Source organism: Alligator mississippiensis, chromosome 8 (genome assembly GCF_030867095.1).
Source record: "Alligator mississippiensis isolate rAllMis1 chromosome 8, rAllMis1, whole genome shotgun sequence".
NCBI lineage: Eukaryota > Metazoa > Chordata > Crocodylia > Alligatoridae > Alligator > Alligator mississippiensis.
The window spans coordinates 26,639,649-26,749,470 of NC_081831.1; the positions used below are offsets into that span (position 1 = coordinate 26,639,649).

General features: G+C 51.3%; 3 protein-coding genes across 14 annotated transcripts; 2 read left to right on the forward strand and 1 right to left on the reverse strand.

The window, feature by feature from the left end:
• Nucleotides 1-23,710: 23,710 nt before the first annotated feature.
• LOC102563458 (zinc finger protein 239) lies at nucleotides 23,711-38,136 on the reverse strand. 7 transcript variants are annotated; one of them, XM_019483301.2, is made up of 5 exons: nucleotides 37,895-38,136; nucleotides 37,599-37,732; nucleotides 36,979-37,105; nucleotides 31,614-31,730; nucleotides 23,711-28,536 (listed from the first exon to the last, which is right to left on the reverse strand). In XM_019483301.2, the coding sequence occupies exons 2-5, from the start codon at nucleotides 37,620-37,622 to the stop codon at nucleotides 27,497-27,499; spliced, it is 1,308 nt and encodes a 435-aa protein (XP_019338846.1). In that variant the 5' UTR covers nucleotides 37,623-37,732; nucleotides 37,895-38,136; the 3' UTR covers nucleotides 23,711-27,496. The 7 variants fall into 7 exon arrangements, with proteins under 7 accessions (XP_019338846.1, XP_019338845.1, XP_019338847.1 ...); XM_019483300.2 differs by having other exon boundaries at nucleotides 37,835-37,933; XM_019483302.2 differs by having other exon boundaries at nucleotides 37,456-37,732; nucleotides 37,835-37,930.
• A 448-nt stretch (nucleotides 38,137-38,584) lies between these two features.
• On the forward strand, nucleotides 38,585-87,584 carry LOC102566019 (zinc finger protein 345). Of its 3 annotated transcripts, none has more exons than XM_059732496.1 (5): nucleotides 38,585-39,908; nucleotides 59,614-60,377; nucleotides 61,394-61,520; nucleotides 66,990-67,106; nucleotides 72,396-87,584. In XM_059732496.1, the coding sequence occupies exons 2-5, from the start codon at nucleotides 60,354-60,356 to the stop codon at nucleotides 74,093-74,095; spliced, it is 1,968 nt and encodes a 655-aa protein (XP_059588479.1). In that variant the 5' UTR covers nucleotides 38,585-39,908; nucleotides 59,614-60,353; the 3' UTR covers nucleotides 74,096-87,584. The 3 variants fall into 3 exon arrangements, with proteins under 3 accessions (XP_059588479.1, XP_059588478.1, XP_019338836.1); XM_059732495.1 differs by having other exon boundaries at nucleotides 38,586-39,908; nucleotides 72,393-87,584; XM_019483291.2 differs by lacking the exons at nucleotides 38,585-39,908; nucleotides 59,614-60,377; nucleotides 61,394-61,520; nucleotides 66,990-67,106 and adding an exon at nucleotides 67,138-71,285 and having other exon boundaries at nucleotides 72,393-87,584.
• Nucleotides 87,585-88,946: 1,362 nt separating this feature from the next.
• Nucleotides 88,947-98,846, forward strand: PELP1 (proline, glutamate and leucine rich protein 1). 4 transcript variants are annotated; one of them, XM_059732491.1, is made up of 18 exons: nucleotides 88,947-89,141; nucleotides 89,215-89,282; nucleotides 89,462-89,567; nucleotides 89,942-90,091; nucleotides 90,260-90,331; nucleotides 90,425-90,484; nucleotides 91,393-91,543; nucleotides 91,747-91,876; nucleotides 92,156-92,243; nucleotides 93,101-93,189; nucleotides 93,622-93,735; nucleotides 93,824-93,974; nucleotides 94,157-94,307; nucleotides 94,919-94,974; nucleotides 95,062-95,271; nucleotides 95,660-96,457; nucleotides 97,850-98,494; nucleotides 98,638-98,846. In XM_059732491.1, exons 1-18 carry the CDS (start codon nucleotides 88,962-88,964, stop codon nucleotides 98,728-98,730), a joined length of 3,312 nt encoding a protein of 1,103 aa, XP_059588474.1. In that variant the 5' UTR covers nucleotides 88,947-88,961; the 3' UTR covers nucleotides 98,731-98,846. The 4 variants fall into 4 exon arrangements, with proteins under 4 accessions (XP_059588474.1, XP_059588476.1, XP_059588475.1 ...); XM_059732493.1 differs by having other exon boundaries at nucleotides 95,071-95,271; XM_059732492.1 differs by having other exon boundaries at nucleotides 89,218-89,282.
• Nucleotides 98,847-109,822: the final 10,976 nt, after the last annotated feature.

The following is a 109,822-nucleotide window of genomic DNA, read 5'->3' on the forward strand; positions in this document are numbered from 1 at the left end:
CAATCATCTTTTACCCCTTCAAAACCCCTGGGCTAAATCACTACCAGCCAGCCTGTCACATTACTTAATGAAATCTGTATTGTTCTGAGCTGTGTTCATTGGCTGCTGCTAATATATCAGCTCCTAAAAGCATTTACAAATTATTCTCTACTTATTCCAAGGGAACACAGCTGGCCTTGCTGAAGAAGGAACTTCAGGTGAGCTGCTTAGGGACCCCACAATTCAGTCTAATGCCAGCAGGGCAGGGGTCATATCAAAACCAGGACAAGGACCCTGACTCACAGCAAGGGTGATTTTACTCTCTAAGAAAAGAAATTTAGTAGAAAATAGCCTGCCACTGAAAAGACAGAGACGCAGATATTAGGGCTGTGTCACCAAAACAGGCACCTGGGGAGCATGAGTGCCTGTCCCCAAGCACCAGAGGCAAGAGGGTGAAAGCAAAGTAGGTGTCAGGCTTGGAAGCTGTCAGGCAAAGAGGGGAGCAGGGTGATGTCTGTGTGTTGGGGCAGTCCCCTGGGAGGGAGCCCTGCGTCCAGTGCTTACTCCAAACAAAGTTGAACTCTCTGGGTGCTTGCACACATGATGCCATTACCATGTACACATGATGAAAATGTCACTTTGTGTGGTTTACTGGCATCACACTGTAAACATGCAAGAGTTTTGGGTGTTTTAAATGAGTTTGCATCGTTGCAAAATAAACAACTTCCCGATATAGTTTAGTTCACAGCATTACAAATTGCAACGATGAAGCAGTCAACTCACCCCCTAGCTGCAGGAGAGGTGGGCGGACTCCACAGGAAAAAAGGATTGGGCCCCTTGCTGCTTCTGCCTTCAGCAGGCTTTTGCAGGTTGCAGGACGTCTGGGGCTTCCTGGGAATGGGCTGGCTTGTCCTTGGAGCAGCACAGTGTGGTGAGCAAGTTTGTTATTACCCCGAAATAAAATAGTTTTCGGATACCATACTGTTAGGTTAACAATAATTTAGATTATTAAGAAGTATTAGCTTTACAGCTGAATACAAGGCATGACCTGTGGCCTAGCAATGTTGCTGACCACAAGGCAGAATGACAGCTAAGCCTTTGCTTATGTTAAGTAATCATTTTAACTGTGTTAACCATTTTCTGAGTAAAATGCAGCAAGTGAATCTGTGTCCTGTAAAATCAGCTACAGCAAGGAACAGGATAAGACAAAGAAGCCATTGTTCTAAGTACAGTGATCGTGTCCTTAAGAAATATCTATTACTGTGCAAGTTTTTGCTAACCTATCATAATGTTACTGTTACTTAACTTTTAGCTTTTAGAAAAGTGCTAGTTCAGCTTAACAGAAATATGCTGTTGTGAAGATCTGTGAAGCACCGCCCAAGTATTGCTTTTGTTAACCCTGTAGTCTTGCCTTGTTGTAAAAAGTATAAAAGAACGCCCCACCCTTTAGGGGGGGCCATTTTGCCTCTTTGCTGGCTTAATGGTCATTGCTCGAGCAAATAAACTGCAGTAAAGCTTTTACCCGTGTTGCCTGGTTCCTATGCGGCTAGACAACGAACTCCAGGGAGTTTTCTCCCACCACAACAGGAATGTAGCAGGATCATAGGTGGGTTTGCTGGTGGCTGGCAAAGGCAGCAGAGACAGTGCATGGGGCACTGGAAGCCCAGGCAGGCTACTAGCTGGTCGGGTGCTGCCCCAGCTTGGAGGCACCCGATCCAACACTTCCCCGAGCCTTCCCGAGCTTCCAATGCCCTGTGCACTGTCCCTGTCACCTTCTCCAGCTGCCAGCACACCCAGCTGCCCTCCTTCTGCCTCCTTGTACTGCTCCAGGGACAAGCTTGGTGTGCTGGTGGCCAGAGAAAGTGGCAAGGACAGTGTGTTGGAAGCCCAGGTGGGCTCAGGGAAGCATTGGATAAGCACTTCCAAGCTGCAGCAGCAACCAGCCAGCTACCAGCCCAGTTCAGCAGCCCGATACACCCTTCCCACCACCTTCTCTGGCTGCCAGCAAACCCAGCCTCCCTCCTGCTGCCTTCCTGCACTGCCCCAGGGGCAAGCCAGCCCATTCCCAGGTGCCCCTAGGCATTCTGCCGGCTGCAGGAGCTTGCTGAAAGCAGAAACTGTAAGGGGCCAGATCCCTTTTTTTTCTGCAGAGCCTGCCTGGCTCTCCCATGCTGGCTTGCTAGCAGCCTGCTTGGACAGCCGTGGGGGGTGCTGCCACCACAGAGAAAAGGACCAGGGCCACTCAACCCACTGGCATCTTGCTGCCTGGCTGAGGGCAGGCTCCGGTGCAAAAAAAAAAAAAAAAAAAAAGAAAGAAAGAAAGAATCAGGCCCCTTGCCATAACATGACAGAAAAATTGAGACTGTGGATTTCAATTAAAACCCACAATTTCAATTTAGGGGGCATAGAATAAAACCCTGAACACTAAACCCCCATCACACCATGTGTACAAGTACTCTCACAGCAGAGTGTGCTCCTGGGAGCATGGTGGAGCCAGCGCAGGGGCTGCCTGGGGATGGGAAAGGATGGGAGAAGGCAGCAGTGGTGGCAGTCCCTAGAAGAACAGCTGGAGGCACCACTGCTGGAGAAGGTGGTGCAGGGCAGGGTGCGGGATGGGGGAGCAGAGCATTAACATCATCACACAGGGGATCTCATAGCACACTTCTGTTGCTCTCGTGACACATCAGTGCACACTGGCATGTACCCCCTTTGGGAATCCCTGTGCTGAGCTGGCTGAAGAGGAGAAGCAGTGGTGATGGTGACCCCTGGCAGTGAGGAGCAGTGGCAGTTCCTGGCAGTGGTGAGGAGCTGTGGTGGTCACAACCTCCAAGGCAGGGTTGACCCCTGGTGGGTCTCTTTACCCAGCACTGCCACCCCGACCCCACCTCGTGCCCCCAGCCCCCCACAGGTGCCCTGCCTGAGCCAACTCTGGCCCTTTAAGAAAAAAAAAAGCTGAGATAAGGCCCAGGACTCACCCCTAGGGCAGAAGCTTTGGGGGCTGGTGCAGAGCCTCCCACGTGGCACAGGGCAGTGGGGGGCAGCGGGGATCGCCCCCGCCAGCAGAAGCAGTGAGCCCAGGGGTTTTTTTAATTTTTTTGGCCCAGGCGGGGCACCCGTGGGGGGGCTGGGGGAGCGAGGGGGGGGTCCAGGGCCTCATGCAGAGCCCCCCATGCAGCGTGGGGCAGTGGGGATCGCCCCCCGCCCAGCAGCACCTGCTGAGCCAGGGCTTTTTTTTTCCAAGTGCCGGGAGCTGCAGCAGGTGGGGCAGTCATTGCTGGGCTGGGAGAGGGGCAGGGGATGGGTCTGGGTGATTTGGAGATTCAGAGATTCAGCAGCAGCTGAATATCTGAATCAGATTCAGCTGAATCGAATTGGGACAGTGATTCGAATCACCGACTCGAATCACTGTCCCCCGAGTCGGCCAAATATGAATCTGAAGCAAATACTAGCTGCTTCACGCAGGCCTACTGGGCAGCCCAGAGGTGGCAGTGCTGGAACTGCAGGCAGCCCAGAGTGGTGCGGCACGGGCTCCAGACAGCTGCACCAAGAACTGCCCGATGGAGGCATGGAGGAGGGGCCACTTTCCCCCAGCACTGAGCAACAGTTTCTGCCCAGCACTGCCACCACCGCTGCTGCTGCTGCTCAACCCGGATGGGCAAGCCCGGAGCAAACAGGGTGTGTAGGGTGGGGGCTGCTCCTGCATAGTCCCCACCACTACCATGGTGCTGGGGCCAGCAGCAGCAGCAGCATCTGGAAGGAGCCACCCCAGTCCTGCTGTATGCCCAGGGGTGGCAGGCCATGCAACAGGCAGGCGGCGCGGGGGAAGGCTGGGGCTGTGCAGTGTTGGTGATGGCAGGGAGGTGCCGCAGGGCATGCGGGCTCTGTATGGTTGTGGGGCAGGGGCGAGTGCTGACCGGTTGAGGGTGGGGTGTGCACAGCGCCTCCCATGCAAACCCCACCATACCCTCAAACCCTCTCCCACAAAACCCACAACCACACCCTCCCCATACACAATCACACATGCCACAAACACTGCACCCACCCACACCCTCCCCCACATGCCTCTGGGGGGAGCCCCACTCAATGCTACACACACACACACACCCTACCACAAACTTGCACCCACCCCTACCCCCCCGTTTTCAGAAGAAAACCCCCCATAAATCGCACACTGCTGGTTATGACATATCACTCCTCCCTCGAACCCATACAGAAAATTCTCAAACAATTGCAACCCATACTAGAAAGAGACCCTATTCTTAAAGAGTTCTTCCCAGAACCACCCATCCTAAACTTCAAATAAGCACTGAAACTCGCTAACCTCATCACCAGAAGCAAACTTCCTCAGGCCCAGAACACACCGAATGGATCCAGACTGTGCCATGACAAGAAATGCAAAACCTGCCAACACATCTCCACCACTCCCACAATTACTACACCCCACAACAGAGCCATCAGCATCCCTGCATACAGCTGCACCTCCAGAAATGTAATATATCTCATCCAATGCACCAAATGCCTTGATGGAAAATACGTAGGAGAGACCAAACAACAACCGTGCACCAGAATGAATGCTCACCGGAAATCTATCAAAGACAGGAATACCCAACTACCTGTGAGGGCACATTTCTCACAAGAAAACCCCTCTCTCTCCAATCTCTCAGTCCTGATCCTCAAAGGAAACTTACAAAACACTTCCCAGAGACCAGCCTATGAACTCCACTTCATCAACCTGCTGGATACAAAAAAATCAAGGACTAAGTATAGACATTGGATTTATGACACATTATAACCTGCCTGACATCTGACTCACCAGGTACCTCTCCACTATTTAACTGCTATATTCATCCCCCTTCTCTCCACTCCCCTCCCAGAGCCTCTCTCTCACCCAGTAACTCCTCAATTTACATCTTCACTGACTGCCTATCTTGCATGCATACCAACCCAGCCTCTGGCTTCTTTACTATTTATTCCATCCAGGAAAAGCACACACCAACTGCAGAGACTTCCTCAACCTGATAAAGGGTTTTTAAACCCGACAGCTTGATAAAAAAACTGTTTTCCAACTATTTAAATTGGTCTAATAAAAGATATCAGATTCACCCAAAGAATCTTGTCTGCCTTGTATATAGACAGCGCAACCACACACAAATCGGGATCAAAATATATTTTAAATTAAATTTAAAAATGCTATTACGGATGCTTGATTTTTAATATATAATTTGTTTTATTTCTGGTTCCAAGACAGCAAACCCCCTTCCCAAAAGGAGTACTTCCAGGGGCAAGGGGAGGGACATCCAGTGGCAAAGGTCAGAGGTTAGGGGTGGGATTTCCAGTCCCAAGATGGTGACCGGGAGCAGGGCACTTGTCAAGGAGCGTGACCACCATTGCAGCCTCCTGGCCGAAATAATTGCCTGCCCCTGTTCTGGATGGTATTGTATTATAGAATCATACAAAAAGAGGGTTGGAAGGGACTTCAGAAGGTCACTTATTCCAGAACACACCCAAGGCATCATCCCCATCCAAACCATCTCATGCAAGTGCTTGTCTAACTTATTGCTACAAATACACAACCCACAACTACAAGGCACTGAAAAAAGATAAAGGACAGAGAAACTAGAACACAGGGAAGAGAACATTTTTCATGGAAAAAACTCCTTGTCTGACCTCACAGTTCTTATGCTCAAGGGAAATTCAACAAACCTTCAAGAGGTGAGAACAAACATTCATTAGCCTATTGGACACTAAGAACCAGGAATTTAACATATGGACTTCATGGCCTATTCTGATCTACCTGATACTCAATAACCTCTGCATGTCACAGGTGATAATGACCCTTGTGACCTCTGGAGGTCCCTTCCAGCCCTACTTCTCTGAATGATCTCTAATTATCGCTTTTCTACTGCTTCTCTCTTGTCCATTCATTCTCTGACAATTTCTCTTAGACCTTGTTTTTATTTACATAGAGAGTTTTACACAAGCCCTTGTTTCATTTGCTGTTTAGCTCTGCTGTGTCCACTTCTCTGCCAGAAACCTAAGGACAGGTACTGTGGTACCTAAAAACTTGTCTATGTCCTTCCCAGCTATATAGCTGATCCAATGAAAGATATCACTCAGCAAAATCCTTGCCTCTTGCATTTTTCCTGGACCATCCTGGCTACATCACCCCAACCCTACCACATAGTTTATTGTTAGTCATTTAAAATAAGGTATAATCTTATCTTGTCCTTTGTAAAGAAAGGGAGATGTGGAATTACCCTAGAGCAGTGGAGCTCAAACTTCTGGCTCTGCAGCTGGATGAATGGCACAATGCTAGTCCCCAGGCAGGATCCCACATGCAGGGCTGGTCTATGGCTGCAATCCAGCATGCCAGCCCAGCTGTGGATGCCAGATCCAGCTGCCTACACCAACCAGATCTTATTCAGTACCCAATCTTGTGTGCTGTATCCAGCTTCACACTGGCCTGACCCCCACATTGGACCTGGACACGTGCTGGCCCAACCTCACTTTCTGGATCCAGCTGTATGTCAGTCTGATCCCACATGCCAGATCTGGCCACGTGTTGGCCTGACCCCATGCACCAGATCTGTTTGTGGAATGACCCCGTGTGTTGGCCCTACCATGCGCCAGTGCAATCTATCATGCTAGGGCTGGGTCATGGCCTCTGACCCACAGGATCATCCATGGGCCGGAAACTTGGGAGTAGGTGAGCAAAGACTAATGTTGCCACTGCTCTCTCGCCTTCAGATTTTCAGACCTGCGGGATGACCCCTGGGCCAAATGATATAGCTCCACAGCCAGATCTGACCCATATGCTGCAGGCTGAACACCACTGCCCTAGATTTCTAGTTCTCCAAACCCAGTAGAGAGTGTACGGCTCCTGCCCTGCAGCTTAAGTCAGCTCTGTGAAGCTCAGTCAGGCTTCTGCCCTGGAGTCCTTGTCAAGTGCAGCTGACCCAGTTACAACTAATCAAGGCCAGCTGATGCCCAGCCCTTCCCTCTGATTGGTTCGTGGGCTTCTTGTAAACAATTCCTCCAGCACCTGAGCCTGGCTGCACACTGGTCTCCAGTATCTGAGCAGAAGTCCCAGCAGCCATGGGTGACTGGTGCCTCCTGAGTCGGGGGGGCATTTGCGCCTCCAGCAGACAGTCAGCAATGGGGCAGAGGGTCCCCCATGGCAGATCGCGCTGACCAGTGGTGGGGTTTTGTGGCCAGCGGCACAGCATTTCCGGGTCAGCACAATTGGTCATGGGGGGACTGTGGGGATTGCTTCTCCTGGCACCCCCACTCCCCAGATGGTGCTCTAAGGGGGGCACCAGCACTCTCACCTGCCCTGCCTGCCCGTCGCCTAAGCAGGGAACACTTCTGTCAGGGGGTGCACCAGTGCTCTCAGGGGGTGCACATGCACCCCTATGCACCCCCTACGCGTCGCCACTGCCAGCAGCACCTCTGGCTTCCCTGGTGTGTGACCCTGCTTTTGTCTTGTTCCTGGATGTCATCTTTGGAGAGCTGTTTCCTGGCTTCTAAGCCTGGTTTGGCTTCTTGTTGGACGTCACCCTGAGGATTGTCTCTCAGATTTGGTAACTACACTTCTGATTCCCAGACCCTGTCTCTGGCTTGGTATTAGACTCCTAAATTGAGGCTTTTGACTTCTACCCCTGTAATCCCCAGTCCCACTCCTGGCTCCACCCACTAAATTGGCCAACCTGGTAGACTATGACAGAGAAGGCCAGTTGGGAGGGAAATGATAAAGGTTGGACAGAGCCTGTGGAGGAGTCAGATTACAAACCACTGTGGCCGCACATCCCATTTTCACAGTATCACCCCTACCACTGATCTGGTAAGCAGCAAACTGCTGTCTTGTAGGATTACTGCCTGTGATGGCAGATCACTCAGAGACAGGGAATCCCCTTCTTCCCTGCCCTCCAGTCCACACTGAAATGGAGATATAGACATGCATAGTAATGGACAGAGGTAGCCCATACATATTTAGGGAAAAGTGGAGAAACCTGGGCAGGAATGAGATTAAATCTATCAGAGAAAACTATTTTAAAAATATAGTAATAAAGTAAGAAAACACAAGCAGCAGAACACTGGAAAATTCAAGTCCTGGGAGCAAATGAATGTAAAAGTTTCATAATGTATATGTGATGCAAACGATGTCTTTCCCTCAGAGATCACTCTGTCAGGCCTGGTATCATCTCCGATTTACAGTGACATCGAAAACAAACTGCTAATCAAGAGTGACAGAGCTGCTCTCTCAGTGTCAAACTTTCCTTTGAAACACACTCCGATCTTCATCATGTAACTGGAGGTGTTTCCCTTCGAAGTGTGAACAGTCAGTGCTGTTCACCAGACTGGTGCTTCTGCCCAAATATATAGTGAGAGTTGTGCCACCCTTTTGGCTGATGCAAGTGCATTTCGATTCTAACTGTATCTTCTAGAGACTGGGTTTTTCCCTGATGTGTGAGTAGCTACTGTCTAGGTTGGGACATTCCTGACACTTGGTTTAGCAACACCTTTGCTGCCTTCCTTGAGACGCATCATAAACGCACAAACTACATTAATAATAGCAAATGCCATGGTTCATACCACCATGAAAATTATAAAACTGCTTGTAGCTTAGCATTAGCTGTAAACAGAAACCAAATGCCACCACAGTAAATGTACTTCATGAACATATGCACAACACTTTGGTGACTGCCCAGCCCCCACTGCTGGATTTGGGTGAGACCATGACACACACGGTTTACACAGAGCTTAACTGAAATGTGTGTCTGTAAGATAAGGTTACATAGACCCCTGACATGGCTGATGCATAAGGGCGATACTGCATAGTGTGGGACATAATGTGCAGAAGACTAATGTTAGAGAATGGTGAGATATTGCAGATTTAGGGTGACAGGGCAAAGATACCAATGGCTATTAAAGTACATGATTCAGGACATTTCAGAGCAGTTGTGAAGAGAGGACCCAGAAACCCCTGGAGCTTTGTATTGGCCTCATGGTTGAAGCATGCAAGTTCTACTTGTACCTTGCTACAAGTATCTGGGGCTGACGCGGTCTACCCATTCATGTTAGTGAGCAGGGGCTTTTTAAGCAATGAACCAGGCTGAGCCTTCACCCCCAAACCAAGCCTGAGCTCATTCTTTCTCAAACACTGAGGTCTCTAAGGGAACACACAGTACTGTAACACCACCTCCAGCAGCAGACAGCACCAGAACAGAGACACACAAAGAGAACAACACCCACCACACACACATGGGTGACTCCAGCTGCTGATTTGGAAAGCAGAGAACTGCCCTCTTGTAGCATTGCAAACATGGAAGAAAGCGTTCCTTATGGATTTAAGAAATAAAATGGGGGAACATGGACAGGAATGAGGAAAGCTTAGGCAGAGAAATCTTAGGCAATGATTGTCATTGTTGGCAATCACTCAATTCAAGGATGATCTCTAATATGGCTTATTGCTGGGTCTTGAGGAATCCTTGAGCCACTGATCCATCTGCACAAGTTGCAGGTCTTCCTACAGGGAAGAACAGACCATAGGCCAGGATTCCTCTCCTTTTCCTTCCTCTGCTCTCTCTTCTCTGCTTTGAGGGCAAGACACTTTACCTCAAAATAGGCTGCTGCTTGGTTGATGCGTCAACGCCACTGGATTCAGTTGGCACCCAGCTCCTCCCAGCTCTTGCTGTTGGTATCTGTAGCAGCATTAAAACATGGGAATTAAAGCAAGCAGGGTAGACCTTTTAAAAATCTTTGCAGTAGTGGGACACTGACGGTGCCCTCATAACCTCCTGCTTTACCTATCGCAGGTTAAGCTGTTCTTGTGGTTTTGGGGCACCACGTAGTTGTGTGATAAGGTTTTTGTATCATTTTAGGAATCAGTTAGATGGGCACTTATACAGGATGGGATGATTCCGATTGTGGGGGGTGGACCAGATGAGCTTTGGAGGTCCCTTTCAGCCCTACTTCTGTATGATTCTATGACTTTACAAGCTGCGGGTTTGGCTAAAGCAGCATTCAAAGAAGGGAGCAAAGCAAGTAACAATTTCTTCAATATCTTCATCAGCGACTTGGACGAGGAAGTGAAGTGTACTCTGTCCAAGTTTGCAGATGACACAAAACTGTGGGGAGAAGTGGATACGCTGGAGGGCAGAGAACAACTACAAGCAGACCTGGACAGGTTGGACATATAGGCAGAAAACAACAGAATGTAATTCAACAAGGAGGAATGCAAAGTGCTGCACCTAGGGAGGAAAAATGTCCAGCACACCTACAGCCTAGGAAATGACCTGCTTGGTGGAACGGAAGCGGAAAGGGATCTTGGAGTCCTAGTGGACTCCAAGATGAACATGAGTTGTCAGTGTGACAAAGTCATCAGGAAAGCTAATTGCACTTTATCGTGCATCAGCAGATGCATGACGAATAGATCCAAGGAGGTGATACTTCCCCTCTATCGGGCGCTGGTCAGACCGCAGTTGGAATACTGCGTGCAGTTTTGGGCACCGCACTTCAAGAGGGATGTGGATAACCTGGAGAGGGTCCAGAGAAGGGCCACTAGTATGGTTAAGGGCTTGCAGGCCAAGCCCTATAAGGAGAGACTGGGGCACCTGGACCTCTTCAGCCTCCGCAAGAGAAGGTTGAGAGGCGACCTTGTGGCTGCCTATAAGTTCATCATGGGGGCACAGAAGGGAATTGGTGAGGTTTTATTCACTAAGGCACCCCCGGGAGTTACAAGAAATAATGGCCACAAGCTAGCAGAGAGCAGATTTAGACTGGACATTAGGAAGAACTTCTTCACAGTTCGAGTGGCCAAGGTCTGGAACGGGCTCCCAAGGGAGGTGGTGCTCTCCCCTACCCTGGGGGTGTTCAAGAGGAGGTTAGATAAGCATCTAGCTGGGGTCATCTAGACCCAGCACTCTTTCCTGCCTATGCAGGGGGTCAGACTCGATGATCTATTGAGGTCCCTTCCGACCCTAGCATCTATGAACCTATGAAGGGACAGAGAGGAGTTAAAGAAAACCACACAAGCAGCAGAATGCCAGAAAGCTCAAGCCCTGTGGTCCAGGCAGCAAGCAGTGCAGACACAGGGCATGCTGCAGTGAATACGGGAGCAGACAGACACTGAGAACCAACTGTTTAAACAATGCCAAAAAGAGAAAGTGCCACCCTCGAGTGTACCCCTCTTTACCCAAATCCAGTATGATTTTTAATTTAAGATATCCCCTCCCATAATTCAATTCTGTATCTGAAAAATTATAAATGTGTTATCATTTCTCAGGTATAGAATCTAATTAGTAGAGGGTTGGCTAGCCCTACAGACGAAAGGGACTTGAGGGTCATGATTGACCACAAGATGTACATGAGCCTTCAATGTGATACCATGGCTAGTAAAGCGAGCAAAACGCTGGCTTGCATCCATAGATGCTTCTCAAGCAAATCCCAGGACATCATTCTCCCATTGTACTCAGCCTTAGTGAGGCTGCAGCTGGAGTACTGCATCCAGTTTTGGGCCCCACAATTCAAAAAAGATGTGAAGCTTGAGAGAGTGCAGAAGAGAGCCACGCGCATGATCAGAGGTCATGAAAACAGACCTTATGAAGAGAGGCCAAGAGCCATGGGACTCTTCAGCCTGGAAAAGCGCAGGCTCAGGGATGAACTGGTGGCCACCTACAAGTTTATCAGGGGTGACCACCAGGATCTGGGGGAAAGTCTGTTCACCAGAGCGCCCCAAGGGATGACAAGGTCAAACAGTCACAAACTCCTCCATGACCATTTCAGGCTGGACATAAGGCAGAACTTCTTTACTGCCCAAGCCCCCAAGGTCTGGAATAGACTACCACCAGAGATGGTGCAAGCATCTACTTTGAACTCCTTCAAGAGAAATTTGGATGTTCATCTTGCTGGGATCCTATGACCCCTGCTGACTTCCTGCCCCTGGGGCAGGGGTCTGGACTTGATGATCTTCCAAGGTCCCTTCCAACCTTAGTGTCTATGAAATCTATAAAATCTATGAGGGTCATCTTAAATGTGTCCATTCCACTGCTGTGTTAGAGAAAGTAGGAGTGGGGATGAGGGGCCATCCCCTACCCCTTGCCTCCCTGCACCTTGCCCTTTCAGCCTTCTCCACTCCCCCTTGCCTGTCACCCCTGCCTACTATACCACTGGCCACTTGCCCCCCATGGTGCCTATTCTCCCTGCTGTGTGACCCCTGCCATGTGCTCCCCTGCCACCCATAGGCAACTGGTAGGGTGTGCACAGGGGTGCATGTGCCCCCCTCCCCAACAGGGCTGGTGCCCCCCCCCCCGGCAGCCGACACTGATACTGCCCCTGATAAGGCCACCACCATCAGCAGCTTCTGCGGGTGCCCCCCTAGATTCAGGAGGCACCCATCACTCATGCTGTCACCTGCCTCTGTGTCTCTGCCAGCTCCCCTTGAGACTGCTTCAGCTCTGGGGCTGTAAACAGCAGTGGCAGCCCTGGCCCAGCCCAAGCCTGGCCACAGAGAAGCAGTGGCAGCTTCCAGTTGGGCCAAGTCAGTGCTCTGGACATGCTGTAATTATAAAAATCAATAGTTGGCAATTTGCAAGATGCATTGATGTGCCTGTGATGCAAGATCTTCTAATGTATAAAAAGAGTAGAACGGAAATGTGCTTTGGATTTCTGTTTAATTCTGCACTGTCCCTGTTGTTGGCCAGTCTGATCCTCTGACTGATGGAATTAATAAACTACATTATAAATTTACATTCACTGACTATTTCCATGCTTATTCAAATAGCATTGTAGTAGGACTTAGCAGGTCCATGGAGCAACAACCTCTGCCCAGTTTGATACGGAGCCATTGATGAGTGTTCATTGAACACAATGATCCAACCAGCGTGTATCCACCTTACAGTTGTTTAATCTAGCCTGTATTTCTTTATCTGACAGATAAGAATGTCCTGGAAACACTGTGAAAGTCCTTGCTTTTGTAGAAAGAGCATGTGTTGCTATGTGGGGAAGTATAGCACTAATCCATATTGGGGAACCCCTCTAACAAAAGATAGAAAAGGCTTTTTCCCCCCTTACCTAGTGAATCCTAGTATAACTTCTCAGGAGGATCTTCTATGGTAAATGAAGAATATCATGCCAAGGTATTTCCCTCTCAAATTAAAAAGCAAGCAAGACAAGGCTTCAGGATTTAAATCTTTTGAAGAAAGTTTAGTGCTACCATTGATAATTGATGTAGGTGCTTGGGTTACTGAACTTGGTATCTGTTCATTTCTAAAACAACGGTCCATATCAGTGTTAGCTAGTTGTGTGCAGGGATGTTCCAGCAAGAGATCTGTCAAGGTGAGGTAGAGAAGCCATCACTGGAACAAGCACAACCGTTTGGACACAGTATTTCCCTGGGAATCAACACGAACTACAAAGTGCTGTGTGAACACGTTTAGTCCCTGTATTCAAATGAGATCTAAATTCACAACAGATGCATTTATATTAGGATGGACCCTGTAACAGGTAACCGCTCTGGGCCAATCTAAACGTGGCCCATGCACCTGTTCCTGGGGCAACCGCCCGCCTTCTCATCTGCCATGCCTTGCTGTTAATTGATGTTAATTAGCGGGAGGCTGCCCTTGTACTGCCCCGAGACCAAGGGGTGCTATCTGCGGCTCCGTTTCCTTCCCTACACCGCAGCCCATGCCTCGCCGATGGAATAGACCTTGTTATGTCCTAGCCTTATTACAATCTGGCCCCTTGTCCTCTCTGGGCCCTACCTCTTTTGATCTGCGCCCTCTCAGGGTCGGGGAGAGCCCTAGTGCCGATCTCATATGTGCCCCCCCCTCTCAGGGCCTTCACAGTAACACTGCCCCCTCTCTTGGGGCCTCTTCCACAATACTGCCCTCTCTCTGGGCCTTCTCAAGCACTGCCCCTTTCCCTGGGGCTCACCACAATGCTGTCCCCTTCTCCAGGGCTCACCAGGCCCACACTGGGGCATCTCCGCAATGCCCCCTTCTCTGGGGCCTCTCAGCTGCCCCTCTCTGGGGCTGGGGTCTGTGCACCCCGAATGCTGCGCCCTTGCTGGCGCTGGGGTTCCCACACTGCTGTGAGTCCCCTATGAGGCCTCCTCCGACCCCTGATAGCCGCACCCAAACCACCAGTGACAAACAACAACACAAACGTAAGCCCCTGGGCTGTAACATAAACGGAAGCCACCCAGCCATAGCAACAGTCCAGCCTACCAGGGAACACTCCAACCCTCAGCCCTGTCAGACGCTGCACCTTCAGTCAGGCTGCTCCTCTCTTCCACAAGAGAGAGCTCCTTCCTCCTTGGCTGCTGGCAGGGAACTGCCTCTGGCTCCAGCCCCTAGGGTTTATAAGGGAGCCAGGCCCTGCCCCTTCTAGTCAGCTGACCTCTGGTTGCCCTGGCAGCCAACAGCTGGCCTCCTTATTCCCTGCTAGGGCTTCCTCCCTAGCAGTTTCCCCTCTTTAGGAGCAGGGCACCTCAGTGCTCTGGGACAGACCGCAACATGCCTTGATGCACTATGAATCAGAAGGTTCATAGCTGGAGCACTCTATGGATTAGCTCATTGACCCAACAAACGAATGGTGGGGCGGGACATATATAGCTACAGTATATATATAGTAGAAAATTAGAGGATCAACAACTATTATTATATACAAGAATATTTACATACAAACATATATCAGAGCCAATGACAAGTAGAGAATACAATAGTGAGCACTGCACCACAGTAAGCAACTGTTAGCAAGTTAACTCTGGTGTCTACAGACACAGGCCGGCAGGCACAGACTCTCACAAAGGCTTTACTCTCTTTACCCCTTTTGAAACTCACACAACTCTTGAACGCTTTCTTTCAGATAGTTTGCGCTCCCTAAACCCCTTCACAACCACAAACAGCAATGCCAATAGGAACAAAAATACAAGTAAGAATATAACTAGGACACAAACACCCAAACTCAACATCACACACATGTGCATAGGGTGCACACCCACTTGCTATGACTACTCAGTTTGGTCACCTCCCAGACTCCTCTGATAGGTAACAAGGACTGAGTTTGTCTCTCAAGAAGGGATAGGTGATACATTACCAATTTCCCACTCTGATCTGTGAAATTTGTTGTTCAGGAAAGTATCTCATCTTCCGTAGCTCAAATCTGTCTCAGGTGAACTGCACAGCAACAACTCAGCTAAGAGCTGCCAACACAGAATGGTCCTGGGCCACTCACTAAGAATAGACCCTGAGCTCTGGCCAGCAACTGATCAGACATTGACCACTGGTGGCAAACACACACAATGACCCTCCTGTGGTAAAGAGCGCAGACTCTGGTCAGCTCGGACCTTTTAAAGGCCTAAATTACCCCGCTAGGGAGGACCAATCATCACTCAATCAGATATGTCAATCATTCATGTAGATATAAAATTCATAGTTACACTCATGCCCACCAATCAAAATCCCAGTCACCACAGAAGTGGCACAATCACTCTTTTGTCAGTCATCCAGACATTCCTGCCACTTTTGAAACCTCACCCATACATGCTCGCCAGGGCATAACTTCACAAAGGTGAGATGTTCCTGCTTTACCAGCACTGTCTTAGATTCACCACAGAGTGTATGCTCCAATTCAAATGAACTACGTAACCATTTAAATCAACAGACCCAAAGGGGACAGAAGAGGAAAGAGGGCCTGAAGCCCCAAAGGCTGAAGGCACAAGCCCAGAGCCTGGGAGGGTGATACTGGGGCCAAGTGGCCCAGAGCCGTGGAGGGCAACTCTGGAGCTGGGGGACCCAGGACCTTGGGATCCAGGGCAATGGGCCAGGGCCTGAAGGGCCCAGATAGAGCAAGAGGGCCAAGGCCCAAACAAAGTGGGACTAACTGAAACCTGGTGGGACCCTATTCACGATTGGGCTGTAGGCATTGAGGGTTACAAGTTGTACATATGAGATAGAGTGGGGGGAAAAAAGTGGGGGGTGTTGCTCTCTATGTTAAGGAACAATATACATCCTCTATAATCAAGATGGGATCAGAGGAGGGCCAAACCAAGGTACTGTGGGTCAGGATACAAGGGGGTCAGGGGAAAGGGACTTGATAGTGGGGTGTACTACAGGCTGCCTCACCAGGAGGATGAGCTAGACCTGGAATTCTCCAGACAGCTCTCAGAGGCCGTACAGTCAGAGGACGTGGTTGTCATGGGTGACCTAAACTACCCTGACATCTGCTGGAAGGATCAGTCAGCCAAATCTAACCACTCACGTAGGTTCTTAACCTGCCTACAGGACCTCCACCTAACACAGGAGGTATACAATCCCACTAGGGGAAATGCCTTACTGGACTTGGTGTTATCTACAAGGGATGACCTGGTGAGGAATCTGCAGGTACAAGGTAACCTAAGGGATAGTGACCATCGACTGACTGAATTCACTTCACTAAGGGTGGGTAAACTAACCAGCAGGGCTGACGTGCTCAGTATCAGAAAGGCTGACTTCAATGTGCTCAGGAGATTAGTTAGTGAGGCATTAAAGCTCAAGAGTATTGGTGAAATGGGGGTCCAGGAAGGGTGGTCATTCCTCACGGGAGTGATCCTACGGTCGCAGAAGGAGACAATCCCTTTGTGCAGGAAAGGGGGCAAAGGGGCCAAGAAGTCCTCTTAGCTAAACAGGGAAGTCCAGGAAGGCCTAAGGGCAAAGAAAGAGGTATACAGGCTGTGGAAACAGGGAGTATCTACCAAGAAGGAGTATACCTCCCTGGCTCACACTTGCAGGGAATCAGTTAGGAAGGCCAAAGCAGGATTAGAACTTAGCCTGGTGACAAAAATTAAGGACAACAAAAAGTCCTTCTTCAGGTATATAGGGAGCAAACGGAAGGCATAGCGTAGCATAGTACCCCTACAGGACAAACTAGGGCAACTGGTGACAGAGAGGAGGGACAAAGCAGAGCTCTTCAATGAGTTCTTTGCATCAGTATTTCTAGATACTGACCAAGACAAATCTCCCGCTTGGATCATAGATAGACACAGGAGGGACACCAGACCACCAACTGCTAGTGCAGACTTAGTGAAGGGGCACTTGGAGGGGCTGGATGTGTTAATATCAGCCGGCCCAGTTGAACTTCATTCAAGGGTGCTGAAGGCGTTGGCCAGTGTCATAGTAGAGCCGCTGGCATGGCTGTTCAAGCACTCACGATGCTGCGGTCATGTCCCAGAGGACTGGAAAAGGGCCAACGTGATCCCTATTTTCAAGAAGGGGAGGGGGGAAGGAACTGGGAAACTATAGGCCAGTTAGTCTCACCTCTATCCTTGGGAAAACTCTGGAAAAAAAACATTAAGGATCACATTTGTGGGAGCACAGCAAGGGAAATAACACTGAAAGGAAATCAGCATGGATTCGTTGCAGGTAGATCCTTCCTGACTAACCTTGTTTCTTTTTATGACCAGGTCACAAAATGCTGAGACGCAGAAGTCGAGGTAGATGTCATCTACCTAGACTTTAAGAAGGCCTTTGATATGGTATCTCATTCTGTTCTCATAAATAAACTGACAGGCTGTGATGTAGATGATTACACTGTCAGGTGGGTGGCAAATTGGCTTAGGGGTTGCACCCAGAGAGTGGAGGTGGATGAGTCAATATAAACCTGGAAAGATGTGGGCAGTGGAGTCCCGCAAGGCCTGGTCCTTGGACCAGTGCTAGTCAATGTCTTCATCAGTGATTTGGATGAGGGCATGGAAAGCACCCTGCCCAAGTTCACAGATGATACCAAATTATGGGGCAAAGTTAACACAAGAGAAGGTAGGGAATGGATCCAGGTGGATCTGGACTGGTTGGAAAAATGGGCAGAACAAAATAGGATGCAGTTCAACAAAGACAAGTGCAAAGTGCTGCACCTGGGCAAAAAAACCCCCACCAACACGCTTACAGGCTGGGGGATAACCTTCTCAGCATCACAGCAGTGGAAAGGGATCTTGGAGTCATAGTTGACTCCAAGATGAACATGAGTTGTCAACGTGACAAAGTGATCAACAAGGCTAACTGCACTTTATCATGCATTAGCAGATGCATGACGAACAGGTCCAGGGAGCTGATGCTTCCCCTCTATGCAGCACTGGTCAGGCTGCAGTTGGAGTACTGCATCCAGTTTTGGGTGCCACACTTCAAGAGGCGGACCTGGACAGGTTAGAGAAGTGGGCAGAGAACAATAGGATGCAGTTCAACAAGGACAAGTGCAAGGTGCTGCACCTAGGGAGAGGGAATCACCAGGCTGGGAGATGACCTTCTCAGCAGCACAGCGGCAGAAAGAGATCTCGGAGTCATTGTCGACTCCAGGATGAATATGAGTCATCAATGTGATGAAGTAATTAGCAGAGCTAACCACATTTTGTCATGCATTAGTAGGTGCATCACAAACAGGTCCAGGTGATCCCCCCCGTCTATGCAGCACTGGTCAGGCCGCAGCTAGAGTCCTGGACTATGAGGGTTTTAGCTTTCCTCCATTATTGGCATGGTTGTTAGTGTGGGTTTCAATTTAGGTTAGGCATATACTTGCCTAGGACAGTTGGTTTAGATAGGGATGATCCTGCCTACAACAGGAAGTTGAACTAAATGACCTTCTGAGGTCCCTTGCAAGTCTCCTTTTCTGTGATTCCATGACCTAACATTCCCAGGCCTGCTCTCAGGGACTGACAGGGAATTGGAGAACCTATCTGTGGGTTACACAATGGAACAGTATGGAAACTAATGTGCAAACAGCGAAGGAGTGTGAATATATGGATGGATGGAACAGAATGGCCAAAAATTGACATTTAGTTCACTGGGGCATCTCCAGGCTACATGTGAAGTTTTCTGGGGTGAGGGTTAAACATTGCCCCATTATGAAGACAAGAAGGAGGGGAGAGTGGTCCTTGCTCGCACACTACAAGCACGGGTCAATGCAGGCACTAGTCATGGCAGGCTCTGCCGAAGCACTGACAACAGCAGGATGCACACCCTGAAATGTGCACCTGAAAGATTAGGCTGTGCAGAATCCTGGCAAAGTTGATGGATAAGGTTGATTAGGCTGATGGACAAGGCTGATCAATAAGACTGATTGACTAGGCTAATTGATAATGCTGGTACCAGATGGTCCAGCACACACAAGATCATGCTGCGACATATGTTGTTTGTGAAAGTGCCTGGTCCAGGACATGTCTGGTATGAACAGAGCTGTTGAAGAGGGCACTTGGAAACACTTCAACTGGTTCTTGGCTCAGGGATGCTCTTGGGGTCATCCTGGGTTTGGGGGATTGGCAGAGACCTACCAGAGAAAGGGGGGAGTTGGTAACTGGAGGCCTCACACCTCTTGCTGCAGCTGTCCCCATCCTCCAGAGCCAGCACCCCTGCCCCAGCCTGTTTCACCCCTCATGCCTTGTGACTTCCTGGGGGAGGGCTTGGTGCACCCAGTGCCTGCCCCCAGGGCCTTATAACCCCACCAGTGTGGCCAACAGAGATCAGCCATGGGGCCTGTAGTGCTTCCCACTTCCATCCTCCTGCTGCTGCTGGGCTTGGGGGTTGGTGCCACAGCTTGTCCAGAGGTCCTTGACACAGCCCCAGAACCCAGCATGGCAAGATCTGGGGAGACTGTGAAGGGGAGAAGGGCTGAAGGGGATTGAGAAGGGACCTAGAGGGGAAACAGCCCCTCCCCATTCTTTGCCCTGCTACTGTCCTTTCACACACACGTGCCAGGCTCTGCTCACACAAGCCCTCATGCTCACAATGTGTCGCCTGGTCCCTTGGACCAAAGAGTCACTGAATTGGGAGTGAGGGACACTGGCATGGCTTATGGGGGTGTGGACTGTGGGTGAGTGTGAGGGGCACCAGCACAGCTGGGCGCAAAGCCATCTGGCTCAAGATCAGACTGATGCTATATTTGGGGTCCAGAAGGAATGTTATCCCACGGTCAGATTGATATGGACTCAGTGTGAGGCGGTTGCCTTCCTCTGTAGTGGGGACACAGCTTCTACCTGGGATCTCTTGAGTGTATATTGACAACATTTCCTAGAAGCAGGACATTGACTGCTGTGGTTCCCAAGCTTTACCTGTGGCAGTTTCAGGTTTTAGGTCTATGTTGGGTTAGGGTTGAGGGTAGTCTTATGTTGCATTTAGATTATGGAGTGTATGGAATGGTTTGGATAGGGCTGATCCTGCCTCAGGCTTGGGGCTAGAATAGATGTGACCTTGGGAGGTCCCTTCTAGCCCCACTTCTCTGTGATCCTCTGATTCTATATAGCTCACCACATATTTTTGTCCATTAAAGAGAAACTAGAAGCTTAACTAATATGCCAGAGGGCTGGAAGATTGGCAGTGTGTGAGTGGTGGCCCAGAAATATTACTGTTTCTGACCAAAGCAAAAAACAAATCTAACTATTGGAATGCACACTGCTTTGCTGGAGTGTAGCTATTACAGTTTTAAAAAAAAACATACGAAACTAAGCAAAAAATAGCCAACAGAAATTGTGTCATTAGTCCTGTAGTCATTATAGTTACATGTACATCTTTTATTCAGGCAAGGTTCTTTGGGTAGAGGTGGTATCTTTCATTAGACCAACTAACATAACAGCAGCAGAGTCTCCCAATGCCTAAAGAAGGGTGTTTGTACCCAGAAGCTTTCAAAAAACTTTTTTCCAACTGTTTGAATTGGTCTAATAAAATATATCACATTTACCCAAAGAACCTTCCCTGCCTGTGTCCTTAGACCAACATGGCTACAACCAACAGCCCTGCATCTTTTATTCAGAGGCATAAAGTAAAATCTCACCTCCTTGAGCATCTTGACAGCACCTTCAATACTTCAATGCCCAATGTCTCTATACCTTAGGTAGTATAACCACATCTGAGGTAAGGTTTTTGGCTAGAGCTAAAAGTAGTTTGCAGAGCTGTAAAATGGAGGAGAGACATGACTAGGAATGGCTCACAAGCAGCAGCATTGCAGAAGAAATGATACTTTGAACACTGGAAAGTCAAGACCATTAAAAAAGAGAGAGGGTTGTTCAAATGTGTGGAGTAGAGAGAGATTAGCAGGAATCAGGGAGATAACAATATACCAGGAAGTCAAGAGTCTTTCAGCACTGCCTGACTAGAAATGCTGTTGACCCTTCCAGGCAATTTGTTTAAAACTCTGGGTGGAGCAGGAATCAAAGCAGGGTACAGCTGCAGCACTGCACCCCTGGATCTGCCCCTGATAGCATATGGGGAAGGGAGGGGGTGGCTGTGGGTCCCAGGACCCAATCTAAGAGAGTGGGGCTCAATCCAGCCTGTGGACCAGCCTCATGCTGCTCAGCTGGCCAGTGGGGCAAAAAGCTGGAATCCCACTGCCATAGACCGGACCCCGCTACTCCTCACAATGCACTGATGCCTGCTTTTCTCCCCAGAGAAGGAGTTTCAGGAACAGATGTTGACCTCCATGCCTGGCCATGCCCCGTGCCTCACTGTGCAGCACCCTATAAAGTGGGTACCCCACAGCTGTGACTGGAGGAAGGCAGGAATTGTCACCCCTGCTAAGAACCAGGTAAAGGGGGCAGGGGGTGGGGGCAGGCTGAGGATCCACCCTTAGGGGCACTGACTGCCAGAAAGTAGTGCCTCTCCCAACCCCCCAGCCCTGCCTTTGACCCATGGTGGCTCCCTAAGCTGACACCCTTCTCCCTGATCCTCAGTACCCCCTAGTGATCCCCCAAATGAGCACTCCCAACCCAACAGTGCCCCTGATACCCTCATCCAGCTCCCTGTGCCCCAGCTTGCCCTGAGTCCCCAGCCCTGCTCAGCACCCCAGTGTTCCCTGAGCCCCCCCATCCTACAGCACCCCCTACAGGATCCTCTACCCCTATTTCCCCTCACCACATCTTTACCCATTGGTCTACAAACCACCTGTCCATCCAGCTGACATCTGATGAGCAGGGAACAGGGGTGTCCTGATCTAAGCTGACCCCTATTCCTTCACACCTTCCCTATTTGGTCTCAGAAGTACTGTGGTTCCTGTTGGGCCTTTGCTGCTGTCACCAGTGTCAAGTAACTGTGGTCCATCCACCACCGCGAGCTCTATAATCTCTCAGTACAACATATGGGAGGACACTGGTCCATGGGGAGAGGGTTAGGGGAACCATGGCCCAATGGAAAGAGAGGGAGCTGGGTATGAGATCCACTATTTCATGGTGGGGAGAAGGAAATGAGTACAGGGGGAAGGGGGGCTTCAGTCCATGGTGGGGTGGTGGACTGGACAGGGGTGAAGGATTAGGGGAAACCAAGTTCCAGGGGAGAAAGGAGGGCTGAACCATGGGCAGGGAGCTGGATACAGGTCAGGGAGCAGAACCCCAGCCCATGGGGGAAGGTGGAAGTAGCTTATTGGGGGATCCCCCTGTCTATGGGGCCTCCAATTCCCAGGGGAACTAATGTGTAGAAGGGGAGGACACCTATTTATAGGGCCGAATCTGGCCCCTACACTTTGAGAGCCCAGCCAGAGCTTGTCCTAGGAGAGCCCCAGCCTACAATCTTACTTTGCAAAGGTGCTGGACTGCAGCCCACTACTAGTCCCCTATGGAGGGGCTTTCCCTTGGGATGTGTACAGTGTCGCCTGGTCCTGTGGTATGTAGGGGCTGGCCCCCATACCCCCCGCTAGCTTGACCCTCCCCACACAGCAAGAGCCAAAACTCATCCAGCCTCCCATGCCAAGACCCCAGTGTGCTGGGAGCTGCCTAGACCCACAAGCTGAGCTGGGGGCCCCTGTCAATGCCAGGCTCTGCCCAGACTTCTGAGGCTGAGACTGGGCAGTTGTGGTGTTGGGCACTGCACACACTGACCCCTCCTTTCCCTCCCAAAAAGGTCTGACCACAGAGGAATACCCATACATGAGCTGCCAGGGGGAGTGCGAGAACCATCACAAACTCATTGCCAATATCCAGAGCTTTTGAGTTTCTTTCTTCTGATGAAACACATGATGGAAGCACAGAGACATGGGGGATCCTGTGCAGGGCTGGGGGAGAGGCAGGGGGTAGCTCTTCAGCAGAGAGAGAGAGAGAGAGAGAACTAGTTGGTTTCTTGCTGGGGCCTGTGTGAGAGGAGATGCACGTAAGAGATGGCTGGGTCTGTATCCCTCGAGGACCTTGCTACACATTCAAAGTAAAGTTGGATAGAAACCAGCAATCGAGTTTCAATCCAGCACATTTTCAAGAACTGACTTAGACCTGGTTGGCTTTTATAGCTAGATGGCCATTTTTATGGCATGATAATGACTTTGCACATGCAGCCAGCCTAAATTTACTATGCATTTTCCAGTTACTCGTGTAATATGTGTAACATGTAGCTGGGGCCTGACTGAACATTGGTGTCACAGGCAATCAATTATATGCATGTGTATCCACACAGGGCTGGCATCCTGGAGGACAGTGCAGGCCAGGGGAATGGGAAGGGGGAAAAACAGGGCCAGCCTTCTGGAGAGGTCTCTGGCAGGGAAAATCCGTCTCCTGCCCCCCACACTCTGATGCTATGTTGCCCTCCCCACACAGAGCTGGCAGTGCATGTCACAACCCAGGGTCTGGTCACTGTAGCCTTAAATGCTGACCTCTTGCAGGTAGGTCACCTCCATGAGCAGATCTAGGATTCTGATAAGAGGGGTGCAGATGCTGTAGTGCATGAACACAACACATTTTTCTCCAGTTAAACAGAAACTAGATTTACTAATATTCCAGGGGCCCAGAGCTAGATTTAAGATCAAAGCAAAACTAAGTACAGTTTTATTGGAAGGTGCACTGATTTGCTGCTTATATATTAAATGTAAAACCCCCCACAGAATTAGGCAAAAAATGTCAAAAGAGTTTCATTGGTCCCATCATCATTAAAGTTTACATTTCTTACTCAGATGTGTAATACAAAACCTAGCCTTCTTGAGCAGCTTGATAGTGCACCCCACACTCCACTGTCCCTCAGTTCCACACCTGAGTTAATGTATATATCTGTGTCAAAATGACCACACCTGAGTTGGACCCAAACTCACTAGAACTAAAAACAAGCAGCAGGGCAAGGAAATAGAAGAGAGATTACCAGGAGTGATACCACTGCATGGGTGTGGTCTCAATGTTTCATTAATTAAGCTAGTCTTTCCTCTCAATGTTGCTATGCCTGGGGAGGGAGGGGGAGCTCCAGATCAGGGAGCAGCGGGACTGGGGTCCTCATAGGGTCTCCTAAAGGATGGAGATAACTTCAGGAGAGATCTGTGGGGACCATACACAAGTAGCTGGGGGTTCCTGGGGCCAGGGCTGGGGGAGCCCCCAGGGCTCTGTCACTGCTCCACAAAACTGGGCCTGGCCCCACTTTTCCAGCCATGCTAACTTCCCCCCCTCCTTCACTCCAGAGAAGACACCCTCCTGGATTGTCAAGAACTCTTGGGAGACATGGTGGGGGGAGGAGGTGAGTTGGGGACTTGGGAGGGCAGCCATGGCTGCTGGGACTGTGCTGGGATGCAGCTGGCGCTGGGCTGGAGTGTCTCAGGGGTTGGTTATACAAGACCCATTTGCTCTGTGCACATCACATGTTGCTATGGGGTGGATATGCCAGGGGTGGGTTATCCAGGCTTTTGTTGCTCAATGCAGATTGCCCGGGGTGGGCTGCATCAAGGGCTGACTATACCAGGATGGGGGAGGAGGGGAACAAGACTCCCAGCCCGTGTGTGTCCCCATTCATCCCCCAGGGCTATTTCCGCATCTACCGTGGAGGGGGAGATGCCTGTGGCATTTTCAGGATGCCCATGACAGCCATCGTGAAGCAGGATGGGGCTGTGGAAGCCCCAACGGCCTGCCCGCCCTGAAGGGATGGATGGATGGAAAGGCTGTGCCTCTGCTCTACCACAATAAAAAACCAAGGCAGAGGGATGGTTCTGTGTAATAGGGGAAATGGAGCTGTAGCAGCAGTTTGAATGAGGCATAGACAGTAGTAGGGCATAGGCTTCTCATCTCTTCTTTAAACTAAATAAGCTCAGTTCCCTGTCTTTCCTCAGAAGTCCTGTCCCCCAGCCCCTGAACCATTTTTGTTGCCCTCACCTAGATTCTCTTCAATTTGTCCACTTTCTGTAGTGGGGGCCCCAAAACTGGACACAATACACCAGACATGAATAGAGGGGAATGATCACCAGTGCTGAATAGAGGGGAATGGTCACTTCCCTTGACCTACTGCCAACACACATACCAATGCAGCCCAGTATGCCATCAGCCTTCTTGGCAACAAGGTCACACTGCTGGCTCATATTCAGCTTATTGTCCACTGTAACCCCCAGGTCCTTTTCTGCAGAACTGCTGCCCAGCCAGTCAGCCCCCAGCCTGTACTGGTGCATGGGACTGTTCAATCAGGACATGACACTGTGCCTGGTTGGGCAGCTGGGAGCCAGCTGAAGATAATGACCCATGAATGAGGACAGCCACCAGAAGAGTGAAGAGCTCCAGGAGGGAGCGCCAGGGGACTAGAGGACAGGCTGCTGGCTGGGGAGAAGTCCAGAGCTAAAACTGGTCCTCTCTTGATGCATGAAGGAGGATGGAAGGTTTTTGTTTTGGTCATTACAATTTGGTGGGGTCATTTCTTGTGGGTTCAACGTTGTTTGGCCAGAAAACCTGCAGCCAAAGCTGGCTCCCCTCTCTCAGGAAATGGCATAAGCAGCCTGCTGACACCAGGGAGCCCAGTGGCTGGGACACACACATACACACGTGGCGATGCACCTGATCTCTCTGTTGGGTCTTTGTTCCCAGCTGCCTTGTGTGCCTGGTTGGGGCATGGGTGGAGCTTGGGGGTAAACTTTGCAGTCTCCCCAGATGCCACCATTGCCCCCAGAGGAATAGAGCTTAAGGGTGGGGGGCAAAATGCAGCTAACCCTAGTTCCCAGGAATTTCCATCAGGCACCAAGTGCAGGGATGGAGAGGGCAGTCCTCAATTCCTCTGGGGCCCGTTTCCAGTGCCTTTGAGCCTGGGATGTGGAGATGGCAAGGATGACATGGGGTGCTGTTCTGCAGGTTCCCCCTGAGCAGGGGGTTGGGGACCAACCCCAGAAAGGATGGTTCCTATTGTCTGTGCTAGAAGCAGTGCACAGGCACACACACACCTTATGGAGGACAGATAAGAACACAAGAATTACCAGTGACTGGGTCAGACCACAGATCCATCTTGCTCAGTCTCCTATGTCACATGCCAACAGAGAGTGGATGCTGAAAGGGAGAGCAAACTGGGTCTGGCCTGGGTTTTTTCACATTCCTCTTTCACTTGCAGCCTCCAGCATTTAAGGCCTAGAACAGTGGTTTTCATTTGCAGACCCCTAAAAAAATGTCAAATGGAGCTACAGACCCCTTTGAATTGTAAGTGTGGTTATTCACATATATTTGAGTGATCACAGTCATCTTCCATGGACCCATCAGACATAGTCTGCAGACCCGCCATAGGTCTGCAGAACACAGGTTGAAAACCACTGGTCTAGGAAATTCTGGTTCAGAGGCCGTGCCCCTCAATGGTGACTGATGCCCCTTTCCTTCAAGAATGTGTCCAATCCCTTGGTGAATCTGGCTAAACTCTCAGCTTCCGCCACATCAGGTGATGATGAGTCCCACACCCTTGAATGGGGGAGAAAAGAATTTCCTGGTGTTAGTTTTAAACTTGCTACCTACTCAGTTTCACAAGGTGACCCTTCGTTCCTGTCTGGTGGGAGACGGTCAATAATAAATCCCTAGTGACTTTCTCTTGTCATTTAGTATTTTAGAAACCCTTCTCATGTTCTCTCTCAAGTGTCTCTTTCTAAACTGAACAGGTTGGGCCTCAGCAGTCTCTCTCATATAGAAGCCCCTTCATGAATAGAACAGTCTCACTCAGCAAGTAGGACCATACCCAGCAACCTGCTACAATTTTGTTAAAATACACTTTAAATCTAAGGGAGAGGGCCAAGAGAGTGCTTGTCTCCTCTGTCCTGCCACCTCACTACAGCCTTATCTAGGAGACTCCAGGAACATCTTCTTATGGCCCTTTCCCTCCCTCCCGCCAGGACTCAGCTTGCTGGGGCATCTCCTGCTGTTCCCTTGTCCAGGCCCAGATTCACTCTGCTGCCTGATGCCATCATTAACAATGAGCTGAAATCTTCCCCCATCCTTCAACTGCTTGTTCCATTGCACAGCACAAGCCTAGCCTGGCCCTGTCCCTATCACCCCTGAAGCCTCCTAACCTCACTACACTTCAGATCAGCAAGGCTGCTGCTGTAGATCCCCTCCCACCATGACAACACCCACACCACAATCCCACCCCAGTCGGACCACCCCATTCCCCTCCCTGGCTTCTACTTCTCAGTACAGCACCCTAGTGCTCTGCAGGCCCCAAACCTCTTCTCTCCTCTCTGTGACTCCATGTTCTCCCATCCCCAGGACCATACAAACACAACACCTGTTGAATGAGGAGATGAATGCATTTCAGGCCACCCCGGCTTCAGGGGGAGGAGGGTGACAAAAGCCAGCAGAAACTGCCCCACATCAACAGCAAAGGTCATGCCTGTGGGTTCTCTGGTGCCTGGTGAGAGCCGTACTCTGTGTGAAGCTCTTCCCACACACAGCACAGCAATAGGGCCTCTCTCCCGTATGCAAGCGCTGGTGATTGGTGAGAGACATGCTGTGCCTAAAGCTCTTTCCACACTGAGTACAGCCATATGGCTTCTCGCCAGTGTGGATGCGCTGGTGCACTCGGAAATGGGATGGGTCATTGAAGCTCTTCCCGCAGTCTGCACAGCCATAGGGCTTCTCCCCCGTATGGATGCGCTGGTGGACACGGAGGTGGGACAGCTGATAGAAGCTCTTCCCACAGTCAACACAGCCATGCAGTTTCTCTGCAGCGTGCTGCTGCTGGTAGATACAGAGGGGAGACTGTTTTGGGAAACCCTTCCCATCCTCCAGGCTGATGCAAGGGTGCTCCCCTGAGTGCATCTTCTGGTGTTCCCGGAGATGGGATTTGTACTGGAAGCTTTTCTCACACTCAGTGCAGTGGTACCGTTTCTCCCCAGTATGCAGGCGCAGGTGGTTCTGAAGGTTGTCTGGGCGGGCAAAGCTCTTACCACACTCCGGGCACAGGTGGGGGCGCTCCCCTGAATGCATCCGCTGGTGGATGAGAAGACCATACTTGTACCGGAAGCTCTTCCCACACTCTAGGCATAGATGAGGGCGCTCCCCAGAGTGTGTTCTCTGGTGCTCGAGGAGACGGGATTTGTAGTGGAAGCTCTTCCCGCACTGGGCACAGAGGTGGGCTGTCTCCCTCCTGTGGGTTCCCTCATGCACCCAGAGCTCCTGTTGATCCCTAAAACTCTCACCGCACTCTTTGCATATATACATTGCCTTCTTCCTGTGAGTGCCACCCTCAGGGCTCCTCAATTCTTTCTGCCTGCACACAGGGCTCTTTTGGAGCTCAGCCAGTCTCTGTGCCCATTGCACAGAGAGCTGGTTTCTGGCTGGACTCAGCTCTAGGTTTGCAGGCTCTTGCTCAGGAGGCCGCTGCTCAGCTCTGGTCATTGTCCCAGCACCTGCTGGGTGGAAAAGGGAACCCAGAGATGAATTCCTGTGCCCTGGCAAAAAGGAAAGCCCTGCTGTTCCCCTGTGCTGAGACATACCACAGAGCTTGGCCAGGCCTTTGCACTTGGGTATAATGATGACATGGACTTGCTAGCCCCTGGAGAATAAAGAGTTAAAGAGAGCTGCTTGGCTGGGTTGGCCCTGCCTTGACATGCTTGCAGCCAATGCCAAGCCTTGAGAAGTGGCATAAAAAAGGGGAGTCAGCTCAGAGAGAAGACTCTCAGTGCTGACTAAGCCCTGGCTCCTGGTCAGGCAATGTGGATTCCCAGGTCAGGTTGGGTGCCTCGGTAGATTGTAGCATGGAGACTGGGGAGCTGCCCCAGTGCCTTTACAGGCACTCAGTGAGAACAAGTCCAATTCCAGATGCTCCCCATGCTGGAGGTGGAAGGGCAGGTCAGTGTGCTGTGCTAACGTTCCTTTCTTCCCCAGTGACACTAGGGCCCCTGCTACATGTTACATATATTATGCAATTGACAGGTTAAATGCATAATAAATGTACCCCAGCCACATGTGCAAAGTAAGTAACACACCACGCAAATGACTATCCAGCTATAAAAAGAGCCAACCAGCTATAAAAATAGTGCTTGAAAATGTATAACAACTCTCACTGGTTTCTAGCCAGCTTTAAACTGGAATGTGTAACAGGTTGCTCAGACCCAGATTCCCAGTGGTTCAGTCCTAAATCCAAGCCCCACAGAATTGGAGAGTGCTACATCACTTCCAACTCCTCAGGAGATCTGTGTGTGCTAGCACAGAACTGAATAGCTCCATGCCCTCTAGGACTGAAGGTGAGACCAGAGGCATTTGCCTCAAGGAAAAGTGAGACTCTCTGAAGATGGTGCTGAGCACTCCCCCACACACCTGACTGCCCTGTCATACTCCAGACCAAGAAGTTCTCACAAGAGGCTACTTGGCGCTCAACCCCAGAGCTTGTTCTCAGGTTCTCGGTCACTGGCAGTCCTGAGAATGGCATCTGGGGACAAGTCCAAAGCAGCCTCACTGGCAAACTTCCATGTCAGAGTATAACAGCAGGCGTGACTGTGTGGGTCATGTTGAGCACAACCCTCTCTGGGACATACTGCTGCTGCTGTCATATCAGCAAGCCCTAAGGGCAGCTGGATTTAGCAAGCAAAAACTAAGTCAGCCCTCATCCCTTCAGGAAACCATTTGGGAGCAGATGATTTGTAGCTTTTGAGCCAGTCCTGAACTAAGTTCTCCCATCTGGTCTGCTTCCAGATGGAACACAACAGAGCCATATATAATACAGCCCAAGATACTGATTAAACCCTGCCTTTATACCCCAATCTGCTAGAGGGGAGTTCCAGTTCCAGCTAAGCAGGAAGAACCATCAGGCAAAGACAGGACAGCCCTAGTTCCTTTATAGCCCAGTCCCTAACATGGTAGTTCTCAAATTGTTTAGACTTAAGCCATCCCTTGTTAGAGTTAGGCAACCCTCAGAAACAGCTAGCTCTTAGCTTTCACTTAATTTTTTTACTACAGAAAAATAATAGAGCAATTCTTCTATTACAAAGGACACAGGAAACCACAACAGGTCAGAATGCTTTTAACATTGGGGATTCCTATTTGAAATCTCCAAGTTTCTCTTGTGAATCATGTTTGCACACTTGACAGTGCTAGAATTGTGTGACACCCTGTGGTACCCTTAAAAGAATTTTGAGGCACCACAGAGTCCTGTGGTACCCAGGCTGAGAATTAGTGCTCTAATGGCTCCCAGAGCTTCTGTCCTTCTTGTCAACTGCCCAATGGCTATACATACCTCATGATGCCCTGGTAGAAGGTGTCATAGAGGTATTGCCTCCTTAGGAAGGGGTATTAATTCTAAACTGCTGAGCAAGGATAGAAAATCCAGCTCACGGTGTCCCAGGGATATCTGACTTTTGCCTAATATTGAAACAGTGGGCTAGGATTTGGCTGTAGCACTGTATGACTTCCTTGTGGGCAAGCCCCCTCCTCCATGACAAATCCTACTGACAAGGTGACTGGGGTTCATTCTCCAGAAAGGGAAGCAATAGGAGATCTTGCTCAAGGGCTGAACCTGGAATGCCTCAAAAGTCTTAATTAGGAGGCTCTAACAGGGCTCCCTAGCCCTGTTACTAGTAAAGGAAAGACAAGTCAGAAAAAAGGGAGAAACTCCTTTAAGAGGTAGACTTGTGTGGCCCAGAGCAAGGAATCCCATGGCTGTATAAACTTTGCTCCTGAGCAGATCTGGGACCATGGAGGGGAGAGGAGCTCCCTGCCATAGGCTGAACTCTCAAGGACAGCATACTAAGTAGCACCTGCTATGTTCTGTGGTTTAGAATCTAGCAGGCAGAAAAGGATAAGCTGCAAGGAAAGGCCCTTTCCTGCTAAGTTGTTTCCTTGGAACTGTGTTATTTGATGGTATTTAAGGGCAGGATTTAAGGCCTCCCAGCCTCCGTGTGACATGTAGAGTTGATTTTGCAGGCTCCAAGCCCCGTGTGCAAGGGCAAAATGGATTTTGAGGGCTCCCAGAACTTGACTCACTAGAGAGGGAGGTAGTGTGATGTACTGAATAAGCCAAGAGGGGAGGCCATTACCAGGTAGCCAGGCCAGGTGAGTGCCAAGGCATGTGGCATGTCTCTGTTCAGCAGTGGTCTACTCCTTGAGACTAGTGGGTCAGTATGTGGGCTTCTTATGACTCCTAAAATGGTATGGTCAAATTGGCAAGGCCACAGAACTACTCAAAAGCTCACAACAACCCCTAAAATTATGGGATCGGATTAACAATGTTTTAGGACTGCTTGAGGGTGTCAGTAGCCCAAGAGAATTATGGCTGATTTGTGCCTAATCAAATGCCAGGATATCAGCTGAGTTCAGTGAACACAGGAGACAAGCAGGCACCTAGGAATTTGGCAGGGCCAGCAGCTCCATAATGAGAAAGGGGAGGGAGTACTATAGGTGTCATTCTGGCAACTGAGGGTATCCTGGCCTGCCAAATTAACAATGACTAACAACAAGGGTGTGATAGGCAAAACCAAAGGTCATGACTCACCTAGGGATGAGGTCTCAGACCATGAGCTTTCTCCAGGGTCCTCATCATCACAGACCCAGAGCTCCATCTCCCCTCGCTGGATGCAACAGATCAAGTCAGGTGCAAAACCTTGATATCCTGTTTTGGAAGGACACAAATAGTGATTGTTTGGTTACTCCCCATGCAGTGTCCAAATGGGATTTCGGGAATGGATCCAATAGACTCAAACATTTTAAGGGGGCCTTAAAGGGAAAAGGGAAGGTGGACAGTTCAGATGAAAGATGATACTACAAGACAAACCTGTATGAAATAAAGCATCAACCACTGAGATAAAGGGTATAAAACACCCATGGCGTTACTGGTGTATATAAACACAAGTAGCACTGTGCAAGGTGGGCTAGGGAACAGTGATCAGTGGTGTACTAGGAAGAAGGAAGAGAAAGCTTTCATAGGGACAGTGGACGTATTTATGGAAGGACACAACTTACCGTATAAGGATAATTATAGGTCAAAAACTGGAAATGGATTTATTCTTGATGCAGGTTTACATTGACAGCTCTTGGAAGTGAAGAGAGCCAATGAAAGATAGGGGACGATGACATTTAATACAGAAGAGAACATAATTCATATGAACAGTATAGAGAATGATGACATTAAAATAAGTGCAGGTGTGACTATATGTTGATCCATGTTAGGGTGACAATAATTTGGATGATTGGGGAGCATTGGATCTGCAGCTGAAACAAGGCTTTAACCTGTGTCTCAGAGAAAAGTTGCTGACCACAAGGCAGAATGGTGTATGAAAATAACCTTGCAAAAGCTTAGACAAGAAGTTTCTTTAACAGTGGAATAGTGTGCAGGATACATGATTCCTTGTGTAAGAAGAACAAGATGCAGCCCACCAGCTATCATCAGGAGATAAGACAGAAGCCAGACCTTGAAGAGGCTGAAGTCAGCAGAAAACCAGAAAGAACCAGTGGTTGACCGAGAGTAACTGGGTTCATAGCCTTACGCATGTGCTCTTAGCAGAGAGGCATGTAAATGAAGGAAATGCATAGGCAATTCCATGTTAATGAAGCAAGCAATAAACAGAGAAGGAGCTTGAGATGGGAGGAAAAATGGGTGGAACTCAAGGAGGGACATAGGTGGAGTGAATGTTAATATGTATGAACCAAAGTGTATAAAATGTGAAAAAACTACTGTTCAGGGCAGCTCCCTGGTTTGTCGCTTTTTGGCAGCTAGTCCGAAGCTGTCTCCATTCCAAATAAAGCTGTTGCGAGCAATGTGTGTGCGTTTGCTCCCTGCTTGCTCTGGCTAATGAGTAACAGGACCCATAAGCAATTGGATCATCCGCTCCCTAGTCGTTAGGCGCTGCGTGGAGTCTGGGTCTAACAATCCCAAGATTATTCTAAAAGACGTCCTAGCAAAAGTAAATAATCTAAAAGAATGATTACATTTTGAACACTTTTTAATAAAGCTCTTAGTTCTGCATTCACAAATTTAAAATTACATCAAACTCCTGCTATTCCTGTTACAATCAATAAGATCTTTTTGAATGTTGAAAAAGAGGAAATGGTTCTATAGAATCAAACAGATATATGTGTATATATATGGAAATTATATGAATAATCTTAAAACTAAAGAAAATGTAGGGTTTAAAAAACAACCAACCAAACAAAAAACCCCACTGACAGGTAGCCAGTTAAGGCAACCTACTTTATACCCAGGTTTCAAAGCAAAGGTATTTAACAGCTTCTGATGTGTTCCACTGCCTGAACAAGATTTTAGTGCAAGAGGAACACCAACTAAGTTTAGGCCCATCTTTATCATAGGAACATAGAAACTAAGGGCTGGAAGGGACCTCAAAAGATCATCGAGCCTCACCTCCTCTGGGCAGGAATACTGCCGAGATCAAATGATCCCAGCAAGGTGTCTGTCCAGTCTCCTCTTGAAGACTTCCAAGGAGGTGGTGGAGACTGCACCACCTCCTTGGGAAGTCTATTTCAGATTCTGGTCACCCTTACCATAAAGAAGTTCTTCCTTACATCCAACCTGAAACCATCTTCTAACAGTTTATGGCCATTGCTCCTTGTCCTCCCCTGGGGCACCCTAGCGAAGTTTTTCTCCCAGCTCCTGATATTCACTGGGGCTGTGCGAAACAGCAGTTCTGTTTCGCCTTGAGTTTCAACGGTTCGATAGAACAGTGTTTCAACTCAAATTTCATTTTGAGTTGAAACAGAAAGGCTGTTTCGCCACTGCTTCAAGTTTCACTGGGGATGGGGAGTCAGACCAGCTGGGCTGACTTCCCATCCCCAGCACCAGATTGCCCAGCAGGGCTGCTCCCCCGTCCCCCGCGCTTGACCGTGCTGGTGCGATGAAGCGTGGGGCACCAGGAAGCAGCCCCACTGGGCTGCCTCCCGCCCCTTGCCGGATCTTGCGCTGGGGATGGGAAGTCGAGCCAGCTGGACTGACTTCCCATCCCCAGCTTATCGTCGAAACGTTTCGACTTTCAAATCATTTTGATCAGCCTCATTTTGCTTTGAGGCTATTTCAACAGCCTTTGTTTCATTCCGATTTTTCTGTTTGAACCTCGAACTTGGTCAAAACAGTGTCAGAACAAAACAGCCAGCCAAATTTCACACAGCCCTAATATTCACCCTTTACATACTTATAGACAGCCACCAAGTTCCCCCTCAGTCTTCTCTTCCCCAGACTGAACAATCCTAGATCCCCTCGTCTTTTCTCATAAGATTTGTCCTCTGGGCCCTTAATCATTCTTGTGGCCCTTCTCTGGACCTTTTCAAGATTCTCCATGTTTTTTTTTAAATGTGGCGCCCAGAACAGGACACAGTACTCCAGCTGGGGTCTTGCCAGCACTGAGAAGACATGAAGTATCACTTCCTTAGCCCTGCTCGCAATGTACCAGCTAATGCATCCAAGTATGCTATTAGCTCTGTTGACTACAGCATTGCGCTGGCAGCTCATATTGATCCTGTGATCAATCACAACCCCGAGGCCCCTTTCAGCCATGTACTGGCCAGGACATTTCCTCCTAACCAATATTCATGCTGCTAGTTACTTCTCCCCAGATGAAGCACTCTGCATTCATCCTGAGCTGCATCCAGTTCTGCTCTGCCCACCTTTCCAGCTTGTCCAGGTCTGCATCCTATCCCCTAGTGTTACCACTTTCCCCGCTAACTTAGTATCGTCCACAAACTTGGCCAATGTGCTTTCCACACGCTCATCTAAATCATTGATAAAGATGTTGAACAGCACGGGGCCAAGAACTGAACCCTGCAGGACACCACTGGCCACCTCCCACAAAGACAATACAAACCCGTCCGCTAACACTCTCTGGGTTCGACCCTTTACCCAGTTCCCAACTCACCTAACAGTGGATTCTGCCAGCCCACAATTCCCCCCCCCCCTTTTTTTTTTTATAAGAGCATCACGGAAGACAATAATATCGAAGGCCTCTTTAAAATCCAAGTATATGACATAAGCTATGTCTCTCACATCCAAACTGTTCGTTACTTGATCATAGAAGGAGATGAGGTTGGTCAGGTACGACATGCCCGCAACAAAAACATGTTGATTATCCTTCAGCACCATGCCTTCTGCCAGCTCTCACAAATAGACTTTAGTTGCAAAGCTGATAACATGAAGTGGCCTTAACACTAATATTGAAAGTGGACCTTCTATTTTCTATTCTTTTTCAATTAAGCTAGCTACAACCAGATCAGAACAAACATAAATCCTTCCCTGTCTATATACCCAGTCTTGCCTTTCTCTTGGCAATGCAGATCTCTCACCTACGATATTGCCTAGACTGTCACTAACTCCTGAAATTCTATTTCCCCTAGACTAACTGCTTAACATTACCTGCCCTGGCTGTTCCTAACCTACTCCTACCAGGCAACCTAATGCTAACTGAAGTCTATATATAGCAGCCATTCGTTCCATCCAACGTGAGGACCATCATGGGAGTAGGTATGAAAGCACAGATTGGTAAATACTGCAGTATATACAACAGTTTATTGGAGTTATGGATATAGACAAATGAAGAAAGGATGAGACATATTTTTGTAGCCTCCAAAGGCCCAGATGGTGACTGATTAACATAGTTTTCTAGAGAAAGATGAGTATAAAATCACCTCCAAAAGAGATGGCCATTTAATATAAACATATTTCACAATAACTAAAAAGTGGTAAGAGTACAAGAGTGAAAGATGGATACCTTGTGAGAGTGAAGGGGCCCTACTTAGTGCCCTAGTTGCTGACTTTGGGGTTTTTCCAAAAAATAAATAGTGGAAGGTTGTTCATTGTTTATTACAGAAAGCCAACCTACAGTCGGGGGTGTGGGGGTGTAAGTAAAAATGTGCCCAGTGCTACTAGTGGTGGGAGAAGAAGATTGAAAACTGGCTTACGAGAAACCAGGCATGCCTAAAAATGTATTGAGAATTTATTAACAGGAGAATATTCCAGAGAATATCTATATTCATTGGTACTGTTTAGAGAGCAGAAAGTCAGCTAAAAGAAAAATAGGAAAAGTCAGGTCATATGTCTGACTTGCAGAAGCTCCCAAGGCATTAGGAAATGAAAGAGAAGGCTGGATACCACCCTAGTAATCCTATGGTGTATATAGGCAATCTTCCAAACTACTGAGATTTTTTTTTTTCAGGAGGAGAACAAAAAACATGTACATACTGGCAAAGTGAGCTTGAGCGCATAGGTCTTAAAGTAAATTGAATGAGGACAGAATCCATGGTCTAAGGAGATGGGAATAGGGACAAAAATTTAAAACAAGTGTTTGTTAGATGCACTTGGGATCTATCATGCATAGAAAGAGAAAAGTCACTACAGGATGAGCTGAGGAAATGGGAAAGCCATGTGTTGAAGCAGCAAATTCTGATCAGACCTCTTTGGACTTATGCTAGGAAGCAACCAAGAGAAGAAAGTGTATCGGACACCACTGAAATGTGCAGGTAAGAACAGTTAAATGTTTGGACAAGATACAATAGGAATGAGAAGGAGGAAGTAAAAACAACTCCCCATGTAAAACCACTTGGTGCATATTTTTTTAAAAATGTGTTGGGGATGGTGTGAAAATGCTGAGAAGGCAAAGAAAGATCATACTGGTGGAGTGGGGGAAATATACTGAATATAGAGTATGATTCAGAGCAAAAGGAATTTAGACAAGGAGAATGGAACCAAAAACAGGAGGATGTGAAAATACAAGACAAAACACAGGCCTGACCAATGACAGAGCAGTGGGGAGAAAGTAAATGTAGATGACCAGCCCAAACTTCACGGGAAGACTGCAGAAGAACCACCAGAGGAAGGGGACATTTCTGAGCTCTGGAAAGAAGAAAAAACAGAACTTTACCCAGGGAAACAAGGGCTTGGTAATTCCTCAGCATCTGATCCTGGTAAAGCACCTTGTCTCCATCTCCCAACAGCTCCCACTCCTTGCGGGTGAAGTACAGCGCCACGTCCTCAAAGGCCTCTCGAAGCTGCAGTCACAGGCATTGCACGCTCAGCCACTTCTGCTCCAGCCTCATCCAGCCCCCCTATAGTTTTGAGCCTTCCACTGCACTACAGACTTGCAAGCCTGATTATACCAGGTAGGGATGTGAAGCTGTCCATGCCCCAGTTAACAGAGACACTGCAGCAAAGCATGTTACAGGCCTGAGAACGGGGTGTACCAGGCATCTGGGAGGTTGGCATGGCTACCTCCTCTGCTGGCAAAGGCTGTGTGTACAATAGGGGGTGCTTCCATCCTCAGTGCACCAGAACAGGCTCTATAGTGAAGTCAGCCTCCACCTTGCAAGGGAAGCTGTATGCTTGGCAGTGACTCGCATACCTGGGAATGGTGACCCCAGCTATTTCAGCCAGACGCCACCCGAAGGGCTGTCTCTTTGCTTCTTTCATGTCTCTGACAGGGGAGCTCCACAGGGCCCGGAATCCAGGGGGATTTCCTGCCCCTGCGACAGACTGAGGCCCTACCTGAGCGGAGACGGCTGCAGCCATCCCGGCTGTGACCTGCAGAGAACGGGAACTGAAGGGCAGGGGCAGGAGCGGAGCAGCAGGGCAGAGGGACGCGCCAGGCTGGTGCCGCCGGGGCTCGGGGCGGAGTCGGCCTGGAAAGAGGAGAAAGGGGCGAGTGCATCGCTGCAGCAACCTGCCCGTGACGTCACGGCGTGACATCGCCAGCGGGCGGGATCCCCGCGCACCGGTCGCACCTGCAGCGCGCAGCGGGATCCCGGCGGCCCGGCCCGAGCCCAGCACGTGCTGCCGCGCACCTTTCGCAGCCTCCCGCCCACCACTGGTGACTTTGCGCCCGGGTCGATGCAGGGAATCCGCCGTCCTGACGTCGCCGCGCTGCAAAAACCGCCGCCGCTCTGGCAGGCGTGGAGGACCGCGACTCGATGGTGGCTCCGTCGCCTCCCCGTCGAGGCCGGCTCGTGGCGTGCCGCCTTAACCCGTTGGTGCCCGGGCCGGGCGGGCAGGGCTGCGCTGTCCTGTCATCAGCGCCGATGCCGCGAGCCCCAGCGCCCCACAGCTTGTGCGGGATCGACATACACACGCGTGCACAGACGCGCCCACGGGCACGCGCAGGCTCCCTCCGCCCGGGCGGGGCTGCGGGAGGGAGCCTTTCCCTTCCCCCCTGGGGTCCGCCCCGATGGTGACACGACAAACCGCCCCAGCTCTGCCCACCCCTGCCATGGGCGGAGGGGTCGAGTGCCCAGAGCAGGGCTGCGCAGCCTAACCCCCAGGGCGGGGTGGGCAACAGCCACCACTGCCCCCTGGGAGGAGCCATTGCGGGGGGCGGGCAGTCCCACCCGAGAGGAGCCAGTCTGGGGTATTTCTGCTCCCTGCTGCAAGGACGTTCCCCCCCGCCCCACCACCACATGGTCCCTCCCGGGGGTGCTTCCCTCCTCAGGCCAGTGCCTGCCCTGGCGGACGAGGGGTGAGGGGACGTGGCTCCGCAGGCCCCTTGCTGGGGCCCGACATGGAGCCTGAGAAATCCACGTCCCTCCCTCCCACGAGGCCCCTGCCCTACCAGGGCACAGGGCCCGAGACTGCGGCTCTTCACAGCCAGGCAGGGCCAGGATCAGGCCTTTCCCTGCTGGGCAGCCCGCCGGCTTCCTGCTGCCCGCCCCGCCGCTGCGCAGGGCTCCACTCGTCCCCGCGGGTCGGAGGCATTTACCGGAGAGGCGAAGGCTGAGGGATACTTGGGCTCCGGAGGAGCATCTCTGAGCCAAGGGCAGAGGGGACCTGGCTCCCCCGCTCGTTCCAGGCTGAGGGGAGCCAGTCCCTTAAGGCATAGGGAGGGCCCTGCCTGACAGCCTGGCAGCGGCCCCCTCCAGCCAGGACTCATGGACAACCCGTATCTGTCCTGCCTACTTCTTCCCCAGCCTGGGGAATATATCTGCCCTGCCCACAGCCACACACAGGCATATTTGCATCCATGTGCACACATGCAGGCATGCACACCTCTGCACTTACATGTGTGCACACATGCACAGGAACATGCAAACTTGCCAACTTAAACACATGAACACACATACGTCTGAATATCTGCATGAAGAAACACAACCACTCACACACATGCAAACACATGCATGCTTATGTGCACAGACACATATGCATACAGACCCATGTACACACATACAGACACGTGCACACACACTGTTACACATGTGTGATGGGCTGGCTGGCAGTGACTTAGCCCAGGGGTTTTGAAAGGGCAAAAGTTGATTGGAGGACTTGGGATTCCCTTTCCTTACCAATCAGGCCGCAGAGACTCACCCTCCGTGTCCCCTGATTGGCTCCTTGGGTCACCTGGAGGGGGATAAAAGTGGCAGCATGGCTGACTCAGAAAAGAGACCAGGGAGGAACCACAAGGAAAGACCTTCAAGGAGCTGGCAAGAGCTAAACCAGTGTGGCAGGAGCAGTTGCCCCAGAAGACCCTGAAGGAGTGGAATCTGCAGGCAGCACTGGGTCCTCAGCAGCGTGGCATGTGGCTGGCAGGAGAGGCTCCCTGCTGGGCTCCAGGATCCCCTATGAGAGGCTGTGGCGAGCAGGAGAGGCTCCCCAGCTCCAGCAAGATCTGAGCAGTGACCTGAGAAGTTCCCAGCTCTGCTTCCAGCTCCTCCAATCAGAGGCTAGGCAGCTCAACGTGAGGCCGGGGCTCCAGGAAGGTCAAGACCCCTAGCAGCTTGGAGCAGTACCAGCACTGGCGGCTGTGTAGCAGAGTTTTTGCCTACAACATGGGGGAGACCTGAGTTTAAGTTCCAGCTTTGGTGACTTGGGGTGAGTGAGCTAACAAGGAGAAATTCCTCTTGCAGTGGAAAGGGGCTGGTGTGTTTTTCCCCCTTTCTCCCCCTCCAGGTACCTAGGCCCTATATTTCTTGTCACTTGACATTTTGTATTTGGTGCCTTTTGTATTACCAGTAATATCAACCAGTATTGTTTGTTCTGCTGTTTGTGTTTTACATTTTGGTTAACCCTGTCTTTTGTCAACTGGATGAATATGTCTATGATTGTAAGTGTTTAACCTTTGTTGAATCCTGCCCCTTCAGGGCATTGTAGTGTCCCCTATACCCCGCCCTGGTTTATACTGGTTATGTTCCCAGTATTGTTCCCTCATTAAAATGTATATGGTTAAGTCCCCATTGGTGGTCTGGCTCTGCTCTATAGGGGGAGGAGAGTCCCTACACCTCCCACAGTGCTTGTGCACCTGCTTTGATCCCTGTAACTGGAGAGGGGGTACCTCTTGGAGTACCGCCCGGGTTACATTTTGGGGGCTCATCCAGGATTCCCGCATAGCGGGTGCTAGAATGTTATTCAAGCACTGTGTACCCCTGTAGAGAACGAGAGAGCCACCAGGAGGCATGTCAAATGCCGACCAGTCTGCCATACCCTCCAGGAGTGATGGGATGGTGCAGGGGGGAGCGGGGCAACCTGTTGGAACTGAAGCTACCCCAGAACGGGTAAGAGTTTTCCAGCAGATTCTGCGAGAGGTGACCCGTTTCTCCAGTGACCAGGTGACCTATAAGAGACTCCAGAGTTTCTTGGGAACCCTTCCAGTCCCTGCAGGGGAGGAAGGATTCAATTCTTGGCTCTCCCATATTCAAGAGACATTACTGACTTGGCAAATAGCTGATGGGGATAAGTGATGCCGTCTGCTGGAGGTCCTGAGGGAGCCTGCCTTTGGGGTTGTGAGGACTGCCAAACTCCGGAACTCTGCTATCACCACCCAGCAATGCGTCCAGGTCCTTCAGGATGCTTTTGGCCGACCCACAGGGAGTGGGGGTGCGTACTACGAACTGCTGGGAACTTTCCAGCGCAAGGGCGAGACTCTTTCAGCGTATGTCCTGCGCTTAGAGCGGTGTTACAATGCCTGGTGACCCAGGGAGCCCTTAGTGTCACCAACGCCGATCAGGTATGGCTCTGGCAAATTCATATTGGGGCACGGTATAGCTTGGATTTCCATAGCCTCAACTTAGCGGGGAGCAGGCGCAGCCCATCTGACTTCTGTCACCTCCTCCGAAAGATTCATGAAGGGGAAGAGATATCCAGACTCAGAGAGACTATGTGGGTCCCAGAGGATGTTTCCACCTGGAGAGAACCCATGGGTCAGGTGCTAATGGTGGCTCCCCATGAGGACACTTTGTTGGGAGTGGAGGAGGAGCCTGTGGCTCCAGCACTAGCAGCTGCTGTGGCCAGAACCCTCCCCAGGGGTCAGCCCTTGCCCCGTCCTTGTGCCTCAGGAGGACCTTGCCCCATACCTGCTCTAAGGCCCCAGCGTTCTGCTATAGATGTGGGGAGCCAGGGCACATGGCTTGGGAGTGCACCCAGCCTGAGAACCCTGGTTTGGTATTTTAAAGGTTAAAAGGGCGGTGGGCAGTGGGAAACGGGGAAGGGGCAGAGCAATGGAGTCGGCTCCGTTCCAGACCCAGACAGATTCCCATACATTACCCTCAGTAAATTCACTGCCAACGGGGCTAGCGGGACCCTGTGCGGAGGTCCCTGTGACTGTGAATGGTTGCCGATGCTGGGTCATTCTAGACAGCGGGTGCTAGGTTACCATCCTATTTGAATCCTATGAGGAACATCTGAGACACTTGCCTTTGCTTCCCCTTACGGGGCTGGGACTTTGTGGCTTAAGCTAGGAACAGTATCCTTATAGGGGTTATGTAAACGTGAGGCTAAAATCCCCTGCTGAAATAGCTGGGGTGGAGGAAGAAGTGTCAACCATCGCTCTAGTATGCCCTGATCCGGGGCAGATGAAAGGGGCCACTCTCATTGTAGGGACCAACTCCAGCCTTTTCCAGGTTCTTGCTCGCTACTGTAAACGACAAGCTGGCCCAGGTTACCAACAACGGTTAACGATGCATGCCTTGTGCTCAGAGGCATATGACCAATGGGAGCATAGAGAGAGGTGGGGTCACCCTGAGGTTGTGGGGACCCTGCACGTCTCTGGAGCAAAGCCCCAGCGAGTCCCTGCACAGGGCCAATGGGCTTTGCCTACTGTATGCAATTGGATTGAGAGGGATGAAAAGAATAAGCTGCTGGTGGTGGAGACCCCCACTGGGAGAGAGAGACCCGGTGCACTGAGGGTCCCTGATGGTGTGATTGAGAAAAAAGGGCTCAACCAATATCTGGTTACAATGATAATGGTTAACCCAACCTTGAAAGATATTGTGGTCCACCCAGGACAGAAGGTGGCCTTGATAAAGGAAGCTGAAGTGGTGAGCCCTGAGCAGGAGAGAAACCCCCCTCCAATTGACCCTTCAAGGTTTTTTGGGGGGGAACTCCCCAGTGCCCGAAGCCTGTAAAACTCGGCTCAGGGACAAACTCGGGGCTCGAGCCCATGTTTTCTCCCTGCATGACTGGGATGTGGGGCAGGCTAAGGGGGTGGAGCATCACATTCGTCTGAGCAACCCACGACCCTTTCACGAAAGGTCTCGGCGCATTCCCCTCACTGAGATGCGGGGGAAGTAAGACATCGTCTACAGGAGCTCGTGGACCACCGCATCATCACGGAATCTAAGAGCCCTTATGCCTCTCCCATTGTGATTGTGCGGAAGAAGAATGGCCAACTCCGTATGTGTATTGCTTACTGGACTTTGAATGCCCGGACCATCACTGATCAATACACTGTCCCACGGGTGCAGGAGGCTTTGGACTGTTTAGTAGGGAGCAGGTGGTTTTCGGTACTAGACCTCCGCAGCAGCTACTACCAGATACCTCTGCGGGAAGAGGACAAAGAGAAGACTGCTTTTATTTGCCCCTTGGGATTCTATCAGTTTGAGCGAATGCCCCAAGGGATATCTGGGGCTCCTGCCACCTTCCAGTGACTAATGGAGAAGGTGGTTGGGGATATGCATATGACCCAAGTACTGGTTTATTTAGATGATATTATTGTCTTTGGAAAGACCCTGGAGGAACACGAAGGACGGCTACTCAAGGGTACTCGATCAACTGGAGACCGTTGGATTTAAGTTGGCCATTGATAAATGTAAGTTCTGCCAGGCCTCTGTGAAGTACGTAGGACATATTGTATCACAGGAAGGGGTAAGCACTGATCTGGAGAAAGTAAGTGCTGTGACCACCTGGCCTTAATCCAAGAACTTTAGGGAACTGAAAAGGTTCCTGGGATTTGGAGGTTTCTAGCGACGATTCGTTAAAGACTATGCTACAATAACTGGACCTTTAAATGCCCTAACTCACGGACACCAAGGGGGAAGGTTGCCCCGCAAGAAGGGGCGAATGGCTTAAATGGGCTTCCTGTGACACGAAGCCTCACAGAGCCTTTTGGTCCCCAGTGGGACTCACGGTGTGAAGATCATAGAATCATAGAAGTAGGGTTGGAAGGGACCTTGTAGATCTTCAAGTCTTCAAGGAGGAAAACTGGGTTCAAGTGACCCCAGCCAGGTAGGCATCGAGCCGCTTCTTAAAGACCCCCAGGGTAGGAGCCAGCACCACTTCCCTTGGAAGTCGGTTCCAGATCCTAGCCGCCCTAACTGTGAAGTAGTTCTTACGGATGTCTAATCTAAACCTACTCTCCAACAACTTGTGGCCATTATTCCTTGTTATCCCAGGGGGCGCTAGGGGAAACAAGGTCTCCCCCAAACCCTTCTGGTCCCCCCTAGTGAGTTTATAGATGGTCACAAGGTCCCCCCTCAGCCTTCTCTTGTGAAGGCTGAGCAGGTTCAGGTCGCGTAGCCTCTCATTGTAGGGTCTGCCCTGCTGTCCCCGGATCATGCAGGTGGCCCTCCTCTGGACCCTCTCAATGTTGTCCACATCCCTCTTGAAGTGGGGTGCCCAGAACTGGACACAGTACTCCAGCTGTGGCCTGACCAGTGTCGCGTAGAGAGGGAGGATCACCTCCTTGGCCCTACTTGAGATGCACCCGTGGATGCACAATAGGGTCTGGTTAGCCCTGCTGACCGTGACCTTGCATTGTCGGCCCATGTTCATCTTGGAGTCAATGGAAGATGCCTTCCAGGAGATGATCTGGCAGTTGACTCAGGCACCTGTGCTGGCATATGCTGACCCCAACCGCCCTTTTATTTTGCACATGGATGCTGGCCTGTCAGGACTGGGGGCTGTACTGTACCAGGAACATGATGGACACCGGTGACCAGTGGCTTTTGCCAGCAGGGGATTGGCACCCAGCAAGACGCATTACCCGGTACGTAAGCTTGAATCCCTGGCCCTCAAGTGGGCCGTCACTGAGAAATTCCGGGACTATTTGTATGGGACTACCTTCCAGGTATGGACAGACAATAATCCCCTTACCTATGTGCTCACCAGTGCTATGTTGGATGCGACCAGCCAACGTTGGATCGCGGCATTAGCCAACTACATCTTTAGCCTGCACTATCAAGCAGGACGAAAGAACGTGGATGCTGATGCCCTTTCTCGACAACTCCCCAGCAACCCTGGGAGTGTTTGAAGCCCCGAGACAGTGAAGACCATTTGCGACCTGCAGCTACAAGACCCTGTGGGGATGAAGGAAAGTACTGTTTGCATGGCTGAGGTGTTGGGGTTGCCCCCTGAGGGGATCCCACAGGCCTGGGTTCAGTACACCACGCTGACTCCCTCTTCATTGCCCCAGGTCATGGCCATGGAATGGCGGACAGCACAAGAACAGGACCCAGATGTGCGAGAGGTGCTGCATGCCCGGAGATCAGGGAATACCTACCCCACGACCCTTAATAATGCTACCCCAGCAGCCCACCTCCTGTTGGAGTGGGAAAAGCTTCGCTTGTTTGATGGAGTGCTACATTGGGAGGTGCAGGACCCAGAAAGACGGAAATATTGGCAGCTGGTCCTCCCTCAGAAGTGTAAGGCCTTCGCGTTATGGGCCTTGCATGATGACTTTGGGCACATGGGAGTAGAGTGCACCCTGGTGCTAGCCCATGAACAGTTCTTTTGGCCCAAAATGGCTGAAGACGTAAGAACTAAATGCTCAAACTGTGATCAGTGTGTGCAGAGGAAGACCCTGCCCGCTCGAACTGCCTATCTACACACCATCCAGAGTTCAAAACCCAGCTGCTTAGAAGGGGAGGGGCACTGAAAGGGGAATGTGCTGGTTGTGACAGACCACTTTACCCGATATGCCCAGGCCTTCCCTACGTGAGATCAGACAGCAAGAACGGTACTCTGGGAAAAGTACTTCTTTGTGTTTGGGCTGCCTGCAAGACTCCACTCCGATCAAGGGCGAGATTTTGAGAGCCGGTTGTTGCGTGAAGTACTGACAGTGGCTGGCATACAGAAATCAAGGACTACACCCTACCACCCCCAAGGAGATCCCCAACCTGAGCGCTTCAATCACACTCTCTTGAACATGCTGGGTACGAACAGAAGGCCACATGGAGCCAGCTCATTGCATATCTGGTGCATGCCTACAACTCCACTAGGAATGATACAACGGGGGTCAGTCCGTATTTACTCATGTTCGGGAGGGAGCCCCAGTTACCCATACATTTGTGCTTTGAGGTAGAACAAGTCTACCAACAATACTTGACTCATGGTCAATATGAACAACAGCTTCGGGACCGTCTGCGTCGTGTGTACCGACTGGCAACCGAAACTGCTGGAAGAAACCAGCAACAGCATAAGCGGCTTTATGATGCTCGAGTTTGTGAGCAAGGGTTACAAGAAGGGGACCGGGTGCTGCTGCAAAACTTGGGGCTAACTGGGCGACACAAAATCGCTGATTGGTGGCAGGCTGAACCCTATACAGTGGTGTGACAACTGGGAGACCTCCCAGTATACGAGATATCCCCTGAATCTGGACTGAGTTGAAGTCGCGTGGTCCACCGGAACCTTCTGCTGCCTATTGGCAAATTGGTGGGGCCCCCTCCACCCGAGAGAGAGCTGCAAGAAGAGAGGCCTAGGTCTCCCTGTAGAAGAAAGCTTCACGCCACCCAGCTGGCAGTTGTACCTGCAGCTCCCCCGGAGGACTCGGACTCTGACTGGTGGTACCCTACTGACTTTCACCCGAGCTTAGGACCTGCCACTCCTCAGGGCAAAGGGGAGACGGGGACTGCTGCTCGTGGGGCCCTGCCTGGCGAGACCGAATGAGAAAACATCCCCATGTCTTTACCTGCCAGTGGGGCAGGCTCCTCGAGTGAGAGGGAACCCGAGTTGCCGGGGCCCTTGTGGAGTCCTGCCCCAGACCGCACCCCCCGGCCAAGGCAGGAGCTTCAGCCAGTTTGCCGCTTCACCTATGATGCCCCAGGGGTGCCGGGGGAGGTCCCCATTGCTGCCCCGTGGGTCCAGTAGTCCCCCAGGCTGAGGCCTGAGCTTCACCAGGGATGGTGAAGGGTTCTGCGGGGGAGGATGTGAGAGGCTAGCTGGCAGTGACCTAGCCCAGGGGTTTTGAAAGGGCAAAAGATGATTGGAGGACTTGGGATTCCCTTTCCTTACCAATCTGATAATGATTTGGCCCAGGGGTTTTGAAGGGGTAAAAGATGATTGGAGGATTTGGGATTCCCTTTTCTCACCAGTCAGGCCCCAGAGACTTACCCTCCATGTCCCCTGATTGGCCCTGTGGGTCACCTGGAGGGGGATAAAAGGGGCAGCGTAGCTGACTCAGAAAAGAGACCAGCGAGGAGCCACAAGGAAAGAGCTTCAAGGAGCTAGCAAGAGCTGGGCCAGCAGGGCGGGAGCAGTTGCCCCAGAAGACCCTGAAGGAGTAGGACCTGCAGGCAGCACTGGGGTCCTCAGCAGCGCAGCGTGCGGTTGGCAGGAGAGGCTCCCCGCTGGGCTCCAGGATCCCCTATGAGAGGCTGTGGCCAGCAGGAGAGGCTTCTCCGCTCCAGCAAGGATCTGAGCAGCAACCTGAGAGGTTCCCAGCTCTGCTTCCAGCTCCACCAGTCAGAGGCCAGGCAGCTCAACGTGAGGCCGGGGCTCCAGGAAGGTCAAGACCCCTAGCAGCTTGGAGCAGTACCAGCACTGGTGGCTGTGTGCCAGAGTTTCTGCTGAGTTCAAGTTCCAGCTTTGGTGACTTGTGGTGAGTGAGCTAACAAGGAGAAATTCCTCTTGCAGTGGAAAGGGGCCATTGTGTTCTCCCCACTTCTCCCCCTCCAGGTACCTAGGCCCTATATTTCTTGTCATTTGACATTTTGTATTTGGTGCCTTTTGTATTTCCAGTAATACCAACCAGTATTGTTTGTTCTGCTGTTTGTGTTTTACATTTTGGTTAACCCTGTCTTTTGCCAACTGGATGAATATGTCTATGATTGTAAGTGTTTAACCTTTGTTGAATCCTGCCCCTTCAGGGCATTGTAGTGTCCCCTATACCCTGCCCTGGTTTATACTGGTTATGTTCCCAGTATTGTTCCCTCATTAAAAGGTATATGGTTAAGTCTTCATTGGTGGTCTGGCTCTGCTCCATAGGGGGAGGAGAGTCCCTACACCTCCCACAGCGCTTGTGCACCTGCTTTGATCCCTGCAATTGGAAAGGGGGTACCTCTTGTAGTACTGCTGGGGCTGCACATGTAATCTCTGGGATTCATTCAGCTGTAATATACTGATGACTGAAACATCTGCAACTGACATATTTTTTGTGATATGAATTATATCCAGGTTTATATGGATGGGGCTAACCCTGCCTGAGGCTGGAGCTTGCACCAGATGTGCCTGCTAGAGCTCCTTTCTAGTCTTGCTTCTCTTATGATTCTCTGATTCACATGCACATGCCTGAGCACATATGCATAGACAGACACGTACACATGTGCACCCACTTCCACACACATGCACATGTACACACATGGGCAAATATTCATGGGCACACATGTACATGTGCCCATAAAATACACATGCATGTGCTCATACAAGCACGTGCACACACCTGCAGCCCCTGGACGCACCCCAGGCGGGCAGACGTGTGCTCACGGATGAGGCTGGAGTAGGTTCCTTATTCCTGGTTACCTATTCCTTATTCCCAGTTTCTTATTCCTTGTTCCTGGTTCCCAGTTCCTTCTTCAAAACTGATTTAGACCCAATAAAAACTTGTTATTAATGAATTCCACATCCTAAACAAAGAGAATTTCATTAGCTATGCATATGTATTAATTTGTAAAATAATATCCCACATCAAGTACAGAGCCCTAAATGAAGGTCAGATTAGGATGGGATTATGGGGCAAAATACTTCTTGGGCCACCCCAAATTTCCTGTCGATGCCACTGGGGGACTGTCCCAAAGAGCCCTGACCAAGGTCCTGCCCGGCCCAAAGCATGGTTTGGCCGTGCCAGGCTGCCCACTATACTAAGTATAATGGCTCAAATAAGGAACTGGCTTTTGGGATGGGATAATGGCTAGAAATTCTGCTTGGGCCACCCATCAGTATACCTCTGTGCCACCGGGGAACTGTCCTGGACATCTGTGACCAGAGACTTGTCCAGACCAAAGTGCAGTTTGGCCATGCCAGGCTTACAACAGACAGCACCCCAGCCACTCTGTTAAATACATGGAACTGAATAAGGAACTGGATTTTGGACTGGGATTACACCAAGAAATCCTTCGTGGGCCACCCCAGACCACATCTCTGTGGCACCAGGGGACACTTCTGGACATCTCTGACCAAAGATTTGCCCGGCCCAAAATGCAGTTTGGCTGTGCCAGGCTGCCAACAGACAGGACCCAAGCGACTGTGCTAAGTATATGGAACCAAATAAGGAACTGGATTATGGGCTGGGATTATACCCAGAAATCCTCCTTGGACCACCCCAGAATGCACTTCTGTGCCACTGGGGGACTCTCCTGGACATCTCTGACCAGAGACTTCCCCAGCCTAAAACACGGTTTAGCCACGCCAGGATGCCAAAAGACAGCACCCCGGCCACTGTGCTAAATGAATTGACCTGAATAAGGAATTGGATTTTGGGCAGGGATTATATCCATACATCCTTCTTCGGCCACCCCAGAACACATCTCTGTGTCACTGGGGGATGCTTCTGGACATCTCTGACCAGAGACTTGCCTGGCCCAAAACACGGTTTGGGCGTGCCAGGGTGAGAAAAAGACAGCACCCCAGCCACTGTGCTAAATTAATAGACCCGAATAAGGAACTGGATTTTGGGCAGGGATTATACCCAGAAATTCTGCTTGGGCCACCCCAGACTGCACCCCTGTGGCACCAGGGGACTCTCCTGGACATCTCTGACCAGAAACTTGCCCGGCCCAAAGCGCGGTTTAGCCGCTCCAGGTCACCAACTGACACCAGCCTCCAGACACTGTGCTAAATTAATGGACCCAAATAAGGAATTGGATTTTGGGCAGGGATTATACCCAGTGTCCCTGGGATGCTGGTTTAGAAGAGGGGGACACTGGGGCTATAAGGGAACCCCAGGCCAAAATAGAAGCGGAAGAAAGCCCCTACTTACCATTCACAGGGGCCGGAAGGAGCAGGGGAGCGCATGCTGGAAAACCTCCTGCGCGGTTCGTTAGCCACGCCCATATTCAGCTGGGGCTGGGTGACATCAGCAAGGGACACCACCCGGCGGAAATAAAGGGAAACCCCGAGGGTGCAGGAGGCAGACAGGCTACCAGCCCGCAGGAAGACCCGAGGCGGGCAATGCGCACCCGCGGCGGCTGACAGCCCGGGACGGCAAGGGCAGCTGCGACAGCGGCAGCGAAGCCGGCAGAGGAGCTGGCAAAGGACCTGGCAGGGAAGCCGGCGGAGGAGCCAGCAAAGGAGCTGGCAAAGGACCCGAGAGCGAAGCCAGCAGAGGACCCGGCAGAGGACCTGGCAGAAAAGCCATTGGAGGAGCCGGCAGAGGAGCCAACAGAGAAGCCGGTGAAGAAACCAATGAAAGAGCCAGCCAAAAAGCTGGCAGCGAAGCCAGCAGTGAGGACGGCAGAGAAAGCAGCCACGGGGAAGCCGGGAGCTGGGGGGCACCAGGGAAGCACAGGGCTCCACTGGCTGGGACACTCTACTTTCCTTCTAGACCCCTTCTGGCCTGACGGTTGCACCCCTCAGGCGATCACAGTGGTGGGTATTTCACGTGTCACAGAAGGTATTAGAGTAAGGGTGAGGGTGGTGGAAATAAAGAGCCTTTCAGCCTCGCGCCAGAGCCCGGCCCAGGACACCAGGTCCCACCGCTGGCGAACAATGGGAAGTAGGGAAAAGAAACAAGTAGGGGCCAGTGGTAAAGCAAGCCTTGATGACCCGCGGCAGAAGGTGGCATTTGGCCGGGGTGTAGGGGAGGTCGGAGCCCCGTGAGTGCCCACCGAGAGGCGTGACAACCCTGGAGGCTCCCTCGAAGGAGACCCCATCCACTGAGGATCTATCCAAAGTCATGGCAGGCGAGTTAAGGGGGTCTCCTGACATCAGCTGAGGTACCCTCTGGGGCCCACCCGCAGGCCCAGGACAAACCAGATCAACTGCCCGGGCAAAGGTTGCTCGGGAACGCCTAATAGAGCACAGGCGGGCACACCCAGAAATCCTTCTTGGGCCACCCCAGAAAGCATCTCTGTGGCACGGGAGGACTCTTCTGGGCATCTCTGACCAGAGACTTGCCCGGCCCAAAACGTGGTTTGGCCATGCCAGACTGCCAACTGACACCCCCTGCCCAGACACAGTGCTAAGTATATGGACCCGAATAAGGAACTGGCTTTTGGGCTGGGATTATGGCTAGAAAATCTGATTGGACCACCCATCAGAATACCTCTGTGCCACCGGGGGACTCTACTGAGTGCATCTGACCAGAGATGTGCCCAGCCCAAAATGCAATTTGGCTGTGCCAGGCTGCCAAATGACAGTACCCCGGCCACTGTGCTTGATATATGGATCCGAATAAAGAACAGGCTTTTGGGCTAGGATTGTAGCTAGAAATCCTTCTTGGGCCACCCCATGGCATACCTCTGTGCTCCCAGAGGACTCTTGTGGACATCTTTGACCAGAGACTTGCCTGGCCCAAAAGGCGGTTTGGCCAGGCCTGGCTGCTATCTGACAGCCCCACAGCCACTGCGCTAAGTATAATGGATTGAATAAGGAACTGTTTCTTGCTCTGGGATTAGAGATGGAAGTCCTTGTTTGGCCACCCCACTGTATGACTTTGTGGCACTGGGAGATTCTCCCAGGCATCCCTGACCAGAGTATTGTCCGGCCCAAAGCACAGTGTGGCTCTGCCATGCTGTCAACTCAGAGCATGCCCTGCCACCTCCCCCAGCGACTGTACTAAGGACAATGGCTTGAATAGGGAACTCTTTTGGGGCTGGGATTAGAAATGGAAATCCTTCCTGGCCACCCCACACCATGCCTATGTGGCACCAGTGGACTCCCCTGGGCATCCCAGACCAGAGTCTTGCATGAGCCAGAGTGCGGTTTCTTCATGCCATGCCCACTGCACTAAGTATACTGGCTCAGATAAGGAATTTCTTTTGGACCGCAAGTGGTAGAGTCCCTGGATGGCAGCCGTGGGTGAAACTCCCTTCACAAGTGACTTAGCTAGGAGGGAGCTCCCCAGGTTGGTTTGCCTCTGACTGTGACTGTGATCCATTTTGAGCTACTATTAAAGGTTAAGGTTTTGCTTAAGGAGTACCACTGTTCCCCTTTTCCCTTGTAATAAACTTGTTTTAATTTAACATTTGCTAGTGAGTGAGCAGGTTCCTTTAAATTACAACACCCAGCTTTAAGTTATTTTACCAAGTTTCTGGGTGGCAGTTGGACCTAAATTTGAAATGCTGTTGAAAAATCCCTACGGGTCTCTATACACTTGCTTTGGGGTGGGGAGAAGGGTGCTTGAAATAAAATGGTTCTGAGAGGCACTCTAATTAGAGCGCCCACAGTGTCACATGTATTCAGTATCCCGCGCTTCAAAATGGCAGTGGGGGTGCTTTAACAAAGCTGGTTCGAAGATCTTAAGTTAAAGCGCTGCTGCTGCCATTTTGAAACACGGGCACAGTGACGCAGAGGCTGCTGGAGTGCGCTAATTATCACACTTCAGCAGACTGGCAGCAAATTCAATTAATCGAGTCTGCTCTGACACATGCTAAATACCACGCGTTGGAGCAGAGGTCTGTCACTGGTGCCCTATATATGCATGCAGCCATTCGTCCTGCCATCCAGTGCCTGGTGGAACAGCAACATAAAGGTTTTAAAGGTTGGGTGTCAGCTGGCAGGCTTACACTCAAAAAGCAAGCATTTCATTGAGCAGGGGGACATGCCCAGATTTCTTCAGGAGGCTTCTTGGTAGTGGGGACATGTTCTGGGATGATTCATTGAGGGTTTTGCCCCATGAACACAGCAGAAGAGCAGCTCCTTATTGGTACCAATGTAAATAGCACATACAGATGGCAAGTAAATTGGTGCCTGGTATGGCCAAAGTGTTTTTTGGACCAGACAAAAACATGGTCAAGGGTGTCCGAAAGTCCTCCAGTGCCACAGAGGCATGGTGTGGGGTGGACCAAAAAGGATTTGCAATGATAATCAGGCCAAAACCCAGTTCCTTATTCAAGCCAATATACTTAGTACTAGCAAATTGCTCGTCAAGAATGATGGGGGGTAAGTAGGAGGGTGCAGGTACGAAGCCCCGCAACAGGCCCCATTTCCTCCCTCTCCCCACCCTGCTCTACCTGCACCTCCCTCCCGCTGCTTCAGGTCTGACCCCAAGCCACTCCCATCCCCCTCTCCACCATTTCGGGTCCGACCCCACTCCCCTTCTCTCTCCCACCATTTCAGTCCAGTCCCACTCCCACCCCCTCCCCACTGCTTCAGGTCTGACCCCGCTCCCCTCCTTCCCCCCACAGCTGCTTCGGGTCTGCCTGGCCCGTGTCTGCCTGCCTTCCTTCCCCTCCCCCACTCCCTGTCCCCCATCTCTGTGTCCCTGCTGGTTGTCTGGAGGGCATCCAGGACGGGCGGCCACCGTGATACCCCACTGGCCCTCAGGCAGGAAGATGGCGGACAGCCCGGCTGCTTGGACAGCTGGGACACGTTCCCCACCACCAAAATTCCCCAGCAGCGGTGCAAACTTGGGCCCACACAGCATGTGCCACCCAGCCACTCACCACCCACCCTCTCAGGGGCGCATGCACAGCTGGCTAGAAGCATTACAGACAGACATACAGACAGACACACAGACAGCCAGACAAAGCCTTTTATTAACCCTCTGAGTTAAAATCCGTGAGGAACACGGCACAGGGGACACAACGGTGGGAGTCTATTACAGACCTCCCACCCAAAGTCCTGAGCTAGACCAGGAGTTTGCCCAGGAACTGGCTGAGGCAGCTTGCTCCAGGACCATGGTTGTCATGGGTGACTTCAATTACCCAGACATCTCTTGGGAGGATCGCTCAGCAAAACCTGAGCGGTCGCAGAGCTTCCTCTTGTGCGTGGATGACCTCTACCTGACTCAAGAAGTCTATGGGCCAATGAGAGGCAAAGCGCTGCTTGACCTGGTGCTGGCTACTGGGGATGACCTAGTCGGCGACCTAGTGATCGATGGGAAGCTGGGTGACAGCGACCACGAGCTGATCACCTTCACCATCCGCCGAAAAGCTGGCAAGTCAGTCAGCAACACGGAAGTCCTTGACTTCAGGAAAGCTGACTTTGACAAGCTCAGGAGGCTTGTCAGTGAGGCCCTAAGGGACTGTGACCACAGGGAGAGGGGAGTTCAAGAAGAGTGGTTGCTCCTCAAGGGAGCGATCCTCAATGTACAAACTAAGTCTATTCCATCTCGGAGGAAAGGCAGCAAGAGGGCACAGCAGCCCCCCCGGCTCTCCAGGGACCTAGCAGACCTCCTGAGGATAAAAAGAAAGGCCTACAAAGGATGGAGGATGGGAGTCACCTCCAAGGAGGATTATTCTGCACTGGTCCGGTCCTGTAGGGAGCAGACCAGGAAAGCCAAGGCTGCAACTGAACTCCAGCTAGCTTTGAGCATCAAGGACAATAAAAAGTCCTTTTTCAGATACGTGAGGAGCCGGAGGAAAAGCAGGGGCAATGTTGGACCCCTGCTGAACCAGATGGGGCAAATGACAACTGACGCCCAGGAAAAAGCCAACCTATTAAATAGGTACTTTGCGTCGGTCTTTCATCAGCCCCATGGGACGCCCATGCCCGCTACTGGGCCGGGAAGTCCGGGTGAGGGTGATCCCCTGCCCTCCATTAATGCTGACTTCGTGAAGGAACATCTTGAGAAGCTGGATACCTTCAAGTCAGCCGGCCCTGACAATCTTCACCCCAGGGTACTCAAGGAGCTGGCGAGCATCATAGCCCAGCCTCTAGCGCGGATCTTTGAAAACTCTTGGCGCTCTGGCGTAGTGCCCAAAGACTGGAAGAAGGCCAATGTGGTGCCTATCGTCAAGAAAGGGAGGAAAGTGGATCAGGCTAACTATAGGCCCATCAGCCTGACTTCTATCCCTGGGAAGATCTTAGAAAAGTTTATTAAGGAGGCCATCCTTAATGGACTGGCCGACGCCAACATCTTAAGAGATAGCCAGCACGGGTTTGTTGCGGGTAGGTCTTGCTTGACCAATCTCATTTCCTTCTACGACCAGGTGACCTATCACCTGGACAAGGGAGATGAGATTGATGTCATATATCTTGACTTCAAAAAAGCCTTCGATCTGGTGTCCCATGATCGTCTCTTGGAGAAACTGGCCAGTTGTCGCCTTGGGTCCTCCACGATCCACTGGCTGGAAAATTGGCTCCAGGGTCGGACCCAGAGGGTAGTAATTGATGGAAGTCACTCATCGTGGTGTCCTGTGACCAGTGGGGTCCCCCAGGGCTCTGTCCTTGGACCCATACTGTTCAACATCTTCATTAATGATGTGGACACGGGAGTCAGAAGCGGACTGGCCAAGTTCGCCGATGACACCAAACTTTGGGGCAAAGCATCCACACCAGAAGACAGGCGGATGATCCAGGCTGACCTGGACAGGCTCAGCAAGTGGGCGGATGAGAATCTGATGGTGTTCAACGCCGATAAATGCAAGGTTCTCCACCTTGGGGAAAAAAACCCGCAGCATCCTTATAGGCTTGGCAGTGCTATGTTGGCTAGCACTATGGAAGAAAGAGACTTGGGGGTCATCATTGACCACAAGATGAACATAAGCCTGCAATGCGATGCTGCGGCTAGTAAAGCGACCAAAACACTGGCTTGCATCCATAGATGCTTCTCAAGCAAATCCTGGGACGTCATTCTCCCCCTGTACTCGGCCTTAGTGAGGCCGCAGCTGGAGTACTGCGTCCAGTTTTGGACTCCACAATTCAAAAAGGATGTGAAGAAGCTTGAGAGAGTCCAGAGAAGAGCCACACGCATGATCAGAGGTCAGGGAAGCAGACCCTACAATGACAGGCTGAGAGCCCTGGGGCTCCTTAGCCTGGAAAAGCGCAGGCTCAGGGGTGATCTGATGGCCACCTACAAGTTTATCAGAGGTGACCACCAGTATCTGGGGGAACGTTTGTTCACCAAAGCGCCCCAAGGGATGACGAGGTCGAATGGTCACAAACTACTACAAGGTCGTTTCAGGCTGGACATAAGGAAGAATTTCTTTACTGTCCGAGCCCCCAAGGTCTGGAACAGCCTGCCACCAGAGGTAGTTCAAGCGCCTTCATTGAACACCTTCAAGATGAAACTGGATGCTTATCTTGCTGGGATCCTATGACCCCAGCTGACTTCCTGCCCTTTGGGCGGGGGGCTGGACTCGATGATCTTCCGAGGTCCCTTCCAGCCCTAATGTCTATGAAATCTATGAAATCTATGAAATTATGTTAATGGCTTTGGGGGCTGCAGTTAGCAGCATGGCATGAAGGAACCGTGCTCTGGGCTGGGCAAGACTCTGGTCAGGGATGTCCGGGGGAGTCCACCAGTGCCACAGAGTCATAGAGTGGGCTGGCCCAACAAGGATTTCCATCTCTTATCCCAGAGCAAGAAACAGTTCTTTATTCAAGCCATTATACTTAGCGCAGTGGCTGGGGGGTTGTCTTTTCGCATCCTGGTCTGGCCAAACAGCATTTTAGACTGGGCAAGTCTCTGGTCAAAGATGTCCACGAGAGTCCTCCGGGGCACAAAGGTATGCCATGGGGTGGGCCAAGAAGGATTTCTAGCTGTAATCCTAGCCTAAAAGCCTGTTCCTTATTCAGGTCCACATATTTAGCACAGTGGCTGGGGTGCTGTCAGTTAGCACCCTGGCACAGCCAAACCGCGTTTTGGGCCAGGCAAGTCTCTTGTCAGAGATGTCCAGGAGAGTTCCCTGGTAGCACAGTGGTAAATCAAGGAGTGGCCCAAAAAGGATTTCTAAGTATAATCCCAGCCCAAAAGCCAATTCCTTACTCAAACCAATGCATTTCATACAGTGGGAGTGGGGGGCTGTCAGTTGGCAGCCTGGCACCGCCAAACTGTGCTTTGGGCCAGGCAAGATTCTGGTTAGGGGTGTCCAGGAGAGTGCCCCGGTGCCACAGAGTCATGGCGTGGGGTGGCCCAAGAAGCATTTCCATCTCTAATCCCAGCCCACTAACCAATTCCTAATTCAAGACCATATACTTAGCACAGTGATTGGGGTGCTGTCTGTTAGCAAGGCCAAACTGCACTTTGGTCCAGGCAGGTCTCTGTTCAGAGATGTCCAGGAGCGTCCCCCCGTGGCACAGTGATGTGGCCTGGGGTGATCCAAGAAGGATTTCTGGGTATAATCCCAGCCCAGAATCCAGTTCCTTATTCGGGATATTTAGCACAGTGTCTGGGGGAGGGTGGGGGGTGTCAGTTGGTAGCCTGGTGAGGATAAACCGCGCTTTGGGCCAGGCAAGTCTTTATTCAGGGATGTCCAGAGGTTTCCCCCCATGGCACACAGTTATGGTTTAGGGTGGCCCAAGAAAGATTTCTGGGTATAATCCCAACCCATAATCCAGTTCTTTATTCAATTCCATACATTTAGCACAGTGGCTTGGGTGCTGTAAATTGGCAGCCTGGCATGGCGAAACTGCAATTTAGGCCAGGTAGGTCTCTGGTCAGAGATGTCCAGAAGCAGCCCCCAGTGGCACAGAGACATGTTCCAGGGTGGCCCAAGAAGGATTTCTGGGTATAATCCCAGCCCATAATCCAGTTCCATATTCAGTTCCGTATACTTAGCACAGTGGCTGGGGTGCTGTCTGTTGGCAGCCTGGCACGGCCAAACTGCGCTTTGGTCGGGCAAGTTTCTGGTCAAAGATGTTCAGGAGTGTCCCCTGGTGCCACAGAGATGTGGTCTGGGGTGGCCTAAGAAGGATTTCTGGGTATAATCCCAGCCCAAATTCCAGTTTTTTATTCAAACCCATCTATTTAGCACAGTGACTGGGGGTGCTGTGTTCTGGCAGCCTGCTACGACCAAACCGCACTTTGGGCTGAGCAGGTCTCTATTCAGAGATGTCCAGAAGCATCCCCAGGTTGCACCGAGGTGTGGTCTGAGGTAGCCCAAGAAGGATTTCTTGGTATAATCCCAGCCATAATCCAGTTCTTTATTTGGTTCAGATACTTAGAACAGCGGCTGGGTGGGGGCCTTTGGCAGCCTGGCATGGCCGAAGAGCACTTTGGGCCAGACAAATCTCTATTCAGGGATGTCCAGAGGCATCCCCCGTGGCACAGAGGAGTGGTTTGGGGTGGCCCAAAAAAGATTACTGGGTATACTCACAGCCCATAATCCAGTTCCTTATTCAGTTCCAGATACTTAGCAGAGTGGTTTGGGTGCTGTCAGTTGGCAGCCTGGCACGGCCAAACTGAGTTTTGGGCCAGGCAGATCTCTGTTCAGAGATGTCCACGAGAGTCCCCTGGTGCCACAGAGGTGTGGTTTGGAGTGGACCCAAGAAGGATTTCTGGGTATAATCCCAGTTCAAATTCCAGTTCCTTATTCAAATCCATAAATTTAGCACAGCGGCTGGGGTGCTGTGTTTTGGCAGCCTGGGACGGCCAAATCCCACTTTAGGCTGGGCAGGTCTCTATTAAGAGATGTCCAGAAGCATCCCCTGGTGGCACTGAGGTGTGCTCTGGGGTGGCCCAAGGAAGAATACTGGGTACACTCCCAGCCCATAATCCAGTTCCTAATTCAGTTCCATATACTTAGCACAGTGCCTGGGGCGGTGTCTGTTGGCAATCTGGCACGGGCAAACCACGTTTTGGGATGGGCAAGTCTCTGCTCTGAGATGTCCAGGACAGTCCCCCGGTGTCACAGAGATGTGGTCTGGGGTGGCCTCAGACAGATTTCTAGCTATAATCCCAGCCCAAAATACAGTTTCTTATTCGGATCCATATACTTTGAAGTGTGTTGGGCTGCTTACAGTAAACAGGCTGGCACAGCCAAACCCCGCTTTGAGCTGGGCAAGTCTGTGGTCAGCAATGTCCAGGAGAGTCCCCCAGTGCCACAAAGGCACAGCATGGGGTGGTCCAAGAAGGATTTCTGGGTATAATTCGAGGCCAAAATCCAATTCCTTTTTCTGCTCCAGATATATTTAGCACAGTGCCTGCCGGGCAGGGGGGGTGGGGGTGGGGGGTCAATTGGACATCTGGCGCGGCTAAACCACGTTTTGAGCCGGGCAAGTCTCTGGTCAGAGATGTCCCGGAGTGTTCCCCGGTGGCACAGAGATATGGTCTGGGGTGGGCCAAGAAGCATTTCTGGGTATAATCCCTGCCCAAAATCCAATTCCTTATTTGGGTCCATTAATTTAGCACAGTGGCCAGGTTGGCAACCCGGTGTGGCTAAACCGTGTTTTGGGCTGGGCAAGTCTCTGGTCAGAGATGTCCAGGAGAGTCCCCCAGTGCCAAAGAGATGTGGTCTGGGGTGGCCCAAGGAGGATTTCTGGATATAATCCCAGCCCATAATCCAGCTCTTTATTCGGTTCCATATACTTAGCACAGCAGCTGGGGTCCTGTCTGTTGGCAGCCTGGCACAGCCAAACCGCATTTTGGGCCGGGCAAATCTTTGGTCAGAGATGTCCAGAGGTGTCCCCTGGTAGCACAGAGATGTGGTCTGGGGTGGCCCAAGAAGGATTTCTGGGTATAATCCCAGCCCAAAATCCAGTTCATTATTTGGGCCCATACACTTAGCAGAGTGGCTGCGGTGCTGTCTGTTGTCAGCCTGGCACGGCCAAAGCGCACTTTGGGCCGGGCAAGTCTCTGGTCACAGATGTCCAGGACAGTCCCCCAGTGGCACAGAGGTATGCTCTGTATTGGACCAAGCAGAATTTCTAGCCATTATCCCAGCCCCAAAGCCAGTTCCTTAATCAAACCATTATACTAGTGGACATGGGAGCTATTAGCTGGCAGCCTGGCATGGCCAAACCATGCTTTGGGCCGGGAGGGACCGTGGTCAGGGCTCTTTGGGACAGTCCCCCAGTGGCATCGACAGGAAATCTGGGGTGGCCCAAGAAGTATTTTGCCCCATAATCCCATCCTAATCTGACCTTCATTTAGGGCTCTGTACTCGATGTGGGATTATTTTACATATAAATTAGTATGTATGCATAGCTAATGAAATTCTCTTTCTTTAGGATGTGGAATTCATTAATAACAAGTTTTTATTGGGTCTAGATTCGCTTTGAAAAAGCAACTGGGAACCGGGAATAAGGAACTGGGAATAAGGAATACGGAACCGGGAATACGGAACTGGGAATGAGCAACCAACTTCAGCCTCATCTCTCACGGGCAGAACCAAACTCACGCGCACTTCCACGCGGAGCGACCATCGAGCCGCGGTCCTCCAGGGCCACCAGAGCGGCGGAGGCTGCACCCCCCCCGCAGGAGGCGGGCCGCGCTGCGTGGTGACGTCAGAGCGCGGCGCCTGATCACGCCGCCCACGCACAGGTGTCTCCTGCAGGAGCCGGGACCCGGAGCGCCGAGGAGCTGCGGCCTCTCTGCGAGGGCAACGGCGGGTCCCTCCGGTCCGGGCAGCCCGTGTGCGAGCCCGGGGCCTCTCGGGGACAGCTGCACCGGCACCGCCCGGGGGCAGAGCGGGAGCGCGGCTCGGGCTGGAGCTGCATTGCGGGGACGGCCCGCGGGGCAGTGACATGAGCCCCAGGCTCTGCCCGGGTATCGGACGCGGCCCCGAGCTGGTGATTCCCCAGCGCGCTACAGGCTTCACCCCCCCCCGACTCCGGGTGGTTCCCGGAGCTGTGACCCTGCTGGAGTGGGCATGGTGCACTCGCCTCGTTCTCCTCTTTCCAGATTGACTTTTCCACTGAGTCCAGCCTGCACCAGCCCAGGACATTGAGAAGCCACATTCCCTCCTTCCTTTCCCCTTCGTTTCTGCTCCTCTGCAGCACACAGCGGGGATGGCTGGAGCAGCCCTGGCTCAGGTAAAACTTCACCAGGAAGGTCCCTCTTTCATGGGGTGCAGTAAATCCCTGAGAGTCTGAATGCTAAAGAGTTCCCACCCCAGAGCCACATGGGGAGCGAAGGGGGACTGGACGCTGCACTGCAAAGCCCTGGAGTTCCCTGGGGAGGTATCTAAGGGGAAAACATAAATTGCTTGGATCACAGCCCAGGCAAGGGGTTCTCCCTGCAAGTCTTCCTAGCAGTGACAGCTTTCCCAGGGGGGATGCAACCACCTGCCCTGCAGTCTGCTTTTGGAGTGATGATGGCAGCTCCCTACTAGGGGGTACTACCTACCGCCTGTGCTGCACCACCTGGATAATGTTAGCTGTAGGAGAGAACCACTCTTCTGCAGGCAGAGTTGTGTCCGCACCACACTTTGCTGGAGCAGATACATCAGTTGAGGGGTAGAAAGTCCTGCAGCATACTCAGGCTGCCAAATCTTTGTAAGTTGGAGTAAGACTCAGAGATGCAGGAGCCCTGTGGTTCCCTGGGGAAGTGTCTGATGGAGAAGGACAGACAAGGTTCCTTGGGTGAATTTGATATCTTTTATTAGACCAGCCCAAATAGTTGGAGAATATTTATTAAGCAAGCTTTCGGGTTCAAAAACCCTTCATCAGGCTAAGGAAGCTTCAGCAGTTGGTGTGTGCTCTTCCTGGATGGAATGAAAAGTAAACAAGCCAGGGGCTGGGCTGGGCTGGGCTGGGCTGGGGGAGTTAGTTGCCAGGCAGATTATAATGTATCAAGGATTAATTCCTGGGGTCACTATTGCTGGTTTAGTTATGATGGCAGTGCTCTGTTGGGTAGACATACCCTGTGCTGTGTCCACATCAGGGGCTTTGCTGGAGCACCTGTGTCAGCTAAGGGGTAGATAGTTTCACATCAGTGTCCAGTGTAGCTAGGCTGGCCCATCTTTGTAGTACATCAAAATGCTTAGGACTGCGGGCGCTGGATGAGGCTGGAACAGAAGGGACTGAAAGTATACTGCTTTTGGCTGCAGCTCCGGGAGGCCTTTGAAGATGTGGCGCTGTACTTCACCCGGAAGGAGTGGGAGCTGCTGGGAGATAGAGATAAGGTGCTTTACCAGGACCAGATGCTGAGGAATTACCAAGCCCTTATTTCCCTGGGTAAAGTTCTGTTTCTTACTTCTTCCCCCCACATAGTCCTGTGTTCTGTTTTGTATTTTCATATCCATTTTTTTTTTTTTTTTAATTTGAACCAGTCCCTTGTTCCTTGGTCTTTCTTTTGCTCCAACTCCTGCTGCTTCCATATTCAGCAATTATTTTGCAAGATGATCTCCCTCTGTCCTCCCAGCCTGTCCACATCTTCAACTCAGTGTTTATAAATATTTACCAAGTAGCTTTACTTGGCAAATTAGTCCAATTTCCTCACTTTCTTTCCAGTTTTATCCTGTCCAGACATTTAGCTGTCTTAGTCTCAATGTATAATCCACTTACTTCTATTTGGTTGCTTGTCAACATAAATCCATGGAGGTCTTAGCAGCATCTGCTGCTTCAATAGATTGCTTTCCCATTTCTTTAGCTCATTCTCTAGTGCAGTGGTGCCCCACTTATCCAACCCATGGCAGTGTTGCTTCACGGGCTGGATTGTGCACATGCTTGATGTATGGCAGGGGTGGGCAAAATGCAACCTGGGGGCTGGATGCGGCCAGCCAGGCCATTCTATCCAGCCCCCGGGGCCCCTAAAAAATTTAGAAAATTAACATTTATCTGCCCTGGGCTGCCTGTCATGTGGCCCTTGATGGCTTGCCAAAACTCAGTAAGTGGCCCTCTGTCCAAAATAATTGCCCGCCCCTGGTATATGGGGTCAGCCTGCAGCTGCAATCCTACATGCCACCCAACCTCCCATGCCAGCCTGATCCTGCTGTATGCTGGCCTAATCCTGATCCTCACTGGCCCAATCCCATGTGATAGATCTGACCATGCACCCAGATCTCGTTGTGCACCAACCTGATGCCATGCACTGAATGCATCTGCGTGCCAGATGTGACTGCGCATGGGCCTGAATCTATGGGCCTGGATCTGATTGCAGATTGACCAAGGCACAATCACATCATCCTGCCCACAGGGCTCTCCCTGTGTCCAGATATTTGGCAGCAGTGGAGCAACAATTAATGCTGCCACCACACCCCCACTGCCAAATTTCCAGACCTGTAGGGAGCCTTCCAGGTTGGATGACAGTTCTGTGGGCTGGAGGATGAACATCACTGCTTTAGTGACATTTCTATGAATGAAAGAACCCAAGTGCTTTTAACCAGGAGTCAATGTAAGTTTCTGCCCATGTGCCTTTCTGACATCTCCACCTCCACAGGCCATGTTTTTTTGTCTTTATTGCATTTTACTTAGAATCAAGATCATGCTGCCATACTATAATGGGTTTTTGCCCTTCTAAAATTGCTCTGTATTTCAGGAGATCACCTGCAAATGTCATATAATCCACAGTGCAATTCACCTAAGTTTTTTGTCCGTGACACTCATCACTGTGACAAAAAGTGGGTTGAATGCAGAGCCCTGATGAAAATGAATTTTCACTTCCAGAAGTTCTTTATTGTAGGTGCTGGTTCTATAGCCTGAAAGTTTGATGTACGTGTCATGTACGTGTACTAGTCAGATGTACTTTTCTAGTGCTTTCTTCCTTCAGCTTCATCAAAGATATTCCTTTGGGACCCACTCAGATGCTTTTTCTAGATCTACAGAAGCCACCTGGAGCAGTTTATTCTTCTCTAATTTTCTTGAAAGTGACTGAGGTCAATCTTTTCTTCTCTAAAACCAAACTGATTATCACTGATTTGTCTAGTTCTCTTGCATCTAATCTCTTGCCTCTAATTTCAATATATATTAATTAAAAAAAAAAAATTTTTTTTCACCAAGTGTCTAAGTAAGTTTGTTCTCAGACAGTCAAAGGGAAATACAAGTAAGTTTATGTTCTCTCATTGGAGCATTGGTAGTTACTACCTTTCAATTTGAATGAAGATTGATATGATATATTTAGTCACTATATTTAGTCACTATGATATATTTAGTCACTATTTATCTGAATTTTTTTAAGTCTTGTACAGTTTTCTGAGTTAAATACAGTAACCACCATTCCCCTTCGTTTCCTAATGCTTTGGGAACTTTCACAAATTGGGCATATGACCCTGCTATTTTGTAATTACTTTTTCAGTTTGTTTTTCAGTGCTGCCCACTAGAATTTCAGCTTCATTTGCAGTGGATGCAAATATCCTCTGGAATATTCTTCTTTAAAGAATTTCTCAAGATACACCTTTCAGGCTTGCCAGATTTCTCTTAGACCAGCTGTTAATCTGCTTTTGCTATCATTAATAGCATTGAGGACATCATTATCCAAGTTTTTTGTTTTGGCATAGGGGATTTTAGTCATCTTATCAATTACATTTTCATCCTATCTACTGTTCAGTTTCTTGTACATGTCACTTAATGCTGCTTCTTGTATTCCTGTCATCCTTACAGCTCTTGTCTTTTCACATAAATGACTTGGTCTGAATTAATTTGGTACTTATTGAAGATCTCTCTTTTCTTCAGTAGCTGATTGAATCTCTATATTCCAGCATTAGGCTTCCCATCTGGCTTACCTTTTATGATTTGGTATTGTCATCGTTGCTGTCCTCATCGGGTATTATTGATGTGTTGTCAGTTCTGAAGTCTCGTGGACTGGGGTGCTGGCAAAATGTCACAGGCAGGAGAGCCCAACACCAGTCTTGTCTTAACAACCACAGGTTCGGTTTGGTGCAAAGGCTCGGCTAGGTTCGTTATCTACAACGCATAGCCCTAACACACTCATGATCTGACAGATGAGATGTTAATGCATGTATGCCCATGACAAGGTATTGGTGCAATACCACATAGGCTCCCCAAGACTAATACAAAATTCCCATAATTTCTAATTCTCCTTTTATACAGTGATCAGAACAAATTAAGTACTATATTCCACCAATACCTCGAATAACTTGAGCCATCCTGTGCCTTGGACTTGTTCCACATCCTGATCTTGGTGTTCCTGTTCCAGGCTTGTTATCCTGGTACTGGACTATCTCTGCACCTGGTACAGCTATATCCTCCTCTCATCTCCTGGCATGAGTGCTCATCTGGCCCACGTGCCAAGTTTTGCTTATGTAAGGAATTCATGCATTGGGCAGGTTCACTGACCAGGCCTGCTCTGGCCTGTGCTTTAGCAAAACCTTTGTGCAAGCAGTATATGTGTTAATCAGTGTTCCAGTAAGGCCTGTAGGTATCACCAGGATATATTTTCAGCAGTTATAACTACAACCCCTTTCCCTGTATCCCAAAGTATATCTGCATCAAGCTCTTTATTATTATAACGAAATTGAAGACTGACTTGGTTATGCAGCTCTGGCTTTCTGTTTTTAACTAGCTTCTACTGTTTCATCTCTTCCCCTGCTGTTCACTTTCTTTATTATATTCTTGGGGAAAAAACAAAAGTCAGCAAATGGAACACTGTGTTGTGCCATTTTGCTCTCAAGATATTAAACAACTTTTGTTCTATTTCCACCCTTAGTCATTGTGAAACCTACCTGCCTGAATGGCTGTCTCTTTTGGAGGTCATTCTATGCCCATCTATTTTCTGGAAAACAGTGTTGACCAGTTCCATACTCTAGGCTTTTGCAGGGTCTCAAAATGTCTTGCTCCTTTTTCCCCATATCCATGAAACTGATGGACTGTATCATATCTACTGCAGTATATAACAACCTGTGCATTCATACCCACTTCCGTGATGATGCTCCCATCACATGGAAGGACTGTTATTGGTAGACTTGAGGAAGCATTCGGTTGCTAGCTAGGAGTAGAGAGCAAAGCTAGGCCAAGAAATGCCAAGCAGTTAGGCAAAGGGAAATCTAATTTAAGGAACTAGAAACAGGCTAGGAAATACCATGGATAAAAGGTCTGTAGAGCCAGTATTAACTCAAGACAGGTTGCAAGGGTAGGGATAGAACAGAAATAAAAACCTTCTGGCTTGGTTGCATGTAGCCCAACTGTAAAAGAATAAAATAGCAGATAGAAGGCCTGCTTTCCATGTTATCTTTAAGTCCACTTCCTATTATCCACTGGCTAATAAAAAGGTAGTTCTGTCACCGGATGGTGTTCCTCTTGGACTGAAATCTTGTTCAGGCAGAGGAACCCATCTACAGATGTTAGAAATCCTTGCTTTCAGGGCTTAGTCTCTGTAGCCAGCCTATTAAGACAGCCTGCATGTTAGTAGTTTTAAAACCTTAGAACTAAGGAAAAGCAGGATGTTAAAAAAAATCTTTTTCTTCAGCAATTGTAACCTTCTTAGCTTTTAGTTTTATAGCCATATTGTTTGTAAACTTTCCAGGTTTGTATCTATTTATAATTCTTCTCCATAATCCAGGGGTGCTTAGCTCCCAGTCCAGGGGCCAGAGCTGGCCCTCAGAGTCACTTATCCAGCCCACAAGGCTCCCCATGAGTTAAAAACTTGGCAGTGGGGGAGTGGTAACAGCATTTAATTGCAGCTCCCGGCTGCCAAATTTCCATACTTGAGGACCTTGTGGTCCAGATAACATGGCGTTATGTGCTAGTTTGGGCACATAGAGCCAGCTGGAGTGGTATGGGGCCCAGTCCTGACATACAGGACTTCATGGGCTCAGGCTGGGATGATACAGAGCCTGATCTTGGCAAGCAGGGCCAGGGTGGGGTGGCATGGGCCCAGGCTGGAGTCGCACAGGCCTGATCTGGGCATGCAGGGCCCAATCTAGGCATTATCAAATAATCTAACTATTTGGTTCTGTGTAACCATTTCCTTTTTTTTCAAGAATTAAAAAGATTTTCTTGGATGTAATAGAAATGATAAGTGATTGACATAGTTCTAGATTTACAAATTGCAAAATCTTCATATAGTCATTCTTTTAGACCACCTAAATTTGCTGGGACAGATCTCTGGAAAAGTCATGGTCTTTCAGCCCATATCTGGTAGTCAGCATATAATGGCATCTGCCATTATTATAAACTCATCTTCATCTGTACATTGCTGATAAATAAGAATTACTTTCTCCTCCATATCAAGTTTCATTTTTATGTGACTGTCATTAATTATTTTTGCTTCCAAAACTTGTCAGTGCAAATTTTCATCAAGAATAAAGCCATTTCCAGTTCTCTGCCTGGAATTACCTTGATAATAAACTGTATCCATCCATAAGTGCATCCACTCTCTCTCTTTCCAAATTGGTACCTTAAAAATATGTGAGAACGTTCTTATCTTTCTTTGTAGTACATCACAGAGCACTGTACCTCTGCTTATCTTCCATTCTGCTACAAGGAGTTTTATGCCCTTTATATACATCTCAGTGGTTTATGCATTATATTTCAAATGACCGTTCTGCTTACCTGGGTGACAAGGTCCATTATGTATTGAAAATTCCTTCCTGGAGTGCTGTCTTTGATGCTATATGTCCACATTTCCTTTTCCTTTGAGGCCCTCTTAGAATGTTTGAGTCCATTGGATCCATTCCTCAAGTCCCAGTTGGGGATTGGGTGGAGAGTAACCAAGCATAACCACCCTTCATTTACTTCCTCACACAGGATATCAGGGTCCCACACCGGACTTGATCTGCCGCATCCAGCAAGGGGAGGTGGAGCTCTGGGTCTGTGATGATGAGAACCGTGGAGAAACTGCATGGTCTGAGGGCCTGTCTCCAGGTGAGTCATGGCAGTTCCCCCTATGCCCATTCCTCAGCACTGCTGAATACCAGAGAGGGGATAACTGGAAACTTGCAACCCTGCCCTGATCTGCTGTCCCAGGATACTGGCCTTAAATACTTAAACCGTGACCTGTGTTCTTCAGGCAAGCATGTTTTTCCATTCCCTGCAGGTGCATGTTATCCAGGCAAGCGTGTGTTCTTGTGAGCACAGGAAATTGTTCCCTTCTTCCCCTGTTAGGGCTTGTGGGACATGAAATCCAAATCCACCCCTTTAGTAATGTTTCTGTTGCTCGCCACCCAAGACTGAGCCCCAGTCCCTTTGTCAGGGAGCTCTGCCATGATGGTGGGAGCTTGCCCGTAAGAAAGCACTACAATAGTAAGGCCATACTGTAGCCTGATGTTTCAGTATTGGGCACAGTGGGTTTCCCTGTGGTACCGCAGGCTGGAATTTGTCATCACTTAGCACTGGAAGAGTCGATACCACAGCCCAGGGTGGACATGCTTCTGTGAGGGTGTTTCAGAAAGTAATGGCAATTTTGGAATAAAACCTTTTTCCATGCACTGATCATTTACTGTCTAACATTAGTTTTCTTAGGGTTGGCAAACTGATCAATTGATTAGTCAAATATAGTCAGTTGACTGCACGTTTTTTGTCTGGTCAAAGATTATAGCAATTTTATGTTGGGTGAATTTTTTTTTCAGTTTTCTTGACAGAAATATTTTTTTTTCCTTGTTTTTGACACATTTCTTAATGGAAAATTTGGGCTTTTTCTATGTATTATTTGACTGTGTTGGCAATTTTTGACTGATATTTGACTGATCAATTGACCAAACTTTATATGACCAGTCAATACCTAACCCTAAGTTCTCTACATAGTTGTAAACGCTGGGCACATTCAGCAGTGTCATCAGTGTTCTCTGCTGCTGTGTAGCTTCCCACTCATTGTACCCAAAATGGTTTTATTTTGAAATTGCTATTACTTTCTGAAACACCCTCATACATTCGTCCTGGAGGGCATGATGAGCCCTGTATTTCCTCATGACAATTGTAATGCTGAGCAGAAGCTCTGGGAGCCGTTAGGGAGAGGGTGGGGCTCCTATCCACTGCTACTGGTTCCTCCTGCTCAGTGGAAACTGGAACTTCCCTCCATAGCAAACAAAAAATACAGGCAGTGTTTAATCAGCATCTCAGACTGTGTTTCATAGCTCACAGGTGTTAGTGGAATCCACAAACTCATGGTCTGAGGGAAATAAACTCAGGGTTGGAGCAGAATCTTCCTCTTTCTGCTGCATCTTGGGGGCCCTGCAAACCACGGGTCCTGAGACTTAGTGGCCATGTGCAAGTTAACCCCAAGGCCTTTATCCCAGTGCAGATTCTTCTAACTTGGAGAACACCTGGGGCTCACTGGCAGAGGAAAGCTCCATGGCCTCATTCCCCAGAGAAGAGATTTCTCTGCAGGCAGCTAGGAAGCAGAGCTCTGCTTTTTCCAGAAAGGAGAGCTGGAGGGCTCATTTCAGGCCTGCCGCATGAGCTGCAAATCCTCCGCTTCAGGAATATTTCCTTGAGGGATGTGGGCTGGCATAGTTTGGCTTTTCTTTCTATTCCCAGCAGCCCTTGGAGTTTGCTTATACCGCAGCAGAGGTCTGTCCCAGAGAGGGCAATGTTCAGCATGCCCCACACACCCATGACTGTGGAGGCACTCCAGACCCAGCACTTTGCCAATGAAGCTGTTTCAGTTCTTGTCCTCATATGCTGTTCTTAGAACTGCTAGATACCAAGAGCCTGAGAAGAAGCCCTGGGGATGCACTCTAAACAGCTTCACTGGTGATGTTATGCGTCTCTAGCATGGCAGCAACCTTAGGTGGGTGGGCAATGCTCAGCAGAATCTTCTCCAGGACCCACAACTGCTGTGGTGTAAATAAGCTCTTTGAGAGCCTTGTTCTTCCATTAGAGAGATGCCTCTTGTCTCCCTTTCAGCCACAGAGAGCAAGAGCCATTCAGATCTTGTGCCAGTGCATGTATTCCACATGTGTCTACCCCCAAAGGGTGTGAGGTGATATAGTTCTCCCCATAGCATAACAAGTGGTAGGTATGAACCCCAGGTGCTCAGTTGGGGCCTACCAAAATCATGATTTTGCCTTTTTCATGGAAAATGCAAAATTAGGCGTCTTCTGAAAAACGGTGGTCTCTGATTTCAGCAGGATCACCCGGAGGAAAAAAAAACAACTTGCCAAAGCAAAGAAATGAGTGGGAAGCCCTGCATCTTTGGAGCATGTGGGGTGAAAGGGAGCTAATTTGAGGCTGTCAGTACAGGTGCCAGTCTGGGGCTGGCTGGGGAAGTGAAAGGGTTGTAGCACCATAGTTGAGGTAGCCAGAGGCATACTGTTACAGCATGCTGCAGCCTGAGGAGGATAAATTGTGAGAAGAAATCCTCCAAGAAGGCAAAATACATTTCAGCTCTGGACCATGTAAGGCAGTATCCTACAGGGACCTTGCATGCAGATGGAGGCAAATTGCTCTGTACCTACTCCATGACTGGATATGTCAAGGAAAAACAGTGTAGATCAGCGCTTAAAGTGCAAGGCACATGTGAAGCAAAAGGTGGCTGCAGAGGCTGAAGGTCAGAGCAAGAAAGAAGCGACTGTGTACTTGCTCTTTAAAAGGATCGTGGAAAGCAGCTTGGCGAGGCAAATGGTGACATTTTTCCCTCGTGGAGGCTTTTGTGGCAGCAAACATCCTGCTGAAGAAAATTGACCATCCTAAGTTAAGGGACTACTTGATCAAAAATGTACCAAATGCTGAATGTTTCCCATGTGCAGACAAGCTTCGCCAGAACTATGTCCCTGCAGTGATTGCTTTGCACATACAATCCAAAAAATCTGAAATGCATGAATTGGCAGTGTATGAATCCATCTCCATTGTGGCCGATGAAGCCACCAGCCTTCAAAATAATTATGTCTTGCGCATTTTATTTGTACCTGAGAGCTGGACAGACTGGGACCTGCCTGCTTTTCAAACAGAGGCGGTCCAGCTCACATCTGTCAATTCTTGTACCGTGGCTTAGGCTGCAGTGAAGGCTGTTGTTGACTGCGGCTTAGAATTTAACAAGATTTCAGCATTTCTGTCCAGCAGTGCCATGTATATGTGGAAGGCTTTCTCTGATGTGCTCCATGGACAGATGCCCAGTGCAATTCATGTCACCCGCAATGTGCATGTTCTGTCTTTGGTAAGTGACATGTGGCATATGCAGTTCCCTGATGTGGATAGCCTGGTTTCCTCCTTCAAGAAAGCCTTCAAGCACTGTCCAGGCTGTAAGCTCCAGTACAAGGAGTCTCTTGCCAGTCAAAGTGGAGACTCACGTGCGACTGTGCCACTGCCATGAGAGCCTGTGCTCACAAGATGGAATTTGTGGTTCAACACGGTCCATTACCACGCCGAGAATATGCAGTACTACCAGTAGTTTGTATCTGAGGAGCTAGAAATCACACCTGGCACACAGTATATGCTTAAGCTACGTGATCTGGAGCAAGGAGACATTAAAAATCAAGTGAAGTTTGTGGCAGAAAATGCCACCTGGTTCATGGAGCTTCTAACGTGGTTTGAAGGCTGGCAGGCTGCGATCCACCATGCACATAAGCTGATGGATTGGATAAGCTGGGTTGAAGATATGGCATCACAAGAATTATCAAGCTGTCCTCATGAAAACCAGTGGAGAAGGAACCTGTTCCAGGCAATAACTGCAAAATTAAACCAGTACTACAAGTACAACCCATCACTACCACCACAGCTCAAACAACCAGCTGCCTCCTTCCTTAGTGCCATTCGCATTTTTTACCCCAGTCAGGCACCTTTGCTGAGTTTGATTTCAGCAGCTGAAGGTCAAATCCCTGGATGGCAGAAAGAGCATGACAAGCAATGTGCTGCTTACATTAACTTTGTCAAAGAGTGCCAGGTGCCTGTGACTGTGTTTTGGGAGTCTGTTTTTGATCGGTTTCCACATCCGTATGCTCTGGCAAAAAGCTGCCTCACCATTCCAACCAGCTCAGTGGATTCTGAAGGTGCAGTCTCAATGTACGGACAAGTGTTCACCCCACAGAGACCGAGGATGTCAATGGCAACTTCCGGTGGATGCTCCATGCTAGCGTTTAACAGCTAACATGAATTGCCTATCTCAAGGTTAGCACTGAGTATTGCTAAACTCCTTTTCACAACATTAATAATGAATCATGGTGATGGTATTGGTTACAATTCATGGTGTGTTTAGCTTTAATTTCATACGGCATTTCAGTTTAGAGTTTAATTAAATGCTTAAGTAATCTAACACGTCAGTTAATGGCTCCTGCAGGCTTATAAGGATAATTATGCCATGGTTTTCACCCCTTGGCCAATCAGTGGTGTGGGGCGGGACTGCCAGGGCCCCTCAGCCAATCAGCAGTGGGAGGTCCCACCGTGAAAAGACCAGGAAAATAGTGACCAGCGTTGCAGTCCAGATGCAAATTTTGGACTCTTCAGCCATGATGTAGGTAGATCCCTACTTGTTCGAGAGAGGGCACATAAAAGGGAACCAGTGCTACAACTGCTGACAGCCCACTGACTGCAGCCAACCTGGTTGCTGCTGCTGCTGCCTCTGCCAGCACTGCCTCCCAGGGCACATATGGCTATTAAGTCTCTCAGTCCCCCCCACACAGATGGGGCATGGGTTTGGGACGGAACCACTGGGAATCTGGGCCTGAAATTCACGAGAGAACACTTGCATAGTGCACTGACCCGCCCCTCCACCCACAGCATTGGGAACGCTTGGTATTGGACCTTTTCTAGGGTATCCAGCTGCCAAGGCCCAGCCCTGAACTGGGACACTTCCCAGCCAAGTGAAGTAAGAACCTAAGTGTTGCCACAGATTGGGTCAGATCAGTGATCCATCTTGCCTGGTCTCCTGTGTCACACGTGGTAGAGAGCAGATGCTGAAAGGGATAGTGAACTGGTTCTGAGCAGGGTTTTTCCCACTGTTTATCTCCCATTTGCAGTATCCAGCATTTAATGTCTAGGGAGTTCTGATTCAGAGGCATGCCCCTCACCCCTGTGCTCAATGGCTACTGATGCCCCTTTCCTCCAAGAATGTGTCTAGTCCCCCATTTGGACCCTGGCTGAATGGTCAGCTTCCACCACATCTGGGTGGCAACTAGTTCCACCCTTTAATTACATGCTGGGTGGAAATAATAGTGCTTGAAGTGCTTCCCTTTCCCAGCAGCACGGAGTAATTTCTGGGTTCCCTTCTCCATCCAGCAGGTACCATGATGGTGAGCAGAGCTGAGGTGCAACTTCCTGAGGCAGGGATTGCAAACCTGGAGGTGATCCCAGTCAGCAACCAACTCCCTATACAATGGGGACAGCAAGCAGCTGTGGAACAAAAGAGCCCTGCATGCAGGGAAGGCTTCAAGGGGCAGAGAGCCTCAAAGACCCACAAGGGCATCACTCACAGGACAGATGTGTTATATATATGTGGAGAATGTGGTGAGAGCTTCTGGGGCCAAGAAGAACTCAGGGTGCACAAACGGACCCACAGCAGGGAGGTGGTCCACCCCAGTGTTGAGCGCTTCCAATACAAGCACCTGAGATCACCCTCAGGAAAGTTACCCCACCTTTGTCACGACTGCGGGAAGAGCTTCAACAACCCGACCCACCTCCGCGTGCACCAACGCATCCATACTGGGGAGAAACCATACCAGTGTGGGGAGTGTGGAAAGAGCTTTCACCAGCTGTCCCATCTCCAAGTGCACCAGCGCATCCACACTGGGGAGAAGCCATATGGCTGCGGCCAGTGTGGGAAGAGCTTCCGGCACGTGTCTGCTCTCACTCAGCACCAGCTCATCCACAGTGGGGAGAAGCCCTATGGCTGCCCAGACTGTGGGAAGAGCTTCAATCACCCATCTCATCTCCGTGTCCACCAGCGCCTCCACACCGGGGAGAAGCCACATCACTGCGCTCACTGTGGGAAGAGCTTCAGCGACCCATCTTACTTCCGTGTTCACCTGCGCATCCACACAGGGGAGAAGCCATACCAATGTGTGGAGTGCACGATGAGCTTTGCCCGCCCAGACCTCCTCCGCATCCACCAGCGTGTGCATACAGGGGAGAAGCCGTATCAGTGCACCGAATGTGGGAAGAGCTTCCGGCAGAGTACCTCTCTCACCCAACACCAGAGAACCCACACTGGGGAGAAGCCATTTCACTGTGGGCACTGTGGGAAGAGCTTCAGCCACTCCTCTCATCTCCATGTCCATGAACGCCTTCACACTGGCGAGAAACCACACCATTGCGGGGACTGTGGGAAGAGCTTTAAAGACCAGTCCCACCTGCGTGTCCATCAGCGCATCCACACAGGGGAGAAGCCATACCACTGCCCGGAGTGTGGGAAGAGCTTCCGGCAGAGCTCTGCTCTCACCCAGCATCAGCGTATCCACAGTGGGGAGAAACCATTTCAATGCACACAGTGTGGAAAGAGCTTTGATTACCCATCCAAGCTCCAGCTCCACCAGCGCCTCCACACGGGGGAGAGGCCACACCCTTGTGCAGAGTGCGAGAAGAGTTTCCACAACCTGTCCGACCTCCGAGCCCATCAGCATGTGCACACGGGGGAGAAGCCACACCACTGTGGGGAGTGTGGGAAGGGCTTTACCCGCCTGTCCCACTTGCGAGCCCACCAGCACATCCACACGGGGGAGAAGCCATACGGCTGTGCTCAGTGTGGGAAGAGCTTCCGGCAGAGCACATCGCTCACCCAGCACCAGCGTCTGCACACCGGAGAGAAACCATTTCACTGCGAGGACTGTGGGAAGAGCTTTAAAGACCCATCCCACCTACACGTCCATCAGCGCATCCATACTGGGGAGAAGCCATTTCACTGCACGCAGTGTGGGAAAAGCTTCCGGCAGAGCTCTGTTCTCACCAAGCATCAGCGCACCCACAGGCTAGAACCTAACAACTGACATGGGATAGTGTCTCCAGCTACAGCTTGTTGTCCTCTCCAGCCTGTGACTTGAAGAGGAGAAGGGAGAGAGTCCAGCACCTGTTCTGAAATGTCCCCATACACTAGTCACTGGGCTTGCATGGCCCTGGGGATGGGAGCGTTCTGGAAATCTCCTAAACAGTCTGTACTGGGGGTTACAGGCTACAACTGGGAGAGAGGGGACAAGTGGGCTCAGGGCTGCACTGCAGGGGTCCTGGTTTTCCCTTGGTCAATTTGTTGCCCAGATTTAATGTTAAAATTTAGGCGGTGGCACTGAAGTGGTAAAAGTGGGCTTGGACAAGAACAGTCTGTTTTCTGAAGAGGTTATTTATTGAGTACAGCAAGTTACAATTAAGCTTAAAGCCAGGAAACAGCAGAAACTTTGCAGAAGTTTTATGTCGTCCCAAGGAGTGTGTCTCCCTGCAGCTGGCCAGGCATTTCTAAATGTTTCCAGGGTCTGCAGTCTTTCTTTTTTGATAGGTGGGGTGGGGGTCCACATTTTTCATTTTTGTTTCTTTTATGGGTGGTCTGTACCCCGTCTTTCTCTCGGTTGCCTTGACAACAGCATGTCTTCTGCTTTTTGCCTATCTCCAGATGGTTTTTCTGCCTTTTTATAGGTGTTTTTTCTGTGTTTTCTAGTTCTTGTTGCTTTTCTGCTTATATATGGTGCTGTTTACCAAGTGCCTACTGTTTACTTAAGCAGGTCAATTCTGTTGCAGTCCCTTGCTTACGTAAGTTACGCACAGATTACATTCAGTGCACATGCACGTTATTCTTAGCATTTTTTCTTATAGAATTGGTTACAGAGCCCAAAACAGTTTCATTTTGCCATGCCATCTGCCAACAAGTTGTCCATGTTGCAGGATCCGGGGGTACTCCTTCCAGCCCCACTGCTGCAGGTTTGGATGAGAGCGAACAAAACAAACTTAATCACTGCCACGTAGCTAATAGTATCTCTGACGTAGTTGTGAGCATAGTAGCACTAAATTACTTTTTTTCTGCCATAGCCTTTTGCTTTGTGGTTTTTACCCTGGTCTATTCGTTCTTCTTTGTGGAAGTATTTTGGGTGCCATTAAAGTGCAGGTTTGTCTTTTTCATCCAATTCACTTGACCATAAGGTGGGATCATAGGCACAGGGGAGAAGGCACTAGGACAGCTACGTTCAGGACAGAGCAAGAGAGGCAGGAAACTGCCCTACAGTAACTGTGTTTTTGGAAGAGAGTGAGCATTTCTCCAGCCAACACTCTTCCAGGAGAAAGCTAAGCTTCCTCAGACTTGTCTCTTCCGCTCTCCCAGAACAGAAAATATTCAACTTAATCTATCAGGAGTGGAGGTGATTACTATCTAGTATAGTCTAGACAATGGCTGAAACAAAGCACAGTCTGAATGCTATATGGAGAGGTCTCACAGGGCAGGATGGGAAAGGATGACAATCGGGTCCCAGAACAAGGGTAAACTGAGGTCCCTCCAGTGTTCACCAGGGTTGAAAGGTATGGTCCCAGCTGCTGAGTAGATGACACTGACCTTCCCAGCCAGATCAACATATGTGTGCATTTTACTTAAAGTAAAGACTATGGGAATTGATAACCCAGGGGCTGGGAGATTGGGCAGGATACACTTAGACCCCATGCCTCTTGGGCCCCACCACATGTCAGGCCGATAAGCCCCAGAGGGAGCCAGGATCCCTACTTCTGGGTGGAAACAAGCCCCTCATGGTAATCCTGCTCTCTGCGGGATGGCAAGTCTTCCCGACTCTTCACCTTTTGTCTCTGAGGAAAAAAAGAGTCCTCAAGCTGGGGAGAATGTGGCAGCTGTGTTTGTCTCTGTCCAGCAGAGTCATGCTGAGCAGTCTAATTTTCCCAGTGTGGAGGGAGTGGTCACTGGACAAGGTTGGCAGCAGTTGTTGTTGTTCTGGGTCAGAATCTGGCACCCTGGCGGGAGGTGTTTAATGGAGAAGGATTAATTTTCAGGTCACTGCTCGCAGGTGTGCGGGCCGGGAGTGGTCTGAGGCCTTCGGGGGCGCGCGGCAGGCTGTGGCCAGCAGCCCTGGCACGTGGGTCGGGGAATGCAGGCCGGCAGACTAGAATTAGGCACGGACGCGTAGCGGTTGATTAAAGATTATTTTACTTACACCGTAGATGGTCACAGTGCAGGCAGGAAAAACTTGCTCGCGTTGCAGTTACAGACAGACACGTGGAGTTTGCTAGGCTCCACAACACGAACTCGAACAAGACCCGCAGAAAACTCGAGCCTCTTGAAATAACTCGGACAGAGCTCTGGATATACACACACACACACACACACACACACACACACACGAAGCTTGCTAGGCTCCGTGGAACAAGCGCGCAGGGAAGGGGTTCGTTGAGGGATTGTGCTCGGCGACGGGGAGAGGCCAGAGGTTGATCACACCCCTGTAGCCTTAAGGCACACGCTGGGTCCGTTAGGCTCCGCAGCGCTTAGAGTTCTTCACGAGACGTGAAGTCTTCCTCCTCCATGAGATGGTTGTGGAGTCCTCCAATTTGGGCGGAAACCGCTCAAGCCTCTTATATGGCTAGCAAGCCAATCGCTAGCCGCCATGTGGGAATAATTTAGAACTGGCCAATAGTGGGACATATTTGCATGCGGGTGGCGGGAACTCCTTTGCACTGGGGTTTTCTCTTTGCAACTGAGAAATGCACCCTGCAAAGAAAGCTCCTCGTGGCGGGAAATAATTTAGCAGTGCCGAAGCACACGCACACAAAATCACACCCTTGGGTTGTGACAGCAGGCAGGGTTTTCTCCCCGTCAGTCCCTTCCAGGAAAGATTCGGATCACCTGCACTACAGGGTTTCTGCTGGTGCAGTGATGGTAGCAGCACCTGCTCATGTGGACACAACCTTTATGTTGACAAAGGGAGTATCTGCACCACTTCTCTGGATGATGGAGATTGAATTGAGCAAATGCCCCCAGAACTCTGTATACCAGGGCCTTTAATGGAGCCCCTGTGTCAGCTGACGGGTGGGAAGTTTCTCACCTTACCCAGTATAAAATCCTGATGTCCCCCAACACCTCCTTGAGCCACCTTAGCTTCTGTATTCCTCCCATAGCACGCCAGACCATAATCTCCTACTGCCCAGCACTCCACCGGCTGTGTTATAGCTCTTCTCTCTTGGCTGACCTGAACAGGGGGAAAAGCAGTCTGTCCTGGCCTGGATGGAGGTTTTATGAAATACAAGGGGTGGGTTGGGATAGAGAGGCTAATGGGGAGATTGGTAGGGGGCAGGGAGTAGAGAGTTAAGGGACTGCCAGAGGCATAGTGTTTGCAGTGATGGAGGTTTGTAGCGGTGTAACAGGGTTGCAGTGAGAGGGAGTAGAGCCTTATGGGTAATAATAGGGATATGAGGATTAGGCAAAACATTCCCCCCTTTCATGACATTTCTAAACTGGCCTCCCTTACTGCTTTACTTATCTGTGCCCTCCAGTACAGACTTTTCTTAACCACCTTTGTTCTTCAGGAAACATTTTCCCTGCGTCTCCTTGCTTGACCAGTGTGACAAGCATCCTGTTGTGGAGAATTCGTCTCGGTCTCAGTTATGGGCTCAATTTTGTCTGTACCCAGAGGAGAAGCTGAGCAGGATTCTGTCCTAGACCTTGGGGCACAGGACCCTGCAAAGAGGGAAGAACGCAGGGCCTGTTCTCATTTGGTGAAGGAAACTGGCACCTCTGTCCCCAGGAGGGGCTGCAACAGGAGGACATGGAGTCACCCTGACTGAGGAGTGGGCTGGGCTGAGGGGAGATACTGTTGGCCTAAAATTACCCCTCCTCTAATCACAGCTGTTTCTGCCCCATTCCTGGCCACACAGCCCCTCCAAATGTCCCACCCCACAACCTGGGGCAGAACCAGAGCATTCCCTGGTGGGTTCCCCAGCCCAAGGGCAGCCTTTCCATCCCCCTCAGGGGCTGAGCTGCCTGGGGAGAAAAACTCGAATCAGTGAGGCAGATGGAGCCCTCCCCACTCCTGGAGCAGCAGCTGTAGTAGGTGGTGAGTGCAGCTCCCTGGGGGCTGAGAGAAAGGAGCTTTTTCCCTTCACCCCACTGCCCCAGTGGTGACAGGACAAACAGCCCCAGCTCCCCTGTTGCACAAATTACCAATTAGCTCAAATGATGAGCAAGACATTATGAGGGGGATAAGGCAAAATGCTGTGTTTATTGATTATAATATTCAAAAGAGCACTTATGCATACACACACACACTCGCTCTCAAATACTCTGCAGACGTTATAGTTACCAAAGTTTGTTGCTCGAATACTATACGCTAAGTGGCCAGCCTGGCTAGTATGAGGTCAGGAACGGGGGATACAGATGCGTCTGTGTTCCAGTGAAGTTCGCAGAGCGTTACCCCACCTCCCGCTGCAGAGCCGACCTGAGCAGGGTGCGGGGCCCGGAGCAAATCAGCCCATGTGGGGCCCCGGCCCCACTCGTCGCGCAGGCCCTGGACCCAAAGAAGCTGCTGCTGGCGGTATCAGCGGCAAGGGGGCAGCGAGTGGCTGGATGCAGAGCTACTGCTCCGCCCAGTTCTGCGCCACCGCTGCTCTGCCCAGCTCCGTGGGGCCCCTCAAAGCACCGGGTCCGGGGCGGTCACCCTGATTCGCACCCCCCCAGGGATGGCTCTGTCTTGCTGCTAAGTCTCTCTCCTTTGTAGGGGTTATCAAGTTGGTGTTGGATGACTGGTCTGCCTTTTCGATTCTGTAGTTCCTTTGTCTGAAATCTCAGTACTTGTCCACCCTGACAAACAGTTAGGCCTATGCATTGTCTTTAGGTGTTGCTCTTCAATCACTGTTTTACAACATCCTTCTGTTATCACTGGTGTGGGCTGTGGCCAGAGTCTCTAGCTTTGAGATACTGTAGACCTTGTCTTCAGTCTTCTTTTCTGTTTACCTTTATTCTTTGCCTGGTACAGACCGGATTCTTCAGCCACTTGAACATGATTCACCATTTGGTAACTTGTTTGCTGACATATAGCTTACTCTGCTTTTACCATTCACTCTTCATTCATTCATCCATACATCCAAATATATATAAAGACACAATAACAAACTTAATTAGTTATAGCAACTTAAAATCACTATATTAAAACATAAAATATGACTGCTATACTTATGCTAAACATTATTTATACTAAAGCTTAATTAAAACTAAATATTAAAATAAATGCAAATTAGTTTAAAAACAAATAAACCAATGCTGGTGCAACACTCCCCACCCCCTGCCGTGGACTAAGGGGATCAAGTCCCCCCAGACCAGGGCTGTGCAGCCCCAGCTCCCAAGGGCTGAGGGGGGCGGGGGCAGGCTGGGGCAATTGCACCTCTGGAAGGGACCGTTGCTAGGGCTGGAAGGGTTCAGTTCCAGCCCCAGGGGAGCCTGTCTGGGGTATTATTTTCTCCTCTATGTATATTTTAAAGCTTTATTCCCCCACATGGCTGCCCTCATTTCAGGCTTAAGTTTATTCACACCTTGGGGATAATTTTCAACTCGTTGGCTTCCTCATGAATGAAATTGGTTCCTCTGGCCCAGGAGGCACTTGGCTAGTTACATTCATTTTAGGAAAGGGGAACATGGGCTGGGGGGCGGGGCACCAGGGGAAATGGCTCCCATGTGAACTAAACCAGGGCATCCTTGTGTGTATGTCACAGGCCTGAGGGTGCTGTCAGGACCAGAGCTTGAAAAGCCCACGTTTTTCCTCCCTGTGCCCCTCGCTTAGGACAGCTGAGGGAATCTTAGAGAAGTGGGGCAGAAAGGTATCTCCAGAGGTCCTGTCCACTCCAACCCCATGCCTGAGCGGGGATCAGTCCTGTCCAAACTATCCACTGCAGACCCATCACCTAAACTCTAAACTTCCAATACTGTGCCTCTTAGAAGCTCCCAGCCGTCCTGAGCACATCTTTATACAAAAGGAGAATTGGTAATCGGGGGAACTTTGTAGTGGCTATGGGGAGCCTGCATGGTGTGCGGATTACGTTGTCACAGGTACAAATGCTTTAACTCCTGGTCTGACGTACTTGTTAGGCCATGTTAAGGGCTGTGTTTGTAGACAAGAAACCTGGCCGAATCTGTCGTCGAACCAAGCCTGTGGTCATTCTTTAAGATTGGTGTTGGGATCTTCTGGTTGTGACTTTGTCAATACCACAGCTCTTGAGACTGACACTGACAGGACATCAATGACACCCAATGAGGAAAACAGCAGTGATGACACTAACACCCAATAGCACCAGTCATGAATTGAAAACTTTATTGAGATATGCTCTAGCAATGGCTTCTCCACATTGATGAAGGCAGTGCTTACGGAGACTTTGAAGAAAAACAGGTCTACTGGCCAGGTGTCATTGGTCCTTCAGGGCCTTTTGTTGCTGTTACAAGCAACCCCCACGTAACGCTGTTTCGCGTAGCGCTGTTTCACTATAACGCTCATTTTAAATTGATACCTGATTCCACTTAGCACTCAGCAAGTTTCATTATAACACTCGCGGTCACCATCTTGGGTCATCAAAAACTTTCAGTTTTGCTTAACGCTTGTTTCACTTAACACTTGGTTTTTCAGGAACCAATTAAGAGCACTAAGCAGGGGTTGCCTGTCCTGTATTCTTCTTTCAGAGTTGAGCTCATGATAGTCCTATGTTACACCAATTTATCATACAAATCATAGAATCATAGAAAATGAGGGTTGGAAAGGACCTCAGAAGGTCTTCTAGTCCAACCCTCTGGTCAAAGCAAGACCATCCCCAACTATATCACCCAACCAACTTAACCACAGAGCATATAGGTTTTCCCTATTTAGTTGTATTTTCATGCTGAACCAATTGCCACCTACTTGCATTTTAAGGACACATCAGGGTTATTTACAGCCTATGCTCACTATACAACAACCCTTATGCATGTGCTATCATGGCTTCTACTTGGATCAAGCTAAGCCAGGCCAGGCTAGCACGAGGCTTATGTTGCACATATGACCAGAGCCGACCCTAGGGGTGTGCAGGGCCCAGGGCATATAAACCTGTGCGGGGTCTGTGTGGGTGGGGGCAACAGATGGAGTGCAAAGCTGGCAGTGCATGGCAGCCGTGCAGAGTGGTGGCATCCTGAGCACAGGGCCTGGGGCAGTCACCCCAATTCGCACCCCCCCAAGGGACAGCTCTGCATATGGCATACAGTTCACTCTGCCTTTCAGCATCCACTCCCTGCTGCCGTGTGACACAGGAAACTGAGCAAAATAGACCCAGGGTCTGACCCAGTCCATGGCAGGCCTTATGTTCTTATCATAGGAGCTTGCAGGGCATGTCAAAGGAGCTAGAGGAGGCTTGCCAGATGCTGTCCATTTGTACCATTGCCCTTATGGAGATACCCTCTGGCCACACAGCTAGATATGGGGCAAGCAGCCAAGACTCCCCAGAGGGGCTGTCCTCACCCTTTGGCCATGGGGAATGGGCCAAACACAGCCAAGAAGAGTGCTGGCATCTTGTCTCAAACAGGCCTCTGCTGTGCCTAGAGTCCCCCATACCCAATGCCATCCCCCTAGAGCAAGTGGCCAGCCAAGTTTACTTCTCCACAGAGCCAGCAGATGTGGGGCATCAATGACCCTGGATCACAGGGAGATACCAGATCCCAGGGGCACTGAGTTGTCCGAGGTGACTTGATGGGTCTGGCAGAGCGAGGACTGGAGCCCTCCTACCCAGAGTCTTAGTTCAGTGCCTTCACACTGCCTCAGGCCTGGGGAAGGGTGTTGGGGAGGGGACAGGGCTCTGTAGCGCCCTCTGTGTGCCCTGATGTTGTTTGCAGGTTCCCCGTGTGAGATCTTTGGGTACCTGGACAGAAGTAGCTGCCTTCTTCCCCATTCAAGATGGTGTCACCAGCTTGGCAAGGATAAGCCTCAGTGCCAGACATGGGACACAGACCACAGGGGCACTTCCAGCATGGCCTGGCTAAAATAACCCAGTTGGGGGAGAGGGAGAGATGTCCCTAGGGTGCAGGGACAGAGATAACCTAGGAACCAGTGATAGGAGCTGAATTCAGCCTAAAGGGAGAAGCAACTTCCCCAAGCCCAGCTTACAGACCCATGGAGATGGGCAGGACACACAGTGTAATAAGGTAACAAAATCTGCCTATAAAGCAGAATTAAATTTAAAAACAGTAGAAAATAAAAAAAAAGCTTAAAGCATTATATAAAAAAAAGAAACATGATCTTAACGCAGTTTGAAAGTGCAGCAACCTTACTCCCTTACACATAATTAAAGAAAAAAAGAAGCCTGAAGTCAGCCAAAACATACATAGGCAATACACAATAAGAGGCAGAACTAACAGAATAAGCTAAAAAAAATTAAGGTACGTGTCTAAAGTCTTTAAACCCAATTAATAGAAAAAGGTTTGCAAATCCAGGCAGCATCAAGCTGATGACTCTTTTTAGACCTGTAGAAATAGTTAAAAATGAAAATGAACTTCTATCCCAGCACTAAAATGGTCTCACATGCATATGTGCTTAAAGTAGCATTGGGATGACATTGTAGCCATGATGGTCCAGGAAATGTCCAGAGGCAAGGCCTTTTGGTGATATGTTTTACTGGACCAATGGTATAATTGGGAGAGCTGCTGAACAAGGTTTTTGAGCATCAGGTGGCCTTCATCAGTCTGAAGGGGAAGCAGAGGCATGCTGAGCTAAATATCAGATGGTGGTGTTATACGTTACACTTGGTACACGCTAACTCCATAGAATGCTATGTGGTATTAATGTTAGAACTGCTCTGAGCAGTTATGTGTTAATACCATCTCTTGACTTGCACAGCTCTGACTTGCCGCTAGAAGCCTGGTGAGCAAGCATATGGCTAGGAGCCAGGATGCCTGGGTTCTATCCCTGCTCTGAGGGGTGGGAGGGGGCTGGCCTAGAGACTTGAGGGCAATCACTGTGTGTTGGTGTAATGGAGTTGTTACCAGATTTGCTCATCACTTTGGGGTATGCTCATTTATTAGGGATATGTTTTTAGAGTCTTTGTAATTCTATCAATGTGCTGCTTGTGTTACTTGTGTTTCTATATGGAGCTGTATATCTCCCTTCTGCAATTCCTCACCCGCAATGGAGCTATCTTGCAGGACTGTTTCAATGGGGCTGGGTTCCTCCAGCCACCAAATCAGTCACACACACACACTCTCTCCCTCTCTGTGACACGCCTGACCTGGCTGGGCTCATCAACATGTACAGGCTGACACCCTCATATGCCAAGAATCAGTTCATTAAGGTAACAATAAAATACAGTCAGACACAAGCACACAGGTGAACAGAATACCTCTGAATCCGGCTGGGTGTCCAACTGACACGCTTATGGCCAGCATTTAGTTCATTAGGGCATGTCTGAGCCAAAGTGGGTCAATCAGCCTATACAAGCTGAGTCCCTTATGTGTTTCAAACTCAGCACATCCCAACCTTTTGCCCTAACTGTCCTAATAGTGGTAGCCTCTTGATGAGCAGACCCCACAGTATGTTTGGGCTTCACAGGGATCTTTGGCTTAGGTAAGAGAAGTGTTGCTGCAGAGCAAGTGGGGAAGGGGAAATAAGGAAAAATATACCCAGTTACCAGTAGTTTGACTATAAAAGTTATTTATTTCTAAGTATATAAAATGTATAATGGTACTAGTAATAATACACATGCAAGGGAAAACAAACAAAAACAATTACAATATTACCCTGGTTTCATTGAGTATTTGGGGAAACCTAGCTCAAGCTTAACTAATAAAATTCAGGTTCAGAAAGCTATGCCTAAAGAGAAAAAGAAAGAGAGAGAAAGAGAGAGAGTGAGAGCTGGGATCTCACCGTTTCAAGGCATTCGGGTGATTTGTTGACAAGCAAAGTTCTCAGCACGATCCTTGAAAGGGAGATGGTCTGTTTCTCCCAGCTTCTCAAGAACAATAGTGGATGGTGTCAGAGATATTTCTCTCTCAGGAAGCACATTGTTTGCTGCTTTACAACTGTCTTATACCCTTAGTCTAGCCTCTTCAAAGCATTCTTTTAATTGTGTAAATCAAGAGGGTCCCAAGCCATAATTGACAGGAAAATTCCTGTTATATAAACAGTTTAAATTTAAATGAATTACCTTTTTCAGTGACAAGGGGTTATCTGGTTTGGAACATCTCAAGAAACTGATTAACAACCAGGAAAAACATTAAGTTTTAAGGAGTAACCAGACACCTAGGAGCCAGCTTGAAATTATTATGAATATACTGGAAGGGATCTTTTCAGATGGCCTAGCTATGCTTGCACTGTGAAGTCAGCATTAGTGTTTTGTATTTTACCTGTTGGGAATAAGCCTTAGCTTAGCATGACTTTCAGATTTTACTTAAAGGGATTGATTACTTGTACTGTTCATAAACTTTGTGAGGAGGACTTCTACCAGTCATCCCAGGAAAAGTATGACAGCATTTGTGGTCAGGGCTCCAACAGGCTGGACACTGTGATGAACCCTTAACCATTGTTCAATGTTGCCCATGCCCCCTCTGATTCAGTTTCTTGCCTCAGCATTCCCTAAACCGGCAACCGAGTTTTAGTCAATCAAGTTTAAATAGGCCTCCCATTGTGGGACCGGGGAGTGTACGGCCCGAGATGCCTATTAAACTTTTCTTCTGCTTAGTTCTGGTTAGATGAGGCGGGGATAGAAAAAGTTTTTTGTAAGTCCAGGAAGCTGGGTGCTAGGCCTCCCTCAGGAAGACAGAGCTGACAGGTAACAGAGTGTGAACAATTATGAAATATCTATTCATCTTTGTGATGGAGTTTGCTTATTTTGTGGGCGATGTAAGATTTTGGAGACTCTGGGGTGGCCACATTTCCCCCACATCCTAACTGCTCTCCCCTAACCAGTCGGGGGCACTGTATCTTCCCTTCCAAGACACACCTGTTCCCATCCTGGCATAGGGGAGGGTAGGATGGGGCTGGCCAGCTCTGAGCAAGTGCAAACCATCTGCTTGGAGGAATAGAAGCGGGGCATGAACTAGGTATGAAGCAGTGGAAACGAGCAGTTCTAAGCCATCCCTGGAGGTATTCAAGAGGTTCAAGAAAAACACCTTTTCTTTCTTGCTGGTGAAGCCACATCTGGAGTACTGTATTCAGTTTTGCGCCCCTCACTACAGAAAGGATGTGGACAAATTGGAGAGAGTCCAGTGGAGGGCAACAAAATGGTTAGGGGGCTGGGGCACATGACATATGAGGAGAGGCAGAGGGAACTGGGCTTATTTGGTTTGGAGAAGAGACGATTGAGTGGGGATTTAATAGCAGCCTTCAATTACCTGAAGGGAGGTTTGAAAGAGGATGGAGCTGGACTGTTCTTAGTGGTGGCAGAACAAGGAGCAATGGTCTCAAGTTGCAGCAAGGGAAGTTTAGGTTAGATATTAGGAAAAAGTTCCTCACTGGTATGGTAATAAAATAAAACACTGGAACAGGATACCCAGTCAGGTGGTGGAATCTCCATCGCCACAGGTTTTTAAGACCCGGCTAGACAAAGCTTTGGCTGGAAAGATCCAGTTGAGGATGATCCTGCAGTGAGCAGGGGGTTGGACTAGATGACCTGAGGTCCCTTCCCACCCTAATTTTCTATGATTCTATGATCATGGGCCAATGGCTTGAAGTTGCAACAAAGCAGACTTAGCTTGGATATGAAAAATAGTTTTCATTGGTAGAGCAATGGAATTTCATTGGTAGACTGTGGAATAGACACCTAAGGAACGTGTGGACTCTCCATCACTGGAGCTGCTAAAAAAAAAGGTTGGACAGTCACTGGTCTGGGATGACCCAAGTGTAGGGATAGCTTCTACTATGGGGATTTCCCAGGCTTTTTGGCTTTGCTAGTTGTCCCCACCCCCCATTTCTGCTACATGTCACGGTGTCTTTAAGTCTCCCTCACAGACATTGGGTGTTGGTTGCTGTCAAGTCTGGGGATGGTAACTGGGCTGTGCCAATGCTCCTGCTGGGACCAAAGCAGGAGATTCCTGTTTAGAGGGTTTTGTCCCTATGCTCAGGGTCAGCCCAGTGCCATATTTGAGGTCAGGAAGGAATTTTAGCCCACGGACAGATTAGTATGGACTAGGGGTGGTTTTTGCCTTCCTGTGTAGCTGGAGTCATGGCCTCTACCTGGGATCTCTTAAGCATATATTGACAATGGCCATGTCTACACAAGACACTGACTGCGCAGTAGCCTGTGACTACTGTGCAGTAGCGCTGGGTGGCAGAAAGCATGATGTGATGCTACTATGCAGTAGTCTTGAGCTACTGCGCAGTCAGCATCACGAAAAAGATGTTCAGTGACACTACTGCACAGTAATTCAGGTTACTGCACAAGTGCTAAATGACTGTGCAGTCAGTGTCTCATGTAGACGTGACCAACATTTCAAAGAAGTAGGACACTGGGTGCCATGATTCCCTTGCTTTACCTGTGGCAGATTAGACTGTTAGGTCTGCGTTGTGTCAGGGTTGATGGTAGTCTTATGTAGAGTTTAGATTATGGATTGCACAGAATGATTTGGATAGGGCTCATCCTGCCTCAGGCAGGGGGTTGGACTAGATGACTTCTGGAGGTCCCTTCCAGCCCCACTGCTCTCGGATTTTCTATGATTTGTTTTCCCATGAACAAGAATACAGTCACATGCATATATTACTTCTTACAGTGACATCTCAGGAGAAGAGAAATGTTATAAAGCTGTGTCAAAGTAAATTAAGAAATTAATATAAATTTTCAGTTGTTATTTGGTGTTTTGAAACACCAGCAAGTGCTTTTTGACTGCACGTGGTTTCTCAGGTATAAAAAAGGGTTCTGTGTTTGCAGTTTAGTGACTAGATACTATTAGGAAACTCATTTATTTTTCTTCTTAGTCCTTAAGCTAAACTGCTTTTTTTCTCCAAGTTCATGAACATGATTTTGCATTTCAAAGGAGTCATGAATTGAGACAGTTCTTAGCTCATGGGAAAAGCCTTTCTTTTTACATTCTTTTTCTTAGTTAAATAAGCTGTAAGCACAGCTTCTCCTGGAATCTCTTGAACATATAGTAACAACCTTTTATAGAAACAGGATGTTGGCTGCCATGGTTCCCCTGCTTTCCCTGTGGCAGATTTAGGAGTGATGTCTATGTTGTGTTACGGTTGATGATAGTCTTATGTAGAGCATAGCTTATGGATTGGATGGGATAGTTTGGATAGAACTGATCCTGCCTTAGGCTGGGGGTTGGACTTGATGTAACTTCTGGAGGTCCCTTCCAGGCCTAGTTTTCTATGTCTCTATGACAAAATTTATTTTTCCATATAATCCTAAATTTATCTCACAGCCTGATATGGATCTGCATCTATGATTTATTTAATATGTGTTAAAATGCATACATTTTGTATGTCATGTCTTTTTCATGTATTGTAACAACCATGAATTATGCGAATAAAATCACAGACATGTATTTTTAACAAGAATTAATACTAATGTTGATGCCATGTCATTTTCATACTTCCTTAAGATACAGCATATAGTGCATAATTAGATTATGTTCCTTTTCTGAAAGAAGGGCCTTTAAAGATATAAATTCCTGGTTAATAGATTTGAAACTTACTGGCCACATGGAAAAGGCAGTGGGAGCAGCCTGAGCTGGGTCACAGCCCCACTCCCACACAGCTCATCAGAGACCCAGATAACGGAGGCTCTTGAGCCTCAGACTTCCCCAGTGGGGTTTAGGGAATTTACCCAGGCTGGGTCAGAGCCTAGGTCCATCTTGCCCAGTCTCCTGTGTCATGCAGTGGCCGAGAGCAGATGCTGAAAGGGAAAGTGAACTGGGTCTAACAAGGCCGTGCCCCTCACTCCCATAAATTCCCCAAATCCCACTAGGGAAGCCTGAGGCTCAAGTGCCTCTGCTGTCCAGGCCCCTGATGAGCTGTGCAGGAGGGGGGTTGGGACACAGCTCAGCCTGCCCCCACCAGCCTGCAGCAAGAAGCCACCTGCACCCAAGTCCCCTCAGCTGGCGCTGCCAGAGCGGGCCACAACCACAGCCAGGGTTGAGTCCTGCCAGCTCTGGACAGACCAGGCAGTGGCTCCTCTCAGCCCACAACCTGCACCTGCTCCAGGGTCTCCCCCTTCCCCACATCTGAGTCTGCTACAAGGGCAGGGGCAAGAAGGCAGCTCCTGGGGCATGAGGGGAAATGGCTCCAAAGGCAGTGGGGGGAGGTCCCTGACCGTGTGCCATGGACACTGGGACCACAGACCCACGCCCTTCCTCTCAGGCCCCTGCGCGGCCCCCAGGGCACTCGGGACAGCGCTGCTCCCCTGCTGCTGCTGCAGCTGTTTCTGGGGGCAGCGCCCACGGGCCGGGCCGGGCGGAGGCACTGATGGGGGCTCTGAACCCACACGTGCTCCCGCTCCGCCCGGGGCTGCACGAGGGCCGCTGTGACCCGGCAGCGCAGGCCCCCCGCCCACGGCCCTGCATCGGGCCAAGACCGGGGCCTCACCTGCCGCTGCCGCCGCCGCCGCCCGCCCCGCGGGAGCCCAGCCGCCCGGGTCCTGTCCTGCTGCAACCAATGGCTGCGGGTCCCGCCTCGTCAGTGCTGCGGCGCCGTTGCCGGGGCAGCCGGAGGGGGCGGGGCGAAGGCCCACGCGACTCACTTACAGACACCCGCCGACTGGAGGGCGGCCTTGTGCCATGCGCATGCGTCGTGGCGCCCAAAGACGTTCCTAGGGAGGGGGGGGAAAGGCCCAGAGGCGACCACGCTTGCGCAGAAAGCGCTAGTGGTGGGGGGGAGTACGGTCGCGCTGGCCTGACGTCACCGGGCGCGACGCGCGGTCAGCAGCAGCGGCGCGGCAGGGATGGCGGCGGCGGGCGGGCTGGTGCTGCCGCCGGGCTCGGGCTCGGGCTCGGGCTCGGGCTCGGGCTCGGGGCCCGTGCCGGGCCGGCTGGTGCTGGAGGCGCTGGCGGCGCTGCCGCCCTCCCCGCGCGCCCTGCCCGAGCTCGTGTGCGGCCTGCGAGACAGCGGCGCCGCAGCTCAGGTGAGGCCCCGCCCCCGGCCCCGCCCCCAGAGGTCCCGGGCCCCGCCCCCTCGTTAACCCTTCTCTCCCCCAGCAGAACGCGCCGGCCCTGGGGGGGCTCGTGGGCGTCACCAGCGCGCGGCTCGGCTGCGGCAAGACGCGGTGAGCGCGGGGATGGGGGAGGGGGCAGGGACTGGTCTGGGGGGTCTCATGCCTCTTTTTCTGCCCTGGTGGCAGAGGGGTGGGGGAGGGTGGTGCGCAGGGCCTGGGGTGTGCAGCCCCTACTCGAGGAGGATGGGGGCTGAGCTGGGCCCCTGTCTCCCTGGCCCCCATGCTGGCAGGTTCGAGGGGCTGTGCCTGCTGTCACTGCTGGTGCAGGAAAGCCCCAGCGAGCTGTTCCAGCAGCACTGCCTGGCCTGGCTGCGCAGTCTCCAGCACTTGCTCCAGGTCAGCACACACAGCTGGGGGTGGGGGGCTATGGCAGTGAGGCTGGGGGGGGTCCCTCTGGGGTGGTCAGAGGAAGGGCTGGATGGGGCACGAGGGGCTGAGGATGTCTCTTTGCAGCAGTGGGGCACACGAGGCTCGAGGGGAGGCTGAGGGTGTCCCTTGTAGGGTGACCTGGGGAGGGGCTGGGCTGGGGACACGTGGGGAGGCTCAAGAGGGGGACATCCCCTTTGGATTAATTGGGTGAGGGCCTGGGTGGGGGCACATGGTGGGGCACTGGGAGGGGCTGGGGGCACATTGGGAACAAGAAGGGGAGGGCGGGGGCCATGGGGTTGCCAGCTGCCCTAACTTGCTCCCGACCCCTCCTGCTCCCCCAGTCCCAGGACCCTGCCGCCACCGTGGCGCTGGGTGTGACGGTGCTGCGTGACTTGCTCCTCTATTCAGCCCAGCTGCCCGAGCTTGCCCGCGACATCAGCACCAACCACATCCCCGGGCTACTCACTTCCCTGCTCGCCCTCAAGCCCGAGGTGAGAGATGGGCCTTTGCTCTGGCCCCAGCTGTTTCTTCCTGCCTCCACCCTGCTCCCATCCCAGCCAGCTTTCCTGGATCAGGCCTCTATATATCCCCCTTTCTCCCAGTCTCTTGGACTGGGTTTGGGGTCAGTGCTGACAGCATTTCTCCCATCTGCTTTCCAGTGCCAGCTGTCAACTCTGGAGGGCACCAGGGCCTGTATGACCCACTACCCCCGGGCCTGTGGCTCCTTGCGGGTAAGTCTGGGCTATGAGGAGGTAGAGAGTGGTTCCCCAGTTGCCTGCATTCCTTGCTCACCCCTTCCTTTGCCCTCTCCTCACCTTCTCCAGGATAAGCTGGCTGCATATTTCCTAGCCCGAGTAGACTCAAAATCACCTGAGCTGCAGCAGGTAAGGAATTGCAGGTAGGTTCCTTGGGGAGTTGCCCCAGGGCATGCTAGGAAAGAGAGGATCCTCTAGGGCAGGGGTGGGCAAAATGGCTGATCTGGCCTGCAGCTGGACTCCTTTTCCCAGCAGCCCCTGCCTGCCTTACCAGGGCCAGTTTCCATGGAGACCCCAAGAGCAGCCCAGGGTTTCCACATAGAGTGGCTCCAGCAGTGCTGGCAGGGTATGTGGCTGGGCAGAGAGCTGCTCCAGGGCAGGGGTTATGGCCAGGATCTTGTGGTGGTGACAGTGTGGTCCAGAGCCAGGGCAGAGCCACAATCTACTACCTGCGTGCCCCTGCCCAGCCCCAGAGCAGCTCCATGCACCCTGCCAGTGCTGCTGGGGCCGGTCTCCATGGAGACCCTGGCCTTCTGCTATCATGGCCCCACCACTCCTGGGGTCTCCATAGAAACTTGCTACAGCAACTCAGGCAGGGGCTGGTGGGAAATGGAGTCTGCTGCGGGCCTAATCCAGTCCACAGTTTGGAATTTACCTACCCATAGTCTAGGGACAGGCAGGGTAGAGAGGCCACTTGGTAGATTAACTATGGGTTAAAGGGTAACAAGGATGGTTGGAGGTATGAAGCAGGGGGCTGAGGGCTATGGTATGGATGGGTGGAGGGCTCCCCTGGAGATGCTGGGGGGAGATGGGTTGAAGGGGAAGGGTTTAGGGCTGGGCAGACGCCTGTTCTGAGGGGGGAATGAATGGAGATTTGCCCCTCCGTGGGCTTTGAGAGGGAAGCTGTTACAGGGTGGTGGGCAGGCCAAGGCCGCCTTAGGGGGTGTCTGGAGTAGCAGGATTTGGGGGGGGGGGGGCTGCAGGGGAGTATCCCTGCCCTGGGAGTCTCTCTCACCCTGTTACCCCCTCTCCCTCAGCTTGCCTGCAAGTGCTATGCACTGCTTCCCAGACTGGGGGGAGGCTTCCCACAGGGGTTGCCACGCCGGGAGTGCTGGGAGCAGGAGCTCCACTGCATCCTTGCCACACTTCATGGGCTGCTAGGCACACTCTATGAGGGTGCAGAGACTGGTAAGCCTTGCAACTGGGAGGCACCTGGTATCTGGGGGGGGAGTAGGGAGGGGGCAGAAGGGCCTCTAGGCATCTGGGTGGGCTCAGGGGAAGATCCAGGTGTCTGGGGGGAGTTGGAGGGTAGGCTCTGGGGTGGGCGGTGAGTCGTCATCTGTCTATGTCTTTCCCCCCAACCCACTGTTGATCACGTCTGCCCTGCCCAGATCCAGTCCCCTACGAGGGCCCTGGGGTAGAGCTGCTGCTCCCGGCATTGCAGGATGGGGAGCCTGGCTGCATCCCGAGCCTACGTGCCCGCTTCGCCGGGCTGGCCCGCTGCCTCTGCCTGATGCTTAGGTGAGACCCCCATCATGGCCACATTCCTTCCCCTGAGCTCAGCCTCCCCTCCCCTACTGCACTGCTGGCCTGGATAGCACAACTCCTCTCCACTCCACTCCACTCCTTTATCCCTCCTGTACCCCTTTCCCCTCCCACCCCTTTTTACCTAGCAACTGCCTTGGGGCATCAGAGTCAGCCCTGGCTGCCAGTGGAGGCTGCCCTCTGCCTCCCCAGTCCAGCACTGCCTGCTGCCCTCTCACCATGTCTCTAACCCCCTTGCTTTTCCACCCCCCTCAGCAATGAGTTTGGGTCCCCGGTGACTGTCCCCGTCCAGGATATCCTGAACCTGGTGTGTCGTGCCCTCAACATCTCCAGCAAGAACATTGTGAGCTGTGGTGGGGCCGGGGGGTCTTTCAGTCTGCTGCCCTTGGGGTACAGTGGCAGAGGGGATGGGGGGGGGGGAGAGAGAACTAGGAGCCTTCTTGCCTCTGCTTGGCTGGGCAGCCTTCTTGGCAGGGGCACTTAGAGGTGTCTCGTCTGAGGCAAAACTGACCATTGTGAGCAGTAAGTGTTCCTTGTGTGTCTTAAAGAACCAGTGTTCTGCAAAGAGAACAATGGATAAGTGGTTCTTACAGTGCGTGTGGCAGGAGCTATCTGCCCCCCCCATTCCTCCTAGGCTACCTCTAACCCAGGAGTGGAGAAAATGGCAGAGCTGGCCAACAACTGGACTCCATTTCCCAGCAGCCCCTGCCCATGTCACTGGGGCCAGTTTCCATGGAGATCCCAGGAGCAATGAGGCCTTGACAGTGTGGGGCCAGGGTTTCCATGGAGAACACCCTTAGTGCTGGCAGGACACGGGGCTGGGCAGGGAGTTGCTCCGGGGCTGGGGCCAGTACTGGGATCTTGCAGCTGTGACTGTGGTCTGGAGCTGGGGCTTGCATGCCCCTGCCTGGGGCATGTAGGCAGCAGATTGCAGCTGTGCCCTGGCTCCAGACCACGCTGTCACCAGAAGATCCTGGCCCCAGATCAGCTCTCCACCCAGCCACATGCCCTGCCAGGGCTTCTGGGGCCCATCTCCATGGAGACCCTGGACACACACTATCGCAGCCCTTCCACTTCTCCATGGAAGCCAGCCGCAGCAATACGGACAGGGGCTGCTGTGGAATGGAGTAGACTGTGGGACTGATCTGGACTTTGCTCGCGCCTGCTCTAACCTCTGCTCTCATATCCCCCCTCCCCCAGAGCTGGTTTGGGGATGGGCCCCTAAAGATGCTACTGCTCCCCTCCATCCACTTGGAGAGCCTGGACGTACTGGCTGCTCTCATTGTGGCGTGAGTCCTGCCCCTATGGATTAGAGAACCAGGGCATGGGAAGTGGGGCACATATAGCTGGGGAGAGGAGAGGGACAGGGGGAAGATAGTTGGGGGGGACTGGGAGGGAGGCTGGGGGCAAAGGTGTTGGGGGGGGGGCACATGGGGCAGAGGGCAGTGCCCTGGCCATGGGGCTGGGCTGGGCTGGGCTGGGCTGGGTACCTGGGGGGAATGCAGTGTTGGGGAAAGGAGCTGCCTGGGGGGAGATGTTGAGCTTGGGCTAGGGGCTAGAGTGTATGGGGTCTGGATGGGGTAGGGGCTGTGTAGGAGGGAGCTGCCTTGGGGGAGAGAGTGCTAGAAGCAGGTGGGTCCTATCCGGGGCAGGGGGCTGTGGGAAAGGGGCAGGGTCTTGGGCTGCGGGCTCTGTGCTGACCCCCCAGTTTCCTCCCCAAGGTGTGGGGTGCGGCTGGCTCGCTGGGGCAGCGTTCTTGCCCGCCTCTTCTCACAGGTGCTGGATGTCTGGAGTGGGGCCCGTGATGCCCCCCCAGGGCAAGAGAAGCCCTACAGGTGGGCGCTGTGGAGGCTGGAAGAGGGGTTGGGTGGGGAGGTGGGGTTCTCCTGCTTGGTGGTCTCATCTCTCGCCTCTCCCCCTCAGCGCTGTGCGCTCCAGGCTGTACCAGGTGCTAGAGCTGTGGCTGCAGGTGGCAGGGGCTGGTGGGGGTGTCCTACAGGGCTCCGGGCCCCTCAGTGAGGCCCTCCTGGGCCACATGCTCAGTGACATCATGCCCCCCACTGACAGCATCAAGGTAAGACCCTCACACCTCTCCATTCCCTTTCTTCATCCCCACCCCCGGGCACCTGCAGCTCCGGGGAATCACTGCCTGCCCAGGGATAGCACCCCCTGCTGGACCCTTCCTACCTGCCCCTGTCTGCTCAGGGGAGCTCCCCTGACCCCGCTCTCTCCTCTTCTGCCCCCTCCTCCCCCCAGATGCGCACCGGGCACCATAGCCTGTCCGAGGGGGGCAAGCCCAGTGCCCCCAAGAAGCCAAAGCTGATGGAGGGGGCAGGGGATGCCCCAGCCCTGCACCGCAAAGTGGACCCTGCCGCCAACAGCGATGTCTGCCAAGCTGCCCTCCAGGGTACTGAGGCAGGAGGGGGGGCTGATGAGGAAAGAAGGCCATGGAGGGTCCCTAGAGGGAGCTGAGGGGAGAAGGACAGGTCTGGGGGGTCCCTGGGAGGGGAGGGAGAGGCTCAGGGACAGGGAGAGGGGTCTTGCCTTGAGGCTGGGGTCATGTCAGCCCTGAGTGAAGATGCAGAGAGCACAGGGGAGGGGGGCGCTGCCCCCCTCCAGACCTGTCCCCCTTTGCCTCAGGAGGAAGACAAGGAGGAAGGCCATGGAGAGTCAGGGTCTGAGGAGGCAGGGGTCTGGTTTCCTGTAGGGGCAGGGGGAGGGGACAGAGGAAGCAGGGGTCCCCATCTCTGCCTAGGGGGCAAAACCTGGGATTTCCAGGGTTTGTAGGGACCTGGCTTCTTGGGTTCCTGGCTCTAAGGCTGGGCATCTCTGCCAGGGGGCAGACAGGGGCCAGGGCTCCCCCCAACTCAGGGTCCCCAAGGGTTGAGATTAGGCTGGAGCAGGATTCTGTGCCAGTTGGGAGGGCTGGATGGCATGATGGTTGTGAATGCTGCATCTTGAGCCAGGGGAGGGGATTCTCCTCTCCTGGGGAGCTAAGCTGTCCCTTTCCCTCCCCAGCCTTGTACCGAGCTGTGTTGCTGGGAGGGCCCCTCATCAAGGAGGAGATGCACAGGGTGAGTGTGGAGTGGGGGGTGCAATGGGTGCAGGGGTGGGGGCACTGTGGCCCCATTATGCTGTGATTGCTCGTCCCACCTCTCTAGCGTCTGCAGGAGCTGGTCGTGCCCCTGCTGTTGCGCCTATCCCAGGACGGGGGACCCACCGGCAGTCCTTATGCCCGCCCTGCCTGCCGCCTGGCTCTGCACCGCCTTCTGCTGGCCCTGCTGCTCGCACCTGCTCCTGCAGCGCCCCCCCCACCTCTGCACTGTGCTCTCCGCATCTTCACCCAGGGCCGACATGACCCCAGCCTCGAGGTGAGACCTCCCTGCCTGTTCCTCAGCCCCTCCCTCCCCTCCCAGGGACCCCCCAGACCTACCCCTGTCTCCCCTCAGCAAACTCTAGGGACCCTTGACACCCCCCCCCCCCCCCAGGACCCTCCAGACCTGTTCCCCTTTGCCCTCAGTCCCTTCTTTGGGATCCTTTAGCCCTACCCTCAGCCTCCTCCCTCCCCCCAAGCTCCCTCACACCCCCTTCCCTGTGACACCAAATCAGTAGCCATAGGTCTGCTGTGTCCCCCGCTACCCCTCCACTTGTTCTTGCCCCTTTACTCACACTCTGCTACCCCACAGCTGACCCCAGTTTCTCTCATCCCTATCACCACCTCTGGGGAACCCCCATGACCAGTTCCTCTCTGCCCTGTAGGTCTCATCCTTCTGCGCTGAGGCCCTGGTCATCTGCAGTGCAGTTGCGCGGCCCCGGGTACCCTCCCTCCAGCTGCCCCTGTCTAGGCCTAGCCCCACCCCTCCGGCCCAGGCCCCAGCCCCCGACATGGCATCTGCTACTCCTGCCTCCCCCTTCCGTCAAGGCCCCGCCCCCTTCCCTGCCACCCCTCGCCCCCCTGCAGCTACCCCACTGGGGCTAGCACTGGCTGCGGGGCTGCCCCGCCTGGCCCCCTCCGGCCTGGGGCTGCCAGAGGAGCCCCCCCTGCCCCCACCAGTGCCCCCTAGTGAGGACCCCCGGCTGCAGGGGTTGCCTCTGCCCCCCTCACCTGGGGAGGAGGTGGCGGCGGGAGCCGGAGGAGCCAAGGCACGGCGCCCTGTCTTCATCCACTTTGAGAAGGAAGAAGAGGAGGATGTGGAGATCTCTCTGGAGAGTGACTCCGATGACAGCGTTGTCATTGTGCCCAAGGGGCTGCTGCCTAAGCCGGGCCCCCCGCCACCACCACCACCTCCACCACCACCCCCCCCAGCTCTTCCCCCCTCTCCCCCACCACCCCCAGCCCCCCCGGCTCCAGAGCCTGTGGAGGAGCCTGTTGTAGCCGTGCCACCGCCCCCTGCCACGGCTCCTAGTGTCCCAGAGCTGCCCCCCACTTCCCTGGCTGAGGACGACCCGGCTGTGATCAACATCAACAGCAGTGAGGAGGAGGAGGAGGAGGAAGGCTTTGATGAGGAAGAGGAGGAGTACTTTGAGGATGAAGAGGATGACGAAGAGGAAGAAGAGGTATTTGAGAGCAGAGTGGGGAGAGTCTCAGAAACTCCCCATCCCCTTTCATCAGGGCTCCCACCACTCATCCCTGGCTGCGGGCTGGGTCTCGCTGCCTGTGCTCCCCTGCTGGGCAAAATTCCAGTTTAAACCAAGGTGCCAAACGCATGACTCCTTTAGGGTCTTGCTCAGTTCTGGCTCAGGGTATGAGGCGCTGCAGTCAGGTGTCTGCAAGCAGTAGGGTGTTAGGGGGGTACTCTAGTTTTCCACCAGCCGCTGGGCCCAGGAGTCTGCCCTCAGCAAAGTTGCACAGAAAGCTAGAGCAGCCCCGGGCATTGTGATAAGAGCAGTGCAGTAGCTACCTTAACAAGCACCAGGCAGTTCTTTTTTCTGAAGTGGGTCATTGAAGCGTGGGATTCGTTGCTACCAGAGCTCGTAGAAGCAGAGAGTTTAGCTTGATTCACCAAGGGATTGGACAAATTCTTGGAGGAAAGGGGCATCCATAGCTATTGAGCACAAGAGTGAGGGGCATGGCCTCTGAATCAGAACATCCTAAACCCTAAATGCTGGAGGGTGCAAGTGAATGAGGAATTGGAATAAACTCTGGTCAGACCCAGTTCACTTTTTTGTCCAGTATCTGCTCTCTGCTGCTGTGTAACACAAGAGACAGGGCAAGACAGACCTAGGGTCCAAGTCGGTCAGTGGTAGTTCTTAGGTCAGGCTCTGACTGCCACCTGTGCCCTGCCGTGGGCAGCTTCAGTCTGTCTTTCAGAAGGAGCGGGGGGCTTATCTAGCTGCAGAGAAGGGCCAGCAAGGCACTGGGGTCTGGAGCCAGAGAGCTTGGCAAGGCTAGGATGTTAGGGATAAGCCTCAGGGGTTCTAACACTCCATATGGCTTGGAGGTAGCAGAGTGGGGATTGGTTTTCCCCAGCTGTTGGAAACAGCTGGGCCAAGGGCCCCTCAGAGGTCAATCCTGTCCCTGGTTTGCTGCTGGCAGGACTAATTAAGACAAATCCAGGCATTGAGTAACCAGAGCACCTATGCCCACTGCTAACTGCTTAGAGGCAGCTTAGGTGTCCAGAGTGCCTTTGAAATGCTGCAGTCCGTGTATCTTCATTGGTTTAAGGAGCCTTCTCATTAGTGGCTAGCAGGCCGAAGCTGTGCTGGGAAGATGCACAGCCTGAGACCTAGGCTCTCTGGGGGGAATCCTCGCTGCAGAACAATTTGTAAAGGGGCTGAGAGCATCCCTGTAGTCCTCTGTGTCCACCCCAGACAGGGTTGGGTCTTTTGGCAACCCCACACTGATGAAGGAGGTCCTGAATAGACCCCAGGCAGACTCTCCCTCCGGAGCCAGATGTCAGGGGGGCAGGAAGGGGGTTTGGGCCCCAGCATTGACCCCAGCTTCCCTAGGAGGAGGAAGGCTTTGAGGAAGAGGAGGACGAGGAGGAAGAAGACTTTGAGGCAGAGCTGGAGGAGGAGGAACTGGAGGAGGAGGACGAGGAGGAAGAGTATGAGGAAGATGAAGGGCTCTCGGAGGAGGAGGAGGATGACGAGGAGGGCCACAGTGGCCCCCCACCATCAGTCCCCACCCCAGTACCACCTGCTGCTGACATCAATAAGGCCCCTGAGCCTGAGGATCTCATCATGGAGGTGGAAGAGACACCTGCACCCCCCGAGGAAGAGGAGGAGGAGGAGGAGGACGAAGAGGTGGTGATGATGAAGACTCCGGCCCTGCCCCAGCAGGAGGAGGAGGCTGGAGGAGGGCAGGAGGGTGCAGCTGGAGTTCCCCCACCTCCCTTGGCTGTGCCCGTGCCCACACCCCCTCCACCCCCCAGCCCCCTCCCAGCTGCTGTGGAGGAGCCACTGCCCCCCATCCTGGAGGCTCTGCCCCCCAGTCCTGAGGAGGCAGAACCCCCAGCCCTGCTGCCACAGCCCCCCCAAATTGAGGAGGTGCCCCCCACTAGCCCAGAGGAAGGTGCTGGTGAGGGCAGTGCCGAGGCACGCCCCCCTCCAGGTGCCCCTGAGGAAGAAGTAGTTGTGGCCATCAAGGAGGAGGTGAGAGGGGTCTGGAGGTATTTGTGAGTGGGGGGGACTCCTGGGGGCATGATTTGGGGGGAAACCTGTGGAAGGGGGGTACTCTGGGGAAAAGGAACCACTCTCAAAACACTGCCCTCCTCTCTGCTTTCCCTGTCACCCAGGTGGAGGAGGTGGATGAGGCGGCGACCATGCTGGCTGACTTCATCGACTGCCCCCCAGATGATGACAAGACCCCCCCTGAAACTGGTTCCTAAGCACTGGGGGGCCCCCAGCTTTCCAAAATCCTGACTGGCTGGGCTCCCCTCTACCCCCCAGCTCCCCATTTTGTACTGGTTCCCCCAGACGCGTGGAATAAAGCCTGTGAGTTATAGAGATGTCTTGAGTCTCTAAGGGGGGCTCTAGGGAGGCAGGGGGCTGGGTTTGGGGGTGATGGGGTGTGCAGGGACTGGGCCCCCCTCCCTTCCCCTCCACAGCCCAGTGGGTCCAGCAGCTCTGCAATCACATCAGCCAACTGCCTCAGCACCCCCAGGTGGATCCCATCTGGCCCCATGGACTTGTACATGTCCAGCTTTACTAAGTAGTCCCTAACCTGTTCTTTCACCACTGTTGGCTGCTCACCTCCTCTCCAAACTGTTCTGCCTGGTGCAGTAGTCTGGGAGCTGTCCTTGTCTGTGAAGACTGAGGTGAAAAAGGCATTGAGTACTTCAGTCTTCTGTATCATCTGTCACTAGGTTGCATCTTTGCTTCAGGAAGAGACCCACACTTTCCCTGACTTTCCTCTTGCTGCTGACATACTCATAGAAACCCTTCTTTTTACCTTTAATTTCCCTTGCTAGCTGCAACTCCAACTGTGCTTTGGCCTTCCTGATTTCATTCCTGCATGCCCAAGCAATACTCTTACACTCCTCCCTAGTTTGTTTGTCGAGGTTTCCACTTCCTGTAAACTTCCTTTTTGTGTTTTAACTCACTGGAGACTTCCCTGCTAAACCAAGCTGGTTTTCTGCCATACTTGCTAGTCTTCCTGTGCATCAGAATGGTTTGTACATGAACCCTCAGTAACATTTCTTTAAAGTATAGCCAGTTGTCCTGGACTCCTTTCCTCCTCAGACCAGCCTCCCAGGGGATCCAGCCCATCAGTTCCCTGAAGGAGTCAAAGCCTGCTTTTCTGAAGTCCAGGGTCCTTACTATGCTGCTCTTCTTCCTTCCTTTCCTCAATCATCTTGTGGTTGCTGCTGTGCATGTTGCCATCTATTACTACATTCCCCACAAATTCTTCCCTGTTTGTGAGCAGCAGGTCAAGAAGAGCATGCCCCTAGTTGGCTGCTCTAGCACTTACACCACAGAGTTGTCCCTAACACTCCCCAAAACTTCCTGGATTGCCTGCGACTGCTGTATTGTTGTCCTGGCAGATGTCAGGGTGATAGAAATCTCCCAGACCCGCTAGCCAGGAGCTTGGCTTCCAGCAAAGGCATTGGTATAGCCCAGTCAAAGTCCCCAGCTTTGGCTATATCCAACATGCAGTACCTCTGGGAAGGCTTTAATACACCCTGACACACGTAGCAGAAAGGCATGAGGAAGGGGACAACCAGCAAAGCCTAGAAGCCTGGGAAATCATCATAGAAGAGCATAAGCATCGTGACACCTAGATCATCCTTGACCAGTGCCTGTCCAACTTCTTGAACACTTCCAGTGATGGAGAATCCACAATTTCCATAGGCATCTATTCCACAGCCTCACTCATCTAACAGTGAGGAAGTTTTTTCTAGATATTTAATTTAAATGTACTTTGCTGCAACTTCAAGCCATTAGCCTGTGTCCTCCTCTCTGCAGCAAGAGAGAAAAGGTGCTTTCCCTCTTCTTCATGGCAGCCCGTCAAGTATTTGCAGACTGCTATCATGTCCCCTCTTAAGCATGTCTTCCAAAAGCTGAACATGCCCAGCTCCTTTAGCCTCTCCTCATATGACTTGTCTTCCAAGTCATTGAATATCTTTGTTCCTGCCTCTGGACCCTCTCTAACTTAGTTTCATAGTTACATAGTTTCATAGTAGGTAGGGTCAGAAGGGACCTGATCAGATCATCAAGTCAGACCCCCTGCCATGGGCAGGAAAGGATGCTGGGGTCAAATGACCCCGACACGGTGATTGTCTAGCCTCCTTTTGAAGACCCCCAGGATAGGAGTGAGTACCACTTCCCTTGGAAGTTGGTTCTAGATCCTAGCCACCCTGACTGTGAAGTAGTGCCTCCTGGTGTCTAGTCTGAATCTACTCTCCATCAACTTATGGTTGTTATTCCTTGTTACTCCCAGTAGTGCTCGGGAGAACAGGGACTCTCCCAATGCCTGCTGGTCCCCCTTGGCCAGTTGGTAGGCAGCCACCAGATCCCCTCTCAGCCATCTCTTGTGGAGGCTGAACAGGTTCAGGTCCCTTAGTCTCTCATCGTAGGGCCTGCCTTGCTGGCCCCTGATCATGCGGGTGGCCCTCCTCTGGACCCTCTCCATGTTGTCTACATCCCTCCTGAAGTGCGGTGCCCAGAACTGGACGCAGTACTCCAACTGCGGCCTGACCAGTGTTGCATAGAGGAGGAGGATCACCTCCTTGGACCTGCTTGAGATGCATCTGTGGATGCATGACAAGGTGCGGCGTGGAAGAAACAAGCTTCGCTCTGTTGTTTAGTCATGAAGTTGTCCGAGACCCTTTATTTACAAGAAGCTGCGCGGGGGGGCACTGAGCCTCTCCACCACAGATAATCACAGCAAACCTTTTATATGTTTCAATTTCAGGTCACATGACACAAGATATAACAAGTTAAACAGAGAACTACTTGGAACCAGAAAGCTGCAAGGGCGGGAAAACTATGGTTTGACCGATTGACCTCATAGATCTGCTCAGTGTTTATGGAAAATTCCACAAAGCACTTCTTAGAAAGAAATTAAGGCCTGGGGTTTTCTTTTTCTACAGCGGTTGGCCTTCCTGACCGCATCCCCACCCTGTTGGCCCACGTTCATCTTGGAATCAACAGTGACTCCAAGATCCTTTTCTGCCTCTGCACTGACGAGAAGGGAGTTCCCCAGCCTGTAGGTATGCTGCTGGTTCTTCCTTCCCAGGTGCAGCACTTTGCAATTGTCAGTGTTGAAATCCATCCTGTTCTCATCCGCCCACCCCTGTAACCTGTCTAGATCTAGTTGCAGCCTGTCCGTCTCCTCCAGCGTGCCCACTTCTCCCCACATCTTAGTGTCATCTGCAAATTTGAACGAGGTGCTTTTCACCCCCTCGTCCAAGTCTCTGATAAAGATGTTGAACAGTATGGGCTGGAGGACCGAGCCCTGGGGGACCCCACTGCCCACATCCCTCCAGGTCAAAAAAGACCCATCCACTGCCACTCTCTGGGTGTGGCCCTTCAGCCAGTTAGTGACCCATTTGACTGTGTAGGCGTTGACACCACAGTCGCCTCATTTTTTAATGATGGGGTGAGAGACAGTGTCAAAGGCCTTCCTAAAGTCCAGAAAGATTATGTCCACTGTGACACCTGCATCCAAGGCTTTTGTGACCTGGTCATAGAAAGCAACCAGGTAGGTCTGACAGGACCTGCCTCTAATGAACCCATGTTGGTTGCCCCTAAGCATAGCCTCCCCTGCTTGCCCCTCACAGATGTGCTCCTGGATAATTTTCTCAAAAGAGCTTCCCCAGGACTGAGGTAAGACTAATAGGCCTATAATTTCCTGGGTCCTCCTTCCTCCCTTTTTTGAAAATAGGGATCACATTGTCCCCTTTCCAGTCCTCTGGCACCACACCAGAGCACCACGAGCACTCATGAAGCCGTGCCAGGGGTCCTGCAATGACCTCTGCTAATTCCCTCGGTACCCTGGGCTGGAGGTCGTCAGGACCTGCTGATTTGAACACAACTAGTCCCTCCAGAAGTTTCCTGACTAGGTCCTCACTGACCCTAGGTCTGGGTGCGCCTCCCCTGCGTTCATCTGGGATCCCGGTGGGGGGGGATGTCCCTGTCCCTGCTCAGAAATATGGAAGCAAAGAATCTGTTATATAGGTTAGCTTTGTTGTCTGGTGCGACCACCAGATTTACAAGTGTGTCCTGCAGAGGCCCCACATTACTCGGTACCTTCTTTTTATCCCCTATGTATTTAAAAAAGGATTTCTTGTTATCCTGGATCTGGGTAGCTAGTCCCAGTTCCATCTCCGCCTTGGCCTCCTGACCGCCCCCCTGCAGCCCCGAGCAACCGAGGTATAGTCCTCCCTGGTGATGGCCACTCCCTTCCATTGGGTGTACGCCTCCTTTTTAGCTTTGAGACATTCCCATATGCTTTTGGTGAGTCATGGGGACTTTTGAGCACTCTTGCCCCCTTTGATCCGCATGGGGATTGTCACCCTTTGGGCTTGGAGAATCATCTCCTTCAGGAATGACCACTCTTCTTGGACTCCCAACTCCCCACCCCTCTGGGACCTCAGTGTCTCCCCGACTAGGCTCCTGACCTCATTCAAATCGGCCCTCCTGAAGTCCAAGGCTGCTGCTTTGCTGCAGGCCTTTGCCACCCTGTGCTGGATGGTGAATTCCAGTAGGCGATGATCACTATCACCCAGGAGATCAAGCACCCGCAGTCCTCTCACCAGGTCATCATCGCCTGTGGCCAGGACCAGGTCCAATAATGCATTTCCCCTGGTGGGACTGTGTACCTCATGAGTTAGGTGGAGGTCCTGTAACTCGGCTAGAAACCTATGTGAGCAGTCAGACCTGGCTGACTGCTCTTCCCTGCAGATGTCTGGATAGATTAGGCCCCCCATGATGACCATGTCCCTTGACCTAACTGCCTCTGCAACCTGATGTGAGAATTCCCTGTCCAGCTCTTCTCCCTGGTTGGGTGGTCTGTAGTAGACACCCACCGTTAAGTCCCTTTCCCCCCGACCGCCTTGTATTTTGACCCAGGGCACTTCAGTCTGCCCCTCCTCTGACCCAGTGCTATTTGCTGAGAATGTGTATTGCTCTTTGACATAGAGCGCTACACCCCCACCTTTCCTCCCCTTTCTGTCCCGCCTGTACAGCCTATAGCTATTGATGTTCACCGCCCAGTTGTGTATTGGATCCCATCAAGTTTCAGTGACCCCCACTATTTCTGGGTTTGTGTTAGCTAGCTGGAGGGCAAGTTCCTCCTGCTTGTTACCCATAGTACAAGCATTAGTGTAGAGGCATTTAAGGCCTCCTGAAGGTGTATGCACCACCACCCCAATCCCAGGACTGTCCAGGCCCGTCTCTTACCTGGGTACTTCTTGTGCTTGTCATCAGTCTTGGTTGGGCTGTTCTTGTGGGTGTCTCTTGGTTTGGTGTTTTGTGGCTCTCTCCAACCACATCCTCCCCTTCCCCTGATGAGCCTAGTTTAAAGCCCGCCAGAACTTCTCCACATCCTTTTTAAAAAGTGGATCCTAGAACTGAACACAGTACTCTAGATGAGGCCTAACCAGTGCTGAGTAGACGCACTATCACCTCTCATGTCTTGCACCTAATGCTTATTCTGATGCAGCCCAGAACTGCATTCACCTTTTGTGCAGCATCACACTGCAGACTCATATTAAGCCTGTGATCTGCCAAGACTCCCAGGTCCTTCTCCAAAGGGCTACCATTTAGCCAGGTATCCCCCATTTTATATTTTGATTAATTTGTTCCTTCATTTTATAAATGATGAGGTGGTACAACAAGGTGACTGCAGTTAAACTACTAACAGCAGTGGCTGGGAAACAAGCCAGGGCCAAATGTTTGGAAAGCAGCTTTGCTTACCACTGCACCACCCAGGCAACTAGAAAGACTTGCTGTCCTGGAGGTTGCGTGTGATTCCTGGAGGTTGCACAATGCCCTATTCCAATTGGGACAGTGACCAAGGGCAGTGACCAGTGCTAAGCAGTCAGAACTTGAGGGTCCCTAAAAGGCGTGGGTGTCCCAGAGAGAAGTGGCCCCCACATCCCTTCCCCATGAGCACTCTCTGCCAGGGGATATATGATGTTAGGGGAATGCTCCTGCCCAAGGGCTTGACCTTGTATGCATGCAAGCATCTTGTTTTATGATGGACACTCAAGGGAGAGCTTGGCTCCAGATGGTGGAGGGGACACATGGATTTCAAAGGGGAATCGCATGAATCAGAGTCCACTCCTGACAACATCACCCCCCAAGAAACACCTCCTTGCAGCTGAGGAAGTCCTAGTCATGATGCTTCCTTGCATGGGACATGGGTCCAGTTAATGGCACCAATGTGGTTTGGGATCCTTAGGCTAAAAGAACTGTCCATAATTTGCTGTGGTTTGTCAAGGCATATGCTCCAGAGTGCCAGCCCCTGCTGAATCAGGCACACCTGCTATGGATGTGCCAATACCACCATGGCTGGCTGCAGACTGCAGGCTGTCAGGGGCAGGGAGCTTCCACAGTGCTGCAGCAATGCCTTGCTTCAGTCAGGGACACCTTCATCCCAATAGTTTGCCACTCGAGGTAGGGGGACACTCACAGAACTCTGTGAAGCTGGGCTGGGAAGTTAATCTGCCTCTGCTTGTTGTCACGGGTAGCCATGCTGAGCCACTCTCACTCCTTAACACTTATCTCCCTGGTCCAAATATGCAGCTCGATGGTTTGTAGATGCTCCCAGCAACCTGGACACCTATTTGGGGCAGTTGATGTTGGTGGAAAGTGAGAAAGCTGGACGTAGACATGATGACGCCTTTCTATGGCATACAGCAACTGCAGGTTGTCTCCCCTGTGAAATGTCCATACTTCATCATTTCATGGACATAGATTTCATAGATTTCATAGACATTAGGGCTGGAAGGGACCTCAGAAGATCATCGAGTCCAGCCCCCTGCCCAAAGGGCAGGACGTCAGCTGGGGTCATAGGATCCCAGCAAGATAAGCATCCAGTTTCATCTTGAAGGTGTTCAATGAAGGCGCTTGAACAACCTCCGGGGGCAGGCTGTTCCAGACCTTGGGGGCTCGGACAGTAAAGAAATTCTTCCTTATGTCCAGCCTGAAACGGTCTTGTAGTAGTTTGTGACCATTCGTCCTCGTCATCCCTTGGGGCGCTCTGGTGAACAAACGTTCCCCTAGATACTGGTGGTCACCCCTGATAAACTTGTAGGTGGCCATCAGATCACCCCGAGCCTGCGCTTTTCCAGGCTAAAGAGCCCCAGGGCTCTCAGCCTGTCATCATAGGGTCTGCTTCCCTGACCCCTGATCATGCGTGTGGCTCTTCTCTGGACTCTCTCAAGCTTCTCCACATCCTTTTTGAATTGTGGAGCCCAAAACTGGATGCAGTACTCCAGCTGCGGCCTCACTAAGGCCGAGTACAGGGGGAGAATGACGTCCCGGGATTTGCTTGAGAAGCATCTATGGATGCAAGCCAGCGTTTTGGTCACTTTACTAGCCGCAGCATCGCATTGCAGGCTCATGTTCATCTTGTGGTCAATGATGACCCCCAAGTCTCTTTCTTCCATAGTGCTAACCAACATAGCACTGCCGAGCCTATAAGGATGCTGCGGGTTTTTTTTCCCAAGGTGGAGAACCTTGCATTTATCGGCGTTGAACACCATCAGATTCTCATCCACCCACTTGCTGAGCCTGTCCAGGTCAGCCTGGATCACCCGCCTGTCTTCTGGCGTGGATGCTTTGCCCCAAAGTTTGGTGTCATCGGCGAACTTGGCCAGTCCGCTTCTGACTCCAGTGTCCACATCGTTAATGAAGATGTTGAACAGTATGGGTCCAAGGACAGAGCCCTGGGGGACCCCACTGGTCACAGGACACCACGATGAGTGACTTCCATCAATTACTACCCTCTGGGTCCGACCCCAGAGCCAATTTTCCAGCCAGTGGATCGTGGGGGACCCAAGGCGACAATTGGCCAGTTTCTCCAAGAGACGATCATGGGACACCAGATCGAAGGCTTTTTTGAAGTCAAGATATATGACATCAATCTCATCTCCCTTGTCCAGGTGATAGGTCACCTGGTCGTAGAAGGAAATGAGATTGGTCAAGCAAGACCTACCCGCAACAAACCCGTGCTGGCTATCCCTTAAGATGTTGGCGTCGGCCAGTCCATTAAGGATGGCCTCCTTAATAAACTTTTCTAAGATCTTCCCCGGGATAGAAGTCAGGCTGATGGGCCTATAGTTAGCCGGATCCACTTTCCTCCCTTTCTTGAAGATAGGCACCATGTTGGCCTTCTTCCAGTCTTCGGGCACTACACCAGAGCGCCAAGAGTTTTCAAAGATCCGCGCTAGAGGCTGGGCTATGATGCTCGCCAGCTCCTTGAGTACCCTGGGGTGAAGATTGTCAGGGCCGGCTGACTTGAAGGTATCCAGCTTCTCAAGATGTTCCTTCACAAAGTCAGCATTAATGGAGGGCAGGGGATCACCCTCACCCGGACTTCCCAGCCCTGTAGCAGGCACAGGCGTCCCATGGGGCTGATGAAAGACCGACGCAAAGTACCTATTTAATAGGTTGGCTTTTTCCTGGGCGTCAGTTGTCAGTTGCCCCATCTGGTTCAGCAGGGGTCCAACGTTGCCCCTGCTTTTCCTCCGGCTCCCCACATATCTGAAAAAGGACTTTTTATTGTCCTTGATGCTCAAAGCTAGCTGGAGTTCAGTTGCAGCCTTGGCTTTCCTGGTCTGCTCCCTACAGGACCGGACCAGTGCAGAATAATCCTCCTTGGAGGTGACTCCCATCCTCCATCCTTTGTAGGCCTTTCTTTTTATCCTCAGGAGGTCTGCTAGGTCCCTGGAGAGCCAGGGGGGCTGCTGTGCCCTCTTGCTGCCTTTCCTCCGAGATGGAATAGACTTAGTTTGTGCATTGAGGATCGCTCCCTTGAGGAGCAACCACTCTTCTTGAACTCCCCTCTCCCTGCGGTCACAGTCCCTTAGGGCCTCACTGACAAGCCTCCTGAGCTTGTCAAAGTCGGCTTTCCTGAAGTCAAGGACTTGCGTGTTGCTGACCGACTTGCCAGCTTTTCGGCGGATGGTGAAGGTGATCAGCTTGTGGTCGCTGTCACCCAGCTTCCCATCGATCACTAGGTCGCCGACTAGGTCCTCCCCAGTAGCCAGCACCAGGTCGAGCAGCGCTTTGCCTCTCGTTGGCCCATAGACTTCTTGAGTCAGGTAGAGGTCATCCACGCACGAGAGGAAGCTCTGCGACCGCTCAGATTTTGCTGAGCGATCCTCCCACGAGATGTCTGGGTAATTGAAGTCACCCATGACAACCATGGTCCTGGAGCAAGCTGCCTCAGACAGTTCCTGGGCAAACTCCTGGTCTAGCTCAGGACTTTGGGTGGGAGGTCTGTAATAGACTCCCACCATTGTGTCCCCTGTGCCGTGTTCCCCACGGATTTTAACCCAGAGGGTCTCCAGCCGTCCACCCTGGTCGCCAATATCGGCTTGCAGGGACGTGTAGCTTTCCTTAACATAGAGAGCTACACCCCCGCCCCTTTTCTTTACACGATCCCTCCTGTACAGGGTATAGCCATCTATCCCCGTGGTCCAGTCATGGGTGGAGTCCCACCAGGTCTCCGTGATCCCTATGACATCGTAATTGTTTGCATTGAGCAGGAGGATGAGCTCCTCCTGCTCATTCCCCAAGCTCCTGGCATTTGTGTACAGGCAGGCAAGCGCCCCCTGGGGGGCTCCTTCCTTGCCCACAGATTTTACCAGGGCTGGGGCTGGGGCGGGCTCCCTTGAGTGCCACGATCCGCTGGCTTTGCAAGGATTGTTCAGCAGGCCAGCAGTGGCGGCAAAGAGCCAAGTCAGGTGGCCTGAGCCACTGTCCCCTTTGCCCCATAACCCAGAGGACAAGCTCCTAATGCAGGGTTTGTCTAGATTTCATAGACATTAGGGCTGGAAGGGACCTCGGAAGATCATTGAGTCCAGCCCCCCGCCCCAGGGGCAGGAAGTCAGCTGGGATCATAGGATCTCAGCAAGATAAATATCCAATTGACTCTTAAAGGAGTCCAGAGTAGATGCTTGTACCACCTCTGGTGGCAGCCTGTTCCAGGCCTTGGGGGCTCAGACAGTAAAGAAGTTCTTCCTTATGTCCAGCCTGGAACGGTCTTCATAGATTTCATAAATTTCATAGACATTAGGGCTGGAAGAGGCCTCAGAAGATCATTAAGTCCAGCCCCCTGCCTGAAGGCAGGAAGTCAGCTGGGGTCATAGGATCCCAGCAAGATACACATCCAATTTTTTCTTGAAGGTGTTCAATGTAGGTGCTTGAACCACCTCTGATGGCAGGCCGTTCCAGACCTTGGGGGGTTGGACAGTAAAGAAATTCTTCTTTATGTCCAGTGTGAATTGGTCTTGCAGTAGTTTATAACCATTTGACCTCGTCATCCCTTGGGGCGCTCTGATGAACAAACGTTCCCCCAGATACTGATGGTCACCCCGATAAACTTATAGGTGGCCATCAGATCACGCCAAGCCTGTGCTTTTCCAGGCTAAAAAGCCCCATAGCTCTCAGCCTGTCGTCATAAGGTCTGTTCTCCTGACCTCTGATCATGCACTTGGCTCTCCTCTGGACTCTCTCAAGCTTCTCCACATCCTTTTTGAATTGTGGGGCCCAAAACTGGACACAGTACTCCAGCTGCGGCCTCACCAAGGCCGAGTACAAGGGGAGAATGACGTCCCGGGATTTGCTTGAGAAGCATCTATGGATGCAAGCCAACGTTTTGGTTGTTTTACTAGCCGCAGCATTGCACTGCAGGCTCATGTTCATCTTGTGGTCAATGATGACCCCCAAGTCTCTTTCTTCCATAGTGCTAGCCAACATAGTGCTGCCGAGCCTATAAGGAGGCTGCGGGTTTTTCCTCCCAAGGTGGAGAACCTTGCATTTTTCAGTGTTAAACACCATCAGGTTCTCATCCACCCATTTGCTGAGCCTGTCAAGGTCAGCCTGGATTGCCCTCCTGTCCTCAGGTGTGGATGCTTTACCCCAGAGTTTGGTGTCATCGGCAAACTTGGCCAGTCCGCTTCTGACTCCAATGTCCACATCATTAATAAAGATGTTGAACAATATGGGTCCAAGGACAGAGCCTTGGGGGACCCCACTGGTCACGGGGCACCACGACGATTGACTTCTGTCAATTACCACCCTCTGGGTCCGCCCATGGAGCCAGTTCCCCAGCCAGCAGATCGTGGTGGACCCAAGGCCACAATTGGCTAGTTTCACCATGGGGTACCAGATTGAAGGCTTTTTTGAGGTCAAGATATATGACATCAATCTCTTCTCCCTTGTCCAGGTGATAGGTCACCTGGTTGTAGAAGGAAATGAGATTGGTCAAGCAAGACCTACCCGCAACAAACCCATGCTGGCTATCCC

Bases quoted from the DNA above. Each gene is read 5' to 3' on its own strand.
- LOC102563458 (XM_006277528.4), bottom strand. From the start codon at position 37,799: ATGTCACGCCGTGACGTCACGGGCAGGTTGCTGCAGCGATGCACTCGC. The intron at 37,106-37,598 runs GTAGGGCCTCAG...CTGTGACTGCAG, and splicing joins CTGCAGCCGTCTCCGCTCAG to CTTCGAGAGGCCTTTGAGGA. The intron at 28,537-31,613 runs GTGAGTCATGAC...TTTTCCACCCAG, and splicing joins GTCTGAGACCTCATCCCTAG to CAGGTGCTGGGACAATGACC.
- LOC102566019 (XM_059732495.1), top strand. From the start codon at position 60,354: ATGGCTGGAGCAGCCCTGGCTCAG. The intron at 60,378-61,393 runs GTAAAACTTCAC...TTTTGGCTGCAG, and splicing joins CTGGAGCAGCCCTGGCTCAG to CTCCGGGAGGCCTTTGAAGA. The intron at 61,521-66,989 runs GTAAAGTTCTGT...TTCCTCACACAG, and splicing joins CCAAGCCCTTATTTCCCTGG to GATATCAGGGTCCCACACCG.
- PELP1 (XM_059732491.1), top strand. From the start codon at position 88,962: ATGGCGGCGGCGGGCGGGCTGGTGCTGCCGCCGGGCTCGGGCTCGGGC. The intron at 89,568-89,941 runs GTCAGCACACAC...CTGCTCCCCCAG, and splicing joins GTCTCCAGCACTTGCTCCAG to TCCCAGGACCCTGCCGCCAC. The intron at 93,975-94,156 runs GTAAGACCCTCA...TCCTCCCCCCAG, and splicing joins CCCCCACTGACAGCATCAAG to ATGCGCACCGGGCACCATAG.